This window comes from Corvus cornix, chromosome 7 (genome assembly GCF_000738735.6).
Source record: "Corvus cornix cornix isolate S_Up_H32 chromosome 7, ASM73873v5, whole genome shotgun sequence".
NCBI classification, from domain to species: domain Eukaryota; kingdom Metazoa; phylum Chordata; class Aves; order Passeriformes; family Corvidae; genus Corvus; species Corvus cornix.
In genome coordinates, this window is record NC_046337.1 from 28,628,956 (window position 1) to 28,750,851 (window position 121,896).

Consider the following 121,896-nt stretch of genomic DNA (forward strand, 5'->3'; position numbering starts at 1 on the left):
TGTAACCTAAGCGTTGTCTTGGACTAAAGTGCCCTGTATTTCCTGTTTTCTCAGAAGTCTTGTTACCTAGAATTGAAACCCTGCTTTGTTCAGGTCTCGAGTAGATTCACAGATAGTTAAACCCGTCCAAAGGCTTCCTGAATTCTGATAATTTTATTTGTTACAGCTTGATGCTAAATAGCCTTTGGGCTTTAAGTTTTCTTTAGTTAGCTTCATTTACTACTAATTGGTAGTTCTGAAATATAACTCTCCCTTTTAAATTTTCATGTTACATTTTCACATACCCACTTGGAGTTTGAATATGTTTCCCAGATAATGAATATGATCAGCTTATATTGTCTGTCAGTGTGGCTGAGCTCTCAACAATGATTGAAAAAGTCAAATGATGTCAGCACAGTGCTATGTGTTAGGCAAGTGGCTGTGTCATTACCACCTGCTCCCCAGCTGCAGAAGACGGCTGCCTGGTGGCTGTAGTCTTCTTAAAATACCTCAACAAATATATCTCTGCTTGAAAACTGCCAAGTAGTGGCTGTGTAAGAGAAGCAGGTGCCTGAAGTAATGACTGTACCTTGAAGGTAATCTGCTAATTGCTTCTCCTGCATTCTGCATTCCCAGTGCAATTCCTGTGCTTTGTGCTAGGAGCTGTAAGTCAGGTGGTGAGATTAGGATGCTACAGCCAGTATCCAGATATTTTGGCAGTTGTAGACTTCTTACAGCTTTCAAATGCAGCTCACACCAGATCATTCTCTCTGTTCTACCATCAGTATACCCAGTAGTAACCATTGAGTTACATCAATAAAATGCTATTTTTAGTACAAAGTTTTTAATAGTGCTAAATGAAAATTAGAGGACAACATTCTCCAACTTGGAACTGTAAATAATTTGGGGTCCTAATTTGGTATTTAAGATCGGGTTTGAATCAAAAATACTAATACCCTCCCTGTGATCATGTGTTTGCTAATGATATTGAATATTATTTACTTTAGGCTGAATTTTTTTGGCAGTTAATAGAATGTTCTGTTGGTGAGCATGTGGAAGTGACTTCATATATTCACATCTATACAAATGGATAGGGTTAACATAACTTTGTTTTTAGGAAGGGAGAGGATTTCTCTTCTCTACTGGATGTTTCAGATCCTATATCATAGTCTAATATGGAGATGAATGTTTGGATGCTTCCAGAGGGTATATGTGAAATAGTGTCTGGTAGTAAAAGTTACGTGGTCTATAGTAACAGTGGAAACTTGGAGGATTGAAATTTGTGATCTTTGCTTTCAGGCCCAAGAGAAATATCTGTGAGTTAAGTTTTGGGTTTGCTGAGCAGTTATCTTTGAGTTCTGAGGCATTGGCCTGGTAAATGGTTGTATATTTTGTGTGTATATGAGGGAGACCCCTGAGGCATGAGGAACTGAGCACACAGTTGCAGTCTACAGAGTGAGCAAAGTGTAAGATGTTCTGGCACATGGAGGGGAGTGGGTGAGTAGGGTTTGTTTTGTTTCATGCTTTTAGCTTTTTTTTTTTCTTATCTACCTTTTTGAGCTGCAGTGCCTCCTTTGAGGGATAGGCATGGTTCTAGTCTGTCACAGTTACTGCTTTTCCCACAGTCTGTGTCAAACAGTATTTTTGGCTGGTATCAACAGTACCAGATAGTAAAGTATCATTTGTGGTATAGTTCATGGATATTTGCATTCAGATCATAATGGTGCATGATGGTCTTGGGGTTGTGAGTGTTTTGTAAATTTAACTGAATGTAGCACACTGGTTTTCTCTGAAGTTAAGAGTAATAAGGGAAGATTTGTGTTTTGTGTGTATAACACACATAAATGTGTGCTTATAAATGTTTGTGTAGATAGACATGCAATTAGATTTATGTAAATTGTCTTTCATAAGAGTTCTGGTGTAATCATTTGGGGAAAAGTTTAGTTATTTTATACTAGTACTGCACATTATTGCCTGATATTCCGTTTGAAACAATAAAAAATATTACAGCATGTTTCCTGTATAGGTAAGTGAAATTGAAAGAGACTAAGCCTTTTGTTTAAAGATATGTTAGTCGAAGAAATTTGAAGCTAAACTTATTAGTTGTATGATTGCCAAGAGACTTGTCACCAGCTGCAGCTAGGCCTGTTGCCTCTAAAATGGCTATTTTAAACTCCACTGAAACCATACTTGCTCATTTGATATTAACATGGGAAGGTGCAGGTGGTGCATGCTTTTTCTCATGCTGTTTCATTCTGTGTTCTCCTTACAAACTTCTCCTTTTCTGTTAGTTTGCTCTTACTTCAGTTCAGTAGGTTTTTTTCTTTTGTTTTCTCTGAACTCTGTTCTTGCTTTTCTTGATGATCCTATGGAGCATTCACTATTAAAACATTTGTGCCACTCCAGTCTATCTATACTGATTAATTTTTTTTTTGTCCAGTCCTTCCTGTGTGGCTGAGATCCATCATCAACATACCAGCTAGCAGCTGCCGGTTGTGGAATTTGGGGTCAGTTGTTTCATTGCAATGTTTGCTATTTAGGAATTGGTGAATAATAAAACATGCTCAGATCTAGCACAGCCTGCAGCATTAGTTAGCTGCTTCCTGCAGTTTGACACTTGCTAATAATTCTCTGCATAAAATGAACTCTATATAATCAGTGTCATTCATTCCTTGAATGATAATGTATATGTAAATTCCATCACCATTTTCTTTTTAGTTTAACTGCCTGAAATTTATATGGGTTTGGATTGTTTTCCTTCAACAAGGATGAAATTTTCAGTACTTCCAATGTATAATTTTTGTTTCTGAAAACTGTTTTAATTCCTTTATTGACAGCTTCTTCCTTTTTTCTCCCTATTTTGTGCAATTTACAGTAGCTGGTGTTTATAGGGCTATACTCTGGCAGGCGCTCAAGCATGTATTTACTGTGAAAATGCTGCCTCATTTAGTTGCTTACACTTTTAAAAAAAATTAGGACTTTGATGAAAGGAAGCTAGGGGAAAATGCATGTTTTGCACATCTTAAAATTAGAGTCAATTTCTTGCTTGATTGCCTTTAAACAGCTCACTGATTTGTAGCATATGTTGTACGTTAAGATGCGACTTCTTGTCTGCTTTATCTTAACCTGTATGATTTATCCCCCGGTGTGGCTTTTTAAACAAGTGTTAGAAGCCTACCAGTGTAAAACTGAGCATAACTTTCTTAGTAGACAATGTGTTTGTGTCTGACCTATGCTAATAGGAGTTAAACTAAAGAAAAAGGAAAATATGTTGGGGTTGAAATCCTGTCAAGTTGACATCATGAAAACTAAAGAGCATGGAACCTTCAAGTTTTGAAAAGCAATGCACAACGTGATGGGGAGTTAGTAGATGATGGAAAGAGACTTACATCTTGAGATTATAGTGGGTTGGATATCCTGATAGAGGTGTATGAACTGGAGCTGATTGTATGAGGAAACTCTCAGATCTAGAAGGGAGGGAAAAAGTTAAGTTTAACAAAACAAAAATAGTTAGTGCTGAAAAGGCCTGGGATAAGAAGTAAGGTTAGGAGAAAAAAAAGGACAGTTTGAGTCGTATGACAATAGTTAAGTAAAGAGGAAATGAGATGGACATTGTGCATTTGGGATATAGAGCAGCTGAGATAGGGGAACTATAAGAGAATTTGATCTTTGGAAGAAGAAACAGAATTGTACAAGTATCCTAAAATCTGTTTGTGCCAATACCTAAAGTGGTAGCTGTGTTTTCTGTAGCTTGCCATCCTTTTGTCAGCAGCTAGTGGCATCTACTGACAAATTATGTAAGCACAGTCCATTGCCTATTTCTCAGTTTACAAATAAAACAGCTTTCAGTTCTTTAGCTCAGGTAGCTACCAAAAACTTAATGTAAACATTATTGTAAGTACCCATAGTAAAGCATTGCTCTACTCTACATTACAGAGAATGCTGAAGAAAAAAATAGAGTTGCTTAAATAGTTTTCCACTGTACACTTTGTAAAAACAAATTTTCCCCATCCAATTATAAAGAGGATACAATTGCTTTAATAACTTGACATACTTTAGTAAGACTGTATGATCAATGAACAAAACTGGGTTATTTTGTTAGTAAAAGAATTCTGAACACATTCTAAGATTCCATGCTTGTAAATAAAGGAAGGTATTTCCTTCCACTGGGGGCTTCACCTAGGTGCATAATGAAAATCTGTTTTTCCTTTTTGAACCAAGTCTGTCCAGCTGATGCAATAAAGTGGACTGTAACTATTCATTGAAACATTACTAATGCAGTAAATGGGACACTTTGGAATGGAAGAAACAACACTGTATTTTTCCCTCTCTTTTAGGAATTGAGGTTGCATTCTGTGAGAAGTGTTCTGCATCATTCGTCTGTGAGTCTGAAACCTCAGTATTCATGAAGTCATCAGTTTCATCCTAGAAAAGATTACAGAATGGAAGATAAAATTTTACACTACCTTCTACAGATACTGTAAAACACTGGGTTTTTTAGCTGTGTGCTTTGCTAACATACCTGTCACAGCGAGGGTATGTTCTTCCTGACTTCTGACATTTCCCTGCAGGTTTCCCAGTTAAAATACCACTACTTTTTGTCAAGTAATAACATGAAATTTTTTACTTTTGTCAGGTAAAAACATGTGAAACAATAATTTTATCCCTGCACTTCCTTTCTTAGTAGATACCCCGTTACAGGACAAAAGGGTGATTTCTGAAACACAGCCTACTGTATGTATTCCAGTTACTAACCCAGATTGAAAGCCAGCGTACTTCTGCTAAAGGGATAATGTCACCTTTAATTTCTGGGTTGCATAAACTTTGAAGATACGTTAATTACAAAGTTGAAGCCATTTTGCCACATACTGACAGCATTTCTGTGCTGTGGATAAAATCTGGTTATTTAAGTCTATGTGAATTTCATTTCCATTCCAAAACAATTTGTCTAGTTTAATTTTTTTTTGCTATCAGTATTTTCTCCTTTTATAAGGTATTTTAATTGTGTGTCATTTTAGTGTTTGCAGTAATAACTTTTTAAAATAAAGTTTGGAACCCTAGTTTAATAATTATTGGTTCTCAACCTAATGTTTTTCTTGCATATACATTTGGTTTTATAGTATGTTTTTAGCTATAGAAAAAGGCAGAAATTGACTACTTCTATTAGAAAAACCATTGAAAACTTCTCTTTGCTTCTCTGGCATTTTCTGTTGCCTGTATGAAAATAAGGAACTCCCTGGCAGGATCACAGATTGAGATGAAATACTATTTTTTTTCCTCAATTTCAGGATGTTAATTTTCTTTTTTGTTGATGGTGAGGTTTTTTTTTTTGGTTGGTTGGATTTTGATTTTGTTTCTCCTCTTACTTCCCAAGTTTAAAAAATACAGTGTCTGTAGTTACAGGAGTACAAGCTATGGCTTATTGCTTCTGCAGTAATGAAGTCTTTATTTTATGCATGTATAATATCCTTGAACTGTTCAATTCTGTTTTGTAGTAATTTGGGGGTTTTCTTTTTGTGTGGATCTGTTTTGTTGGTACTTTTTTCCTTTTAATCATTTAGATCTTGCCAAATGGACACTGTAGTCAGTGAATAATCCATGTATTATATGTAAATCTCTTTAAAGATTATTCCAGTGTTCAATGGTGCTTTATGGTGTTGTCCAGGAATAGAGTTGGAGTCTGGTTCTGGTTTTATGCTCTTTTGAAATTGTTATGAAAGGAGATGCCATGTACTAGGTCTTGGTTGCAAGTTTCCTCAAGGGACTTTGCACCTTCTGCTAGGTAGAAAAATCTGCACCAATATAATTTTAACAGTTTCTCTTTTTAACAAATTATTGCTGTAGCAGCTGTGGTGGATTGTCTTACCACTAAGTATCAAAAAAAATACTATTTTTTTGATACATGTAGAGCTCAGCCTGTTTTTTGAAGGGGGAAGTTCTCATCTGTTTTAAGTTCTCATGGTTCTGAGTAAGTCTCTACCACTAAACACATCTGTCCAGTTCTGTTTAATTTTCACATTTTAGAACTCATCAATACAAATGTATCACAAAAATCTTGGCTCATCAAAGCCATAATTCATTTCCATGGAAGAATTTTTACATAGTAAATATTTTTTAATGAAGTTTTGTCTCAGAAGATACCAAAGAAAGATTGTGCTCTGGTAGAACCTTATTTTGTGTGTCATGAAACGCACATTTTACCCAGGGTTCTGGAGATTTAGTCCCAAGCCTTTATTTTTTGAACCTGCACTTTGTTTACCAAATGTGACTTGCCTGTTTTTAATAATGTATCAGAGATTCAAGAAATAAATTTTGCAGTGAGTACTAACTTAAAAGAAGAGTGCTTAGAGGGAAGTCTCTTGAACTAATTGCTTGAAAGTGTACAAATACTGTGCAGTCACATGTCATCAGATTGTGGCTCTATCCCAGACACTCACAAAATGTAGTTTATTTTCTCAATTGGTGCAGATGTTATGTTGTTGATAATGAGTTGATCCCATGGCCTTTGCTTCAAAGATCCCTCACTTTCTTTTTACCTGCATGTGAACTTGATTTTGTGAGGATATTCAGTGTCAGGCACTTCACTATCCCTGCAGTGTTCCACTGTGGGGTGTGTAATGCCAGTCTGGAGGTAGTTTTAGTTAGGATTGTATCTTTAGGTCTTAAAGTTTTGTTTTGATGTGAGAGACTGAGAAGAAACCAAGTAGCTCTGAATATTGGTTTTCCTCCAGAAACTGGCAGTCACTGTTGAAATTGAGGCCTTTTCGTTTACATTGTAGCTCATCTTTCTTCAGAATGCTTGCCGAGAGTGATGGCATGACATCAGACAGCAGTGACAGAACCAACCTTTCAGGAGTTGAATCTCTGTAGACACGGTTGAGATGTAACTGACTGACCTTTGTGAATTCCTGTAGATGAATTATATATATGCTGAGGAAGAACTACATTTCCTCAGTGCCTGCAGTTGTGCTATTTTGATGTTCTAGCATCCATGACTTCTTGTTCCTTTACACTGCACAGTACTATTCTGCTTGTTTGGATTTCCAGAATGTGGAGATTCCCATGCTGTCAACAGAAGTAATTTAGTTAGCTGCAGATCTTCAGATGAGGATTTTGGGGATTGGAGAAGGGGTCACGTTGTCCTTGGCCTTTTGCAGTTCCCATTGATAATTGTAAGGCTTCGCACGTGTGTAGCAAATCATCCTTATGTATTGGCTGTCACATTCACATATGAGCAAAATAAGTTAATTTTCTGGCTTCTGCCCCTTAGAATTTAAGAGAACTGGTTGGTATCTTCTGTTTTCTACTGAGCTAACTGTTACAGTATTTCTAGTGACTGCTGTCTGCTTAATATTACATTTCCATTGCAGAAGGTTAGTTCTAGCATTCTCTATTTGATTAACACTGCATAAAATCCTGTGAACAGGCAGAAAGTTCTGAAGTTACTGAAGTTCTGTTTCTCCTATATTTTTATATATTTTTTTAATAAAGTAGAATTCTCTAGTTCACTAGCATTTTTGGTTCCTGCTACTTCAGATCTTATGCGTCAGAAGTCTATTCATTATCCTTGAAAAACCACTTACCATTTTCATTTTAAATTGGCAATTCTTTGTATTCTGAAACTGATTTTCCAAAATAGGTAATAAGTCATTGAATAAACTGCATTCCAGTAGTAACTGAGCAGAAACTAGCAGAACACATGGCTCTCTTGAAATGGTTTTCTCTGTTTAACATAGTTACAAAATGTGAAAAGTTGTATGGCTGCAAAATAGCTTTTTTTTTTTTTTTGTAAAATAGGTTTGTGGCTTTGTAATGTTGAAGTACAACAGTAGGTTCGATTCACCTTCGATATATAACATCTTCCGAAGTTTCCTATTGAAATAAAAAATATTCAGCTTAAATCCTTATTTTAAGGATCCAGAATACAGTGCCATGTGTGCATTCCTGCACACTAATCCTTACATAGCTGTTATATAGAAAATCCAGATCTAGACCATCCAGTTTCATTCTAGAATATGTGGGTTTAATTGGTGACTAACATATGGCTGTAGTGTTTGATACTGTATTGGAGATGCAGATAATACACTTACTACTGCCTTGATAAGTGAGACACTGTGGATGCACAGAGAGAAAAGTTTAATAAATTTGCAGATCTCATTTTAGAGAACTGTTAACAATTTTAGAAATTAAAAGTTTTTCCTATTGAAACTGCTCGTAATACAGCAATCATAAACAAGCTTCTTTAGCTTTGGATTTCTAGTAAAGTTCTGAGTTGGTAGCTATAAGTTTAATTCCAACTGGTCTGTGTTTACTGTTTGGATTGTAACTTTTGTTTATTGTAGTATCAGAGTTTAAATATGGGTTTAGAAGAACATGAAAAAATGGAATTAAATTTTTATCATTAAACTATGTTTTAATGACTGCAAAAGCAAACTATTGTTGTCATCTCTGTTCATTATTTTTAGAACATTAAGTTAAAACTTACAGCAGAAAAGCTGGCTTTTCTGTTCTAGTTACCACGTTTAATAAGACTGTTCCTGTCACATTCATGAAACTCTTCCTTCAAAGGAAAAAAAATTGGGCTGAAGAAAAAACCATAAATTTCCAAACCCAAAGCCTTCAGAATTGAACCCTGCTGCTTTGTTAGTATCTTTAAACCAAATCATTCTAGAGAAAAAAGAAAGAAATGTCAGTGTTTTAGTTAAAGTAATGGCTCTTGGGAATGGGGTTGTGGAAAAAAAATATTTGACAACTGAGTTGCCAAATTCTTCTGATGGAAGCTTTTTTGCTTTTTCTGTCATTATCCTCTCTCAAGCAAAAACTTTACATTTGCTTTGAGTCATAAAACAAAGGAAGTAAGCCTGATAAAAAGTTCAAAGAGGAACTGAAGTTCAAAAATGTTGCTTTTTGAGGTTATTAATACTTAGGGATTTTAAATGTCTTATTTTTGAGTCCTGTAGCTGTTCAAATACCCTCAGGTTCTGAAGAAATCTGATCAATTTAGCATCTTTGTAATCTGCTGCCTTGTTTCTTATTAATGTCTGTGTCCTCTGTTTAAAAACATTGTGTGAGTGATGACTGATCTATAGCCAATAATACTGCTGGGGGGGTTTTTTAACTTTTTTTTCAATATATCCTTTATAAGCATGCAAACATTCCAACCTAGGTAGGAAATGTGCTTGGTCCAAATATTTTGCATTTTGACTTTGTCAGAGGAAGTTATCCCTTCTATTTTGCAGTGAGTCATTTTGGTCCTAGTGAAATCATTATTAATAATGATAATATATTCTTTGGGTAATTGGTAGAAGTTTAAGGTATTTGCATTTCTGCTGCTCACTACATCAACCTTGAGAATAAGAGTGGATCTTTACTGGTGGTATGTTTGTGAGCAGGTTATTCACTCAAAGTTTTTCACTGATGAGCTTACCTGGAATAAATTCACTGATAGAAGCTGCCCAGACTAATGGTTTTTTTCCACTGGTGGCCTAACAGGCTGGAAGATGGGACATGTTCTCCTCTTGGAATCTTCATCCGGTTCTAAATCATGAGATTGAGCAGGAGTTGTGTCCTGGTTGTGATGGACCTTTAATTCTATAGCCCTTTCACAAAGTCCATGATTTATGTTTTCAAATTTAAAGTTATAACACTGCTGCTTTTGATTATTTTTGAAGTTAATGTAGTATTAAAGCAATATGATTCCTGTTGCTTTTAACTCACTAGCCAGTATCTTCTTAATCAGAAAGAGACAGGGTTCTCTTTAATAAAGATAACATTTGGTGCGGATGCTGGTATAGTGACTGAACTGTAGATTCAGTAATTTAGGATCTTCCTTGAGTTTTGGTTTAGATATTGTACATACAGACAAGGAACATCTTTGGTGTACTTTCCTTATTTTCGTAATTTTCCGTGCACTTCATGATGTTAGCCAGGAGGAAACTTGGATGATGAGGTACTATCTCCCATTCTTGATCCCCTAAGGTAATGGGGGAGAAAATCTTTAAACTGCATTATTAAATTGCTTATGCAGATCATATTGGGTTTTGGAGAAGGGAAGGTGTTCTTTTAAATAGGCTTTGTGTTCAGATGGGTTTGTCACAGATATTCCAAACCCCAAGAAGTGTTGTCTTTACAATTCCAGCAAGGGAGATTTCATCAAAAAGAGGTGCCAGTACCACTTGTGTTTGGCACCAAGGCCATAGACAGAGAGCCTGTCGTGGCTGTCAGTCATGTTGATTGCAGCTTAGCACGGAGTCAGGAACCAGGGGGACATCTATTTCCAAACTGCAGTTTCAAGCATGGGATGGTGTCCTTTGGTTCAGTAAGCCTGGTAATGTAACAAGGGAAACAGAAATGCCTCCCACACAAAAGTTTTCAAACCTCCCTCAGACAAGAGGGAACAAAGCAGATCATGAGCAAGAGGAGGAGCAACCCTGAGGTGTGGGTAGACAGTAAGGCTTGTTTGTCTCACAGTCTGGTCAAAGCTGCTGTGCAGAGCTGCTGCTGCTTCTCACCCTGTGTTGCCAACAGGCAGTCAGTAGTTCAGCACGGGACACACGTTCCTGTTGGTGTGCTACTCTTGCTGTCTTTGTATCATTTTTCTGTTTAGTCGGAATAAAAACTGTTGGGGGATCCTGAAAGCCTTCTGTGGAGGCAAAGTTCCTTTGGGCTCATTGGTCCTTTGTCTGGCTGTCTTTGCCTACTTTAAAGTCTAAAAATTTTACCAAGTTTCAGTGAAGGAGTCACATGCCCTTTCAGAGGGGGTGCTGTAAATACAACATGCCAGTGAATCACAGTGTAGTTTTAGGGATTTGCTCTTCTCTGATGCCAGTTCCCAGAGCCTTTGCATTTTGGGTCACTGAAGATTGTTTTGTAGTTTGTATCCACTTTGCAACAGGAAATTGCAGCTCTTGAATCTTAAGAATCTTGTGATGCTGTGGCTCTCCTGAGTCATTCAAGTGTTGTGATGCAGTTTTGAACTCCTGTGGGGTATGCTGCTTGTTCTTGCTGGTTTTGTTTTGTTTTCTCTATTTTGGTCTGTGGGACCTTTGGTTTCATTGGCTGAGGTTAGCAGCTTGAGTCAAGTCTGCAATGACAACTGTTGACTGACTTCCAACTTGGAATCTTATAACTACTTATACTAATCTAGGATTGCACAAAATATGGACCGTTGCTTCTGTCTGTAACTGTGACTCTTCATGGTGTTGTAGGAGTTTGTTTATATTATGGAAAGTCCTGTCTTGGTGAGAGGGTTGTAATATTGTGTAAGCCTTGTCATGAAGAGTTCAAAATGGCCTCACTAAAAATGTAGCTATTTTAAGTTAAAGATAAAAAAGCAGCCTGCTGGCAACTGGAGTAGTGCTGCAAAAAGCTGGTTAAGTTGCAGCTATCTTAGTCATGCCATGGCTTTATACAAGCAGTTACAATGAATCTTAAGGGATGTGTAGAATGAAGCAGCAGGATTCTCAGGGTTGAGTGGGCAGTTTATATGTATGGCTGATATGGCAACAGTTCAGGGATAACCTTTAATGAAAAAAAAAGTAGTGTTTGGGAGCAATTTCTGTGTAAGAGGACATGCAGCAAGATGAATTCTGCGTATTTGATACGTCTTCCTAGGTTTTAATCAAGAAGACAACACTTGAGGACTTCCTTTGTTTTAGCACTCAGGAGCTTGTTTTAAATAATAACAGCAATTATAATTACAGCTTCAGTTCTAGTCTCTGCACTAAGTGACTTTTAAATTTTTTTCCAGAATTAAGTGACTTCAAGCTATAATACATATTTCAAAGGGTTGTAGTTTCTAGACTTATCATTCCTGGTAAGTTGCTTAAATAAAGTTTGATCAGTTTGCTTGCAGTAGAACAGAAACCCACAAATAGTTAATGCCTAACTTGGTGCTATTTATTAGAGAAAATATTAGCATTTTTAATAAGGTATATTTATTTCAGTGAGAAAAAAGCAGAAAAGCCTTTTGAATTTAAATGTGCAGGTCATATAATCTAAAATGGTGTTATGAATCTTTGGTTTTCTCTGGATGACTCTTTAATTTCTTTAGATGTAGTCTCAAAAGAAAAAGGCAAATTTCTAACAGTTTGTCCTGGGAGTAGCAGAGCTTTAGAAAATAACTGTGTTCCTTTTTTTTTTGCCATACATTATTGTGGCCTGCATCAGGTATAATACAGTTACAAGTGACTTGCAATAGTTAATAGAAGAGTATTGAGAGCTCTTAAAATTATACTGAATTATTAGGACCTAAAGAAAAGTTTACATAGAAAGCAGTGTTGAAAGTCTGTGGCTGTACCAACTTAGGTCAGTTTAATAGAGGAGAAAAATATTTTGTTTGTTCAATATCCAGGAGTAATGGAAAATGAAGTTTTGTAACTTTATTCTTATATAGTGTTGAAAAAGTCTTTCCCATTTGAAATGAAGAATATTTCAGTGTAATTTTTTTGGTTTTTTTCCAAAACCAGTTACATAAGTTAATTTTCATGATGAAGATTCTTATTGATTTTTCTGGATGGGAAATTACTACATATTTTTATGCTATTACACTGTGTTCGTGTTGGTGGTTTTTTCCTCTGCAATAAAGTCCCTGTAGAAAGGAAATAGGAGCCAACTCTGAAATCTAAAATAAGGACCAAACAGCTTTTCATTTGCCTTTCTACCCTTTGAGATGCCAGAAGCAATTTCCTCTTGAAGCTGACTTCCTTTCTGGAAGTGATTTTTTGTCTCCAACCATGTTGAGGCTCTTTTCTCATTCTTTCATTCTGACTAACTTGCTTTTTTTCTCTCTGACTTTCTACTGCCGTTGGGAACTTCTGGAGGTAAGTAATGACAGACAAGTTTCTCGCTAACTTTCTTTTTCAGTTCTTCTTCCCCCCTTGCCCCCCCTCACCCGGTCAGTCTAGAAGGACAAACAAAGCACTATTGGTGTCCTCTGCAAGAGAGCACTGATAGGGGCTGGCTGTAAATTGACGTGGCATGGAAAATCTCTGCTAGTTTGGAGCAGCTCTAATGTTGCTGCAAAATCAAGCCTACTCTTAACCAAGTTTGTAGCTTGAAATCATCACGAGCTTACTGCTTCTATATTAAAAATGAATGGAAAGTACCTTTGCTTTTTGGTTTGGGAACTGGACTTTTTCTCTGTTTGGATTTACAGATAATAGAAAAAATCAAGGGGAATTATTTGGTTCCTTTTTTTTTCCTGTAGTAAGAGCGACAGATCTTGCTGCTCCCCCCACCTTTTCCTGCGACTTAATCATTTGCAGATCTTGCCATGGGGTGCGGACTGAGAAAGCTGGAAGACCCAGATGATAGCAGCCCTGGAAAAATCTTTTCTACACTGAAGAGACCACAAGTTGAAACAAAGACGGATTCTGCTTATGAATATGTATTGCTGGATTTTACTGTAGAAGGTATTTTTTTTATGCTGTATCTTTACTATTTTGAAATGAGAAGGAACAGGATTTAACTTAGTTTTGTCTTGTTTGACTTACAGTAAATCTTAGGCACTTTTATCAAAGCTAGCCAAAATGTAAGACTTTTATTTTGAAACACAAATCATGACGAAGGTTCTTACTTGTATAAAATTACAATGGAAACTGCTGAAGTATTTTTAACAACCAAACCCTCCAAATTATACAACTGTCCTCTTTAAGGAAGCTGGCTAAAAGCTGTTAGAGAGTTTTCCTAGTTTCCTGGGAGTCAGATACTGCCATCCGTACTCACTTTGAATAATGGTTGTCTGAATTCAGTGTGACGGTTCAGAAAATACACTGTGCCTGAGCCTTAATTGAATAACAATCTTTTAAATGCACTCAACTTCCGAAAACAGGCTGTCATTGTCCTTGTTACTTTATGCAGAAGTAAGCCTGTTCCTTAGTTGTATATCAGGAGTAACTTCCCCTCTTATGCCCACCACAGTCTCTTGGTAGATGTTTCTGTAAGAGTCTGAGTTTCGGCTTACTATTTTTTCCAAATGCTTTACTTGTAGTTGTTGAATAGTCTTTTGAAATTGTGACTGAAATGAAACAGAATCTGTATGCATAGCAAGAGGCAGACAGTGCTCTGTGGGATACTTCCTTCCCGAGGGTGTCCCATCTCTAACAGAGCAACTCCCTGTTCCACAAAGTTGAAAACATAAACAAGCCCAGATGGCTGCCCTCAGAGAACAGACAGCTCAGTTTTACAGTCACTTTATAGTAACTTGCATTTTGTAACAACCCAATCTACTGGAAATGCTTAATAACAGGGATTTGAAGTAAATGCTGTTACTAGAAGGGTTGGATAAAGGGAGACAGTGTAAGTGCAGATCTTACTGCAATTACAGGAACTTTTTCATAAACAAAACTTGGCTTCTGATTGCTTTTAACTCTTATAATACTTTTATCTAAAATACAGGAGTCTTTTTTTAAAAAAACTGCAAGATACTAATAGAAGATAGATCTCCAGTACTATAATGTAGCAGAATGTAACTGTGTTCTGTTTATTTACACAAAGTTTCTTACTGGCTTGTTCCTTTTGAGGAAACAAAACTAATGAGTAAGTAATAGTGGTAAGACGTTGGAAATAGAGCTAGGCTGCCTAAGGCGTACATGGATTGCCTATTAATCCACTGATAGAAAGGATAAATTTTTTGGAAGCTGAAGAGCGTTTAGTGTTCTTAAATAGCCTCTCTTCTGGATAGTTTTGCTGTGTTTTCAAGTTAGTTTCTAGAAGTGCTGTATAAATTATTTGTTGTAAAGGAGGTTGTGACTTTTTAAGTAAAAGCCCATCAAAAAAGTGCAAATAAAGGTGTATCTGTTTTAATAACCTAGCAGTACAGCGGTAAAGATTAATTTTCTCCTGTTTTATCTGATATTCAGAATTGCTTCACTTCAGTGGAATTATGAATGTTAAATAACAGTTCCAGATAACAGCCTAACTCTTCTTTAGGCTTCTCACTGGAAGTAAGGGGATTTGTAAACACAGATGTCTTTCTGTTGACTGGTTCTAGCTATGCCTATGTATGACCTTAAAATATTTTTTCTTTGAAGTCTCTCTTTTTTAGAGCTAAGATGAATACAGAAATAAAACATGGTGTGTATATATACTGTCTTGGAGGCATTTTTAAATTCTGATTGTTTCTGAAATGTGGGAATTGGCTAAAGCAGTGTAGACAATATATTGAGCTTTTGTCCTTTTTTTCTTCTATTTCAGTTAACTCGCTCATGTACTTGTTGCTATTTGAATATCCTTTGGCTAAATGAAAATGAGACCCCTTTATCACTGCAGACCAAAGTTTTTGCTCTGCTGTCAAGTTGTGCCATATCTTTATGGCATTCGTTCTGCTGTGCCACTTTCCAGAGCAAGGTCTTCCCCTACATAGATTTGTATGCCCAAGTGATTTCTTGCCACTGGATCTTGCATCAAGTGAAACAGAAAATCTGCACTTAATATTTTAAGATCTTACGGTAAACTATGTCCTGCATCAAGATAAAAGTATAGCAAGCATCAGTGTGTTACTTCAATTCAATATGCCTTATTCTGTGCTTTATCAGGTATATGCAATGTGAAGTTGAAATGAGCCTGCTGGGGAAACTTTCAGCAGTCTGTGATCTTCTCCCAAGCCATGATGCAGATTAGGTCAACCATGCTGCAGTCTAAATTTGCTGGCTGCAGTCCCTGTGCATCTTAACTAGTTATTAGCTGTGCACTGAACCTTGGCTTCTCTCCTTCTGGTCCCCAAAATGCTCCCATCCCTACTGTAAAAATTAGCTTTGAATTCCATGGAGGATGATCTCCATCAGGAGAATCCCAAACAAGAAAATTGCAGCCAATCTTTTATTTTGGTATAACTGAATAGTACAAAGAAAAGGGAGCAGTGGACTCTGAAGTATAGTTTTAAATGCCTGTCAGTGACTGTAAATTCCAAGGTCTCAGGCATGAGGCATATCCCAATAACAAAACCAGCTGCTATTCTTTTAAGTCAGTTTACCCAAAAAGTAGTGATAGTTTATATATTTCTACTAAGCAGAATGCTTATGCTTTATCCACAACCCTCATATTAGGGAGAAAAATAAATACTGATGCAGCCTACTAAGGTGACATGCTGTCAAGTTCTTGTCACTCTGAGTACCAATATGAATAAGTATGAAATAGCTGTTTTGTCATCATCTTCAGTATCCTGCATCTGAGGCTTACTATGCAGCTAGAAAGTTGGCTGGAGTTGCTATTGCTACACTATTTTGGCTACCTGTTGAGAGCACATCAGAAAGGAATTTTTTTTTGATGAAAAAGGGTTAAAGAAATTTGTAAAATCAGTGAAGTCATGATCCTATTGCATCATTCCTGCTTTTTTGGCTTGTGGGCTATGGAGCAGTTATTTCTCAATACATGTATCTCCTGGATTTTCAATGAGTGGAATCATGGGATGGAGGTATTACTAAGGGCAAGACATCTGTTTACAGAAGGGGAGCTGTGATATACTGTCGTCTTGAAAAAAGTGCAACAGCCCTGTTCTTATGACTGAGAATTACTGACAGTTTAGTTTAATATGTTGAATTTTCTGGTTAACAGCAATAAACCATCAGTATGTATGTTGGTGATAATTTTTGGTAGTGTGCATTTCCTACAGTATAAATTATTCTGGTTCCTCTTGCTGGCTTTTCTTTTAAGGCTCTTACAGTGACAAGCAAAGTAGATCTCTGTTCCTTTGTCCCTTTTGTAGAAATTGGTATTAAAAAGCATTTGAGTGTTGTAAAATATTAGTTTCTGATGGTTTGTGGGGTTTTTGTGGTCTTTTTTTTAAAGCCCTCCGTAAGTGTATGTATGTCAATATCCTCATTTTATTGTGAGAAAGCAGTATAGAGAGGTTTTACAGAACACCACTCATGAACCAGAGGAGTTCTAATTCAGTTTATTAGAATAAAACATTTGAGCAAACTAAAGAGTCATATCTCCAGTTGATGATTGTTTAAAACAGTAGGATAGACAAACTTTGTGACTTGCTATGTCTTAGGTCCTGAAATTCCTTGCTGATTGCCAACCTGCACTATATGTAGACAAGAGAAGGTAGGAACATGAAATTAACTCAGCAAAGTTATGAGAGATTTATGTAATTGCACTTACTATTTTTATATACTTTTTAAATTACAGAATCAAAGGAGAATTAGTGTATTTCATTATTTTCAGTTGTATGGTAGGAAAGGGAATGTTCAGGGCAGCACGTTAAGGTTGTATGTATCTTGGAAAAAGTGTCATGAGGTCACTTAAATTTGATTGAGGCATCCTTTAATGCAGATAAGCACTGGTCTTAATGCATGGGAAGTCCTGCAAAGAGGGACCCATCAGAATACAGACAAGTAGGCTGCTTGGAGCAGAGGTCACCAGTAGACCAGCAGGTTTCAAGCCAAGCTGTTTTGTTATCAGAGCTCATAACTGCAAAGGATTAAAGCTTTGGCAAATCTGTGCTGGCATAATTACTCTTCTGCTACTGTTTGTGTATGAGTATTGATTTCCTGCTTTCTGAGAGCATTTACAGTTCCAGTTGTACTTGAGAGGAACAGGAATTACTGACCCATCAGACTGACTGTAGCAGAATATATCGTCTCTTACCAATGCGGAATCTTCCTTTCCTCTCTGGAAAAGCTGTGGATCATTCAAAAAAAGGTTGTCCAAGAAGTTTTCCCTTTATCTCTGTAGTTTTCCCTAACAGCAGTGTATTGTCCAGGTGCTGCCTATTGATGCAAAATGCCTGCACATGCTGAGAGAGACCCTCCTTAGAAATCGGTGACACCACAAGCTTACTTAGGTGATATATCCTTATGTCTGTTGGAAAAAGGAACTGGGACTGTCAATATGTCAACTCCACAGATCACTTCTAAGGGGGGAAAAAAATTAATGGAAACAAATAATTGTCGTATGCTTAAATCTGTTACATGGGAATTTACCTCACAACTGGGGTTGAGAGATACTGCTTCAGTATGTTGAAGGCTTTGGGTAGACAAAATAGTTGCTTTGTTAAGTTCAGCCCTATTGTGTGTTTAGATGTTAACATAGCTTTTAAATCAGCTTGGCAGACCTAGATTGAGCAGAAAATGTTGCCAAGTATGTTAAAAATAGATCACACTAAGTTGTAAAAATAGGTACTTGAAGTAGTTGAATAGTGTTGAATCATCTGTGAATCTGCTTTTTCTTGTATAAATACTACTGTAGTTTGTAAATAAATGCCTGGGGATAGGTTTTGTGTGGTTTACTTAAAAGGAACTCACCCAAAACGTTTATGGATGTACACAGTATCATGTGCTTCTCTTCTGCTTTCAATGCTTTTTAGCTTCCTCTAATCCAGAAGTTATCAAGATCAGTTCTGTGCTGGATATAGTATCTCGGGTGGAAGACTATTACAGCAAAGGATATGTTGTAGGAGCTGTTCATCCCATTATGCTGCCAATTGGACGGAGAAGGAGTTTCCCTGCAAGTCACATGTATCGAGTGGTACTTTCACGATTAAAACTAAGGTAACAGTGAAATAATTTGAATACACTGATTCTTTACTTAAGCCATTTGTAAGTGGATTGCTCAACCTGCATAGCTTATTATCAATTTGAAATGAGCACCTCAGATTAGCAAGTTAGTAATGTTTTTAAATGATTCTAAGCACACAACAGGCTAATAATTTTTGCTTTGCCTTAGTAAATGTCCTAACAAAAATCCAAAATGTAATATCATCTGTCTTAGAACTTGCAGCAAATAAAAGATTAATCAAAATACTAGGAGAGTAATAAGCTGTTTTAAACTAACTCATGTCTGCTTTTTCTTGGTTTTCAAAACTTTTGTCTCTTCCCAGGGGAAAATTACATAGTTTGTGAATTAATTTGTCAGGGATAGTTTGGGGTTTTTTCTTAAGAAGGAAATAATCATTCTGGATCAGAGATCATACAAAAGCTTAGTTTTGACACTGAGGGAGAGGTAAGAGCTCATTTTTTGTTCCAGATCCATGGTCTTGTTTATTATTCCTGTTTTAATGCATTGTAATCACTGTGTGACCCTAAAGATGTACAAAACAATGTTACCATTAGTTCCTTGGAATGCAAAGAAGATAACCTTTTGTTCTTATTTTGAGTAACTAGAAAAGTGGATTTCTTACTGCATTAAAAGCTGTCAGGCTTCCCCTTCTCTCCTGAGTCCTTATGTGATGCACAAAGGTTCTTGCCTTTATTTGAGGACTGGAAGGGTGTGAATTGGAAGCTGCCTCGCTGCCACTCCCATAATGCTTTCCTAAAACATTCATTTGAGAGAAATTCTTAAACCTTTTGATTGAACAAGCCTGGTCCAGAGTATTTACTGTTCATACAACTTAACCTTTGTAAGTTCATCTGCAAACAAGGTGAATGCTGTTCATATGGGCAAAAGGTTGAGTAAGAGAGCAAAATGCTTGCTCCGGATCTGAGGCTTTCAAGAGCTGACACTGCCAGCATGCAGCTCCCACAATTTGCCTTGTCCCTGTAGATGTGGCATCCTTTGGATGTTGTTGTTTGAATCTTTAGGCCCTTGAATGATGAGTCTCTGTAGCCTACATGTGAAACTGGTGTAGGTTCCAGTTTCCTTCCCAGGCACTATATGTACCAAGTTTGGTTTTGCTGTAGGGAAATATACCTTCTCCAACTACTGTTTGGAAAGTAACCTTTTATATTTGAATGTATCTCATTGACATTCTTTTCTAAATGAAATGATTGTATGAAGGAAGCATCAAATTAAATCCTGTTATATTATTGGCATACACTAAATATTGTCTGACTAATAGCACAACTGGCTTTAGATAAAACATGAGCACAGTTCTATAACTTTGAGTTTGTCAGCTTAAATATGACAGATTTAAACATTATTTAGCCCCCAGTGTTTTTGCATTGTATTTCTAGTATTTGCCTGTACTGTTTCATTTAACAGCTGCAGCTCTGCTTTAGTTACAAAAACTAAGCAGCAGGATGTTAACAGTGTAAAAGCACCATTTCTATTCATAGGGTGTTTTCTACAAAACTGAACCTACTTTGTGCTTACTAAATTTATAGTTTAAATTGGTGCATTTTGCATCATCAGAGATCTTTGCATTTATTTATTACAAAGAGAGCTGTTTGTCAGTAAAGCTCAGTTTCCAAAGTATCTCTCTGCATGGTCTTCAAATGAAACTCCAGTTAAATATTAGTATTCTTATCCTAGCATTGAAACACACAGTACCTGCCACTTTGTGGAAGTAGAACAAAACACCAAAACCCACTGAGTTCTAAAAAGTATGAAGAAGAATTGTCAGTATTTCATTCATAACTATTCCAAAAGAAAAGAATTCTATATGCAAGCATTTGCTCAAGTTTGCAGCAAACTCCTGACAAAGAGTGCTTTCTTTCTGTGTTCTAGCCAGAAGCATGCAGCACCCAGAGGACAAAGGCACCCCAGGCTGGTGATTGAAGAATGTCCTTTAACATATGAAACACTGACAAATGAAGTAGTGAAAGAACTGCTAGAGAAGGTAATGGGAGTTTTTTTCCAACTTTTCTTCAGATATTTATTTCTTTCATACATGTAAGTTACATTTAGTGGTTGTGGTTTAATTTTGTGTTTATTTTATAGAAGCTACAGAAAACTGTTCTCAAAGTGAGAAAAGTTACTTTTTGTAATGTAGGACTGAGTATCCCTGTAAAGCTTTGGAAGTCTGGCTGCTTACACCACTGAGAGCAGAATCAGGCCCAAGTTCAGTCACTCTTTATAAAATGCTTGTATGATATGTGAAGTTTTATGCTTTTCTGAGTTAAGTACCTGAGAAAAATGGCTTTTTCATTCTTTAACAAAAAGTACAGCATTTATAGGAACTATACTAGATATTTATTTGGCACAGCTTTTGAAAACATTGTATACTTAAAGTAAACTTCTACTGGAATGCAAGTTATAGTTCTGGTTCTTTGTGTTTAACTTCCTCTGCAAAATTGAAGACTTGCTGAAACAGGAAGCTATTGTTATTACAAGAGTTAGTGATGTCTTTTACATTAGTTGCCAAGGAGGGTAGTAGGAGAAAAAGCATATTGGAGATCTTTAATGATCTTTGAAATTTCAAGAGTTGTTTGTTTTCTAAATGGCTTGTTTTGACTTTGTCAGGTGTTTCAAATTTAAAATGAAATTACATTATGCATGTATAATATAGATACCTATTTCCAGGTTGGTGTAGTGTACCAGACAAGGATTAGAAGGAAAAACACACTTGAAATGAGCAGTGATGGAGTCTTGGAAGCATATCTGTTACAGAAGTAGTATGTGAGAATAATTTGATTTTAAAATGCTCTGTTTTAAAAAGACAGAGCAATTAATCCAGTTAAATCTTAGTACTTTTTTTTAAAGGTATGAAACAATAAGACTTTGTGGTGTTTCAGCAAAAACATTATCATATTGCCTGTTTTTCTCTGTTGCTTGTTAAATTTAAAACTGTCTTGGTTGTCCTTGAAGCAGCAGCTCTGTATATATAATCACAGTGATTGGCATATTGTATCACTGCTGTACATAAATAATGGCAGTAGATAGACTGAAGTGTGACTATCATGATACTAAAAAGGGATTCAGTACCATCAGTTGTTTGATTTTTACTCACTCTGCTGATTAGTAGTTTAGGTGAGTAAACTGAATAAAGATCCTTCCCTCTCTGTCCTCACTTAATCCAGTACTTCCCAAGTGATGTCTTCTTTCTGAGCTGAGGCTTCTCTATTTACCTGGGAAGACTTTACTTCACAGGGGAGCTTGTAGCACAAGGTGTCAGTGGGGTCACCTTCCTAAATGGCAGCGCTCCTTAACCCAGGAAGAAAAAATGCCTTCAAGAGCAGACACATCTCACAGGTAGCATAGATGTTACAGTTGTGTGTTGAGACTTCAGTGCAGAGAAAAAGACATCACTGGCTGAAAGAGTTGAGAGGATTTTAATTTGCTTCTAGCTCCCTCCTTTCTCTGCTCATGCACTCTACTTGTCCTCAGTAATAATGAAGCTGAGTAGCCCCCAAGGGAACCAGGGGGTAATGACTCGCAGCACAAGACAGAGATATTTCTATAATTTTGGAGGTCGTTATTTTTAGTATGACTAGCATCACCTATTTAGAGAAATACTATTTATTGCTCTACTATACTGCTTACCAATACAACACAGTAAATAAAATACTTTGGGTTTGTTCTAAATGAAGGACTTTGTATACTCTGAAGTCATTCCCAGTGTTGGCCACCTTTCCTGGCCTGACTCCAAAGACATGCTGGAAAACTTCCATTTACTTTGAAGCAGGGGCAGCATCAAAGGAGAGTCACCCTTCTATAATACAATGTTACGCCTTCTATGTTCTCAGCAGTTTAGTTAAGCAGTTCATGTATGTACAGGTTTTAAAGAAGAAAAAGGTCCATGCAATTCTAAAATGATTCTGCAGCTAAGTTTGTTGTATTGCAGGTTAATGAAGCTGCTAAAAGAGGAAAGAAGTTTGTGGGATTTGTAACACAACATTTTCCTGAGCCTAAAGCCTGTAATGGAACAAGCGCAGATGGAGGTGCAGAGCTGGAATCAACACTGGGCAGAAGAAATAGGGAACACAGAAGAGAAAACTTTGATGAAAACTATAAAAACTGGAATGAAGGGACGTTGAGTGGTCACTCATCTGAGAGTGGGGTAGAGGAGGAAATGCATGGAGAAAGCAGACTGTTAGAGGATTCAGATTTCCAGTTTGGAAAAGACGTCAGCCCTTCTAAACCACGAAAAGGACATGGTAATAAATGCTGCTTGTTTGTTGCAGAAATAAGGTATTTTATTGAGTTGTTGAGGTGTTGGAAAAAATAGAAGAACAGCATTTTCTGTTGTATCAAATACGGCTTTTGGAAGATGCCTCTACATATGCACATGCGTACATATATCTGAAAGAGCTGTCAGTAAAAGAAGCAGAAGGAGAGCTTACCTTTTGCTTTATGTATGTGAGCTGTGGTAATATATTAAAATATTTCACTTTTCATACGGAGTATTATAGATCTACTGTCAGAATTCTAGTTTGCAATTTAAAGAAAGAGAACTACAAACAAACCCCCCCAAAATTGCCCACGGTGTAATTGTGACTTGAAATGTGGTGCAAACAGAAAGGGTTTTTGCTTGATATGTGTATAACAAACATGTGGCACTAAAAATCCTTCCTTTTAGAAGGATGCAATTGTTATAAAATATTTTCTGCAGTGCACATGTAGTTTTACTTACTATTGTATTATAAACATGTAATGATTTCCAAGTATGTTGTGTGATTCCAGTTGTGCCTGTTTCAGAGCTGACAACAAAGAGAGTCCCTTCCAGCTAGAGCCAAAATTCTGCATGCTTCCAGGCAACTCACATAATGTACAGCAAATAAATCCGTTCATAATGGATTCTTTCTGGTTAATGTGCCTTCAAGAAGTGTTCTGAAAGAGATCACTTAAATTAATGCATTGACCATGAAATCAAAGACAATAATTGTTACAAAATGAATTTATTAGAGAGAAGTAAGCATTAGAAGTATGGGAATGAAAAGCATAATTGAAAAAATGCTGGTGCTGTGATAGACAGCTTAGTTGTAGAAGAATGAGATGCTTGGTGTAGTCTGTGTAAAAAACGGCCTGAAACATTGGCTTCTGGTACTGAAACTCTAAGGCCTCCTGGCTGCTAAGAGGAGAAGGTAAAAAGGAAGATGTAATCTAAGTATGAGAACTAATGCAAGACAGTATTGTGTGGAAAGCAGGCAGCATGAAACTTCCATGTCAGGCTGCATTTTGACATAATGGGCTCTTCCCTGATGAGCCGGACATGTTTTAATTGCTCTCAAAAGCAACCTTTTCACTCTCCTGTTAAAGCAGCCTCTCCAGTTTGTAGACTGTGAGAATGACTCTAAGCACTGAGATAATCAATGCTCCTCTTATTTTTAACTCTTGATTAAAAGCAGTTCTCCTACAAGAGAGCCTTTATATCATAATCAGTTAAAGCTTAATTCTTTCCTTACAGCTTGAAATAGTGGGTTTGCTATATATAGCAGAATAGAAGTCCTGCAAGGAAGAAGTGGAAAACTCTTGTTCTGTTCAGGAGCACTGTTTGTGCAGACTGGTGTAACCAGAAAGATAAGCAGCCAGTGCATCCCCTACGTGCAGTGTTCTCAGGAAACTCTTGAAAAAGCTTTGGCAAGGATATGCCAGGCTTCTCTACACTAGTCAGATAGAAAATCACTGGAGTTCATAAGATGAAACTTAACCACCTTTCTTGGTCTATGTTTTATGTAACCATCATTTTGAAAAATCCTGATGTGAATTTTCCAAGGCAGTCTTACATATGTGTAGATATGTACTGCTATGCCAGTGTGCCACTTCCATTTACCTCTGCTCAAAAGAGGCAAAACTGTGTCCAAGTTACAGATTGGGGTTCATGGCGTATGAGTTTTGACTATTATGTTGCTTTTTGAACTATTCTCTTGAATTTTCACTATAATGCATTGCTTGCAGAGGTAAATTTCTGGTAGACATGAGGAATTGAGTAGTTGTATTGGGAAACAATTTTCTTTTTTTCTGAAGAATAAGTGATCTCACTTCAATATGTGGGAAAAGAAATTAAGTTTTGTCAGGATAAACACATCTAATACAAGCACCTGTGAAGGTGATAAAACTGTATGGAAAAGAGTCATCTCTTACTGAAAGTTCAACATTTTGTTCCTAATTTACCTTATTCTGGGCACCTGATGTTACCTGCAGTGGCTGTAGTAACACTTCTCAAAACAGAGAGGGATTCTTCCAGATACTGATTCAGACTACTTGGAGTACAAGTCCTTCTTTGGAATTAATCTCTGTTTCTGGAGCCTAGAAAGTGGGGTCATCTAAGCAAATTCCTTTGTTTTGACAGTGTGAAAACTTCCATGTTTAGAGGTTGGTTTGCATTGATTTAGGCTGCCCAGCAGTATTAGGCAATCTGAGAATATTTCTGGGCAACTGTTTTGTGTTACTTCTCCAAACCAGTGACACGCAAGTGTTTGTAGAACACACATAGTAAGAATTTCATAACTTGCACCAGTGATTTCCTAAAATGCTGTGGATCTATTAACTTTTAATGAGTGCTTGTTTGTGACTGGTTTTGTTACAGTACTGTATTAATACCAAGATAAAAACAAATTGAGGATATGTTGGTTTTGTATCCTTAATTTCCACTGATCATCAGTTACTATGGGAAAATCCCAGTAGGCGACTAATTACACTGGTACTTAGCTTCAGAAAATAATGGGTAAAAATCAGTACAAGGCATTCCTTGTATTTGCAAACTTAGAAAATTGTCTTTAATTTTTATATTTGCAAATATTTGTAGCCAGCAGTTCCTTGAGTGGCAGAAATGAAGCCTGTTTCCGCTGGGTTTTCCTTAGTCCTTGTATGTTTTCTTTATGCAAACCCCAACTACCTGAAGAGTCCAGTGACAGCCCAACTGTAATACCTTCACATTTTCCTCATATCCCAAAGTGTACCTCCCCTCACACCTTGTCCTGAGTGTGTTTAGTTCTTGATCAAAGCCACATCAAGAATCAATTATTAAAACTGTTGTGCAGAATTAGAAAATTATCTTAAAATAAGAGATTAGTAATATTACTAAGTTTGGAGCACTGTCTTTGAGGTTCATTCTTCCTTTTTCTCTCCTTAGACAAGCTCTATACAGTCTTCAATGTTTTTGATGATGATTCTACCTGCTGGACCTACCATGAAGGTGTTTTGTCTATGAAAGTAACAAGAAAGGGGCCAGTTGTTAGTACATTGGAAGCAGACTGGCTAGAATTAACTACATTTTATTATAAACAAGGATTGTCCTTAGTTGATTCTTTTGTACACTGGGACACTTCTAAAGGTGAGTACTGTCCCAGGACATCATGAAGCTTTTGCTTGTTTACACAGAACTGTGTGACTTGAAAGAAATTATCATATTTTGTTTCTTGATGTGAGAGTCAATATGTAAACATGTTCAGATAGATCTGTAACTGCCCAGAAAATAAATTACTCCTGTTTTAGGTATCAGATTCTACAAATTCATAATAGACTAAGTAATTGAAATTTCTGCTTTATCAAACTGACAATTTCCAAAGCAGCAAACTAGTGTAGCTTTATAACAAAATAAACCTTTTGTGCTGGTTCATTTGGTTTGGTTTGGTTTTTCAAGAAAACAATGGGATGAAAAGCATTTAGAACTCTCAAACTCTGTTGCTGATAAAATGTGTAATTGAGAGATTAATTTCCATTTGAACTGAATTTGTCTGAAAGCCAGAAGTTAAAAGTGTGCAAAAAATAGTAGGTAGCTACTGTTGTACAATTACTTGCAAAAAAGTGAAGAAAATGGTAGTACCTAGCATTAGGGGTATGGACCAAGACAAGCTGACATGTTTAGTAAATTCCAAAACAATTAACTATTTTAACTAATAATTAGTAATAATAACTAATAGCAAGCCTAGACTTTATACTTCACTAAGGTGATACTTTGGTTGGATTTGTACCTGTCTTGCTTGTACTAAGTTGCAAGTTGTTTGTGTTCCTTTAGAATTAATTATTGTAGTCCAGTGTAAGCAAGCAAAATACAGGGTTGCAGTGGAGAAAAGTCGTGTCAAATGTTTGTTGAAAATGTCCTGGGGACCTTAAACAGTTTTTGCAATGCTTAGGCTGATTATCAAGTGCAATAGGCAATTAATAATGTATTACAGTGGCTCTCATAAGTCATTTTTTTCTGCTTCTTACATGAATTATATGAGGAGGGTAAAATTACTGTCAGTGTGAGTAGTTGTTGTATTTACTATGTCTTACGCTTTTTTCTGATAATTCTGATTTAAAACAATATGCACTCATTGTCCCCTTTACAAGGCTTGGATTATTGAAGGCCTTAAATGAAGTTTTAAAAAATGTAAAACATAAGATCTTTGCAAGTTAAATTATGATTCTTCAAAAACAAAAACCTGACACTAATGACAGCTCTTCAATTTTCATTGTTCTCCATGGTTTTGAGTGTGAATCACTGTGTTTCTGTAGCTCTGCAGTAAATTTAGTGACTCAGAGGCACATAAGCTCATCAACATAGATTTACTTCTGATGGAATTTGGCAGCTAGTCCCTCTCAAACCGCATATTTTGTGTGCGTGAACAGTCTAATGTCACAGTTTGTGGTAGTCATCTTTTTTGCTCTGAAGCTGTTACTCCTATTTATTTAACTCAGTGGAAGAACCAAATTTCCTTTGGGGGAGGAGAGGTGAGAATTCAGACTTGTAGTTTTCAATACAGAGTTTTTTTAGAGCTGGAAAAGAACTCTCTGGAGATCTGTTACAGTTCACTGAGGGGTGGTTTTGGCAGCTGTTGAAATTAATCTTTGCAGCTGTTGTCCAACAACAGTTTTACAGTCTTCCCATTCCCCACAGAGAGAGCTGTCTGCTCTTCTGTGCATGAATAACTTCCCCGTCTTTAATACGCAGGTAATAACATACCTCATCCAGCATTCAAGGAGACTTAAAGCTGATATTTTGAGGATTACATAATTTTACTGTACAAAATTAGTTTTAGTCAGCTGTCAAGATAAATCTCCACAAAAGGCTTCCCAGAGGCTGCTAGGAGAAGCAAAACCAGAAAATGAACCAGTATTTGATGCACAGTGTTAGTTTGGGCCAAACGGATGCTACCAGGCTTTGACATGTGAGTCAGGGAGTTGTGCTCTGAAACTTCCTTCCCGTCAGGAATCCTCCTACAATTACTTGTTTCAGGCTCTTCCTGTGGCCATTTACATATGTAGTTGAGCTTTGCACTTCATGGTTCACTCATTTTTATGCTCTTTCCCACCACACCAAAAGCCATGCTTCTTGTCAGGAAGACAATATTGAAGCTGAAGAAAAAGGGTCACGCCCATCCTCTGCAATGGATGTGTTGAATACAGGAAACTGGAATTCAGATTGGAGTATGGAAGGGGTTAATGCTTTTGAGAAAATAGCTCATAGTTCAATTTGTATAGAAAAAAGGGATTTTAATAATAAGTTGATTTACACACTCCAAGCTGTAACTAGATGGATAAATAACCACAATTTTGAGTTTGCTGAGTCATTTATTTTAGAGGATTGTTCAGTGAGAAAGAAACATCTTGTGTATGTCTTGGTAATCTATTAACCTAAAACTTAATGTTTATGTTCACAGGGGACTATTTGCCCAAATCTTTAGAAGGATTCTTTATCTACGAAGAAGAAGGTGCTGGGGTTCCAGGTTCTAATAGGAAAGGAAATGATGCAATAGTTGTTGAACAATGGACAGTCATTGAGGTAAATAGGTGACTACTTAGCAATGCTATTTCCTACTTGTTTTTTTCTTTGTTTTTTCCTTTAGGATGCTGGTACCCGTGTTCCATAAACATTAAGGATGGCTTCCTGAAGTCACCTGCATAGGCTTAACTAAAGCCACAAATCATAAAAATGAAATCAGATTTGTGAGCGTTGGTGAATATGCATAAAAGAAATATGCTGGAGGAATTCTGGCCTGACATTTGTAAATGTTCATACCAACAAATACAACCACCAAAGAAAATGTTGGGGGGGGGCTTTGTGTTTCAGACCAATTTAGGTGTAGTTTCAGCAAGTGCAGATCACATTGATAGTGTGAGGTATACTTTAAAAAGGAGGAGAAAGTAGAACTGGAAACAGAACAAGAGAAAATTGATAGTGAATTAATTCAGTATGGTATTCAGATATGTATTTTTATGAAAATTTTCTGCTAAATATGAAAGACTTGGGTTTCCTAATAAACTTACATGTACTGCTGTAGTAGGTTACAGCAATAAAATTACTTAAATTACTGTTTAGAAATATTCTACTCTTTTAGGATTATTGGTATCAATGACATCTGAAAGCAGTTGTTGTTGGATTTAGGTCTTACTTTTGAAATATCCAATGATAAATACATTTACCAATGTGAAAAAATCAACATCAAACTAAACTTCTCTATTAAAAAAAAAACCACAGAAAAACCTACCAAAACCTTAACTATGTATCTAACTGAGATGCTTATTCTTCACATGTGGAGTAAAAAGTGTAAAGATGCCGATTGACACATGTAATTATGGTGCTTAAAAAGTTTTAGACACTAATTTAGCAAAGTGACAAGTTTAATGAGTGAGATGTGCTTTGAATTATGTCTTGATGAGTCAGGGCCCATACCTAATGTTAATAAATTCTGTTTTCCATGGATTTTGTAGTCTTGAACTTTTCAAGTTGTTTTCAGTTTGAAATAATGAATCTCCATCAAACAAGCTTGATGTCCTCTCAGAGGATTATCTCATTAAAAGTGGGAGGGGAGGTGTTGTAATTGTGTAGAAATGCAAACAAAACCTGTACAGAGTCTCTTTACTACTTTTTATAATTATTAATGTAGGGGTGTGAAATTAAAACAGATTATGGACCTTTATTGCACACGCTGGCTGAGTTTGGATGGCTCCTGACCTGTGTCCTGCCTACACCAATTGTACGACATGACAGGTACCCAAACAATTGATTACAGCATTTTTGGTGTGTATGTCTGAGAATTGGCAAATACTTGCATACTTAAATGTAAAAGGAAGAAAAATGGTGATGTTAAATGTATGTAGAGCTTGAGATGTAAGTAGCACTTTCGTGGAGTGTTTTTACCATATCTGCTTAGGACTACTGATTTCAGTGAGTCTTATTCTAAATTTAAAATATATTGTGTAAATCTGAACATGAAAAATTTTATTTAGGAAACTTTTTATCACATACCCAGTCCACAGCAATGGGGTTACTCATGCTTCAACCGGAAACAAGTGTGGGAATGTTTCACTAGTTTAGGACCTTGGTGAATGACTGATTTAGACTATGGAAAAAGTCATGTTGTCACAAGACAGTCATGGAGTATTTATTTCAAGTTAGGGCAGAGAATGTGCTAATCCAGCAAGTTATTGGGCTGTTTCTCTTCTTTAATGTAGACATTATGGTTCACCTCAAATATAGTACCAGACTACTGGATTTCAGTCTCTAGCTGTATTGCTTATTTAGATCATTGATGGGCCTCTTTTCTACATAAGAAGAAAGCTAAATTGCAGACCTGGATTTTCCATAACATTCCAGGCTTTTTTTTCTTAAATAACCCCCTGAAAAGGTACTCTGGCTTTCATCACAGTATCAAGCTAAAAAATGGCCAATGAAACACTAGACCAAGCACACTTAATGCCTCTCTTCTCTCATCATTTTTTTTTAAGGTTCTCCACCCATAGGATTGCCAAACTTCAAAAACAAACAGATGTACTGAGGCAGGACTTAGGGCTCATTAGCAGCTGTGGGAAGAGTGGGTGACTTGAGTAATCTTTGGATCCCAGACCTCACTGTGTTAAATCAAGACAGCATGAAAAAGATGTGAATGAAAGATTAAGAAAACTGCTGCAAGAAAGTGGAGTTCTGGTCAAGTGATTTGACATAAATAAATCAACTCACCCTGCATAAGGAGGCTTTTGTGATAAGGCAATAGGTGTTGGGTTTTTTTGGCAGTGGTTTTTCTAATAGTTGATTTCAACCAACTGGTTAAATGCAAAGACAAAAGAAGTTGTAGTAAAATATGGCATGTTCTGTTGCTTTTTTTTTAAGGGTCTATGTTTTGTTTTCCTCTGGAAGAAGCAGTTTCCAGAATATGAAACAAATGGTTATCCTTTAATTTCTGCAATAATTTTGTAGTCTAAGTGTATTAGCTTTGAACATGGTGACTTAAGGGCTATGTGAACTACTTGGCCTGGTTTTCATAAACAGCTGAAATTTTGGCCAAATCTTAGAGCTTGAGAGTAAGTGTTCAGAATCTGGGTTTAATCTGTGAAGAATGCCAGAGAAGAATGAGAGAGAGATTTTAGTAGTCATGGTGTGTTGTGAGTCATAGGATGAGAGAATTTTTAACTGCCAACCAACCTTTTGTGTTCCCCAAGCAATGTAACTGAACCAGCCCCATAGGGTTTGGATAAGCAGGGTCAGGAATGTCCTGAGCAGCTGCTGAATGACACTCTGGGAGTGTCAGTCTGTGCTTGCAGCACATCACATGGTGTTGGTTTGTACCTCATAGATCACAGAGCAAAGGCAGGGCCAATTAAAAGAGGCAAAGTGCTGTAAGAAAAAAAGTTAGGACCCAGTGCTGTAGGAAGCATCAATGGACTGATTAGGCTGGAGCTGTTCCTTGAATTAGAGAGAACATACCAGGAAGATATTTAGGTCTCAAATAGTGCTGTATCCCAGATGTGAAACAACCAGAGCATTAAATAGCAGTGCTCATGCTAAAGGGGGTTGTATCCTGGCCAACTCTGAAACTGGATTCATTTTGTATCCATACTAGAGTAACTCAGATTAATAAAAACCATTTATTTTCTGGTCTGAATGGTTGAGTAGGAGTCTGTATGAATTGTCTAATGCTTGTTATCCCAAGCTGAGTTACTCTTGGAAGAAGTAGGATGAATCATGTTTTGTGTGCCTGCAGTACATCTCATATATAGCTATTCAATTTTCTTAAAAAAAGTAAAAAAGCTTATGAACAAGAATTTCTAATTAGGAATTGAGAATTCATAAGAGTCAGAAAATGAATGCCTTCCTGTTCTGATAGGCTAAGTAGTGATTGATAACAACTATTTTTAGGCATTGATGTTGGTATTTAAAGAGGAGAAGAAATTCTTGGAAGGTCACTGTGTGTCTGCTGTGAAAGATGCCATTACTGTGGTGGTAGGTTATCCTAGGAATGCAAAAGTCTTAATAAAGAGGGACACTTTATGCTGATCAACAGCTGTTTTTTTTCCCAGACTTGAAACTCTGACCTCAAAACCCAGCCTGAATATTAAGGAGCTTCAGAAACACTGAAAAAACAAAAAAAACCAACATTTTGGGATGATCTGAAAAATGATGTTTTCATAATTTTTAATATAGAATTTGTGCATAGTGTATAAAGAAAATTTTCTATTTTCCCCGTTTTTACTTACTGTAGTACTTTCCTCTATTCTGTCTTCCTTTTCTCCTAATTTATTGCAAAACTTTCCCTCATCTCAGATCTTTTGTGATCTGTTCTTAGACATTGTGCCCACTGCTTGTCTGCAGATGAATAGTGTAACCAACAGGCCAGTATGGGTTCTAGGTGTGTGATGGAATTGTCGTGCCCTGGTGTGTTCCTTTTCAGGTTTTTGCATGGTTAGGATCTGAAACAGTTTAAAAAATACCAGGCTGTCATACATGTTCCTATGTGGGTTTGTAGTTTTTAATGTTTTTACAGATCTTAATAAAATCAGATGTCCTGATGCCTGGAGTGTTCTGAGAGCTGAATGTCATGGGTCACTGTCTCATTCATGCAGGGACGGTAGTCTGGAGATCTGTTTAGTCCTTTACCTCCTACGTCAACAGTTAAATTATGTTGGATGCAGGAAACATTTCCCTGAGAAAAGTTAACTTTCTTGAAACATGCACAGTGGTGATTTTGTGCAGTGTTGTTTGAAAAATAAACACTGTGGGTCTTGGTTTTTTTTGGCCTGCACACTATAGATTGCATAGAAGCCCTCTTCTGACAGTGATTCTGTTTTTGCTAGAAATATGAGGAAATAGAACATGAAAAAAATGAATATGATGCAATGCTTGTTGTATCCATCCATGTTGGGTATTTAAACTGTGTCAGGGGTCAATAAAGAAATTTTTAGATGAAAGAAAGCAGACCATAAAAGAATACCAGACAGATCCACAAAAATGTTATTGACCTAAAGAACCCCCTGCACTATATACAAGTCTTATTTAATTGGTGAATTCCTTCAAGACAAGAATTTGATAGTAATGATGCCAAGCTCAGAAGATAAAGAGCAAGAAAAAAATTAATAGTCCTTTTAGGAGTTAAGTCTAATGAGTATCTAGAAAATACTTTCCTTGTAAATTAGTGCTGCTGCAGTTTTTAGTATGGTATTATTATGAGTTTGTGGAAGTCCATACATGTTTGTGGTTGAAAATTAGAAGTATTTCTAAGGCTTTTAAATTTTTCATTTAATAGATCCTTTAAGCCAGGACACTTGGTATCCCAGGCTGGTGTCTGTCTCAAAACTGAAAGTCTAGGTAATCCACAGTTCCAAAGGAGTGCAAAGTTTTATTTTGAGAAATGAAAAAAAAAAACCACCCCTGAATAGATGAAAATAATTTATCTTATTTCCTGTGTTCATTTTTCAGAAAATTGTCTAACATCTATTCTAAGTGCTTTGTATATCAAATGTTCATGCATAAAAAAATGGAACTGGAAAAACCAGAACCATTGGCAGTACTACTGAGCTTGTAGCTTCATGGTTGTTTTGGACGACTTAAATATAGACGTGTAAGAGGACACAGTTTTTGCCCATACAGCATAAGCAGACAAACAAATTGCTGGTGTTTCAACAAAAGAGTCTCTGTTGCTCTTCATCACTCTTAAAAGAAGAGACAGGAAAAAGGCTTCAGCAGCCTTACTCTGCAGTGACCTTTATTTCCCTTCACTGATTACTGTAGTCCCTGAAAATGGGCAAGGCAGACTACGGGCAATGCAGTGCAAAAACACTGACTTTGTGGTTATTAATTTATCATGGCTCACTACTTAATCTATGGTTTCAAAATGCCCTGATTTACGAGGCAAAGAGGGAGTATAGAAATGTGGGGGAAACTATGGAGCTTCCCTTGCTCTAAGCACTTTTTCTCATTTAAATTCTGTGGAAATCCCACTGTCATTGAGTTCTTTGTGAATTAAGCTCATAGCAGCTTTGTCGTGTGCGGCATTTTAATAAGGTCAGACTTAGAAAATTGTTAATTTACTTCTTGTCTGCTCACCATCGTGTCCTTTTTCTGTTCTAGTAGAATTTGTACAAGCTGTAGCTTAATGTTTGGGTTTTTTTCCTTTTCTCTGAAGGAATGCAGACACTGTTACAAAATAAGCCCTAGGCTCTTCCCCATGCCAGGGACTGTGCTCAGCCCTGTTGCTTAGAAGAGACATTTTTCAATTGATCAAAAGAGACATAACTGAGGCACAGAGAAATACCTAGCCAAGTGGAATAAGGTTGTAGGATTGCAGATTTCCTTGTAATGACGTAAAATCTAAACACTTTCTTTTAATGAATGCAAATAGTGAGGTAGGGACTCTTTGAACAGGAAACCTTGTAAGGCTTAAGGAAATGAATGAATTTGTTCTCCTGCATTCTTGTTTCTCCCACAAGCTGGAATTTTAGTTCTCTGTTTTCATCCAAGGAAGACATGCAAAGATATGCCATGACCTGAGTTCAGCTAGACTGAAAGGAAGATTGTGAGGGGCCAAACACAATCACAAACCCATCATCACTATTGATCTGAGTCACTGTCTATGCAGGGAATAGCACTGGTTTGTGTACTTTCTCAGACCTTATGTCCAGAAGCTTTAGTGTAGGGCAGGCTGTTAACAAGCTCTTCTGAGCTCATAGGAAGAGTTTTAATCCCTGGTTTTTCTTGGAGCAAGTCCCTGATGTTAAATACAAAATAATTTTCAGTCTTGAAAGATGCATCAGTTAACTTCATGTGTGTGGTGGTTAACCTTGTTACAAACCCATGCTGAAGTAAAAGCTTACATTATTGTAGTAGTTCTTTCTGTAATGTTATGCATAATAACACAGTTTTGATTGGTAGAATAGGTAGAATCATAAATACTTCAAATGAAGTCCCATCTCTTTGATGTTTCTATTTTGCTACTTACATTTAGTGCACTCTTAAATCTGTAGTCACCCTTTTGCCAAAGTATTTCAGTGTTTTGCCTTGGTATGCTTCAGCATCTTACTGAATACTGCCCAGAAGCAGCTGGGGGAAGAAGAGCCTATAAAAATGTAGTATCTGATATTTAGAAGGACACAAGAATTTTTAAAATCCCTCATTCTAGAGTTCTCATCTTGAAATTGTTTCACTTTCAGTGACATGGAGTTGGGCTTTGTATTATATATCCTGTCAATGTGGTGACATGTATTTCTGGTGCAAAGGTGATAAAAATAGATTAAAACTTAAAGGATGTATTTATCATCACTACTAAGGCTGTAATACTTATGAAACATCGTATCAGTAATATCTGATTTGGTCTTGGGAGCAACTTCACTTGTCATGTTTATTTTTCTACAAGTATTCCCTTTTGGGGAAAAAAACCCAACACCTGTGCTTTGTCTACCACAACAGTATTAGTATCTGCAAAAGTTCCAGGACTGAAGTTGCTCTTTCTTTTTTTTTCCCCTGTTCTTCTGAAACATTTCTCTTGTCCTGCCTATGCTGGTACCTCCCTCATACAAAACAGCCAGTGTCATTTATCTCATTCTTGATGTAGAGCTTATTAAAACTGAGCTGAGTCCCTTTATCCATAGGTGGTGAGGCAGCAAGCTTATCCTCCTGTGTCAGATGACATTTTACAGCAACTTTTATTTAGCAGTAAAGAATGTTAATTCCCAAGTTTCATACCACAAAGTATTGAGAGATTTGTTGAAGCTGTGGATCTGTTAAGATTGGGCCTTGTTGTTGTGATGTTAATAGGTAGTAATATGTTGCTGTATATTTAACAGTGAAGATTAAGTTAAATAAAGACTTGAAGGTTTGCTTCAGACATAAATGTGCAGACTTGGATTAAAAGTATTAAAAGTAGGAGCTCTAATATTTAAACTTTCAAGAGCACATATGTTAAATAACTCCAATTATGGTAGTACAAATTACTGGTCTGTCCATATTTCCATGTGCATCACCTTAACCCAGTTCTATGCTTCTGGTTTTTTAAAAATATCATTATAGAACTGTTGAGGAGTTAATAAACTGGCTAATGCTCTGTAGTCTGTCCTCACTCATGGACTTAGACCCACTTTAAAGTTGACTTTGAATGTTAGTGACAATTATTGCCGTTAAAACATAGAAATTATTTTCTTTAAATTTTAGTGAAGGAAATCTGGCCACAAAGCAAGTAATTTTTCTTCAGAGACCTGTTATGTGGAGTTCTTCTGTCCAGACACCAGAGGTGAGTAACATATTTGTGCTATTAGTATAAAAAAATTAGTACTGCACATAATGGTAAGATACAGGAACAAACTAAACTTCAGAATTAATGAGCGGGGGGGGAGTGGCAGAACAGGGTTTCCTCTCAAGTTCAAGTTTGTGGATATTTTTTATAGCTGGATCACATGTTATTTTTTTTCCTTAACTTACCTCTTAAGCCATGGAGAAAAGCATAAGCATGCTAAAAACCTGTTTTATGCTAAGGAATTACTGTGTCTCAGGTGAATGAGGTTGGCTATGCTATATTTCCTTGGAAGTCTTTAGGGAGTCTTAAAAGTTCTGATCAAAATCCTGCATCTCTTGTGCATGAAATGGAAAACTGTCTTGGCCTTCAAAACATCTACTTTCACATTTTTAGAAGAAAGAATTGTTAAGCTGTGCTGTGAGGGATACTGTAATCTGCAGGTTATGAGGGTGAAGGGTTGTTGTTGCATGAAAATGTGTGACAGAGATAGAGGGTTTAAAGTTCCTGCAGCTGAACCTCAAAAACTCCTTGTCCCTTTTGAGTGAAGCTCCCATAGCAGTGGTTCTATCAAGTGCTTTGAGGATTAAGTAACTCCGTCTCCACGTTCTGCTCAGAGTCAGTGTCACAGCAGTTACTGCACCTGCACAGTACTGCAGTAAATCCTGCTGTGGCCAGAGAAGGGTGAACTACTGGTGGGCTTTTCTTTACCAAGTCTTTTGACATACTGTGATGGGTTTCCATTTTTGGTTCTTTCTGGTTTTCAGTGGCTGGTTGACCTTTCTCTATTCTACATGTCTTTCCTGTGATAGTCTTAAGCAGTTAGGACAGCTATGAATGTTTTCACTCATGTCCAGCACTGGAGTAGTAACTTTACAAACTCATTCATGGCATTATATATTGTATGGCAGTGATACCTAACTGCTTCTTTCTATACCTGTATAAATACTTCCATGAGTCTCTAGATTTCTTGCATTTGTATTTGATCTTTCTCTGTGTTTTTTACTGTCTGTTCAGTGTGGTCATCATCTGTGTTTTCCTTTGTTTAGTGTTTCTAAAATATACTCTTCCTTTTTTTGTTCTTCTCCAGGCTTCTGCTTATCTCCAGACTAACTTCCTTCTCACTGTGTCCCCTGATAATTAGTACTTCCATGCCTGGAAGAACTGCCTTCAGCATGCATACATAGTTCAAGTCCTGTTTTATTGTTTGTCTCTGCCACTGTCTCAATTCCCAGCTAGTTCTCGTACGCTATAATTTATTTCTTCATTTACAGAATTGGAGCTTTTGCTTTTTTTTTCTCTTCAGTGTTCTGTGGTCTCCTTTGCCGGTGTCTTAATCTCTCTCCATTCATACCCTCTTCTAAATTCTGTCAGTGGAATTTTTTCCCTAACCACCTTGCGTGTAGAAAGCATCACCAGCTTTTATCTTTAAAACCTTCTGACTTTGTAGTCTTTACTTTCTTTCCTAATACGTTTCTGAAAGTATGTTTTGGACCACAATTTTTGATAGCAGTATTGTAAATATATAAAACAGTATCATGTCAGTCATAAAATAATGCTTTTCCTGATGCTTTCATACTTCATTAATACTCTGTATATAATAAGGGCACGAACTCCTGACACAAGTATTTTTCTCTTGCTAAGGCATAATGTTACTTCTAACTATGTGTCTCTTCAAAGGCAGCATAACTGTATGTCACAAGTTGGATTCTTGTAATAGATGTAATACAAACCAGTTCTGTAAAAACATTCGGTCTGAGGAACTGATGAATCTTTGAGACATGGCTTAAATTAAAAATAGGAAGCATTATGCTCACTGTTCAAATTCTTTTACCCTGTTGTGGGGTGATGAGCAGCCTTGGTGTATACAAATAAAATGTGTTTTGTAGTTGTTTTATTTTGTTGTAATGGGACACTAATGACTAAAGCACTAAATATACTCCAAGTAAACAAGAAATAGCTGATTTGTAGCCATTTATGTCAGGATTTCTGTGTTTAAAATCTGAACAAAATGTGCTTTTTTCAGTACCAGTGAATGTTTTACTTCTCTACCAGGAAATTTCAGTATGCTGAGGTCATTTAGCATGGGATGAATAGGTAACTGGGGCTGAAGCTGAAACATTTAGCAGAGTTACATTTTCCTTCTGTTTTGGCAGTTACATTGGTTTTCCCCTGAATCTTAATCTTTTTACTTCACTGCTTTTTTTTTGTTTTACCAAAATATTTGCTAGTTTTGCATTGAGTAGCTAGACTTCAGCTGTAAAACAAGCTACTTAAATTTGAAAGCATTCCCTTCTGCTCTAGGAACTTTAATGTTTAGGGGGGGTTTTGTTGAGCTTTTTATTTTGGTTGGGGTTTGTTCGTTTGGGGGTTTTTGTTGGCTTTTGGGGGGGTGTTTTGTTTTTGTGGGATTTTTTGGTATTGTGTAACCTTTATTTAAAATGTCCCCTGGACAGTGATGACACAGCTGTACAACTTCATCAAACTGTTGCAAACATTTTTGTAAAAACATTTAATTCCTGTGATTGTATATTGTTGGTCATGACATCTTCCTCTTCATTTGTGCTGTGTATCTGTTCACTGATGTTCATATGACATTAAAGCTGCTGTTAAAAAAAATTTTATGTCCACAACTTAGGATGTTTTTGGAACACAGAAATACTACAGATACCTAAAGTTGAAGTTAAAAGAAAATTGCATCACAACTTATGATTATTTAAGCGTACACTTAGCATGTTTGCAACTCCAGGTACCTTAAGAAGAATGCTGCTAACAAGGCTCTTTCATTACTGAACTAAGAAAGCAGCCTCATCCAGCCTTCTCATCACTTAACTATCATGCCCTGGTAACATCACTTCCCAGTTCCTCTCAGTGCAGCAGGGTCTGGCCATGGAAGGAGCTTTGCTCCTTAGGCATGTTCAGCTGTAGGATCTCCATGACTTCTTTTCTGGAAAATGGCAACATGGGGTATGGGGTGCTTTGTCTATTCAGATTTTTTTTTTGATTGTTGGATTGAATTAAGAATTGCCATTTCTAAAGGAAGTTTTGATTCAGTAAGAATTGAGGGGAACCCCTCTATTACTTGGTCTCTTAATCTCACAGGGTCTCTTTTCTGAGGATGGAGTATGTTATGCCTTCACAGCTCATCTCCCTGCCTTCTTGTGTATTCGTGAGGGTAGTGTGTTATGGCCTGGCTTATGATTTATGTAATAGTACAAAAGCTTCTTGGGTTACAAGGGCTGTACTGTTTCAATGGACTTTTTGTTTGTCACATACCATTTGCTTTTCTAAGAAAGAGTTCAGAGGATGAGATGCAAGATTGAACCATGCAGTGTTTGAGGGGATTGGGTTTTTTTCTTTATTTCCCTTAAGCAGACTTTTCTATCCTCTTACTATGGCATCCAGGCAAAACTTATTTCCTTCTGTTTCTCCTGAGGCAATGCTATTTCCTCTTAGTCTAATTTCCCAGTGTCCCCTGTAACAGCTTTCCTAAATATGTTTCCTTTAGCCACACGGGCCATTGTTTTTACTGTTTAAAAAGGATTTGAGAAAAGACAATGTACAGACAGGGGACACAAACTTGCCAAAGCATAGTAAAAGTCTTTGGAGTGGTTTTGTTTCTGAAGTGTTTGCACTGTGTCCTTCAGGCACTGAAATGCAGCTCTGTGCTGAGGCTGGATTCCCTCTTTGCTTCATGTGTTCCTTGTGTGGGCAGGGCCGTGTCCCCTGGCAAACATCTCCTGGTGTAGTAGTGCTTGTGCTGAGAGCAGGGCTCCAGGCAGGTGGCTCAGGGCACTTCTGCCTTCCTGACCCTGCTCCTCTGTTGTGGTACTGACATTGTCTCTGGAGGTGCTGCATCATCACAGATCTGAGTAACTCAGGTAGCTCCTGATGCTGAACTGAGATAAATGTTTTATTTATTTGTGGTGCCTCAGAGAACCCTTAGCATAGTCTGGTAGGTCTATTGTTTGCAGAAATCACAATCTGCTTACTTTTCTTTTTGACATTGCCAACCATCATTTCAACAAGAAAGATGTCAGGCAATCCCAATACCAATGCCAGACTGTATTTATACTGAGTTCCTCCTGTGCAAGGACTCTGTAGATCCCATTTCACATGGCTGTATAGAACAGCCACTGACTTCTATCTGCATAATTTACCATGGGAATTGTAACTGCCTCCTCAGATAATGGCACATTTCTCACACTCAGTGTTAAAATGCAGCTCACACTAAATCTATCCACAATTCATTGCAAAGGGTTTGGCTGGATTGTTTTTCCCCTAAATAAGCTAACATTTCAACATCCTCTTGTATTTCAGAGGAAATCCTTAAGACAAGTGAGTGGGGAAGAAAAAGGCAGAGTGTCCAGCAGAAGTGTTGGATCAGACACAGCTACTTCTTACCCTGTAGAAACTGGACAACCACCTGACGAGTTTCACCTATCTCCTTCTAAACAATGTTGGATCAAGGAGGGATCCTCCCATTATGGAGGCTTTCCAGGATTCAGTAGCAGTGATGGAGTATTAAGGGAACTGGATGATGGACAATTTGACCAGGAAGATGGAGTCACTCAGGTCACGTGTATGTGATAAAGTAAGTAACTGCATCAAATGGACATGTACATAAATCATACAAGCGGATTTTTTAAAAAAAATTACACTACTTTAAATACATTGGTATAATCCCCTATCCTTTTGTATTTTTGTCATTTTCCTTGTTGTGTTAATCCTACTGTAATAATTTTGTAGTAATACTACTGCAAGATAACTTGGTTTTCTGTCTTTAATAGTAGAACTACATGACTTGGGTGCTCTGCTAACTTGTTAATGCTTTTGACAAGCAAGGAAGCAAAAGCTGCAAAACAGTGACAGTTTGAATTGTGTGAGAGAGAAAGGAATGAGGATGTTTAGAATTTTCCACAAGCTGGAGGAGTGTTTTTGGGTTTGTTTGGTTGTTTTGTTGTTCAGGGTTTTTTAAGGATGTTGTAAATATTGGTGGGGAAAAATGAACTGTCTGGCTGTTGTTAACTTTTAATGTAATTTTCAATTTATTTGCCTTGCCTAAGTTCAAAAGCCTAGAGAAATGTCAAGTCTTACACTAGAGTGTTAATAATTTAAGCTATATTCAGACTTGGTATGGACAGAAAAACTCAGGAGGCTGGAGGTAGATACTTGTTCCTGGAATGCAACTTCACCTATGCAGTTTTTACTGGGTCCTTTGTACATGTAAGCCAGGAGCTTATAGCTTGTATTATAAAGATGTGTTCATAATATACTTGTGAGTGGAAATTAAGAACTGCTCATCCCCTGAAAGATAACTTGCAGTCTGTGAACAAGTAGTTTGAGAAGCTCCCTAAGAAGCATTGAGAACCGTGTGCACAGTGATGCTGCTAATGCATAGGAGGAGAATGTAGGCTAAACTTCATAGGCAATATTAGATTGATGTAGATATACAAATGTCTCAGCTAAATGTATCTCACACTGGATAAAGTGTATTGAGCTGCATCAAATACCAGGCTTGATGTTCAGAGGAAAGGATCAAGTTGCTGTGCTTCCATCCTTACTATGGGGAGGAGCTGCTTGTGTTAAGGGAGGTTAATGCTGGCAAGGTTCTGCGGGGAGAGGAACAAACACCAATTGCTTTTGTGCTGATGTCTGGAAACTGTATTTTACAGAGAAGAAGCTGAACAAAAATGCATCTTCAGAAGGCAAATGTGATTGTAACTAAAATATGCATTTTTCATTTAGTTTTAGAAGCAAAAACCTTATAAATGCTCATCATCTTTAAGCTACTGCAAAATAATTTGGTCAAAATGAGAAGTCAGAACAGAACTGAGCAAATGTATTTGTAACTCTGCTCTCCGTGTTTGCAGTACAGCACAGTACACACATCACCTAGGGATTTTGATACCTGTCTTTGTTGTGCTGCAAACATAGATGTCATGAATCATTTACCTACAACACCCTGTTCCCCATGGATGGCATCCCAGAGCTGCTGTGGGACTCTGCCTTATCACAGTGGTAGATGCTGGCACTAAATGCAGCAGGCAGATTAATGCAGTGACAGAAACACCAACAGTTAACTCCAAATAAGCACCCCAGGAGATGACCAGGATAGTGGAGGTTCAACTGCAGTCTCAGAGCTGTGCAGAAGGAGCATGGGTAGTAGCTGCTTATTTCAGTAAGCAAAACTAACTCATGCAGGAAAATAGTTTATAGGTCAGGGGGTTGGGGGAAGGCCCGTTCTACTGACATAATTATGATAGGGGGAGAGTTTGAAATAATACTGCTTTGGAGCTGCTTCCTGATTTGCTTATGAAATTCTTACAGGCAGGCTTGTTTCTTTCTTTCTTTGGAAGAGCAACTCTTAACAAGTGTTTGTAGCAGGTTTGGGGGTTTTCTTCCAAAAAATCTACAGCTCTGGAAACTGGCTTCAACTTCTTTTTCCCATTGCATGCAGTAGGGAGTGATGGGAGCACCTCAAATAGCGGGCACTGTAAGAAACCCCTTCTTGCAAAGGCTCTTCTCCCAGCTTTCCCACAAGCATCTTGAGGTCAGGGATGTGGGGTGTGAGCCTGGTGTTCATTCCCTGTCTGGGGGCACTGTGGGGAGGAAGAACCCCCTGCTGAGAGGGAGAGTGCTGGGCTGGGTGTCCCTGCAGAGCCTGCCCCAAGTGCTGCTTTCTCTTGTGGCCAATACTCGGGGAGCACTGGTCATGGTCACAGGCAGCAGGGATCCTCCTCCATGGGACACAGATGGGGAAGAGAGATGAAAATATAAGTTATACCCATCTTTGCCAGAAAGCCAGGTAACTCTAGCATATTAAAAAAGGAGTAACAGCTGGTTTCATGCAACTTGGAATTTGTTGCTCTACTTCTAGAAGTTTTTTAATGAGTTATCCAAAACTTGCATGTGTAATTTTAACTATTGGTCATTCTCCATACAAGTCCAACCTGTAAAATGGGCAAAAATTCGTTAAAAACTCCAATTCTGAATATTTTTGTTAGAGCTTTTAAAGTATATCAAAGAAATTGCCTTTTATAAAGCAAGATCCTTGCTTAAGATAAGTAAACATTAGTGAGTCCTAAACCAAAACTGAACTATAAGTATTTAAGCAAGTTACAAAGCAGTAAATTTAATGCAGTTTCTCTTTCTAGAATGCATCCATTGGATAAAAAGAATTATTTAACTTTTAACTGAGATCTTTCTGTATCACCTGTTGAAAGTGTAGAAAATTCAAATAAAACAGTACCTTTCTAAAAGAAATATTCTGCTTACAATTAATGAAATGTAAACAAGAGAGACTCTTGTTTTGGAACTAGGGTGGAAATTGAGTATGCCCTGGATGTCCACAGGTATACTAGAATATCATCACTTTTAGAAAGAAAGGTGCTTTTCAAAATGAAATAAAGCCATATTCTTTTTCAGCAGCCCTCAGTTTTAACTGTGCTTTAGTCCTTGCTCATGAGTCTCACAGGTGTTGACAGTGCTGCAAACCTCTGAATTTCTTTCAGTATAACTATGCTGAATTGTTTTGTCTGAACCCACTCAGCAATTCCTGGATTGTTAAGGACAGCTTGGTTTTTTAATGTCATTTGTCTTGTAGTATTGAAGTTGCCTGTGCTGTAGAAATACTCATCTGAATTGTTTGCTTTTGAAAGTCAGGGCAAGTAAGTTGCTTGCTCAGCCTGTGTGAAGACAGTGCAAGAATTATCTGACTTCATGCACTTGATCACTTGTCTTCCTAAGGCATGGATGTTGAAACTGAAAACATTGAAAATGCTTCTAAAACAAATTATGAAAAATCTTCTGTTTTGTTCTTTGTAGTAAAAAATTCTGAAAGACTACTCTATCTTGGACAAGTAAAAAGGGGAGGGGGCATTTTGGATATAGGAGATTTGATTTCAGATCCTTATCTGTCTGACATAAACCAGACCATTAATTAAGGTTTGCCTTTACTAGTGTGGTGACCAGCACTGTCCATTAAGCAAAGTAGGTTTGTAAATCAGAGGACATGTCAGAGTAACTAGCAAAACTTTTTTGGTCTGCTTGTATTGTACACACTGCTCAGCTTTCATTTTACCAGAATGTATTCAACTTTTTGTTGAAAGAATTGCAACTTAAAGCATGGATGCGTCCTCTGACAAAAACTATTAAGTACACTTTTTGCAGTCAATAACAAGACTTCAGCCAGGAGCCTGTGTGTTTGAAATGTAGTAGGGAAGCCCCTTTCCTGATTTTGACAACAGAAATGCTCTGCAACTATTAGAACATCATGCAGCCAATAGTGTTCATGAACCTCTGCAAAAGACTGTTTATACTTTCTGATGCTTAAATTGTTTGGAGAGGAAATAGTTTTCTAATGTTTACAAACAGGAAGAAACTGTCCACAGTTAAATATTTTGTACCCTGCTCATAACTGTCAAAACAGTTTATTTACATACCTGGTCAACTCAATAAATGGCTGCTTCACTTGTTTCTGGTCTGTAAAATATTTTCTTTTTGTACAGGTTCAGATTTTTTCTATAGTTCATATAGGAAGGTTACCATTAGAAGTAATTACCAAATCAGTTACCAATTTATGATGTTTGTGTCACACTGACATTAACTGGGTTAGATCAATGTATACTTTGCCTCAAGCTAAAATTACCTTTTTCCAGTCTTGTCTGTACAGCAAAGCCTGATAGAGTTAATGCCATCTGGTAAAAGCTCATTAGGTTTTCCCTGTTCTTAGTATATTTATCTTTTGAAGGCAAAAAATGGAGGTGTTGGAACATAATGCTAAGCCAAAGGTGAGGAAAAACCCCAGTGACAAAAGGAAGAAGTCATTTGACAGTGAGTCTTTGCTTACAGCCTTTGTGTCTGTGACATGCAGTCATAATGTGCTTATTTTGTATCTGGAGGGCCCTCTTCTAGATCTCCCATATTTTAACTGTAGAACCAGCATGTTCTGATTTGTGGGATGTATAAATTTGAGGTCTGACTTGCAAGTTCCTAATGAGTATTGTATTTCTCTACTTCTGAAAGAAGAACGACAACTTGACTCAAGCACACCTTGTAGCAGAGATGGGGGGGAGCATCCAAAGGTCTGTTGGAAACAGTTGCTGTGTTCTCTGACAACATGAAACATGAGAATAAATTGTCAAAATATAGTGGTATGGATAAAGAAACAGTTTAATTTTATCCTTTTTTTACAATATAATTCAAAGACAGTTTCAGTTTCCCTATGATGTAAAGTCTAAATTAAACCTGTTAATATTTATTAGACAAATCAATGGTTTGCTTAGGCTAACTGAAGTTTTATGGTACCATCCAGGCACATGTGTGTACACAGTACTCATGTAAACAATAGCAAGGGAAAATACAAGCAGTGTCTCACTTAAGCCTTATATAAAATCAGCTTAGTATAGCAAGTCAACTTTACAGTGCAAATCTGAATGAGAATAAACAGGATTAGAACTTCCAGAGTTTTGTTTTGAAGTGAAACTCTTAAAGCATGAGAGGTTTAAAATTTTAATGCAGTCCTGAGCACCACATCATTTTCTTCAATTTTGTAGAGGAAATGTAATTAGCAACACCAGTCCAATGTTTTTGCCTATCCCAGTCACCACGGCCATTACACACATGCAGAGTGACTGTACAAAGGAGCCACACCACGGATGGTCCTAGAGCAGACAGCAACGAGCCAAATACATTTGACTATCTCCAGAAAACAGTCCTCCTACCTGCAGTACAAACTTCAAGGTATCTATCAAAATCAGGTAACCTGGTGTATACAAGGCAAGTTACAGCTAAGTGTATAGACAGTAACTAAAGCTACTTCACTCTGACAACATCTCATGCAATTACCCTGCTGACAATTAAATAAAATGATAAACATGAGACAAGAAGCTGCTGAAGAATACAGCTGTTGAAGTACTTAAGCTTAGTCTCTCTATTTTCTCATTGTTTAAATTCCCTTTACATCCAGGTGATAACAGTTGCTTGAGGTGTGCTTGATTCATATAAAGAAAAATAGAATTTAAGGCATGTTTAGTATATTATGAAAAACGACTTAGTAAAAATATGTGGACTCCCTTCTTTCCATGTAAATATAATGTAGAAAACAAAGTGTAAATTACTGAAACTAGCTGAGCTAGCCCATTAAACCTGCTGGAAGAAATAAAAAGAGGGCTCCTGTCAACCTCAAAGAGAAACAACAAGCTAACTTCTTAAACAGCAAAGCAAAATTCATTCATGAACACTGCTACTGCTCTTAGACCCTGCATTCATGTACACTTAGCAGTATTTCTCTTATATGCATCTCTAAAACATGTAATTCTATCATTCTAGACAAAACACAATTAAGCAGCACTCATGGAAATTGTCAGTTATTGCAAATCTGCAAACACAACTTGAAATAAACACCTGATAGGGAACCAGAAGCATGAATCCAAATCTTTTTGTCAATATGGTTAAGGTAAATGAAGAGAAACAAAAGTATATTGAAAATGTAATTAACTCTTGCAAAGAAAGATTGATGTTTCAGGTACTTAGCATGTCTTGACTAGGAATACAAGCAGAGACTGTGCCAGTGTGTTATGTAGTGTAACATGAACAGCTGAGGTATAATCTGTAAGCAGTTGCCATAAATATGCACAGGTATTCTTTAGAGAGGTTGTGGACTGGAGAACAGCAGAAGTCTGCCTTAACAGGACAGTACCTATCTCCTGCTGTACACAAACCTCGCCTCCAGCCAAAAACAAGTGCACAAAGTGTGTTAGATACACGTCAAGAATATGTATGTTCAATACCATAGTGAAATTGTCCTTTTGGTTAATACACAGATCCTGTTAGTATTTGGATATACACATACAGCAATATGCACATCCAGAAGTAAATCTTCAAAACAATTTAAAAAAAAATAAAAGGTAAATTAGGAATAAGTGACATTGCAAGAAGCTTCCTGCAGAATTACATATTTAAGGTGATAGTCTTTGAACTAACACTTAATATAGCTACTGCATTACAAAATGGCTTGCTGTGAAATCATAATCTCACTTTTTCCCCACCCAATCAGACACATCTTCAGGATTGTGATTCAATGATTGTTTAGCAGCAATTTTAGAGAACTGTAAATTCTTTTATTAACAGGCATTATAAACAGATACTACTACTTTTATTTAAAGACCATGAGTGCCACATTGATGAATATACAGCTCATGAATAATTTAAAAGTATTTCCCATAGTAAAAGGCAATGCACACAGCATACAAAAAGTATACTAAACAAAGCTATGAGGATACGTGATTGAAGTGTCTAAAGTGATATATACAGTACATAATTAATGTTTTGTTTATATTCAGTACAGGCTTCTGTACTGCTATTCCCATTATGCCTCACTCTCCCCTGACACTGAATTTTGCACTTCTTCTTCCAAAATTGGTACAATCAGGTTATCCTTGGACATCAGATTATACTTCATCACAAACTTAGTGAACCGGTGACACAAGAAAGTTTCATTCTGGAAGTGAAAAAAGGGGAAAAAAACAGTATGTACAGAAAGATTACTTTAAACCATTAGGGAGAACATGCTAAACAAAAAGCTTGCTTCTATGTAATTGTCTTATTAGATTTACAGGTCTTAGTCATGCTTAAATAGTAAATTTATATTGCTTCTTTTATGTCTTTACCGTTTGCTTATAGCTACTACAATTACTAAGAAACCTGCTGAAATTGAGGCTTCAGTCACAGCTCAATTTAACAGCACTTAGACAAGAATATATTTAAATATTTAAAAGCATGGTTCTGAAATTCCTCCTACATGCATTATGTCCAACACAACAGGACCTAATTATTTCATAGCTGTTCCAGAAACCTTAAGTGGGATTTGGCAAAGGTTTCCTTTTATATTTAGCTATACCCCTTATCTACTTTTTATATATTAATTTTTACTTTCCCGCTAAAAAAAAAAGGCTACTGCTGGTGCACAAGTTGCCCTTAATTACTCTGATCCTTTACAGTTACACAATTGTAATTCCTTAATTGTTGTGCAACATACACAAACAGGAAATACATATATGTAAGCTATACCAACTACACTGCTTGAATATATTCAGGATTCTTAAATACAAGATGAATTTGAGTTGTCTGTAAAAAAACCCCTCAGATTCTGGCTTTTTATCCAAATGAAGGGAAACCATAACTGAGTATGCTAATCACATAAATGAATGTCTACGTGTATTTTAAGTATAACAACTTCTTCAGTTGTAAACTGGAATCTACTGTAATCAATCTTTCACTTGAATATAGATCTTCTAGTAGGACTAAAATGTTTTATACAACTCCATCACAGCTGTAACTTCAGTAAATGCCCTGCTTTCAAGATGTAATTTGAAAGTACTTACTTCATATTCATCAAATATCTGCCGGTGATGAAAATAAGCGTGTGAAAATATTCTGTAAATCCTTCGGCACACTGATCCTAATTTGGCTACAGAGGATTCCTTTATGCTAACCCTGCAAGCAGCAGGAGAAAGGTTACACAACTGCTCTAATGCAATTACTACTGAGACACATTGTTGACACAAATTTTGACTGTTAAAACTATTCTCTAGAATTGCATATGAAATTTAGACTTGTTGGTGCAAGCTCCACATTTACAAATTGTACTCTGAGTACAAAAAAATTCTACCTGTAGTTAATAATCATCAGTAATTCTGGTAAAGGCTGGAGTTCTGGTTTCTAGGATTTATAGGCAAAAAAAAAAAAAAAAAAGGACTCCCAGTTGTACCTCCTTGTCTATAGTGAATTCCCTAAAGGTGTACAGTTCTGACTTCTGCACGGCCTTTTCTCTGATGTGACCTGCCCATTCAGTACCCTTGGTCTCTCTCTTCTGTGGCTGTCACATCCCAGTTGATTGGCATTGGCTTCTGGAGGCTTTTGGTGCCATCCTGTTTAAGACCTTTGAGGTGCAGCATCTGTCCAAAGGCCATCCTGTCATTTAGGTGGGCACTACACCAGTGGAAGCCCCGTAACACTAACAGATATCACTAAAACAGTTCTTACCTAAAAAGCATCCCTTAGCTCCAGTAAATGGCAAACTATTTGAATAAACAAGAATTCTTCCTTTGCTTAGAAGTGGCAATAGGCCTCCCAACTCCTAAGAGCTGCAGGATTTCTGATAGTTCCAATAGTAGTCCATGAAAAATGCATTACACCTCTCCCAGTGCTTTGTCAGCATCTTAAGTTCCAACCTTCTCCCTCCTCCCAAGAGAAAGTGCTTTTACCTGCTGGGGAAATATTTATTGCTATTCAGAAGACATGCAGCTCCATCAAGTGTGTGCCTGGTGTAGTCTATAGCAGGACACTACAGAAACAGACAGTGAGCACAAGTATAAGCACATACATGACGTTGTCAGAACTTGTTTAAAAAGAAACATTTTTATTATGTTTCCTGAAGCTTTTAACTTCACTGGTCATTTTTATTCCCAGAAGTTTCACATAGCGCGTCTGAAGGTGTAACTACTTTTTCTCCTTAAGTGAGTCATTTCTTTTCTGTGCTTCACAACCCATGTAAATTATTTAAAGAAAAAAAGTTACTATGGCAATGTCATTATGCACGTAAGTAGTGAATTTTATGCCTCTCCTTAAACAAAGCTGTATAATAAAAATACATGCTAGGAGTACACTGAAAAGAAACGTGATTGTTACCTCACAGCTCATTTGTTTCCCACATAGTCAAGTTGCCAGACTCGCTCTTCTACAGGCTCTGAAGCCAAACCTGCACCTAAATCTATCAGTGCTTTTTGCTTTGACAAAGAAAACCAAAATCTTAAATGTAACTAAGTGTGTAACAAGCCATCTCTGGCTCTGCAATCAGGTACACCTAAAGGAAGAAAGTAAAGCTGAACTGAGATGGACTGAGAGAAGGAATGTCTGTCTGTTGTGCCATTCATCAATTTCAGGAAAAAGACTTGTCAGTTGTACATTTCTGTCAGCAGTTCAAGGTTCTGTCACCCCCTGTGTGACCATGAGTTGGCAGCTACTGACATGGAAAACAGGAGATGAATGCTGCATGTTCAGAGATAAAAAGCAGCCTGAAGTTCTCCAGTCTAGCTGAGGACAACACTGCCAGACATGCCAAGATGCTGAGTAGAGACATGGGTTCAAGGAGTGGGAAAGGAAGTTGGCTAAATCAAAATATTTCAAGAAAGTAAAAGCAGAACAAAACAAGAAAAAAAATCTTACAGGACAGGAAAGATAAGGTTAAAAAGAACCAATACCTTATTCTGGAAGGTGAAATACAAAGATAAATATGACAAACTTCACTACCATCATAACCAAAAGCAACAAAGACTTTCTGAAGGCAAAAGAAAAAGATGTATCAAGTGGCTCAATAGAAGATCCAAACAAAGTTTAAACTAATTGGACACTGAGGGAGGGAGACAAGCTACTGCCATGCTGATACACCCACTTGACTTTGAAGCATTTTTGACTCCACCACCTTTTTGGAGTAACTGCTCCAAGAATGAGCACATGCAGTCACGTTTGGAGTGTCAGGTTTACACTGTGGATCAAAGCTAAAGTCTGAAGATGAGAGCCTATTCTCAGCATGTACTCCTCTGTCAATTAAACAAAGAGCTTTTTCCATTGAGTTTCAGGCAGGCTCAACACAAACCCAGAGAGAAAAGAGGGGAATGTGCAAAGCTGCTAATACTGAGGTGTAAAAAAGCAGTTCCTTTTACCTCCTCCTGTTCCTCTGTAAAACACTACAGAATGGCAAAGAAGAGTAGCTCAAGTGATACTCTTAACCCACATAAGCTCTCAGTTTGAGTAAGAAGCCAGCTCTAAAGAGTCTCCCCATGAACTAACTGTGAAAGAAAGTTTTTGCATCACTAGAGCCCGTTTTCCACAATACATCCATACCTCTTTGGGAGTTTTATGAGCTGCACAGAGAAAAATCCATTGTTCAGTTGCTGTCATCTGAGTACATGTGTCAGGGTGACATTCACTCTGTTAAAACAATTGTTCAGTTAAGAACAAAACCCAACAGCATAAAGGAGCTGATCTTTTCAAATCACTTCCTTGCCCTGTCTACTCTCCAAAGAGGTTATTTGCCATAAGCCCTTAAAATCTTACAAAACCTTCAACCACTGCTTAGCTCTGTGTGTATATATTTAGAATAAAGCTCTGCAATCTACACAAAACAGTCTCCTCCCTGACAAAATATAAAAGTCTCAAGAATTACCTGAAGCTTGACAGCTAGTCCATTGAGCTCAAGGCAGAATTGTCTAAAAGAAATTGAACACAGCAGCATCAAAATCAACTGTTTGTTTCCTCACTGCAAGTGTCTCATAAAAAAACAGGTTAGACACTCTGATTTTCATACCAGCAGATTGTTTTTTTACTCAGCTAAGCAATTATATTTTAATTCTTCACTGACAGCAGAGGCTGAGTTTAACATATCATTTAGTGGAAGTGTTTAAGATACCAACTTTGTTATGAAAAAAAGTGCTATTTCACAAATAAAGATTAAAAAAAAATAAAAGAACACTTCAAGAAAATTAATTTAGGAGTGTAAGTTAAACTCATATAGCTGGATCATTCCATCCTTCTAAGATGTACTTCCAAGCAATTAAGGGGCTAAAGAAGTCCCACCTCAGATCATTAACAGAGTGGGACCTCTGGAATACTGCTTTCACTGGAATGTATCTGAAAGTGCATTCTCCAACTTTAGAGAACTCAGCCCTCCATCCTACAGGAAAATCTGAGAAATTTTCCAAAACTTGCGAGTCATAGTGACAAGTCACTTTTATGAATCTAAAAATATTTGCAGGTATATGAAAGGACAGGGGGAATTCTTAAAATGTGACTTTGCAACTGTATGTAGATACTTTTTCCTTCCTTGAGGATTCCCTGTTGCCTACTGGAACTACTGCAGACCAGAGGAGAGAAAAAGAAAACGTGAGGCAAAACATCAAGGCATCTGAATCTAGGAGGAGTTAGAATTGTTTTTATTCCTGAGTGTATACTCAATAAAGTGAGAAGAGATGCTTACAAGAAAAATAAAAATCAGGACAAAAGGATTACTAGACATGTATTAATAACTACACTACAACTGAAAAATACTTTAAGGCACAAACTTCTGAGGCTGAATGTATTTATTGTACTGCAATTAAAAAAAAAAACAGAGGTGGACAAAAATGTTTGTTTCCTTACAAGCAGAAAAAGAACTATAAGACACAGGTACTCCTGGTTTCCCAGCCTATTTGCCTGCAAGTTTCAGAAAAAGCACTGGGAGCATCTGGAAATCACACTACCTGTTAGTGGAGGTGAAGAACTGACAATACTATGAGAAAGTGCTATGGAAATTCATGACTATACCTTCATATTCAAGACGTGCTAGTACAACTTTTGAAGTGAGGTACAAATATTTTCTTAAAAAAACCCATTAAGATCAGAGCACATTATAAATCTTTAGAAAGAACAGGGAATTCAGAAAATAATACCAATATTTAACAGTGGAAAAATCAAGTTTCATTAAGGTTACTTTTGATCTGTCACATTCAAATAGATTCACTACCACCATCAATGAACAAAACTTAGAACCAAGATAGAATATTGACAAAAGATGGGTTTTTACCTTAAATGTTCATACTTCCATACACCTTCATCCTGGCCTTCAGGAGGTTCAAGGATCTTATCAATGTTGGAACAGTCTGCCCTGATGTTTTGTTGAATATACTGGGGGGGAGGGAGAAATAAAACTAGATCTTGTTGTAATTACAGTAAGTATATTTAGGACATTACATCTTGAAGGGGTTTAGTTCTTACTTAAGATATTATTCACAGACTAAAAAGTTCAAGAGTAGATGGGCAGGGTAAGGAAACTGGTATTAAAAATGCCAGCTCTGAAAAATACCTTTATTCAATTAAAAAATGTACAAGAATGGGTAAATTCCAACATTCATCTCAAAACAAACAAACAAAAAAAAACCTCAGAGAAACCCCCACCATTTTCTTATACCTGATTTGTTTAAACCAGACATGGGAATTCCAGTTATTTCTGCGAACAAAATTAACAATATTTTTTTAATACACACAGGTGCTTAAGAAATTCACTGCTGTGCAGCAACATCCTAGGCAGATAAATAGCAAGCCCTGTATTATTATATACCAGAACACAAAACTTGAGAAACTGCACTCATTAACAGCATATCATGTAAATAAGAATACCTGCTGGACAGCTAATGTACTATCCATTTCTTCAAAGGATTCATCAGGCCAGTTGTAGAAATCCTGTTTTAAAAAAGACAGTTTAAAGCAATGTAACAAAACCAGAGGGGGAGGAAGAAAAGCACGCAGCCTACAGTAAGGCTGAACATGCAGGAAAATAGATGTCATTTATACAATTCCAGGAAGCTGCATCTGAACAGAAGCAGCACACAGTCCTGGCAGGAAGAGGGTGAGATGGGATTTACGATCCCAACACTGCAACAGTAGCACACCTTGAAATGGAAAGCTGTGTGTGACTCAGCATGTGAACACCACTGCTGCCCCACACCCTGCTCTAACACCCAGAGCCTGTATTTTTTACATTAAATGCTGCACACAGCACCCATTTCAGATGTCAGACCAGGTAGGAATGGGGAAGAAAAGGTCTGTAGAGAGAAGCAGCATACACTGGTTATGAAACTAAAACTCCCAGTGGTGACACAGCAAGAAAATCGTCTTCTCTGAGCTAAGATCACGTAACGCCGTGCTGGCCTAACCTGGTACCACATTCCCTTGGTAAGGTCAGTATGCCTTAATTAATTTACCTGGATGCTTATCAGCCTTGTAATGATAAAACCTTCCAGAAGTTTCACCTCAGATCCAGCTGCACCTCAGTGTTCTGCAGCTGTCCACATGTCCTGCACCTATGATCATCCCAAAACCATAGGCATTTTCTTACTCTGCATTTTTCACATCTAAAATTGGGTGCTACTCCCTCATATCATGCAGAGATGCTGCACATCAGCTTGCTGTAGTCATCCCAGTAGGTGCTATGACTCAATGAAAATGGCCCGACTGCAAAGCTCAGCAATCTGTTCCTGAGAGAATAAGTCAGCTCTGGAAAAAATACCTCAAGTAAACATCCAGTGTTGAAATACCATTAACTAATTCTATTCGTGCACTGAATAGCTATACCAGTGTCATCTGAAATAAAACATTAAATACAGCCACACACACACACAAAAATCATGTCTACAGAGAGAAATAATCGTCACTATATACAAAAATCTTCAACCTACATGAACTTCATAATATTTGACAAAACCTAGGTCTATGTCCAGCTTACTGTTTCTCAGAATACCCCAAATTTATCAAAGGCAGACAACATTCCGTCTCCTTCACAGATTAAGCATGCATAGGATGACCTAATTTACAGGATTGTGTAATAATTTTACCTGTATGCTATGACAAAAACAGGAGGAGACATATGTCATACACTGCTCCTTTCTCACCACGAGCTCTCCTCACAAAAGCAGAGGGGAAAGTCTCACATGAAGTCTGACAGATCACCTCTCTGAAATAATTCTAAAAAATGCAGTTTCCGTGTTTGAGGTGTGCCTTTTCCAGTTGACCTTGAAACCCCAGAAACAAATGAATTCAATTTTGATTAAGAGAAGCGATGTGACACCAGCATTTCCCTGTGTGCAGTTACGTAAGGGAAGGATGACTTCCCTCTGGGACGGGCAGGCAGGTACGGTCGCTCTGCCGGTGCCGAGCTCCCACCCGGAGCCGTGTGCAGGGTCATGAGCTCGCTCCCGGAGCGTGCTCTCGATATTTTCCCAGCGGTAACAACAGCGATGCCTGACAGTACGGGGGAGCCGCCCTGCCCGCACCAACCTGCGGCCCGGGAGCAGCGCTCGGCCCGCGCTCACGCCCGGCTGTCACAGGTGTTCTCCGGCCCGCTGCGGGACGCGGCCCCTCCCTCGGCCACCCGGGCCCGACGCGACCTCAGCTCCCGGCCCGCAGCCTGGAAGCCGCGGCGGCGCTCGGCGCTCCCCCCGCCGCGGGGCCGCTGTCGCGGCGGCCTTTCCGCCGAGCCCGTGGGGAAGGAGCCGCCGCCGTCCCCGGCCCGCTCCCCTACGGGCACCGAGTCTCGCCCGCTGCCCCGCGCCCGGCCGCAGGAACAAAGCGATCCCCGCAGCGGGGCCGCCGCCGCCGCCCGCCCAGCCCCGGTAGGCCCGGCGCGGCCCTCGGCGCCGCCCCGCCGGCTGCCGGGCCCCGGCGGCGGCGCTGCCCGTGCCCACCCGCCTGCCCGGCGGCCGCGGGAGAAGCGGCGGCGGCAGCGCCTCACCTGGGCCTTGGTGCCCGGGCGGTTCCGCCGGAGCACGGCCGTGCCCTCCGCCATGACCATAGCGACCGCGGGGCCCGGATGTGCCGCGGGGCCGCGCGGGGCGGGGCGGGGCGGGGCGGGAGCGGCCGCGGAGGGAGGCGCGTAACCGCCGGAACAGCCGCCGCGCGCAGCGGGGGCGAGAACAGCTTCTCGCGAGAGAAGGCGGGAGGCGCTGCGCGGGGCGACCGTGAGGGGCGGGGGGGCGAGGTGTCCCCGGCCGCCTCCGCTCGGCCCTCGGGCAGCGCGGACGGGCTGTCCTCAGCGCGGCGCTGGAGGCCCTGGGCGCTTCCCTGCGGGCAGTGCCCTGCGGGCGCCTGCGGGTCCCTCTACCAGAGAAAGGCTTTGTATTCCTGAGGGACGACACCGGCATTCCCCACTCCCCCCACCCCCAGAGCTGGGGCGGCCGCTCGGTGCTGCGCGGCGGGGCCGTGTCGCAGCGAGTGACCCGCTTTGTGAGGCGAAGCCTCGCACGGAGATTGACGGGCTGAGTGGTTGAGGAAATCCATCCTTCGGATTTCATCAGCATCCCCCCGCCAGCCCCTGGCTGTACGTGCGCTCCCGCAAGGTCAGTCCTCGCTTGTCTCTGTACAACCGAGTACCTGAAGTTCTGTACAATACAAACTATAAGGGCGTGAATTTGAAAAATATTCAGAGTTTTATATTCAAGATTTATAGTTGTTAACGCTAAAAATAATGAATTAAAAAACCCACCCCAGCAAAGGTGGTTTGGGGCAAAATAATTTCAAAGTAGGTAGGAAGTCTAGGTCTCCAAAGGCAGGATTGAGACACTTGTGAGCTTGGTGTGCAGAGGGCACCAACTGCTGTGCTAATGGCAAACAGAGTTAGACTAGATTTCAAGATTTGCTGAGTCAGGTGTTGACTGTATTTAGAAAGAAAACAGAAAAAAGACACTGTTAGCTCATAGTTGGCTGACAAATACGTCCCCCTTACAAGCAAGTAAACATTCTGGAAGACCAGAGTGACTCATACTATTTCTGTAGGATAAGTGAGAAGAAAATGATTTGAAAGCTGTTCTGTTTCTTGAAAATATATGGTAGAAATGAGTACAGAATAAGAAAGCGTGAATTGCTTCTGTCTGTGTGCAAGAACGATGAAGCAGCAAGGTTCTGATGTGACACCCCCCTCACACAATCAAAGAATAAATGGTTACAGTTGTGTGGTGTTTCCTGCAAAGTGGAGGAGGATGGTACCTGGTGCTGTCCCTACTTCCACCGTATTTCAGGGTGAATGCTGGGTGTAGCTTCACCCTTCACTCAATTATTTTGCTGTAAATAACACGTTAAACCCCCTTTCTTTTACCCAGTGAAAGTTACACTTTGTGAAACATTTCTAGATTGAAAACCTTGAAAAATCTCTAATTAGGCTTTCCCACCCGAAAGAGAAGTGCACTTTGAATCCTGATTTTGCTTGGGCAACGCGGTGAGCAGGACCCTGCCTTGTTCCGGAGGCCAGGTTAGAGCTGAGAGCTGGACACTGTGTGAGGGAGCAGAAATGGGTGACGGGGTCAGCGCCTGCCCAGCTAACCCACAGTTTCTACTGCCCGCAGAGGCAACTCCTCTCGAGTTACACTGTAAACACGGGGCCGGCATTCCTGGCCTCAGGCACCTGAGTTCAGTTTGCAGTAGTTACTCTTTTACTCCTGGCCAGCATTCCTGCCCCAGGAATGTCAGCTCTTCGGTGTGGCGAAACTCAGCTTGTGTAAGAAACCATCAAAAGGTTTAAAATGCTGAGAGAAAACGGTGTGTTAGAATGAGGAGTAGAAATGTCCTATTATCTCTTTAGATCAGCTGTATTCCAACATTAATTTTTTTATGAGATTGATATTATTATTAGCCAGTCTCAAAACACAAGCAGTTCTAGCTGTTTGAGTCCTTCATAATTCAGCAGCCTCTTTGTGGGATTTTTTTTGTGGTTTTTTTTTGTTTTTTCTTTTTCCATCACCATATTCAAGGTTTAACTTTAAAGCACAGAAAAGTTGGGTACTTGACATTTCCATTTGTCCCTGACTTTTATTTCATGGCCATCTTGCTTTTAACATGGAAACAAATCTGACTGTGAAGAAATACCTCTCAGAGAAAAATATGTCTGTTAGTTCATTCTGCAACTGGCTCATGGGTTTGCAGAAAATGGAAAGAAATCTGCCTTGTTGATGTTGAATTCTCTAAGGTATCTTGTGTTGCCCCTTGATAATTAACCCTGTATTCCTGGAAGATGCTTATTATTTTTATTTCATTAATTTCAAGCTGGTGTTGAACAAAACCTGAACAACAGTAATTTCAGTTTTCAAGTTTTAGCTGGTCCTCATTTTCTTATGGCCTTCAAGAATGAAAAAATTGAATATTTGGCCAAAATTTTATCAACTACTTGTGCTGTTAGGGACCTGGCTATCCTTTCTTCTCTGTTGGCATATAAACGATTTGTCCTTTTCTTACCATGGCAGGATAACATAACCAGGGTGATAAAAGCTTTCTGAAAACACTACAGCTGCTGATAATGGAAGCTATTCTGAAATGTTAAGAAAGGAAAGACACAAAAGTAGATGGGAGTCCACCTGGTTTCCTTGTGATTCAGACAGACTGAAGCAAGGCTGAGGACTGTATCCCCTCAAAAACCAGGTGGGGCAATATGCAACATTTACACCAAAAGTGAAGTTTTAAAACAAACTAGAAAACAGTGGAAGGAAGCCTAATTTCCTACAGGAAGAACACAGCAAAGAAAGAACATTTGTGATGGATTGTCTGTCCTTCTCTGTCGAACCCGAGGGATACAGAATTTGGCATACAATCATGGATTGAGAGGCAGCAACAGCAGATGGATCACCTTGGCCATGTGGCAGTTGCCTTGTCCTTGCTTGCAGTGAGAGCCTCGTGGTGCAAGAATAGAATGTTCCTGTCAAACCAGCAGATGTGCTAGCGTGTCCTCCATTTGATTAGGCTTAGGAATGCTATTTTCCCCCCACATCCATAAATTACTTATTTCCATGAAATGTGATTTCTGTTTTTAATCACTTACATAAACAGCAGTAGATACAGCCATGCTAAATATTTTAATACATAGGCATTGTATCAAGTGGCTGAAAATCTGCTGGGCTGAAAGCATGGGCTGGAGATGGAGCTGGGGCAGCCAGGTTGTGTGGTAAGAGCTCAGTGATCCTAGGTAATTCATGTCTTTTAAAGACATTATGGAAAGAAATGCTGAAATTTTAGGCCTAAACACTTCTCTGTCAGCAGTTAATTCCTAGTGCATCTTTTTGTCATTGAGATGGGGTATAGTTTCCCTAAGCAGTCTGTAAATATTTAAAATACCTTTCCCTCTTTGGTATGTGACTGCAGCAGACTGCCTGCCTTGTCCTGGAAAATAAAGGCATGCTGGCTCCAGGGGCAGATAATGCTTCCCAGGGAGTTTGTGTTTCATTGCACCATCGATTGTCTTGCAAGGTCCTTGGAGTGTGATTATCTTAAATTTCAGCTTGAAAATGCAGTGCTGTAACTACCAAAGTAAAACAGCAATAGGGCAGTCTTCAAGAAGTAGGGCTTTTATACTAAAATGTGTATTTTTATTAATTTAGCACCTTCCCTGTCTATCCATAGTTCAGTGCAAGTTTAACCCCCAGAGCAGTGCCTGGTTTGTCTTCAGCTCCAGAGCAAGCAGGGGTAACCAGCCAAGAGCAGCCACCTCACAGCTATGGGGAGCAAAAGACTGCCAAGCCTGGCAAATGCAGCTCCTGCTGGAATAGCTGGCTGACCCATGGCATCCAGGGAAAAACGTGGCTCCAGCTCACTGCTGTGCTGTGCAACTGATGGGAGGAGCTTTCTGCTGGCAAAAAATACATTGTTTCAAACTGTGCCAGAGCTAGAGTCCCACACTGCAGCACCCAACTGGAGTTCTGAAAAATATTTTTTGTTACAGTTGTCTACTGTTACCTTTGCAATAAGGATTATAATGTATCTAGTTCTTCTCACCAAGAATGGAAAGAAATGCAGTTTAATTCCAGCCAATGAAGTTTCAGCAGCAACAAGTCATACATTGAATGACTTCGCCAAGTTTAGCCCAAAAGCACTTTAAGGCACTGTATGTTCTTAGGCTGCACTAGATCCCTCTATGGACCCCAGCTTTGAAAGTCTCCTTAGGAATAGTGCAGATTTGGGTGCTCTTACATCAACACCCCCACATCCTTTTCAAGGCAAGACAGGGTGGCCACAAATATGCAAATTTGATTGCTTCAGCGTTACCTAAGTCAGTGTCTTGCTATTTAAGAATGGTGTTGTAGTGGTTTGGTCCAAAATACTCATTACTGTTTATCTGCTGTGAGATAAGAATTAGGAGAAATGCAAAGCAGGCACCAAACTTGAAAGAATATAAAGAAGTTTATTAACAGACCTAAAAGAAGGAAAAAAATTATACCACCTTCAGAACTCTCCTCTCCCCCCACCTTCCTCCCTTCTCCCACTGACAATGTAAAAAGACAACCCTTAAGATGTTCAGTCTGTTTACCACTTCCATAATAACCTTGTTCAGTCCATTTAGAAAGAGAAGTCTCTTCTTGCTCATGCTATGAAAACATTATCACAACGAGACAGCCGCCCACTTCCAAATATTGTTCAGTCCATTTAGGAAGAGGAGTCTCTCTGCCTGCGTGTAAGTCCTTTCCCCCGACTTGCAGCTTTTCCCGCAACTGCTTTCGAGGGTCCACTCTTGAAGTTTTCTGGGGTACAATTTTAAGGTTGAGCCGTTCAGAAACAAAAACAGAGGCCCTTCTCCTTCCCTGGGAGCAAAGGGTCTTCATCATCTTCATCGTTAGGACTATCTCTGGGAGCATCTCTAGGAACTGAGGTTTTCTCCTTTCCCATTTGGAGCAAAAGTCCTCATCTGGTTCATCTCTAGGGACTGAGGTTTTCTCCTTTCCCATTTGGAGCAAAAGTCCTCATCTGGTTCATCTCTAGGAACTGAGGTTTTCTCCTTTCCCATTTGGAGCAAAAGTCCTCATCTGGTTCATCTCTAGGGACTGAGGTTTTCTCCTTTCCCGTTTGGAGCAAAAGTCCTCATCTGGTTCATCTCTCCCTGTCCAAACTTCTCATGCAATTACAGCTGCGTCAGCATCTGCCTATCTCAGCGCAGGTGCTTTTGCTCACGAGTTGAACACTCCACCCCCCATATCTCCATGAAATTACAACAGGATACTCTGATATATCATAGCTTCACAACAGAATTTCAGCTTTAAGCATCTCCTCTCTCTCTTCCCTCAGGTTTTCAGCTCTTCACAGCAATAAAAAGGGTTAATCTCACCTCGGCCTTGCAGCTTTGCAGCTGGAATGTTGAATCTTTCTTATCGCAGTGGAGAGGGGGGAGAGCCGAGCCGCTCCGGCTGCCCACGGCAAGGCAGTGGGGGAGGGTCCATGGCTGGAACAGGTCCATGGCTCCAGGATGGCCGTGGCCCGGCCCGGCCTGGCCCAAGCAGGGCCCGGCCGGGCCCACTGGGCCCTGCTCGGGCCCCGCAGCCACCTGTGCCAGCGCCGGAAACGAGAGAGAGCTTGGAGGGGGAGTTTGCCTATTCTTAAATGTGGATCACAGAGGTGATCACAACTTTAAGTGGCTTAGAAAATTGTCCATATTCAAACTGGCCAGCTGATAGGTTCTATCAGTTCCCAGAGGAAACTGTAAGCACCCCTTAGCAAGGACGTCCCTTCCGGGACTACGCTTGCTAACCTATGACAGGTGTGTTAAGGATAAAGGAAATATAATTTGTCAAATCAGGTCTCTCCTGAGTTAAGGGAAAGCTGGAGATCTGGGTGCAGTAGTGTGGTAAACGATAAAGAAACTTCATTTCAGACCAGCATCAGCCCCACTTCTGCCTGATTAACTGTTGGGGGGAGATTATTTTCTACTGGCAAAATTCAATGAGAGATAAGCGAGAATAACCGTTAGTTCTTATCTGCTTCGTCCGGGAACTTGATGGTTTTGTTCCAGCACAGATATGACTAACACCAAGCTCCCATCAACTGGTGGGGAAGGCTGTTTGTGGCAGGGTGGTGTGTGTACCTTAACCTTCCTGTGTTTCAGGGTCCTCAGAGAGAAGTTAAAAGAATCCATGCTATCTCAGAAGTCCAAAGTGCAAGAGAGCTGGCTAAAAGTCCTCAGTATGATTGCATCTGTCTGATAACCATTTTAAACTCATTTCATACAAACTTGGGGAAAATAACATTATTACATTACACAATTGAGACTCAGTTTCACTGAGCAACAGCAGAAACTGAGACAGAAGCAGAATAGTTTTATAAGTTTATTGTAAAGACCTTTACAATCTCAGTACAGAGATAAGGATATAAAATGATGATGTTTGGAATAATTAAGGCTGGTTGGTGGTCATCCAAATTTCACTGTTCAATGGAACTCAAGCAAGAGCAACTGATTTCTGACTGTACATATTTTTATTTGTGTTCCATCGTTACAGTGAGATCACAAGTCATTTCAAAGACTCAATGCCTGTTTATTATAAAATAAAGGACATTATTTACATGATGAAAGAAAAATTTCAGCATTTTAGTGGAATGGATGACTGATACTGCAACAGGTTTAGTCCACATATTTCCCAAGAATGTCACCATCTCTAAACAAGTAGTAGTCCTGCAAAGAAAAGAAATGTTAGTTTCTGTCATGTAAATTTTTTTCTTGTTTTGTAAACACTGCCTTTGTTCTGAAGTTAGGGTTATCGCAGTCATTAAGTACAAAATCAAAAGCAAGCTAACCAAGAAGTCAACATGTACAGCTAGTCTTGAAAAAATTCTTTTTGTTCCTAAGATACTCTTTGGAGAGCTATCAAGTTACCACTTCTAGCAGTGGGAAGCACAAGGACTGTTAGAAAGCAATTCTGCAGGCTGTCCCTGTCAAAAGCAAGGATATCCTCAGTAATTTCTAAGCCTTTTTGCATTCCCTCTCATATGTGCTTGACATATGGAACCATTTTGCCCATCCAGCAAAGGTCAGGTCAGAGGTTTCCTTGGTTGCTTCCATTTATGCAGGGGCAGAAGTAGCAGTAGCACAGCTACCAGATGGTGGCTGGATCCAGCTGCTCCCTTTCTTGAATGGTGCTAACACCATGAAGTAATCACAGTATTTATCACTGGTGTTTTGGGAATCATTCTCATTTGCACTCACAAAGTTGGGGAACCTACCTTATCTTCTAGTACAATCTTAGTACCACCATATTCTGGGAGCAAAACCTTTTCACCAACTTTTACACTCACTGGCTGAATCTCGCCATTCTGAAAAAAGAAAGAAATCCTTAGTTTTCCATAATATAAACAGATGTAATAGAATTCCTCCGAACGACAATGACCCATCCACATACAGAAACATTCAGGAAATCACAACTCTGCATTTACTTTTGATGGTAAATACAAGCGTGAGGTCTTTGCTTGACACACTGAATAGGATTTCACTTAAAGAACCATGAAACCCCCTTGTAAAATCAAGGAAGAAAGTCCATTTCCATATTCTATAGCCAAGGATAATTTTTCCAAGTGCCAGTTTAAAAAGTACCTTCCCATGTCTGTAACTCTGATCAACTTGTCACTGTTGCCATCAAATCACTTGTTTAGAAATGCCTGATAAAGTTTAATTAAATTTTTATATTACAAATAAAACATTAACACATTAGTCAAATATTATCGCCCTTTCACAATATAAAGCTCTAAAAATCAGATCCTGACACAAACCAGCACAGGACATATAGAGGGACTCACGGTACAGAAAGGCCAAGGCAGTGTGTCCAAGTTGAAATTTAACTGTTTTCCAGTATTGCTACTGACTGAACACTGCTCTGGTGGGGAAAGAGCCCTTCTGATGTGGAATTCCCCAGGCACTGGCGTTTTTGTGAACTGTCTTCTTTTATTTCCATGTACATATCCAATGTGCAAAATTACAAACGCTTATTCAACACTTACTTCTTTTGATTGCTGACTTTCTTTAGTCCAACAAGCCTAATCCTTATGGACAATGATATTTTGCACAAGACAAGATAGCCAATACCACATTCTGGGATTCCACCCTTTTCACAAGTCACAGACATTTGGGCATGTAATAATTGTAACATAGAAGTCTGTTGGTCCCTCAAGGTTTTGGCTGAGAAGTGATGGAACAAGGTATCACACAAAACACTGTCTACATATTTAAAATAAACAACACCAACACCTCCCCCCAAAAAAACCCACCATTAAACAAGCAGACAAACCCCACAAAAACCAAACAGCAAACAAAAGAAACCCCACTCCATTTTATAAATGATGAAAGGAATGATGGAATTCATCTCAGGACCCACCTCCTTTTTGAATCTCCACTTCCATTTTCAGCCATCACAGACACCCATTTTTATGAACTATAACCACATCTGCACTGTAACCATCCCACTCCTATGGCAATATCCCAGCTACCACCACACCACTACTAGTTCTACTCAAAGTAATGCTTCAGGGTAATTACCTTTCCTCTGGCTCCAGATCCAACTGCTACTACTGTTGCTTGTAGTACCTTCCCTTGGGATTTTTCTGGTATCATGATTCCTCCTTTGGTTACTGTCTCAGCTGCACATCGCTCAACCAGTACACGATCAAAGAGGGGAAGAAATTTCCTAAATGCTTTTCCTGCCTGTGGAAGTAATTGTACATTGTAACAAGAGAACCATTACAACAAAACTGCAATTAAAGAGTTTAAAAAACCCCAACACATAATGATTTCTCTTTTGAGAGAGATTAATAGTTTAGGAAAACTACTAAGCACTTATTTAATAGTAGCAATCAAATACCACCTCTGATTGCATCAGAAAATCCTGAAGGCACACGCAGATGCTGGGCAATCCTGACAGTTCGGCAGTAGGAAGATGTACTCCAGCTGGGGAATAAACCACCCACAGATGGAGCAGACTCCTCTCTGGAGAGGCCTCCAGGCTTTTAACACCAAACCCTTAGTTGCTATAGCTTGGTGAGCATAATTATTGATTATATGAACTGTATTTATTCAGTTCACAACCAGATCTAATGATGACTAAGGACCCCTTGGGACAGCTGCATTTGTACTTGTGAAGAGGTTTACATTAAAGAAGCACAAGTCTAGCCAGGTGCCCCATTGTCAGTCTTTTTCAGGTGTTTTCAAGCCTTAACCTTTCACAAAAAAATAGGTGAGCCACAGTGCTGTTATTATACCGACTTCTACAAATAGATTCAGACCTTAAGAGAAGGTTTAGGTCAAGCCCCTGAAAATAGGAAGGAAGGCACCCTTCTGGCTCAACTGCTTTGGTATCTGTCTCTGCTTAAGCAGAGTCAAGGTGAGGGGTTTTGTTGAACTGTTGGGTTTTTTCCCTCTCATTTGGTTTAGGTTTGGGGTTTTTTTGCAACCACTCACTGCTACTTGTCTGCATTTCGGAATCAGCAGTTTAATTCCCAGATAAATGCAAGCACGTGCATTTATCCCAACAAGCAGGGGTCAGGAAGAAGGAACTTGCTTTGATTCAGAAGGAAAGCTATGACAACTTGCCAAGTCACGTGGAGACAGTGCTCCACTAGGCAGGTAGGAGCCCCCACTCAGCGAAAGAGCTAGAAGGGCTTGGCATCCGCGTGCCCTTTGCTGGCACTCATCAATATCCACACACACTTGAGAAGTGGCAGAAAACAAAGTCACAGGCAGAGCACGAACAGAAGGCAGCACATGAAAGATGCTGCGTCTGACTGCTGTCAGCACCACAGGGATGAAAGATAACCAAGGGAAAAGGCTGCCAGTTGTGCCCGTTTAATTTCTGTGAAGATAACACCACTGATCCTCTTTTTTAAGAGCTGTTCTACATTTATCAGAAACAAAGCTGCCTGATTTATGACCATGAACATTTTACACTAAGTTTTAATTCTGCGCATTATTATCATAAGAATCAAGTATCACTGTAAGAACAAAGGCAACTCAGTCAAATTCTCCTTCTCTATAAAAAATTTTACTAAACTTACAGAAGGAGCGCTCCGGAACGCGGCCTAGGTTTCTTTTCTATCTCCGCAGAGAAACGCCGCGGCCTGTGCGGCCCTGCCCTGCTGCTGCCAAGGGACTGTTCCGTTACTGCGGCGGGAGGGAACCCTGAGCTCGCGTTTCTGGGCAGCCAAAAGCAGCCCCCGCAAGCCTCCCGTCACGTCCTGGCCCGCAGCCCCGCGCCTGTAGGAGAGTCGCTTCTGCCCCATGGACTGCGTGACCTTGCGGCGCTGCCAGCCCCCCGCCTCCGCCTTCCCTCCGTCCCTCCCGCGACCCAGCGCTGCCCGCGGCACGGCAGGGACTGGGCACACCCGTGCGCGGCGGCACAGCCGCGGCTGCTCGGGGGCCCCGGCAGCGACCCGCCCGGGGAACGAGTAGGGGCGCCGCCAGGCCCTGTGGCGTGTCCGTCCCCGCGGCGCCGGGCACGCTCGGCGGGGCAGCCCGGGACGGAGCCGCTGGAGCGGTGGGGACACGGCGCAGCGGCGGCCCCGGCACTCACCATGATGCTCCCGCGCCGCCCGCACCGAGTGACCGCGCCGCCGCCAGCACACACGTGAGGAAGGTCACGGCGTGCGCATGCGCGGCCGGCGCCCCGCCCCGGGGCGGAACAGCCCTGACCCCTCCCCAGCCGCCGGGCGCCTTCAGCGCCGCCGGTTTTTTTCGACTGCTGCGGCTGCGTCCCGGTCCCGGGAGCGGCTGCGTCCCGGTGGTACCGCGGACCCGCCGCACAGCGCCCGCGGAACCCTGGGCCAGGCCCCGCACGGAAGTGAGGTCAGCTCACCCCTGACCCGCGGCGGGCATGAGCGTTCCAGAAGGTTCTGGAATTGGCGAGCCCCGGAACATGAATGGTTCATGCTGCAGCCCGCGGCGCATGTGCAGTTGTGGCTGGCGGCCCCAGTGCTGCAGGCGGGCTGTGGGCGGGCGCGGAGGCCATGCTGGTTCCGGGGCCGGGAGGCCGGAGCCGCACATGGGCCGGCGGCGGCGCGGGGGCGGGGCCGAGGCGGTGAGTGCCGAGCGCCGCCCGCCGCCGCCGCGCCAGACGTGCCCCGCGAGTCCGCAGAGCCGCGGTGCTGCTCCCGCGCTGCCGCAGGTGAGCGGGAATGTGGCCAGGGCGCCGGACCCGCGTCCCTCTTCCCGGCCTGGGGAGGGTATGGCGGCCCTACCCCGGCGGCCGCGGTTACCGCGAGGGCCCCGCGCCGGGAGCGGCTGGGCCCGAGCGGCGGGAGCGGGGGGCGGCCGTGATGCAGGCGTTGCGCCCGGGTGGCGGGAGCGGGGCCCACACCTTCCTGCGGGTGGCGGCGGCGCGGCGGGCCTGGCGGGGGGTGGCGGCGAGGGGCGGGCGGCACTGACCTTGCTGCGCGTGTCCTGGTGCAGCGGCCATGTGGCCGCGGGGCCCGGCCCGGCTTGGGAGCCCCGGCGGGCCCGGGGTGGCGGCCACGGCCCTGCCTCTCTCCTCTCTGCCCTTGATGGTGTAGGGGGATGCGGGAGCCTTGCCTGCGCTCGTCTCGGCACGGCCTCCCTGCTGCAGCCGCGGCGGGCGCGGCCCCCGCGCTGAGCACATGGAGCCCCGGGCGCTCCGCGGTGCCCTCGCCGTGTCCTGCCCCGCTCCTGGGGAAGGCTCGGCGGGAGGAGCTCGGAGCTGCTGGAGGCCGCGCAGGGAGGAGCTGCTGCCGCGCGGATCTCGGCGTGAGGTTCGGAGATACCCAGCCCCGGTACTTGGAGTTCCTTGTGTATCTCGATTTCAGCCAGTCGAAAAATTAACGATTCATCATGCTTGCTTTACTTCCTGAATCTGTTTCTCCCCTTTTCCTGTAGAAGTAGCTGTGCAAAGCCATAATACTTTTCTTTTTGTCTGCGTTTGTTTTAATATTTTAGACATGCTCCGTTTACCTACAGTACTCCGTCAGATAAGACCAGTGTCCAGAGCACTCGCCCCCCATCTAACACGAGCCTATGCAAAAGATGTGAAGTTCGGAGCAGACGCGAGAGCTCTGATGCTGCAAGGAGTAGATCTTTTAGCAGATGCTGTAGCTGTCACCATGGGGCCAAAGGTAACGGAAGATACGGCCTTTTATGTTAGCACAGACCTGGCTGAAAATAACAGAACAGTTGTTGGGTTTCTCTCGGTGAAACTGCACGATTGTGTTTGCAGAACTGTAACGCAAAGGGGTAGGGGCACGGACAGGCTATTGCAAGCAGATGAAGTCTCATGTTTGTCACCAGAAGTGTGATAGTAGTGCATGTGCTTTTCATAGTAACAAAGTAAAATTACTTGGATCCTGTGAAAGGTACAGTATATTTGTTTGAACCGTTTGAAGGTTAAGGAGAGGTGCATAATGTGTTACCAGCTCAGCTGATAACCTGTAACAGTGTAGTAGATAGTGTAACTGTCTCTGTCATGGGGTAGGTTAATTAGCATGTGGGTGGGTTGGCGTGGGTTTCTTATGGTGGGATTTTTTGTTAATTTTTTTTTTTTTTAACGTATTAACAAGGTAAAAGACATCCAAAGTGTAATGTTGAGTTTTCAATTGGCTGGTAAATATTACCAGCCTAAGTAAAATTCCATGGTAGTGGGATTCACTTGTGTTACACTATATTCTGTCTTGTAAGGGAGATCCATGTCTCTTGGAAAACCAGCTGTGGTATTCTGCATAGTCATGCAACGTGCAGTGGAGCTTGAATTGAGATTCCTCTTTTTGAGGAAGAGACACTGATTTTCTTGGGGCTGATATGAATATCTGTTCCCTGTAATAGTATGTACATGGTTGTACTTCTGAGGGCTGCTTGGCATCTGTAACATTAACTTATGTATTTCCTGCACGTTTTTAGTGCTCTATCTGTTTTATTCAAAGGCAAAAATGCCATAAGCTGAGCAGATGAAGGTTAAGGAACAATTATGTCAGCAAGCTGTGGCTACTTCCATAAAGGAACAAAGTTTAAGTGTAGTTAGTTAATTTAACTCTTGTTTTTTTGGACTACTTTGTGAATGCCTAAGCATGGTTCTAATGCACTGGCTAAAGGGCAGTCGCTGATGCAACTTCATGTAACCTTAGGGGATTTTTGTTTGTTATACTGTTCTCCACGTATTTGTAAAAATGGAGGGGTTGTACTGCAGTGCCTGATTCTGCTTCTGGCATTTTTAAGAAACATCACTCTGGTGAACAAATTTCCCTTTGGCATTGTTCTACATGTTAAGGAGCCCGGTTTGCAGTCTCGCACAATCTTTTGGTAGTGCTCCAGCACGTTGAACAGAACTAGTTTATGTGGAGCTCAGCTTCTCAATAGGCATGACCATTCCAAATTCCTGTGCAGTTACTGGTGGTGTTCCCTTCTTCAGGAACACAGATGTTTTTGCTGAGAGCAAGTCCTTCCTCTGATTTGTTATAGGAAGATCTTGTTGCACCCCTCTTCTCAGAGCCGCAAACCAAACATTTGGAATAAAACCATATCGAAATACAAACCAAAATTAAGCAAACTAGGAGACACTATACAAAGAACGTACTGGTACCATGTTCCTCCAGAGAGGAGTTTTCTTATTCTTGAATCGTTCTATATTTAGAAGTACAGGTGAAATAAGATAGTAGTAGGGAATGCATTATTTTGGAATAACTGGTCTGTGGCACAGAGGTAGATTTCTGTAAGCTCTTCCCCAGGTTCAGCCTGAGTAACTGAAGCTTAACCTTTCCTTGTGGTTCTTGGGGTGGTGGTGCTTCAGGAGCAGCGTGGCCTCGTGCCTGGCAGGCAGCCAGAGCTGGTTCAGTCTGAGGCAGATGTGTGTGGGCTCTGAGCAGGGGAGGGGCACAGGGCACAGTGTGCTGGGTGCTGCATGGGAATCCTTGCCTGGCTCGCCTGGCACGTGATCACACCCTGGGCTGGGAGAGCTCTGGCGGGAGCCAGCGGGGTCAGCTCTGAGCAGGACCTGGCAGATCCAGGTGAGGGGCCTTGTGCAGGGCCAGCTGGGAGAGATGGTGCTGAGGTGGGGTAGTTGCTCTCCCTTCCCTCTTCCAGCAGCTCCAGCTGTCAGGATAGTAGAGGAGTTTCAGGGCAGCATTAGACCAGAGGTGGCTCCATGCATTTCTGCTGCCTCCAGCTCAAACGGGAACGTGATTGTTTGGGGCAGCTATTCAGGCTATTGAATTCATCTATGAGCAACAATCTTCTTGTGCATTTACCTTGTGTTCCAGGCATGGTTCACAGTTTCCCATGTTAGCTGTGTCTGTCAGATAGAATAGTCCAGCTTTTCAGTTGGATCCAAGTGCGAACTAAGATGAGAAAAGCTCAGTAACTTGCAGTGTTTGAGAAATTATTATAAAACATTAACACAAATTTGATGTATTTTCAGTTCTCTTTGCTAATCACTAATGAGGTTTGCAAGTCTGCTTTTTTTTTTTCTTCCAGCACATGCAACAAATTGAGCTTTGTGTTACTTTTTTTTCCAATCACAAAGAATTTTTATTGTGATCTGATGGAAATTTTGGAAATTTAGTTCTTTGTGTTGCTCTACTATAATTTTGGGGTAAAGCACTAGCATTAGAGGGAATCTTTTCAATTTTCTCTCTAAGGCTAGTCTGACTTAGTTGCAGACTGTGGTATTAAGCATTATAGCTGAGGAATGTAGCCTCATTCTGCGAAAGCACAAAGCTTTTGAGCCATTTTTCCAGTTTTGGAGAAGGTTGGTTATAATGTGTGTGCTTGAGAAGTCCCAGCTGAAAGCCCTGTGTAAGGTGTTCAGCTGTGGCCCTTCAAAAGGATCTTCATTTTTAGTTGAGCTCGTGAGAGTAACGTGCTGTGGGTTGGCTTTGATTTAAAATTTGTTCTTTGTCCCCCTAGGGAAGAACAGTTATTATTGAACAAAGCTGGGGAAGTCCCAAAGTGACAAAAGATGGTGTGACAGTAGCAAAGGCAATTGACTTGAAAGACAAATACAAAAACATTGGAGCCAAGTTAGTTCAAGATGTTGCCAATAATACCAACGAAGAAGCAGGAGATGGTACCACCACTGCAACAGTCCTTGCACGAGCTATTGCCAAGGAAGGCTTTGAGAAGATCAGCAAAGGAGCTAATCCAGTAGAAATCAGGAGGGGTAACTTTTTTTTTTTTCTGTTGTTTTTAAGATTTGATCATTGTCTATCAATTTCTATATCCTAACTTTGAGTTGTTTTCTATATGAAGAGCCACCAATAAAGGTTTACCTGAAGCAATGTTTAGAGAACACAATTGTTTTTCTTACATTGTGGACTCTGAACAATCATTAATTTTTCTAATCATTTTGCTGTTTTCCATGCAGCTAACTTACTTAATTTGTTGTAAGTGAACTCCAGTTAATGCCATTTCTGCATTTAATTAATATAATAGCCATATAAACAAATCTGACAAATTTCAATCATGGCAATATCTCACACCAATTTCAAAAAAACCTATCACTACATATCCAAATGACAGTATGGAACAAGAACTGTTTGGTTTTGAATGTGCAAACAATGAGTTTTTGCAGTGTGGACTTTTGTTAGAAAGGAAACCTTTTTGTTGTGGTGGGTGGGTGCTTGGTTTGTGTTTTCTGTGCTCTGTACCTTGTTTTGTTCACTCACAAGTGCTCTGTTCATCTTTAGGGGTGATGCTGGCAGTGGATGCCATCATAGCTGAACTGAAGAAGCTGTCAAAACCTGTTACAACTCCAGAAGAAATTGCACAGGTTAAAAAAACCACAGTAAAATGTAACTCCAGTTTAGGTAGCTGTTATTCAGAAAAAGTTTGGTGAGGTCAGGTTTAATGGAGTTAGGTTGTGTACATCTAACACTGGGTATTTTTCTTTATACACCAGAAGTATTTTGTCTTCAGTTGCACTGCTAGAAGCTAGTTCAGAAATGGGCAGATTTTTTAATCTTTCAAGTTTCATTCTAAAATGTGGTCGTAAAACATAAATTTGTGTCCTTGGGAAGAATTGATGGGAGCAAAGCTCTGTTGTGGATGGAGGTGATGGCAGAGTACTGAGGGTGTGGAGGATCTGCTGTGGGAGGTTCAGGTGTGTTGGTCTTCTTGGGTTATTTGTCCCTGTGCCTGGAGATGGCCTGGGTGTGAGCCCAGTGCAGGGAATCCGGCCCTGTGCTGCAGCTGCCCAAGAGCCTGAGCCCTTCTAACAGAGTCCTGGCTCCTGCTGTGAGTGTGCTGCAGTCGGCTGCCCTGCCTTGTCAGAAATGTGAGAATTGCAAGTGGTTATTCCGATTTTTTTATCGTGAGGGAACGCCTTGTGTTGGGAAATGAGATTAAATGTCTTACTCTTTCAGGTTGCCACAATATCAGCAAATGGAGATCAGGAAATTGGCAATATAATCTCTGATGCAATGAAGAAAGTTGGACGAAAAGGCGTGATCACTGTCAAGGTAAGAACTGGCCGACATTCAAAGTGCCAAGCGACTGTCTCTTCTCCTGTTAGGGCTGGCTTTTGCCACATGTGATGCTGCAGCTCACATTCCATAATTCCTACCATAACTCCTCCCCAGCTCATTTAGATCAGAGTTTGATCACTGTTCCCTCTTACATTCCTTCTATTTCGAAAAGAAGCACATGAAACTGATGTGGGATGCAGAGCCTTTCAGTCTGTTGTGCTAATATGTAAAACTGTACTTGTGCTTTTGGTAGCAAATGGGGGAATTTTTAATGCAGACTTTCTTGCATCTAAACAGGATGGAAAAACTCTAAACGATGAATTGGAAATCATTGAGGGTATGAAATTCGACAGAGGCTACATCTCTCCGTATTTTATTAATACAACTAAAGGTGAGTTAACAATAAGCCATGTCAAACACCTCCCAGTGGCTCTTGTCAGTTCCAAATAATGGCACCTGTTAAAGGCTTTACAGTCCCTTATGCTGTGTATCACAGCAAATAGAGTGGGGGGGGGGTCCTTCCCCATCAGAAAACTTGAACTTGGTAAAAGCTTGGAGTTTTGGGGGTTCTTTTTCTTTCTGTGCTAAGTGTGGACAGTGTTCATGTGAACATTAGGCTGGCCTTGCAACACAGCAGAACAATGTAGAATTGAGTGTGGAGTCTTGGAGAAAACAAGTTGTCTCTTTTTAATGCAGTTGAAAAGTGCAACCGTTGCTCCAAAGCAGCTGCTTAAGTTAAAAGAATGCTTGATATGCTTGTGTAATGGAATTGTTCAGATAATGCATGTTGTTTCTGCAGGGCAGAAATGTGAATTCCAGGACGCTTATGTTTTAATCAGTGAAAAGAAAATTTCTAGTGTACAGTCCATAGTTCCAGCTCTTGAAATTGCCAATGCCAACCGCAAACCTTTGGTCATCATTGCTGAAGATGTTGATGGAGAAGCCCTCAGCACTCTAGTCTTGAACAGGTGAGGCTTAAAATCCATTCTTTTCTACAAATACTGCTTTTTTTAATTTCCGTCCTTTTAAAGGAATACATACAAAAGCACGTTTGATTTTTCTTTGGTGTAAGGCTGTTTGTTTCCTATCTGTGCCAAAGAAACAGCAGCTTTTAATGTCACTATACTTTGCATCAACTCAGACAGAACCTCAGCTGTGTCCTACCTACCTTTTTGAGCAAAACCACCTCAGCTCGTGATGGTCTCTGTTTGCTTGCCTGTTAGAGCTGTACTGAAATAATTTGGCTTAGTAATTAGACTCATTCTCTGAATTTTTCTCTTTAGACTAAAGGTTGGCCTTCAGGTTGTTGCTGTAAAAGCCCCAGGTTTTGGTGACAACAGGAAAAACCAACTTAAGGACATGGCAATTGCTACTGGTGGTGCTGTAAGTTACTATGTTTTAAGTGGCTTTTTGGTCCAAGGAATGTTAATGCTTTTTAAGGAGGAAAATAATGTGCATTTTTAGGTTCCTGGCTTGTATTTGCTGGATTGCAGGCTGTGCTCTGTTCTTTCAAAAATGCAACAGTAACTGATGTTTGAATCTTCCTGTTTTTTTAAAATGCAGACACTGATAATTGCTGTGTAATGCAGTCCTGGCCAACCATGAGTGATACGTCCTTGTAACTGACTGAAGTCACATGTGATTTCCTTGCAGGATTTAGGTTAAGGGGAAGGAGGAACTCCAAGGCAATTGCTGCCTTTATAAAACTGATTGTTTCACAATTGCCTGGACCCAGATGTGTCAAATATAATTATTTAAAATGTTTGGAATGGACTGAATGAGTTTTCTTAGTACTAAACTTTGCATATAATTAATGCACTGATTGATGTCCCTTTATGCTGCCCTTTTTTAATATGCACTTCAAAATCATAGCATGATATTGGGACCCAGAGCAGGCTGTTGAAGTAAAACTTCATGTTTAAGCTAAGGGCAGCACAGAGTAACAAACCAGCAAACTGTTCTAAAGTCAGTGAAGTGTCAGTATCTGTAACTTCTCAAAAATACAAGGAGATGACCGTGACAGGACCCAAGGAAACACCATGAAACTGTCAGGGGAGGTTTAGGTTGGGTATCAGGAAGACATTCTTCACCCAGAGGGTGGAACTGCAGTAAGGTGGTTATTTTGCACCATTAGCCTGCTGTATGTGTTTGTGTGTCTGTAGATAAAAAAACTGATGTATGGGAAACCTGTGAATTCCAACTTTTCACATAATTTCTTTCAGGTGTTTGGAGAAGAGGGTTTGAACCTAAATGTGGAAGATATTCAGCCTCATGACTTTGGTAAAGTTGGAGAGGTCATTGTGACAAAAGATGACACCATGCTCCTTAAGGGGAAGGGTGAAAAGGCTCAGATTGAAAAACGCATTCAAGAAATAATCGAACAGCTAGAGGTTACCACCAGTGAATATGAAAAAGAGAAACTGAATGAGCGGTTGGCCAAACTCTCTGATGGAGTAGCAGTATTGAAGGTATTAAGAACTTGATGAGCTAAAGCTGGGCTTAGGCTTCTTGAGTGCTGAGGTACAGAAGAAGACTGCCAGTATGGGAGAGGGTGGGTTGGCTTTCTGGCACTTCTTAGGCATTGGCTACTTAATTTGGTGGCAGCAGTGCTGTCCCACCTGGGCTCCTGGTGCGGGCCTTGATGTGTGTCTTGCTGCTCGCAGGTGGGTGGCACGAGCGACGTTGAAGTGAACGAGAAGAAGGACCGGGTCACCGACGCCCTGAACGCCACCCGTGCGGCCGTGGAGGAAGGCATCGTCCCAGGTGGTGGCTGTGCACTGCTGCGCTGCATCCCGGCCTTGGATGCCTTAACTCCAGCCAACGAGGATCAGAAAATTGGTAAGCAGATGACTTGAAGATGTGTGTTGAAGTGATAAAAGCAGACTTTCTCATGTCCCAAGGCTTTATCAGATGACATGCAGGTGGCTTTCAGTGCGTTTTTAGTTACTTGATCTCAGGAACCTCCCATTTCTTTTGTGTGGTGGTCTCTGCTTTTGGGTGGGAAGGAGCTTTTTCACTGCATCACTGACTGGACTGTGAAAGACCCAGCAGCAGTAAAGCAGCAGTATCCCAGCAAAGACTGGCGAATGCTTAGAGTTGGGAGCTGGCTCTTAAAGTTGTTGCAGACAGACACAATCCAATAATCCTCAAGAGACTGTGTGGAAAATCAGATGGAAGAAGGTTCTGTGTCATGTTACACATAAAGAGTAATAATACTCCTTACTACTTTCTGTGGAAGTAAAACTAAAATGTGCATGAATATCCTGCAGAGGTTTCATTTGTTGGTGAGTGTCAAGTAGCAGAGACCCTTTCCTCCTGGAACTGATAAAAATAGCTTATGCTCTTGCTCTGTATTGATCTCCAGCACAAAGGGCATTCCTTGGCAGTGGGAGCAGTGTATGCACACGGAGCTCCAACCATCCTGTTTCTTGCAGGCATTGAAATAATCAAGAGAACACTGAGAATCCCAGCAATGACTATTGCAAAGAATGCCGGTGTCGAAGGATCATTGATAGTTGAAAAAATCCTGCAGAGCCCATCAGAAGTTGGCTACGATGCAATGCTTGGGGACTTTGTAAATATGGTAGAAAAAGGAATCATAGACCCAACGAAGGTAACCTAAAGGTCTTAATTCTCAGCTTTGCTTCCTCCCACCTCCTGTGATGGTCAGCAGATTTTAAGTTGTTTCTTGCCTATTTTTAGGTTGTGAGAACTGCTCTGATGGACGCCGCAGGTGTTGCGTCTCTCCTGTCAACAGCAGAAGCAGTGGTGACTGAAGTTCCTAAAGAAGAAAAGGAGCCGGCAATGGGAGGAATGGGTGGGATGGGCGGAGGAATGGGAGGTGGCATGTTCTAATTCCTGGGATAGGGATGCATCATGAGCTGTGCTGTTGAAGACTGAACAGTTCTGACTTCAAAAACTTGAGCTATCAGTGTGAGAGGATGGATAGTGACTGAAGTGAGGCTGGTGTTGAAAAGAATCACTGTAACCATCAGTTACCGGATTTCATTTAACACACGTGTAATTGTTTACAGTCATTGTCCATGCCTACAGATAATTTATTTTGTATTTTTTGAATAAAGACATTTGTACATTCCTGATAACTGGGTGCAAGATCCATCTACCAAGGTCCTGATTTGAACTTAAATTAAGGCACTTGATATTCTATTTCAGAATTTCTTGGTGCTTGCCAGTACTAGGAAGAACTTGGAAGCCACTGTGCGTGAGACTAGACAATTGTGTACAAAGTAGGCAAATAGAGTTATGTGACCTTTATGTAATAAACTGCTCAAAAGTTACAAAATGTATCACCTTCTTCATCTGCACACAAAGCCATAGTTACGGGAGAGCCTGGACAGCCTGCTGCTGCTTCTAAGATTTAGTAGAAATTGACACTTATGCTTGAAAAAATGACAGGGCATTTCACTCCGAGAAACATTCCTTTGTCTAGAATGTTTCTCAGAAATGTAAGTGCTTTAATTTTGGTAAGAAATCTCTAAGCTGAACTGCACTACAGTTCTTTGAAATATTAAACAATGCTCTGAAAACAAGGCACGTGCACTGACTTTATTTTGCCCTTTCTTACCTGGTTGTATCACGTGCTGGAACAGGCCCAGTGTACCTTTCACGGTCCCGGGGGAAGGGAAGTGCCCTGAGGGTATCACACAGGTAAGTCTTTGCTAAGAAAGGGTTCTGGGGTTTTTAAATAGTTCCTTTGCTCAGGTGTAGTATGTGGTTACCTCCTCACCTTGAGCCTTCCATTCTTTCCTTGCTCCTTTTTGGTAAGGGGTGCAGCATTTAGTTACTTTGCAATAGAAGTGTTGCTATGCCCCTTCCCGTGTTCTTTGACCTGATACAGCCAGTAACATTGTGTAGAGTCTTCTGCTTTCCCACCTGCCGACTAATGGTGTTCCCAAACTTGTGTATGTTTATCTCTGATTGCCTCAACAATCAAAACTGCTTTACAACTTCTCAGTTCTGTAAAAATGACCTTAATCCAGCTGTTGCTTTCCCCAGCTTCCTGCCCTTAATAACTATCCTTCCACAGATGGGATGTGTGACATTCTAATTTTAAGTAAAATGGTTTGAAACTGTTTCAGGGCTGTCTTTATTCTGAAACATACCTTTCTATATTAATATGCTGTTCTGTAGTAACCATATGGATTACATACACTGCAGAGGAAGGACCAGCTTTGGCACCTCCCCTGAAGCTTCACCAAATTTAAGTAAGGAAATATGGTTATGCTGCCTTGCATTATGTAAGGATTTAGAATCTGCTCAAACCTATTCACTTGGTTTCTTCAGAGACTGGGAGGAGAATATTTCCAGAATAGAAGTACTGAATGTGTATTTAATCAAGATGGGCATTATCACAGTGGGCGTATGGTACTGAAAAACCTCAAAGAATAAGGTTTAGTGCTCTCTTGTATGATTTATAAGGACAGCGGGCCTTGGCTGTGCTTGTCTGCAGGAAGTGCAAGGCCTCTTGTTCCCTGCTTCCAGGGAGGACAGCACTAGTACCTGGTTCTCAAAGAGGTAACACTTGTTTTAAAGTGTACTGTTTGCATTAGATGAGGTGGAAGTAATTAAAGTGCAATGTGTAACGGGAGCAGTGGCAAGAGGCAAGTTCAGCCTGCCAAATGTACCACACATTCCAGACAGGTCCACTGGGAGGCACTGGCTATGGCTGAGACTGCTGCACTCAAATCACAGTACTCCTTATGCATACCCCTTGTGTTTCATCCCTGAAAATGGGAGGAGTTCTAGAGCCGCTGCTGGTCGCTCCAGGAGCAGCTGGAGACTCCTGACTTACCTTTGCCATTCATTTGAATTAAAGGAGCTACTCCTCAATGGTTGCCAAACTGTGCCATTCTCTGGGAAGCCAGTGCGTCAGTTGGTCTCTGCTTAGCCAGAGCTGGCTGAGTTGATGCTGTGCAGTTACATTCCCACAAAGTTGAGTTAATGTGTTACAGTGCTGAAAACCCCCATGAGCTTGGCTAAAGCAGAGCTTGGGCCATGATTGCAGGAGCCGTTTGGCATTAAACGGCAGCCTGAGATAGCCTGGCTTACAGGAGCTGCCAGGTGTCTGTTACTGATAAGGCTTTAAGCTGCACTTGATTGCAGCTTTGGAACATTCTCTATAGGTCTGGCTGAGCACGTGTGTTTGGTGCAGTGTACGATCACACCCACAGCTCAGATAAGAAACAGATGCCCCAAAGGCGGAGCACGGCACTTTGTACAAACAAGTTTATAGCTGAGGTTGTTACAGTTCCCCCTTACGTCTGATGAACTTCGTGCAGCATCAGCTCCCGAGGGATGCTGGTTTCTGGGCCGTGGAGTTTGGATGCTCTTCTTTCAAAGGCAGCAACCATCTGCTTTACAACTTCATCAAAAAATAGTGTAGCAAGTTTTGAGTGTAGAAGTGAACGAAATTCAAAAGAAATCTGTTTAAGGACATAAAATATAATTATTTTTCCTATATATATTCAGTTGTAAAATGCTGTTACAAATAGACAACTCTATTAAAGAATGTCCAGTGAAGGCTGCAGGTAAGTTGTAGGAGAACAGTTAAAACCGAGGAATAGCTGAATGTGGCTGAGAAGAAAACCCATATTCCTTGGTCTGAGGACTGTACCCCTGGGCTTTTCCATTAGAAGAATCCTTTCATTCAGTTCTCTGAAGTAGTCATTTACATTTGCCTAAACTGTCTTTAATAAATGATGCATGACAAAACAGGCTTGGGATAATGAAAAACTACTGACAAACGCTGTTATTTTGTACACAGAATTCACTTTGGGGGACAAAAGTTGTCTGAAGAAAGTCCTGCATGCCAAGACAGCAGACTAACAGGTAAGCTGGAGCATGCCCAAGAAACTTAAAAGCGGCTTGAAATAGTTACCTATTAAATGCCAATATTTTAAATCAGTCTTTCCTTATTACTGGCAGTAGTTATGGTAGGTTCAAACAAGCAGCGTAATGACTAAAACTACAAATTTGGTTTGTGTGTCAGATCTCCCACCTGAACAGCTCCCACTCCTAACCTGACAGGGGCAATCAATGAAATGGATTGGGATTTAAGTAATTTTTGTCATTCCAGAGAAATCAGTATATTTGATGCCACAAGGAGCAAATACAGCTTCTCCTCAATTCTTTATGAGCAATGCATGTTAACTGCAAAGCAGTAGCACAGGAGTAATTAAACAGCTTGGCCCATAAGCCAAGTGTAGCTTCATTTACATTTGCTTGACCTCAAGCATCAGTAAAATTAATGTGCCTCTTGCAAGTCTGAGAGCTGTCATTTAGGGCATGCAGGGTTCTGCAGAGCGGGGATAATGAGTGTGGCATCCTGCTCAGCAATTATGTAAATCTTGAGGTATGGTATACATTAATGAAGGTTGCAGGTGGTAAAAATGGTGGTGTGCTTCAGTCAATGAACCAAATCATTTCAGAGCTGAAACCAAACTAGGAAAGTTCCCTGCTGTTTGTGGATGTCTCCTGGAATCAGGCTGGCACAACAGGATACAGCAGCTTGTGGGAACCAGCATAGCCTGAGACTCAAATAACATTTTCTAAAGCAAACAAGCATTCTTGAAATCAAAGTTTTCTCTTGAATATCTGTAATTGCAGGGCCTGTTTTGAGGAGTTTGTTGTGAAATTCTTATCATCCTTGCCTGCATGTGCCTGCCAGCAGGGCAGTCACTGGCAGGGGTTAAGCTCAGCTGACTGCACTGGCTTCTGCTGCCTCACAACAGGGTAAGCAGTAAGATGTGTTGGTACTGTTCCCCCAAGAAAATGAAAATGTCCATATCCGGTTCAGTTTTGATTCCCTTTAACTGAAGTTCTTGACCTGAAATGTCAAAATGTGGCTTTAGTTTGGGGAGGTGTGGTGTTGTTTTCTCACCGAGCTTGTACTTAGATTGTAGGGTTTAAATAGTTCTTTAATTCAAGTTTTTTAACTGATTTATGGCTTGGGTTAAAAGACAGCTTATATATTAGTAGAAAGACCTGACACTTACTTGCCTAACGAAATACAAATAACATGCAAACAATTTAAAAATGTGGTTCTTTGAGTGCCTGTAGATTAATTTTTACTGTTGAACTGGATGAAGTGCAATACAGCAATAAGCTGGAAGTTAATAACCCAAGGAGGTTAATGTGCTAGTTTAAAAATACTCCACAAGCTTTCTTTTATTTACTGAGGATAATTTTCCAAGTAGAGTATTCCAGTAGATGGCAGCAGGATTAGCCCATCTCTGTGTACCTTTGCAGCCTGTTACAACCCCCAGCTCAATGCAACACCTACACTTTGTTGTAAAACGCAAGAAAAAAAATGTGATGGCAGACAAAACACACAACATGGAAAAGCAGTAACTCGAATGGAAAACAACCTGTCTGGGAGTGAGATCAGGCTAAATCAGGTACTGGATTTAAAGAGCAATAGTTTTGGGCTGCAGTGGTATCCCATCATGGAATAGAGAGACAGAAAAATCTATTACAATTCTATTAAAGAAAGAAGGAGTAAGGTTTAAAATACATGAACGAATAAAATTGGAAGACATGAAATTAAACTGACCAAACTGCCCCCCAAACAGGACAGATGGCAGAACATCAATTTTCTGGTACCAAGAACATTTAAGTTGTAGAGTAATTAAAGGAAATAGCAAAGCATATTTAGCATTTCTCCTGTATTTGACTGTCAAAAAACTTCAGTGTGTTTAGAACTGTAGGGTGAGAGGTGCCTGTCCTAGACTGTTTCGTGATACCTGGGCACCTCACAGAAGGTTGCTGTCTCTAAAGGACACCAAAGTGGTTTCCAGCAGTAAAGTTTGCAAAATATTTTTTGGACAGAATTAACTAAAACTAACTTGTTTTCTGTGTATATGTGCTTAAAGAAATAGTACAGGCATTTTAAAAAGCCTCCTCAGTTGAAGATAAGTGTTTCTATGTGCTGCTCCTAGCACGTGGTAGTTTTAATTACCATACTTACTGAAAAATCCAATGTACACGTCCTTGGATAACCAGGGATACCTGGGCTCAAACGCCACACTGTTTCCAAGTGATTAAAGAGTTTTCCATCTGTGCATGATGCCTAAAATAAAATTTAAAAAAATCAAGCTACAATTAGGCTTTTACAAATGTGACAAACAGGTATTACTGAACTTGTGTTTGCATTTTGCTAAATAGTGATGGTCATGGCATAGTTAAAGCTGTTCTTACAGCACAGGCAGCGTGAGCTCCTGTATGCACAGTGTCAATTATGGCAAAATAACTGAAGTCCTTTCAAGGGAGAGGAAACATTTGTGTGTTGAGTGTCACAGAACAGATCTGTGGCATGATGCATAGAACATGCAAATACACAACCTCAGCTGGCTTGGAATTTGTAGAGAACATTTCTGTAACTGGGTTTTTTTTTTTTAACAAGTTCTTATTGTTACCCCAAGCAGCTCTGCTCCAACAGAGTGCCCCCAGGGAATAGGTGTTGCTTGGGCTGAAAAGCTGTGGTAAGGTGACTCATCTCAAAGACTAATCACCAACACAAAAACACCTACATTTTTCTTTCCAGGAATGAGAAAATGCATGGCCTTGCTACTTCTACATCAGAAAGGGAAAGAGTAGAAGGAAGATTAAACACAAAGAGTTGGGCCTGCTCTTTCCTACTGCTGTCAAAATGGCAGGAAAAATAGGAAAACTGCCGCTGTGTCCCCCTTCCTCCCAGTCTTAAAAGCAGCAAACTCACTCCATGCTTTCCCCCTCAGCAAAAACTGCTGTTAACAATCTGATTTTTCCATTGTTTAAGCCCCAGACAAAGGAAAAATTTTAAGCAACAAACCCATTCCCATTTTGTGCCTGACCACTGTGCAAGATGCCTTTGCCTGGAGTTACTCGAGAGGAGAGTGAAATAGTCCAAGCTAGAAATGTTCCTGCAGTTCTGTGGACATAATGTAAACCTCTAGGAAAAGTAACTGCAGCAGAGAAAAGGCTAATGAGTCTCGGGGGAGGAAATCTGAAGAAATGGTTTTCCTCACCACTTTTGTAGGGTTTTTTTCTGAGACAAGAATGCTTATTTTGAGTGAATTAAGTGGGAAAAAGAGGTGGTAAGCCAATCTGATAGCTATATGAAAGAAAAAGACCTGTCTTGTCAGGGAACAGTAGAAAAGGAAAGCTCTCAGCATGTAAAGCACAGATTTTCCATTATAGCTACTCGACTTTTTTTAATAAAGGGAGAAAAATCTTTTTTCTTTCCAGAATCAATAAGGATATTGAATAAAGGCACTTTGCATATCCCTTTTCCAATTTACAACTCCCCTGTACTTCAGAAACTCATTTTCTGTTAAGTGTCTCTTATTAGGAAGCCTAGAAAAGAATAGTGAAATAGAATTTTCAAACAATTATATTGAACAGCAATCAACTGCTATAATTTCCAGTAATTATTCCAAACCAATCAGGATCTGCCAGGGGAGAGGCAGTTTTGCTATAAGGAATCTGTCCTGAGCCATTCTTTACTAAAACAGATTTGAACATATAAGGCAAACAAATAAGGCATCATTTAAAATGTCTTCCTTGACACTTTTCTACTTTTCTCTTAATTATGGCTCTTGAAAAGCTGAAAGGAGAAATACAACTGCTTCTCTTCTGAACAAATTAATTGTAAAAAAATTGACTTTTAATCCACACTTCTGTCTTCTCATCAATATACTGAATAACAATCTCTTCAGCACATCCTACACTTAAGGCTTTTCATATTAACTAGTTAAAATTTTGAGAAGAAAAGTAATGACAGATAGCAACTTTGTTAAGGCATCAGAAGCTAGAGTTGTCAGATAACTTTTAACTGAGTACTAATTTTGCATTTAGAGAGGCTTGGACAAAATTATTTAAAAAAAAGCAAAAAAAGTTATATCTTCATTTAATAGCTGCCAGCTTCTCCAGCAAAGGCAAATTAAAAAGCAATTCCCTTTCCTCCCTCACATGGCAGGTTATATTTTAAAACACATTCAAATTCTCCCCAGTTTATCTAAAGTCTTTAAAGAAATGCAACACAAGTTTTGAGCCACACAAAGAACTTCCAGCATCGATTTTGTTTTGAAGCAAGATGTTCCCAGAATATTCAAATTTCAACAAACAAAAGTTAAGGAAAATTATGGTTAGGAACAAAAAAAAATGCAATTACCTTAACTAAATGTGGTCTCACTAGGGTTACAATTGATGTGTATCTCTCTACTACAGGAGGGAATCCTATTTCTAGCTGTGCTTTGCAGTACCCAGAGCGCTTCGAGAGTATGTCTGACTTTTTACACCAGGGAACAAAGAGTTTGTAATTCTCCACAACGGCAACAACTTCATACATTTCCTGCATGGAATACCTGGAAACAGACACACGTACATTACAGTTACAAAGTATTTTAACTTCAAATTCAGTATTTAAAAAGTTTCAAAGATGGTGTACATGGCATAGACAGTTCAAAGGTGGACACAGTCACTGCCCCTGATTTTGGAAATTGAAAATGCAGCTTTGATAATTAAGAGGAAAGAAAAGTAATTGCTGGTAATTGCTTTTGCATAAAGAAGCAAAATATCCCATACCATCCAGCAGTACCATTAGTGAACAATGAACCTAGTGCCTGCTACTTTCTGCAATATCAGGTAAATATGCATACATTTCAAATGGAAACATTTTTTTTGCAGCAAGCTGTGTCTTCACTTAAGCAGATCGTGGACATTCCACACAAAAAAAATAAAAATCCACACTTCATGGCTCCCAAGACAAGGTGTACCAAAACTCAAGTACTATATTTCATAAGGTTTAAACAGAGGAGCACTACCTTCCGTAATTTAGGCCAAGTGAAAAAAGTTAATTAAAAACCAGATGCAATGGAAAAACCTTCCAGCATCACAGAATGGTTGAGGTTGGAAGGGACCTCTGGACCTCATCTTGTCCAACACCCCTGCTCAAGCAGGATCTTGAAATCAGATGAAACAATATTAAGGCAACATTTTAGTTGATTCTGCTGTAACGTGGCAAAGTATTAGATAGCTGTGGTTTTTAATGTTTCATTCTGACTCTGAAACAGATGGGATTAAGCATGTGCTTAATTTCCTTTAAAATGAAGCATATGTTCAACAGTACTCAGCAGTGAGGGCTATTGGACAAAGGCCCTTTTTAAGTGACTAGGCAAGATCTGTTACAGTTCAAGAAGTATCACAAAAAGGAATGTTAAGTATAGTCAAAAAATATGCTAATAAACAGTTCATACTGTTGTGGACCAGAGACTGGGGGCAGATCCCAGTATCATTAAATGAACTGGGATTTTCCCACTAGCTCTAAGGCAAAAAAGTTTTCAAAATCTTTTTCTGTATCTAAGTTTCTTCATCACATAACTGATTCCACTCCTTCCTTAAAAGAAAGAAGAAAATCTTGATAAGTATAACATAATGTAAGTGCAAACATTAGCATGTATTTGGGAGAGAATGGAACAGAGTTTTCACACCTGTTGGTTTATTCATATTTTACTAGGTGAAATTACAGTGTATTACTCCATTTCAAGGTTGGTTTTGTTTCATTATGGAATAGAACAGTTATTTCTGCTGTTTGTTGCTATGGGCCAAGGGCTTTGGGTAGGAACTCTTTTTATACTCAGTTTCAGACTGGTGAACCTGATCTCTACAAACTCCTTTCTAAGCTCCAGCTGGGCAAAGTCACAGCAACATGGGTCTTCAGGGATACTCAATCTTTTGAACTACTAGTGTTTTGGATTAAGTACAGTAAATACAAAATCAATAAGCATTTAAAGTCTCTTTCCACAGTTTTATACCAACCCTATAATTCTTCTTTCAGAATATTCTTTTCTTTTATTTATTAGTGGTGCAGCAACATTGAAGAAATTTCTTGAAAAAGTATGGCTCATTACAGGTACTTGCAAAGGAGAGGTTCTGGTCATCAGAATACCACAAGAAACCAAGTGCCTGAAACAGGGGAAATGCTTTTAGATGTGCTTCATATCAGCAAAATAAATAACAGTGCATTCAGGTAAGACAGTCTCTTGTAAAACATTACAGAAAACATCAGCCAGATGGAAAAATGAAGGCTCGTAACAATACACAAACTGCCAAAAACACAAGGGGCACCTTTTTTTTTCACTTCAGAGAAACTAAAAATAGCCCCCAGTCATGACAAAAGTAACTGGCAGCATGAACTACAAAGGGCCTCATTAACCACTGGCTTCATGGCAGCTTGAGTTCACGTTCAAGTCTCACATGCACTTACTTTGCAGAACAGGCTTTATTAATAGCAACATCAAGGCATAGTTTGCAATACTTTACCCTTTTGGAATACACAAAGTAGAGAAGGTTTCACTTGGAGACAGAAAGCTGAACTCTGCTATAATCCCTCTGCTGCCACTCTTCTCTTAAAAGGACAATTTCATTTTGAAAGTCCTTTCAGAAGGTGCTTTGTTTACCCAGCTTTCAACACTTCCTTCAGAAAATATCACCAGAACCTTGGACACAGTGTTTTTATAAGTAAAACTTAACAAATTACCTTTCAAAGTACTAGCAATTCTAAGATTGGGCCTCAGGGTTCTCTGTGAACATCTACACTAAAATCTAACAAATATTCATTGTGTTTAACAGCTCTGCTAAATTATTGATTTTGCTCAGATCAAGTCAGTCAAAATGCAAAATGCTGCCTCAAAAGCTCTGTATTTTGGCACCAGGAAAGTAAAAATGCCACCATTTGCCTTCAGTGACTCTACAAACATAAGCTAAAGAGTAACCCAGGTCTTTTACTGATCTTCCTCCAATTATACAATCATGAGTATACTTCTGGATTCGCATGGGTAAAAATGGAGCCAATCTCTTCTACTTAGAACTAGGCTTCTTTGGAGTTTGGTTGGTTGTTTTGTTGTTTTTTTTAAACAAAATGAACAGGTAGATGCCTTTTTTCTTTGTTTACCAAGCACCAAATCAGTCAGCAAATTAGTTACCAATTTTGAATTAAATTGAATTCATTAAAATTAACAATATGTTCTTTAAAAATCAACGTAATTTAGAATTCTGAAGAAATACAGTAGTTACCCATGACTGAGTACATCAGCTCATATGGTCACTGTATTAGGAGACAGGTAAAGAATAAATTGATATTGAGTTTAGAGGAAAATAATCATCATTAGCAACTGGTTAGAAACAATCTGTACAAACTTTTTAAAAAACAACTGTGGAACTGGGATATGAAGCATGATGACTGACAACACATTGTAATCATTGCAGTTGAAAAGAAACTAAGATGGGACAGAAGTATTGTGTCAAAATGGAGAAAGTATAAGTCCACTTTAAAAGCCTTTAGACGTCTCTGCAAATATTTGTAACAGTATCTCAAGGGATGTGGACAAAATCTGTTTTTTTCCAGACAGACTGTTCAAGACTGTTAAGGAAAAGCTTTGACAGGAATGCTGGAAGGGTGCCAGTACCATTGTAGCTGCCTCAACCAGATTCACAGAAGGTGTTCAAATGTTTGGATCTCATTCTGCAGAGCTGACTTAAATTCCTTTATCTGGGGCTATGTACAGGACACAGTCCAAACCAGTCACCAGGGTTTGTCTCTCGGTTTGTTTTTTACTGTAATGCTGTGCCAGTATTGTTTCATGCAGTTTTATCTAAACCTGTTTCAGCCACAAGACTGAAAAACAATCCCAACAAATAAACTCTCAGCTGCTGAAAGACATTGTCCTTTTCACAAATGCAGTGCCATTCGAGGAAGGCAAGGTTAAGAGGTTATAATGCTAACAAGTATGGTGATACTCCCAATTTTATCTGAAGAACAGATGCTGTGAGAATGTGCTGGGCTAGGTCCCAGTTCAGGAAAGCAGATCTCTTTATGAAATCCCTTGGTTTCCATGGACTGTCAGACATTTTTGTGAACCTGACCTGGGCCACTGAAGAAAAGCCAAGTCCATGCTAGAATTCAGACACACCTGCCACCTCTGTACTTATCCTCTGCCTGTGACAGAACCATCTCCACTCACTCCTGCCACTCACTGCTTTCTCCCTAAGCACTTGAGGACGGGTCACAGTACCAGCCAACTCCCATGACCTGAAAAGGAAGCATTTCTGGTGTATGACATGCACGTGTAAGTGATCTATATTCAGTGATTATTTTTTTAAAATAACAGCAGAATTTTCTAAGCCTGAAGATTACCATTTTTGAAAAAACGTCTCTCTTAACTCCTCAGTGTAAAGACTGAAATTAGTGCCAGGAGCATGCCAGGGCAATTATATTTATTGTACCCCAACTGACACTTTCATCAGGTTAGTGATACCTGATTTTATGGTCTGTGAGTTGATCCCATTCAAATTCTTTTCCAACAGCTGTTCGTATCCCAAAAAAATGAGTGTACCATCAAGTGTCCTCATTAGCATTTCAGTCTGATTAAGCACACGAGACTAATTTACCACCTGAGCCCTTGAAGCTTGCTACTGAGCACAGTGAGGTTCTGCCGGGCTGGCAGCAGGTACAGAGTGCACTTCGGGGACAGCTGCAGGAGTGAAGCATCCCCAGCTCCAAGGCTTACAAGTAACACAGCACTGGGTTTGATCCAGCTTGTGCTTGCCTAAAAACAGCTGCTAAGATCCTTGCAGCTTCCATGAGAAACATTTTTAAACTTAGTTTGCAAGCAGTTACTTAATGGGTTTCATTATACCAAACACCTTCCCAGCAATTGATTTTGCCCCGGAGACTCTAATAAACTGCTCTTGAAAACATCAATTTTATTTACCAGGACTGAATGAATTTAATATTGCAAACAGAACCCTAAGATTATCCCACAAAGGATATATAGTAAAAAACGTGGTCCAGTGTTACGTTATACCACTGCACAGTTAACAGTTTTGTCAAATGACTGCCTGAAATTTGACATCATGAACTAATCTCTATTCCACTTTTTGACAGTTTTTACGAGGACGAAAGAGTTTGGTAAAGAAACACAGCAGCACTGCCCTAACAGTGGTAACAGGTGAACCTTTTCTTTTATACTGATTTTCAAATCGCTCTCTCTCTCATCTGCTTGCTCTTTTTTTTTTCAGTTCTAAGGTTAACTCTTCCCCAAAGCATATTGTTTTTCTCAAGCTGGTGCAGCCAGCCTTACAAATGCTCAGGTGAGAAGGAACGTGTTGCGTTACATGAAGGGAAAATAACCGGGCGCTTCCTCAGTTTTTAATTCTTTTGACAGATCACAACTCTACCACTGGCTTGGGCAAAGAAGAGGCGAGTTTCTAACCAGGAAACCGGCCCGTCTCTGTCACGCTCGCGGTCACCGCGCCTCGCCCCGCGTACCTGGCGGCGGCCCCTCGGGCCAGCGCCCTGCCCAGCGCCGCGCCGCTGCGCCACATCCCGCTCCGCCACATCCCGCTCCGCCACATCCCGCTCCGCCACATCCCGCTCCGCCACATGCCGCTCCGCCACATCCCGCTGCGCCACATCCCGCCCGCGCCGCTCGCCGCCTGTGGCCCTGGCGCGGGGCCGGCCCGCCCCGGCTGCGGGGGCGCGCGGTCACGGGACAGCGCGCGCGGCCGCGGCGCTCTGCCTGATTGGCCCGGCAGCGCGCGAGCCCCGCGCGCGGCCATAATTGGCCTTCTGCGCGGGGGCGCCCCCACCGAGCGGCGGGAGCGGCTGCGGTGTCGGCCCCGTGTTCGGCCCCGTGTCCCCCCCCGCCCCGTGTCCCCCCGCCCCGTGTCCCCCCGCCCCGTGTCCCCCCGCCCCGTGTCCGGCCCCGTGTCCCCCCCCGTGTCCCCCCCCCGTGTCCCGCCCGTGTCCCGCCCCGTGTCCCGCCGCCCCGTGTCCGGCCCGTGTCCCCCCCCCCCCCCGTGTCCCCCCCGTGTCCCCCCCCGTGTCCCGCCCCGTGTCCCGCAGAGCGCCTGACCCGGGGGCTCCGCGTGAGGAGTCGCTGGTGCGCGCCCCGCTTTTGCTCGGTGCGTGCGCAGGGTTACGGTCAGCAGCAATCACAGAGCGCCGTTCGAGCACAAGCTGAAACAAAGAACTTACTACTTAACGCTCTCTCGTGATTCACCTTTCAGATACAGGCTCCCTCAAGGAATCCGTGTTTTACAGTTACACTGCGATCGGAGACCTACTGTTTAAATACAACTCAACACACATTTCATATTTTGTATAATATGTGTTACACATAAATTGTTAAAAGGTAAGACTGCAAAATCTATTTCCATAAAATAGTTTGGGTTGGCTTTTTTTTTTTTTTTTTTTTTTTTTTTTTTTTTTTTTTTTTTTTTTTTTTGTACCAGGTATAGTCTTGACTGGGAATCTTGAACTAAGACTAGTATTTTTACGTCCTGAATTTGAATTGTGTCTGGGCTGTATGCAGTAGAAAACGAGCCTGGGTACATTGCCAGCAATGTGCCTTCAACTACGGGAGGAACCCCTTCCCACGCATTTAAATGCAACTAGAATTTTACACTCAGTGTAAATGAAGCAGTTTTAGTTCAAGCTGCTGAATGCATTAAGAAGTGAGAAGATTTCTGGACAGAAACAACAGTTCAATTATATAAGCCTACAACAACATCCTCTTCAGAAAATTGATCCTTTTTAATTATCCCAACGTCCTTGCCATTAGCAAAACCACTCGTTATTAAATAAGCACACAACCAATTTGGATGACAGAGATTAAATGAAGCAGCTTTTATTTACCACCTCAGGGTATGGTGTTTCTCAGATAAGCTGTCCTGCAGCATGTTTCTATTAACTTGTTGAAAAACAGAAATAAGTAAAAACCCATGTTCTCCAGTGCAGGTGAAAAACAAACTGCAAAGCCAGAAATACAAACAAAACCCCAATCCTACCTTGTCACCCTCTCCTCTAACCCTTATTACTAAACCTCCTCTGTGTGTTTTGCAACTTCCATGAGTGCTGCTGTTGTTTGCTGGATTCTGTGCCTGGGAATGTGTTCTGTGTCTGTCATTCTAGTTTGCTCTATGGATTAGGAAAGACTGATGTCTCTCAGTGTTTAGAATAACTGAAGAGTCAGGTGTTGAGAAGTCTGAGCTGATGGATGTCTAAGGCATTTTGAGGGGTTTTTGCCTTTTTTGTTTTCTCTTGGTAGGCTCAGGATTAAAGTCCTTAAACCTTGCTTGATATCTGTTGCTGGAAGAGAAAGTTGCATTTACTATCTTTGACAGGAGGAGTGGCCCAAATTAATCCTTAACACCAGAGGGATGCAAAAAATTTCTGATACACTAGAAAGAGATGTACTGTATGACCACACAGGGGTTTTTTTCTAAATGCTACTTGTTGTAACACTACTATCATTAGGTTAGGTTTAAATTTTGATTATGAGGTTTATACTATTAAAAACAATTAAGAATTTTAAGGACATCTTTCAGTGGGCAGAGAGTCAATATTCCATGAGGAGAGCATTTCCCCGTGTAAAAAAAAGCTATTTTTTATTCAGCTCTATTCCTACAGATGACTGAAAAGAGTAGCTGGTTTAGAATGTTCCTTGGGCAGCCAGAGATATGCTGAGGAAAGCAAAAATATAGCCATTGTGTTCCTGTTTATAAATGAGTTTTGAATAATACTTGCCTTTGAAAGATCTCAAAATATCTCACAATTATACATGTAGGCTGGGAAAAATGATCTACAAGCATGGGTGATAATTAAGTTGCTAGTTACATGATCTGCAAATGATGCACCTAGGAATTAGATTTACTATTTCACACTCAAGTGGATTAATCAGAATATAGAATCACATAAATTTTCTTATATTTCATACAGCATCAGTGAACGTGGTGTTAGTAGTAATTGAAGTATTTGGCTGTAAATGTGTTGTGTAAAGGATTAGACTTGTTAGACCTTCATAAGATTTTGGTGGACCTGTAAATCCAAAAAAGGTTTAAATCTCTGTGCATACTTGCTCACAGCCAGTTTTGAAATTCAGCTTCTCTGTTCTTACCCACTGTCCCACTACCAAAATAGTACTGTCTGTATTTATTTAACTTCTAAGGAAGAACACGATCTGCACTAAACCACACAGACCCCGGGCTCAGCTCGGGCAGGCTGGGGGGAGCATTGCTGCTAGGGGAGGGCCGTGTCTGCAGCAGCCCTTACCCAACCACCCTGCCCCTGCCAGCCCTGGGGAGCTGTGCTAGCTGGGACACAGGGCCTGAAGCCTGGTGCCTCTTGGCAGAAAATCTACAAAAAGACCCTCAGACTCCCTCAGGGGAGCCCACAGGACTGTGGGAGCACAGATTACAGTCCCATCCCCTCTTTGATTTATGCTCCTCAGCCCATCCTTACCAGCAGTGACAAAAAGCAGGGGTGGTTTGTGTCCAGGTTATGGACATCCTGCAGAACACAAAGCAGCCCTCATTTGAACTCCTGCAGAAAGCTTATCATCTAAAGGGTGTTTTTTAACTCACTGGCTTTCCAATGACAAAAAGGTTCCTTTCTACATTATTTCTTCTTGACATCAGCAGCAAAAATGGGACTGGAAGAGATTTTATTTCATGCTATTTTTTCTTGCTCATATTGTGTGAGAAGTTTCTACAGAGTTGAAGCATAGCTGCTGCTGTTAAATATCTCCTCTTTTTGTTTTAAGAACTACTGCCCTTATCTTTAATAGACACATGAATGTCAGTGAACTGTCCCTGGCCCATGAAGCTAAGCACAGACCTGAGGCAGAATGAAGGATAGTAGTTTAGATCAAGTTTGTAGCTTTTTGTATGTCAGCTCATTGTAGAGTTGTTTATAGCGTTTGGGGGGGGTGGAAATGAATACAAATAGAAAGTCATTTTTGGAAGAAGCAGCACGAGGGTGTAGTCAAAAGCCTGCCTTCTTTGAGTGCACCAGTGCTCGAAACTTCTACTGGCACAATAGATGGGGTCAATCGAGGACAGGCAAACAGTCTGGATACTTCTTTCAGCAGCAGTGCCAGCTAGTGACAGCTTAAGCTACCCATGAAATTGGACCTGAATCTTACATAAAGCGGGACCTCGAAGGTCTGTTACTTAGGTATTGTGGATACAAAAATGCTGCTAGCAAGGATTTTACTGCTATTTTCTAAATCCGTGAGAGACTTTTCTCTCTCACAGAAGAGGCAGCAGAGTTCTGTAAACAATGAAACACCTGCAACCTTGAGAAGTCTTGTTTATAGTATAGTAGAAAAATATTTTGACAATGGATGTTTTAGGATTTTAGCCAATCACCCCCAAGGGGTGGCTGATCCTTTGTCCAATTAGACTATGAAGAAAAAAATCTATAAAAGAGTTTGTAAAATAATTAAATAAATCAATCTTGTTGCACAATTCCTGCCTGCTTGATCTTCTCTCCTCCTCCCTACGGCTGTGGGACATGGTAATATACCCTAGGGCATTTTTAATAAGGTATGATTCCAGATCTGCAAAGCTTATGGGCTCTTAAATCCAATCTGTTTCAAATCCGTACAGGAATCTCAGTGAACTCTGTGTACACTTGTATGTGTGGGAAAGGGATGGGAACTCAGTTGGACTAGTAAACCACTAAGTAACAGCCCTGTCCGTATCCTGTGGAAGCTGTGTGAGGGAGTTAATGTTCAGGAGGCAAAAGTACATATTCAGGGATTTGACAGGCAGACACAAAGAACCTGGGGCAGCATACAGAATTTGGTGGAAAAGCAGGGAAGAGACACAAGCAAGAAGCAGTTTTCTCATTGGTTCATCACAGCACAATTCCTGTTAGCTCTCCCTTTTATGTGTGAAATGGCACATTCCAAAATGACTACTTTAAAGTGTTCCTTGGGACCTCGTCCCTGAGCTCAGCTCTGTTTAGTAACAGGAGAAATGTAATATTGCAACTGTTCTGCTTAACGTAAGTTGGAAGTCAGGCTGAAGAAACAAGAGAAAGTTACTGCAAATTGATCTTCGTGGTGAATCTGAGCATGTGACATTTACTTAAAATAGTTACATGCATTAAATTCTTGCAGTAGGGAATTAGTTTGCCTCAACCTTACTGTCACATGTCCCTGGGCAGCTTGGTAAATATCTCCTTTTGTAGCCTTTGACTATGTGCAAGTGCATCTTTCTAGAAATGCAGAATGTGAGTTTAATAACACTGAGAATAAAGAACAGAAGACCTTCTGCACCTTCAAATGACAGTCACCCTTAGGAACATTTGAGTACATGTAGTTATGTAAATTATTACAAGCAGAACTGTTCAGCAAGTTCCTGCAAACCAATCAATACAAAGACAGATCTTTAGATCAGTTGGCTAATCAAATACACGTATTAACACAAACACATGACCTTAGCATTATTTCCTTTAAGACAACCCTCAAAATGCCATAATGTGAGCTACCAACTTTTGTAAGAGGAGTGATCAGGAGGGAGTCAGTATGAGTCTTGCCATCATGTATTTATCTCCCATTTTGGAAATAGTTTATGCATTTTACTTGATCTAAAGTTCTCAAGTTGACTTCACTTGTTGCAAAAACTTCTAAGGAGATTAAGGATTTAGCAGTTGTACAATAAAACTGCATGATAGTAAATAAACTATGTAAGTTTGCATATGACACTGTGTTACGCAGTATCATTGATGCATTGTATCATTAAGCAACTGTGGAGTTTTCCTTAGGTTGTGTAGCCAGCCTTGATGTTTTACTACTACTAAAAGTTGGGAGAATAAAAAATTAGTTTGTTCATGATACTTGACTGTAAGGGAGAGTTCCCAGGGCTTTGCATCTGGACAGAATCAATCCTATTCAGTTATTGAATATACGACAGACAGCGATGCTGAAATGTGTGTCTGTCACATCAACAGAACTGGGGGGAAAAGTTAATAATTCCCAAATGAAATGTGGAAGCAGTGTGAGGTCAGTTATTGTAGAACAGCTAAACAATTTGTTTACATCCCCACCTAGGTCACGTCTGTAAACACCTGATTGTTCCTTCTCTCTTCTAGACTATATTGAGTTTGCCCACGTCTCTGTTGAACTCCATCAGTGGCTTTGACGCAGCTAAGTAAAGTGAAATGATTGCTTTCCAGGTTTTGTATGCAACACAATTTTTGATGGCCTAGAGTAAGATTTACTTCCACTGCAGCAGCATGCTGCTACGGATAGTCATATAGCTTTGATCTGCTTATACCATGTCATCAGTTTTTGACTGGTTTTGCCACTTTGAATTCATATAGTGACTTAAAATTCCAATATGTAATAACTTCCGCTTTTTGTTGCTAAAGCTTTCCTCCTTGATCTTAGATTATTTCATGTATGAATCAATGTAAGATGATTCTCAATTCCTTCTTCCACCTGCCATCGGTTTTGGCCAGTTTGGTGTCATCCGCCAATTTTATAAACACATCTGCCCTTCCCTCTTTCGAGCCCTTACTAAAATATTGAACAGACTTGACCTGCCTGAAGGGCTTTAATCCGGTTAAGCCCCCATTTTGTGGCAAAAAGCATGTATGTACTTTATTCTGGTAGCTAGCAGTCCGCCTGTTGGCACTGGGCCAGTTACCCTGACCAGATGAAACATAGGTCAAGCACTTTGGGAAACAGAGCAGGGCACCCAAATGCCAGTGCGGCCAGCCCCCAGGAAGAGCCCACTGTCTGTGGAGAGGAAGTTTTCAGTAATCAGAGCCATCTTTGGCGCTTCCCCGCCCACCGCCCTCACCGGAAGTGCCCTCACCGGAAGTGCCCTCACCGGAAGTGCCCTCACCGGAAGTGCCCTCACGGCGGGCTGGGCTCAGCGCGCGCCCCCGCCGCTCCCGCACGGCCATTGGCTGGGCGTGCCGTCCATCAGGCGGTGGGCGGGGCCTGGCCCCCGGCCCGCGGGACGGTGGCCGCGCCTGCGCGCTGCTGGCTCTGGCGGCCCCGTGTGGCGGAAGCGGCGGGGCGCGCCAGTTCCGCCTCGGCGTCGTTGGCGCTGCACAAAATGGCGAAGATCGCCAAGACCCACGAAGGTAAAAATACCACGGAAGGCCGCGTGTCCGCTCCCTCTGGGGCCGCACTCGGATATTTCCCGTTGCTTGTGTTTCTCCCCGGCTCCCGGCAGCGTCAGGCGCGGCTCGTCGGGCGGGGGCCGGGCGGGCCGGGCCTGTGTGTAATGGCGGCTGCGCTCGTCAGCGCCGTGTCCGGGTCGGGCGGGGGACGGGCATGAGGGGGAGCTCTCGCTGTGCTGGTGTGGGACGGAGCGGCGGCCAGGCCCGTGCGGGGGAGCGCGGTCTCTGAGCTCCCCGCCCCCGGCCTCCTTCCGCCCAGCGGGCCGCGGCCGGTGCTCGGTGGAAACGCCGCGGTGCTGATGCGAGTTTCGCATCGGAAGTGGCGGCAGCGCACGCTTATTCCCCTGCCCGAGCCCTTCGGCCTCGGTAAACGGGGGGGCGGAGAGGGCGGGAGGACGGGTGCTGCCCGCTGGAAGCCGGCGCGGCCGAGCTGATACTGAGCCGCCGCGGTGCTTGCTGAGAAAAGTGCCCCGAAGGAGGGGAAAGAGCGTGAGGTCTGGAGCATTTGAGCTGCCATTTTACACAACTTCCTGCCGGCCGAATGTCTACGTAGCAAAGCGGCTTTCTGAGCGATTTACCGAGTGAGGGCTTTCTCAGGCGGGGTGTTCTTCTCGAAGGTGCCGTGTGCCTGTGTGCACTGCTGCTTCCAGCTCTTCTCAGTGTGAATCAAAGCTGTCTTTGTGGGCATTGACTGCGGCTTGCCCTGCGCTTAAGTATCTTCAGGCAACGGAGAATAATTTGTAAAATTACACTGCTTCTGTGTTTTTGCTTTGGGGTTTTTCACTTGTGTTTCTTTGTACGGTAGGTGATCTGCTGTGTTTTGTCTTAATTTATATCCGTAATTCACTAATTGAAAACTACCTCTGGATGGTGGTTGTGCACTGTGAGGTAGGCAGGGCACCCAGGTATTCATTGTCTTTTAGGATTTTTTTTTTTTTTTTCCATTTTGCACTGAAAAAGCTTTTCAGATGGAGAGCCATCATCTCCCGTGGAAGTGGGGTTAATGTAGTCTTTAACATTGCAGACCTCATCTGACCTTAGGGATGAAGAAAAGCTTAAACTGTTTTCCTTACTTTTTTTTAAAACTTAGTTTGAAGGGGGTTTTTTTTTAAGAATTCTAGGGTATTTTTATATTATTACAGAAGTTGTCCTGTGCTTTGTTTGTATGCTGTGACATGCATAAGGGTTGTGTGAGATACTACCCAAGTGAGTATTACCCATCACAGTGCTCTGCCTTTTCTACTATCTAAAGAGATTTTTGTACTAAAATAGTAGAATTGTCGAGGTTTGTTTTGTTGTTTTTTTTTTCCCCCCCCAAGCTGAAATTGCTTATTTATTGCAGGAAATGGTGATGCACTGACTTCAGTGAAAACACTGACATGCTTCCAGTTGGATGTGTTTTGATTAGTGTTGTATCAGAACAGGTTTTAAGGGGGAGGGTAGTTAAGTAAAAATGTGTATGACAGGGCATGATCATGTAAGGGTCTTTTCCAGCATGGAGGCATTAGCTAAGCAGCTTGATTATTTTGCTTCCGAGTTCTATCCTATCTTTTTTCAGTTCCTCACTAATCTTTCAAATTGAGTTGTTTGTTACTAAATCATCTTGAAATATTTTTGATATATTTGTACTGTTTGTTAAATACTTACTGATTGATGTGTTCAAGACACAACTTGAAAGAAGCATCAAAACAGTTCGAGGTTGTGTCAGCTACGGGGAACTACAGTTAAATGGGAAGTCTGTTGGAGGCTGAAAAGTAAAGTTTTAAGTGTCAGCTTAGAAAACTTCAATAAGTGCTTCACCTTTCAATGCTGTTGAAGGTCGTTTTTAATTTAAACTTCTTTTCTTGCTCAGAAAAGAACAGAGATCTTCAAACATAATTGACTTAATATGTGTAAAAGTGCTAAAGGAGATAAAAATAATCCACACAAGGGCAAGCTAAATGTGCAAAAATATGATAAGACATGAAAACACAGAACCTGTTTACTGTGTAAAATACCTCTCCAGCACAGGGGCTTCTTTTTTTAATGTTGAGAGTAGAACTACATGTGTGGTAACGGAGCAGATACTTTGAGAAAGCTCGTCTGTGAGCTGGATGTTCAGAGGCTTCGAATTTACATGTGTTGACTTTAATAATTCAGCATTTATGGTATGTTTCAAATCAACTGCACGTTAAAGTTACTTCTTCTAAAATCCCAAAATATATAAATAATAGAGTAAAATACAGAAAAGGAATTATCAGTAGAATATTATATTCCTCCTCTTCTTTTTCCCTATGTCCCACTCCCTCTCCTGTTTCTCTGTTTGTGAATGAAGCTTCTGTTACGTCCTGCTTGACTAAGTCATTAAACAGGTAGTTTGCTCTGCACAATGTATCTTTAAGCTTTGTGACTACTCTTTCTTAATTTGCTTTTTATTACAGAGCTTTATTAAATACGGTGTGAGCTTTTTCAAGAAAGTGCCAGTTAACTCAAGGAAGATAAACACATGTTGAATGTTAAAATAGCATTTTCCATCTAAATATGCAATGCTTTCCAAACTGGCAGCCAGGCTGCCTGTGACTACAGGCCTCCTGGTTCAGGGGGTTTTGTTCATGTCAGATGGGTGTTCTCTCTAGAGTGCTTCATTTAAACTGGCACCTGGAGGCTGTGTGGCATTAGTTGAAAATTAGGGTGGCCATCAGTAAGGTTTGTTGACCCTATGCAGACTTTGTTTTTTGGTATAGATAACCCAGCAGGTTTTGCTGTAGGAAAATGAGAATGCTTCTTACCCTGCCAACAGATGTAATCCCTGTAATTTAAAGGAGAAGGCCGACAATAAATGAGACCTCTACCCTCTTCATTAAGTATAGCTGTTTTAAAAATAGAGGACAAGGCCTTAGTATGTTAAGTGTTGGTAAGAACTATCAACAGGAAAATATTTTTGTATTAATACTTTTACTGCAGAAATCCCACAACTGTTTTACTTAACTCTCTTGGTGATAGTAAAGGTGGGAGGCCATGCACAAGCAAATCTTTGTGGCCCATCATGCAGGGCAGGGTGCTTGCCTAGTGTTTTATGTGTTCGAGCTGTAGGTCAGGTTGATTCAGTGAACAGGTGATGGAAAGGCAGGATGATCCTGTAGGCAAGATCTGTAGGCTTTGTTTCATGTTGAAGTTGGTTACAACTATGGATGTTCAGTCAGCCCTTGTGTCCTACTGAAGAGGCAGGGTGTTTGTTGTTCCTGTAACTGCTCTTTGGAAATAAAGGAAATGGTGGTGGTGTACTCTAAAAGCACCGACCCAGTGCTGGTAATGTTGTCCTTGGTAGAGATGGAAGCTTCGGGTTTTCCCTTCCACTCCAGTACTGCAATGCACCAGGCTGGAAAAGGAATCAGGAGCTTCGTCTGCTCTCTGGAGGAAACAGAAATAATAAAAAAATATGTGGAGAAGATACTTGAGTTGCACTGGCTCCATAGCCATGCCATAGGATGATTCCACAAAAGTGGAATATCTTAAGAGGAGGACACTGTAAGCACCTCTGAAGGCAGAGACCTCTGTGGGCAAGAGAAAGATCCCTAATTTGGCGGTAATTTCTTCCTACTGCTTCTCCCGGAACTAACACATTGGAGAACAATGTGTCCCAAGTTCTGGACTTACAGCAATCCCCTGGGCTGTGCAGAATTTTAGAGGGAACAGGATGTACCCACAGGCAGGATTCAGGAGGTGCTCATGGTCAGCAGTATAAGGCTTTTGTGAGGTTTCAGCTTCTCATGAACTTAAGGCATCACGAGTTTCTGTAATACAGACGTGACTGTCCAGGTTACTCTGCTCTAGAAAGCTGCAGAAGTTTGATGTGGCTGGAGCAAGATTCTCCTTATCAGCATTTAGGGTATATCTTCTGTGTGTGGGACTCTGGCTGAGTTCAGAAATACATTTCTGCTGGTTTTCCTTGCTAAAGCAGTGCAGGAATTGCTGCCAGTGAATACGGTGCTTCACATGAAGTCAGTGTTTCTTTCTAAGTGAACACTTAGTCCTGCTGTTCTCACTCATAGCTATGGGGCAGAGATTTGTCAGGTAAAACTGTGTTGAATTGCCTCCCTAGGAAACGCCTTTGTACCAGAGGCATAATTGGGCTTACAGTGGGTTTGTGGTTGGTTGTTGTTGTTTGTTGGGTTTCTTTTTTTTGGTTAGTGGCAGTCTGTGATAAGAAAAGGACCCAGCTGTGACGTTAAGGTTGAAGCTTGCAGTGTTGACAGTTGAAACTTTTAAACTAAGCCATTCTGATCCAATAATTTGCATTAGTAATAATCTTAGCTTTATAAAAAAAGTATTCTTATTTTTTGTCAGGTTTCCTAGCAGGTGTTGCATAACACTGTATAGTGTCTTTTGCAAGATGACTTGGTGGGAAAAACGTGTCAAATCTATTCATTCTGAAAAGAGAAGTGAGCAACAGTAGTAAACAACTATTGAATAGCCAGGATTCAAGATTATTTGTGAACAACATTTCCTGTAGCTTTTTTGTAAATTGACAAATTTCCTTTAAGTTAATGTAGCAGGCAGTACCACTTCAAGTGGGAGAGGGTGAATCACAGAATTACTGATGATGAAAGGGTCTTTTGAGACTTTGTAATCCAGTTCTTCCTCTCAAGCATGATCCTTTGTATTCTTTGCAGCCATGAAATGCAACTCTTGGGTGTCTTCTTGGCCATTAAAGTAATTGTTTGATCTAGTGAAATTTACATTGTATGGATAATTGTCTTTCCATATCTATTAGCTCAAAATTTGCATGAAAACAGAAATAATTTTTACAGTTAGCTGTGCCTCAGTATACCTACAGTTACATTTGCTGAAGGTAGTTGGATTACTGCAATTTATTTTCTTGTTGCATTACAACGGATGGGAGGAAGGCATGGTTTAATTTTGTTCCTTGTTTTTTGGACTAAGAAGTTAATGTTCTTTCTGAAAGTACCAAATTTCTATGGTCAAAGATGGCCACCAGAGTTGATTAGAGTCAGATCCTGACACACTACAAGAATGACAAAGCTCCCATTTGTCTTGTTTGAAGGGTGTTTGTTATCCAGAAGAATAGTAAAGTCTTCAAAGATGGTGGTGCAGGCAGGAATAATGATGGGTAAATAACATTTGAGCTGCCAAAGTGAAAAGAAACTGGTCCTAAGTTTTGGGAGTTTTTATTAACTTGTTACCCAGTGGCATATTAGGGTTGGGTTTTTTATTTACTTATTAAAAGATAGCACAGCTTTACAATTTCTCTTTTATTAAATCTGTTTTGAGAACTTGTGCAGTAGTTCTTTTGAAGAGAGTTGTTTAAATTAGCAAAATTGGTGATAACATTGTGAAAGGCTTTTTTTAATGAGAGGATTACATTTGTTGTGAAAAGGTTTTGTTAGTGTAGTGTTGAGAAATATTGCTGTGGTGTAAATTACCTTCTCTGCTACCTCTGTCGGAAGATGAGATATGGTAACACTGAGTTAAATAGTTTGCTTTGGGCCATACAATTTATGTAGTCTGTGCTGGATCATTGAGGAAAAGCTGTTTTATGAATACCAGCTTATGAATGATGATTTTATAGTTTTGTGTGTCATATATGTCTATTACTTTAGTGATAATCTTAGGTTGGGAATAAAAACTTGGTTTGCTGTACATAGTAACATGAGTATTACATCTTGTATGTATGTGTAACAAGACTTCTTTGTGTGTGTGGCTTTACCCTAGATATCGAAGCACAAATTCGAGAAATTCAAGGAAAAAAGCCTGCTCTCGATGAAGCACAAGGAGTAGGCCTTGATTCCACAGGATATTATGATCAAGAAATTTATGGTGGCAGCGACAGCAGATTTGCTGGATATGTCACTTCTATTGCAGCAACCGAATTGGAAGATGTAAGTGATTTTACGTGTTTTGTTTGTTTATGGCATGCAATATAAGTATTTCAGAATTGATTTTGAGAAATTTTTAGTTGCAGTTGCTTGAAGTAAAAACAGTTGTTATTAAAGCCATATTGGACCAAATATGTCTTACCTGGGAAGCTTATAATCATAAAATGGTTTGAGTTGGAGGGGCCATAAAGATCATCTTGTTCCAACCCCCCTGCCTTGGGCAGGGACACCTTTCACTAGACCAGGTTGCTCAGAGCAACATCCAACCTGGCCCGGAATGCTTCCAGGGATGGGGCATCCACAGCTTCTCTGAGCAACCTGTGCCAGTGCCTCACCACCCTCACAGAAAATAATTATTTTCCTAATATCCACTCTAGACCTACTCTCTTTCAGTTAGGAGCCATTCCCCCATGTGATGTGACCGCATGCTGGTGGAAAAAGTCCCCCTCCAGCTGTCTTGTAGGCTCCTTTCAGCTACTGGAAGACCTCAATTAGGTCACTCCAAAGCCCTCTCTTCTCCAGGCTGAACAAACCCAACTCTCAGCCTTTCCTCAAAGGAGAGATTCTCCATTCCTCTAATCATCTTGGTGGCCTCCTCTGGATGCACTCCACCAGGTCCCTGTCCTTCCTGTGCTGGGGCCCCCAGAGCTGGATTCAGTGTGCCAGGTGGGATTGCAGAGCAGACGGGCAGAATCCCCTGCCTTGCCCTGCTGCCCACGGGGCTTTGGATGCAGCCCAGGACACGTTTGGTTTTCTGGGCTGTGAGTGCCCATTGCTGGGTCATGTCCAGCCTCTCTTCCACCAGCTCCCTGAACTCCTTCTTGGCAGGGCTGCAGTTCCAAGTCTGGCTTTGTACTTCATGAGTTGTGCTTTGAGAGCCTTGTAGGCCCAAGCAGAAGGCAAAAAGTTGTGGCCTGGTACTCAGTGTTAGCCTTGACTGGAATAATTAACTTTGTTCTGTTATTGCTGCCAGGATTACAAATGACAGTAAAAAAATCTAATAAAACTTCAGCCAACAAACTGTTTTAAGATTTCTGGTTCAAATTTCAGAGCTATTTTTAAGAATTGGCTTTCTCATGATACTGTGTTCTCCTTATGTATCCTGCTTGTAAGATATGTTAATTTCTATTGTTAAACATTTGATCATATTTTCAGTTGCAGGAGCAGTCAGAGTCTGCAGTTCAAATCATAAATTCATAGGCTATAGTTCAAATAATAAATACATAAATATATCTTACACCGAGAGAATTTCATTTCTAGGAATGAGGAAGATTGTTTAGTACTAATTAATACATGGAGTGTTTTTTTAGTGATGTACTTGTGTCATCTATAGACTTCTAAGGATGCCTTAATTAAAAATTTCCATCACTCTGTGGCTCACTGAAAAAAATTCATAGTTTTATGAGCAGTTTTTCTTTTGGGTTGCTGTAAATAATTGAATAGAAACTGACTTTAATATGAAGAAGTAACAAAAGCAAGTGCTTGTATTGCTGTTGTGAGTAAGTACAGCTAAAATAACATGAATTCTATCTCTCAATTTTTCACTGTTTCTGAAGCTTTTTTATAGGGCTATTAAGCCTTGTTCCATATATGTATATGACTTCTAAGAAAAATAGTTTGAGTATCTCTCACCAGTTCTCACATGCCAACGTGGGAACTGTAATGGTAGGGCTCATATGAAATACAGACTTCTTGTCTAATTAGTGTAGATAGCATACTTGATTAAATGTAGCATATTGAAGACTACTTGAGCCTGCTTAGTGATATGAGCAGGTTTATCTGAGTCAGCAGTTTGGGAATAATAAGACCTATATGAGGAAGCTTGTGAAAACTTGGAATTAACTACTCTACTTGTCCATTTTCATCTTTTCTGTGACCACAGCATGTACATTTGGTGTTAGTTTATCTAAATACAATATGAGCATCACAAATTCACCATGTCTTTACTGACAGGATGATGATGACTACCCTTCCACAAGTTTGCTCGGCCAGAAGAAGCCAGGGTACCATGCTCCAGTGGCATTGCTTAATGACATACCACAGTCTACTGAACAGGTACATCTTAATTGAAGAAACAGTAAAATACTGTTGTAGGCATGGGGGAAAAGAAGTGTTAATCAATAACAGGTCTTGTTTTCTGGAAATATGAGATGTATATTAATTAAATTTTGCTTTAATTAAATTAAGCTTGTTACTGCTTTAGTTTGGAATTCCACAGGGTGCTAAAGATTGGCACTTGTGCATGTTAAAGCCAACATGAATGTAGAAACTAAACTATTGAATTCTTTTTTTACTGAAGTCAGATACTTCATTAAATTAAAATAACTGGGAAACTTCATGTCCTTTATACTTCCGGTTTTTAAGGAAAATGTAATCACTTAAGTTTTATGCGCCTGGAGTATTTTTCTGTAAAATTTAAAAGCACAAGAGGTAGAGCTAAGTCACCCTGCAAAAAGAATGGGAAAGGTCAACAGCATGAAATGCTTTGGTAACAAGTGAATAAATTCTTAAAATAGCAAATTTTTGCAGAAGTGATTTCATAAGTTCTGTGTTAAAAAAAGATGAAAGTTCTAGTTACAGAAGTTAAATTTAAGTTGGTATAGTGTTTTGATGTTCCTGCATAGTTGAGGCAAAATATAATTTAGGTCTTTTTTAATAATACTGAAAATGAATACAGTATCAGACACTTTCTGTATTGGTCTTCATAAATATGTGACTAACGGGCTTTCTTGGTTTTTAGTATGATCCTTTTGCAGAACACCGTCCTCAAAAGATTGCAGATCGGGAAGATGAGTACAAAAAGCACAGGCGGATGATGATAATTTCCCCTGAGCGTCTTGATCCTTTTGCAGATGGTAATTTATCTTGGCTTTTCTATACCCTTTATGAAATTTTTGTCTTTAATTGTCTTTAGCCCTTTGATTTCTGTTGGCATGCTTATAAACTTAGTTTTGTTTTAAACATCCCCTTTTCATAGAGATTTGGTTGAAAATTTAGATGCCATATTCTTCATCTTTATAATACGAGTTTTCTTTCCAGGTAGAAGGACAAGAAAATTGTCAATGAGCCATTGCCATAGAAACACAAAGGGTTAAAGGTTTCTATTTTCATTTCGTTTTGGGTTGTGCGTTATACTTTGAACAACTTGTGTATTGAGTGCTCAGATTCATTCAGTACCTTGATAGTTTTCATTCCAAGTTATAGATTTACAGGGTTACTGCTTTTGAAATGCTAGTAGAGCACCTAATTCTTACCATCCTATGTAAATTTTAGGTGGTATAGCTAAAAGAAACAAAAGCATATATAAGACTTTGATACTATTAATAGTTCAAGTCTGTTCTGATAATTTTAGAATGAAAGTCAGGAGAAGGGGTGTTAGTGGGTCTGACAGAAATTTTCTTCAGGTGAGTGAGTTTCACATGTGGCAATAAGGTGCCTGTTGGCTTAAAATTAGTAGCTATTTTGCAGGTTTTACAAATGAGAATTTCAGCCTGCATGAATTAATAGGGATATTAATTATTTTACTTGCTTAATTGTAATTGATATAAACATGTATTGTCAGAATTCACAGGCCCATACTAACTGTCCTTAATTTCTTTCCTACAGCAGTACTGCTATATGCCAGTCCTGTCTGCATTCTTAAGGGTGCAGTTCAACACATCCTGTGTAGATTATGGTGAAAAAGTATTCCAAAGGAAAGTCCTATCAAAGCTAGTGTCAGAAAGACACAGCCAATTGGGCAGTGATCTTCAGCATAGAAATGTTTAAGAAGTTTATTTTTTTCCCTGAAGTATAATAGCTATACCACTTGTATAGCAAATCTGCACATTTTTCTTAAAGAAAAGTGTTTTTCTTGACAAGTCTCATTTCTATAAAGTTGGGCTTCTTTTAAAGTATTTAAAAATTTAATTAATGCAAGATACAGAGCATAAAACAACATATGGTGTACAAAACCCATTACCTGTGAGTATTGTTGTGGTGGTGTATGTACTGTATTGCATTCAGCTCCCAATCACAAGTGTACCTTGAGAAGAAAAGAGGGGGAAAGTGTCATCAAACAGTATTTTGGGGTTTTTTATTTTGTTTTATTTTTAATGAAGCCCTGTTACAATATGACACTAGAAGGTCTGTGAGACATGTCCAGATTTGTCAAACTTATAAATGGGTCTTTATGATAAAACAATTTAAACATTACTTAGGTATGCAATAGTTATTTATAGTCAGATAACAAGTAGGATTTAACAGCTTACACAAGGTAATGTTTTGATTATAAATATCTTTCCAAAGTGTTACTAATGGTAAAGAGATAATTTTCTAGGCTTCTATTCTGCTGCTTGAAGTCAGAACTGCTGATGGAGACAAAGGCACGAAAGTGTACGTATTCCGGATTAGCAACCCAGGAACCCATCACTTCTGAAGACTCTTAACTGTGTTGTCATTTTATCATTTTTATCGGCTTTAAAATATTTGTTTGAAACTGCAGTAGTTATGTTTGTGTTCAAACAGGTTAAATTGATCAGCAAACTGAATAAACGTAAGATACATGTAATTTTAAAAATTTTCGATCAAAAAGTAAAATTAAATGATCATGGAATAATATAATACTAGAGCAGGACAGTAGAAGTCCATAGTTTCTGCTTATCCTGTACTCATTGTGCTCCATTCCTGTTGCTGTTCTCTTCTGCAGGAGGGAAGACTCCAGACCCTAAAATGAATGCCAGAACATACATGGATGTTATGCGTGAACAGCATTTAACAAAAGAAGAGGTGCGTGGAGGGAAGGGTTTTCCACTTGGACTGAGTTTCATGTTACAGCCTTTGAAAGCATGTTAGGAAAGTGGGAACATAAATTCTGTTGACTTTGTCTTGACTTAAAAGCCCATTTCTTTGGAAAATCATGTTCTTCATATGTTGAAAATCAGTAGAGTTTAAAAATGAAAGTTCTAAAAAACATCTGTTCTATGTAATACCTAAGCAATGCAGGGAAAAATAGTCTCAATATATTTTAATCTGGATTTTTTTTTTGTAGTACTTGGACTTTCTCTTGTTTGTTTTTGTTCTTTCAGAGGACAGACAAAATCTAACAGTGACTGAGAATTACTCAGTGTCAGATGTTTGTTTTTGTGAGCTCTGTGTACAGGGAAGCCAGTGAGGTTTTAAAAGGCTTTTGGTGATGTACCTACAGCAGATGTTGCAGTACTAATATCTGGTATAAGATGGGCATTTGCTTTTAAATATTAGAGAGAAAAAAAAAAGGAGAAAAACCAAAAACATGCTTTAAAATTCATTTTAATAGGTAAAAAGATATTGGTAATATAAACAGATTTCTTGTGTAATACCTACAGTACCATCTTGTTAATTGGAGCAAGACCTTGTAGTTCCAGTGACTTCTAACATAGATTTGTCTTACCTTAATTGAGGAACTAGTTCATAATTTTGACAGTCTTACTGCTTATGCATCCATTGATGAGTGCAAAACAGTCTGGGTTAGTGTGCTGTTTTAGCAATATCGTCTCAGGATTTTAAATAAGAATCTCAGGGCTTTTTCTGTGTCGTGGGATGTACCTCGTGTGGACATATTTTCTAAGTCATCCACCTTTAATTTACTGAAGTGGCACTTGTTTGAAGCAGAATGGTAATGGTCTTAAGGCCTATACCTATAGGTGACAGAAACTGATAGCTTTAAAAATTCTCTGTGTTTGTATTTGCTGCAAGAATGGCTTGTATTGGAAAATCAGTTTAAAAACAGCCCCTCAAACACAGCTGCTCTGTCAATGTAGAAGAATTTGAAAAAAGAGTGGCCTTCAAATGAAAGCAGTAGCTGATTGCAGGTTATTTGAACAAAACCTCAAAAAAACCCATAAAAAGATATGATAATCCTGAAAAAGCTCTTTTAAAAAGTATAATTTGAAGAGTTCTTATGGTGTTTTTTTTTGTGCTCTTGAACAGAGGGAAATTAGGCAACAACTAGCTGAAAAAGCTAAAGCTGGAGAGCTTAAAGTCGTCAATGGAGCCGCTTCTCAGCCACCTTCAAAACGCAAACGGCGTTGGGATCAGACAGCTGATCAGACTCCTGGTGCTACACCTAAAAAATTGTCCAGTTGGGATCAAGCAGAGGTAATGACCTAGTGCTCATCAGCTGTCTACAGAAGACTTTATTAGTGCTAATCCTCTTGAGCGTCAGAAGTTTCTTACTGTACTTGAGAACAACTAGCAGTCTTTTACTGTAGAGTATGAGATACTCATCCTTTCGGTTTTGTCTTGTATAGACTCCTGGACACACCCCATCTCTGCGATGGGATGAAACTCCAGGCCGTGCAAAGGGCAGCGAAACTCCAGGTGCCACCCCAGGTTCAAAAATCTGGGATCCGACTCCCAGTCATACCCCAGCAGGAGCTGCAACACCCGGCCGGGACACGCCCGGTCACGCAACACCAGGCCACGGAGGCGCCACTTCCAGTGCACGGAAAAATCGGTGGGATGAAACACCCAAAACAGAAAGAGGTATTTCTGGCTAACTGGGAGGTGCTTAATAAGTTTCGAATGGTTGATTGTACTGGGTTTTTTTCACTTTGAGTAAACAGTGAATTCAGAAGCCAGGCAAGACGTAATTCTATTCTGACATCTAGTGGTTGATGTGGGGAGTTGTTCTTGTCTGAGTGTAGCTTTGGGTTCTGCCTGTGCTTAACTGGCATCCGTGAAACCATCTCGGCTCAAAAATCGAATCAAAGTTTTGTCATATCTAATGACTGCTGCAAGTTAGGATTTTAATGTGCAAAGGATACAGTAAAGGAGCACATGTTGTATTACCTTTCATAATATGTTTGTGTGTGTTGTTTTGGAATGGTTTTGGTTTTTTGTAGAGGTTGTCATTAAAACAAATTTTGGAAGCATTTTCTCATCTGCCTAATTTGAATTTGGCTCTTGTGTCAGAGAATGGTGAAACACTTGTTACCTAGTGCTTTTATCAAGGGAGTACATGGAGTACTTCGTTCAATTCCTAGAATATCTGAGTACTTTCTTTTTTTTTTTTTTTTAGAATCTTACCTTTTTATGCTAAGGTTCAGCAGGAAGATGACACTTTTTCATAAAACAAAGTTTTCTGTTGGATATTTTTAGTGTAATGCCTGTGTTTTTTCAATGTTCACCAAAGTAGTCTTTACCTTTTGCATACTGTTTGTTAATTTGATACTGAAAACAGATTTGAATATTGATAATATAGTTGGAGTATATACTGTTCAGCTTTCTGAGAAAATTTGGTTTGTTTTTCCTTAGATACTCCGGGCCATGGCAGTGGATGGGCTGAGACACCTCGTACAGATAGAGGTGGTGACTCCATAGGTGAGACACCAACCCCAGGAGCAAGCAAAAGGAAATCACGCTGGGATGAAACGCCTGCGAGCCAGATGGGTGGCAGCACTCCTGTTCTGACACCTGGCAAAACACCCATCGGTACACCAGCTATGAACATGGCAACTCCTACACCAGGTAAGCTCAGTCCCTTGTCTAAGGCTTCACTTTGTTTTGTTGGGAATGAAGCATTTCTTTTGTGCTGTGTTTTGAAACAGACTTTGGCCCAGCATGCTCTCCTGCGTGTAAGAAAGCAGTCAGTGTATGCTCAGTTACTATTTTTGTGGTAATGTCCACAGCAACTCAGTTTTGGAGGGGAATTGAGACTAAGGTTACATGTCTGTTGCTGTTCAGTGTAGTTGGTAAAAAAATTGATAAAACGCTCTGTAAAAGTTTGATATGTTATTGGCTATGGAATTCAACTGCTATGGGAACTTTGACTCAGGAGAGTACTTAAAAGTTAAGTAAACAAGTCATCTGCTTCTGTATACAAAGGATTTTTTTAAATGCTTTTTTTTTTTTTTAAATTTGAATATAGGTCACATCATGAGCATGACTCCTGAACAGCTGCAGGCTTGGCGATGGGAGAGGGAAATTGATGAGAGAAACAGACCACTTTCTGATGAGGAGTTGGATGCTATGTTTCCAGAAGGATATAAGGTAATTCATCTGGATTACAATACAGCAGACCATGATGAAGTATTTTTCTTACCAGGGATTATTGATCCCCCCCCCCCCCCCCCCCCCCCCAGAAGTAGAAGTTTTCACAGTAAGTATTGATTATTGATTGTACACACTTGTTTGACTTGGTTACTGATTTATCGTAAATCCCTTAGAAAGGGGAGGTCTAAAGGTGATCTCACAGGCAAATCACTATTGTGCTTCTCAGTGTTGGAAATGCCTGCCAAGGCCAGAAATGTACTCTGTATTGACTAACAGAAATATCAACTCCAGACATAGACAAACATGGGAGAGGGTCACAAATCCTGGAACAGCAAGTATACTATGTTGATACAGTTATTGAAGTGCTGCTTTAATCCTTGGAGACTTCACAATTTATTCTGCAAGCAGGAGTGAGCTTCCTTGTGAAATGTTGTCAGTACAGGATAAGTGCAAATACAAGCGGTCAGGGTGAGTTTGTATTGCTGTGAACATGGGATCTGTTGTATGCCATAACACACAAATCCCCAAACAAATAAAGTGAAAGCTACAACTTCAAGTGATGTTTAGTATTTAGTGGCTTCCTCGTTTTATATCTGTTGCAATTAAAAATGAATTTTATTCTTCCTTCCTTAGGTTCTCCCACCCCCAGCTGGTTACGTGCCCATCCGTACTCCTGCTCGGAAGCTCACAGCAACTCCAACCCCCCTGGGGGGTATGACAGGATTCCACATGCAGACAGAGGACCGCACTATGAAGAGTGTTAATGACCAGCCATCTGGCAACCTGCCGTTCCTGAAACCAGATGATATCCAGTACTTTGACAAGCTGCTGGTAAAGTAGATTTCACTCATGCTGATTTAACTTCGCTGCTTTCTTTTGATTATGTAGTAATGCCCATTTATTTGTCTGGAATTACTTGTAGGTTGATGTTGATGAATCAACTCTGAGTCCTGAGGAACAGAAGGAGAGAAAAATAATGAAATTACTTCTGAAAATAAAGAATGGCACACCTCCCATGCGAAAGGTAAGATCAGTTGTCAGATACGTTTATGTAATCTCATTTTTCAAAAATTAGTGATTGTTTTCAAGTTTAGCTTCAGTGGTCTGCGGGATTCTCTTGAAGATAATCTCCTAAGGTTTGGTATCAATTATGGTTTAACCCCAACTGGCAACCAAACCCCACACAGCTGTTTGCTTCTCCCCCTCTCACCCTAGTGGGATGAAGGAGAGAATCAGAAGAACAAATGTGAGGAAACTTGTGTATTGAGATAAGAATTTAATAATAATAATAGTAGTAAAGGCCAAAAAAGAAAAAAGAAACAAACCCCAAGGAAACAAGTGATGCAGATGGAAAACACTTGTTCACTATCAACCAAGGGATGCCCAGGCAGTCCCTAGCAGTGATCCTTGGCCAGCTTTCCCCCTGGCTTACATGCTGAGCATGGTGCCATATGATGTGGAGCATGCCTTTGAGCAGTTTGGGCCAGCTGTCCTGGCTGGGTCCCCTCCCAATTTCTTGTGCCAATCAGACTTCTCAGTAGTGGGGTGGGTTGAGAGGCAGAAAAGGCCCTGACTCTGTGTAAGCCCTGCTCTGCAGTAACTAAACATTCCTGTGTTATCTGCACTGTTTTCGGCACAAATCCAGAACGCAGCCTGATACTAGTGACTGTAAAGAAAATCAACTCTATTCCAGCCAAAACAGCACACCCTGTTTAGTGCTTACTTTCTTTCTCTTCTATATCTGTGTGGCTTTTTGTAATTCAGTATAATTTAGTATTGCTGCTCTTTAGACAGTAATGTCAGTCACTAAATGGTGTAGGGCTTGTGTAATTTTTTTTTTACAGTTATGAGAAACTGGGCTTATAGCCTGTTTTGCTTACAGGCCTTTGTAATTTCTGGATTTGTTTGTTACACTTGAATTAGCTACTTAGTGTAGCTCTTACTTAAGTTTTGGCCATAAGCATTAGGCAGCATAATAGCAGTCTTTTCTGCAAATGCTCTAAACTGACCAAGCACTAAGCTGCCTGGATGCAAATGCTGTAAAGTTACTTTCCAGATGGAGCCAGTATTAGCTCAGAAGCATGCTCTTCTTAAAAACTGAACACCTGGGCACTAACAACACAGTGTTTGTCATCACACATTTGTGCTTAAACAGATCAGCATAAAATGGCTTGAAATAATTTTGCAGTGGTTGGGGCAAGTACTTGGAAGCCTGTGGATATAGTCAGTTACATTGTAACTTGGTTAGTATCTGGTTTATGATTGTTCAGTGTTGTTTCCTTAGTTTAACTGGCAGGTTTTCTGGTTTTGTTTAGGCTGCCTTGCGGCAAATTACTGATAAAGCTCGGGAGTTCGGAGCAGGGCCGTTGTTCAATCAGATTCTGCCTCTGCTGATGTCACCAACACTCGAAGATCAGGAGCGTCACTTGCTTGTCAAAGTCATCGACAGAATTCTGTACAAATTGGATGACTTGGTCCGACCATACGTACACAAGGTCTGTTGCAGTTTCCTATTTCATCTGATTTGCTCTTTCTGCATTTTTTGTGCACATCAGAAGAGGATGATACAATTTTTTTAAACATAATTGTCTTTCATATTTCTGAAGCCAAACTTTTTAAGTTTTTGTAGTGTGATTGGAGCGTAGTCTTTATAGTATTGAGGCATGATATAAATATGATATATGCATATTTGGGAAGGACCTTAGCTGATCTAGGTAGTGTCTTCAGACCATGTCCTTAAGAGACTAAAAACAATGTAATAGATCTAATTTTTTTCTGATCATCATAAGGCTTTAAGTTTGAATTAATGGAATCATCTCTGTGTCATGGATTCTAGTAGGGCTAGAAATACTATAGAAAGTGTTATTAAAAGGAAATATTAATTTGTTGTATCTTTTTCAGATCCTTGTCGTCATTGAACCACTGCTGATTGATGAAGACTACTATGCTAGAGTGGAAGGCAGAGAAATTATTTCAAACTTGGCTAAGGTAAAACTCCATCCTTTATTAAAGCACTGAGTTAGCTTACATATAACTGCATGTTTGTGGGCATGGCAGAACAATTAACTGTGCTGTTCTTAAATCCAGTTGGTGTGTTTTGTGTTTTGTGCTGCAGGCTGCTGGTTTGGCAACAATGATCTCCACAATGCGACCTGATATTGATAACATGGATGAATATGTCAGAAATACAACAGCTCGAGCCTTTGCTGTTGTTGCTTCTGCTCTGGGCATTCCTTCTCTGTTGCCCTTCTTGAAAGCTGTCTGTAAAAGCAAAAAGTCCTGGCAGGCCAGGCACACTGGCATCAAGATTGTACAGCAGATTGCTATTCTTATGGGTTGTGCTATCCTGCCTCATCTCCGGAGCTTGGTTGAAATTATTGAACATGGTAAGTTCTGCTTTCCCAGACAAAGTTTTTTTACCCACTTTTGTCTGGAAAATTTTTCATACCTTAGTAAGGCACAGTGACAGTAGGGTCCTGGTTTTGTTGTTGCTATGACACTGAGAAACATTTCAGCTTACTCAGAAAGATGACTAAAGATGAATAGTGGTTCAGTATTCCTGAAAATAAGTTAATCCCTTTTACAGTCCTCCTCTATTTTTGCTATTTTGATCTTAAGACATGAGTACAAGAAGTGGTGCTAAACCCTACTGTCTTGCAGGGCTGGTGGATGAGCAGCAGAAAGTTCGCACCATCAGTGCTTTGGCCATTGCTGCTTTGGCTGAGGCAGCCACTCCCTATGGTATCGAGTCCTTTGATTCTGTCCTGAAGCCTTTGTGGAAGGGTATACGTCAGCACAGAGGAAAGGTAAATCTAAACCACTTTCTTTAGTGTGAACTGAAACGAATGTGTACCTGCTGTAACTTATTAGAGATATATTTTGCATTTAATAGGGTTTGGCTGCATTTTTGAAGGCTATTGGTTACCTGATTCCACTCATGGATGCCGAGTATGCAAACTACTACACCAGAGAAGTCATGCTAATTCTTATCAGAGAGTTCCAGTCTCCTGATGAAGAGATGAAAAAAATTGTGTTGAAGGTATGTCAGAATGATAGTTTACCATTGATATTGAATATGTATGTATTTCCTTTTCTTAAAATAAAAAGCAAAAAAAATATCTAAAACAAAAGCGAAAGAACCCACCCCAAATCACCCACCCCGCACCCCTACACAGAATTAAAACTGTTGGATTTTTATTTCCTGTCAGGTGGTAAAGCAGTGCTGTGGTACGGATGGTGTTGAAGCAAACTACATTAAAACAGAAATCTTGCCACCTTTCTTCAAACATTTCTGGCAGCACAGAATGGCACTGGACAGAAGAAATTACAGACAGGTATATTTGGTGGTATTTTAGCTGGAAAATTATTTACAGTAGAAGAAAATTAGAATGTTCTTTCAGACTAGGTACTTACTTTTGTCTGTGTCCTGAAACTCGATTTTTGTTTGTACTAGCAATTTAGAAGTTGTGTAGCTAAGATGATTTTCAGGTTCTTAGGAGGTTGTCACGACATTTTACATCTGTGAATGACTCTTCATCAGTTGCAAGGTGGGGTGCTTCACCTCATTTATGTTCTTAAAAACACTGGTGGGTTTCTAAAGGTAAAAACAGGTTTTTTAGAGTGGGCTTAATGTGTTTCTTCAGACTAGGGAAATTGTTTTCAAGATGCAGAAAGTAGATTTTAACAATGTTTGCTTATTTAACATTTCTGTGTTTCAGTTGGTTGATACAACTGTGGAGCTGGCAAATAAAGTTGGAGCAGCAGAAATTATTTCTAGAATTGTGGATGATCTGAAAGATGAGGCTGAGCAGTACAGAAAAATGGTCATGGAAACAATTGAGAAGATCATGGGAAATCTGGGGGCAGCTGACATTGATCATAAACTGGAAGAGCAGCTCATTGATGGTATTTTGTACGCCTTCCAGGAACAGACAACAGAGGTATGGCCAAGGCTGTTGGAGTATTTGGTTCACTGTAATTGTAAGCTATCTCACTGTTAGTTATATGGAAATGTATGCTTCTAAGTTAGATTTTTAGAATCCCTTTTTAGATGTCAGTGCTCTAATCGGTGAAATCCAGAGGCATCTCTGGAATGTTAGCATTTAAAAAGCAATTCTAGATTATGACAAGTTTAGTTAAAATGTAGTGTTGTTGTCTGATTTTCCTTTGTTGTTTTTACCCTCAGGATTCTGTGATGCTGAATGGTTTTGGCACAGTGGTTAATGCTCTAGGCAAAAGAGTTAAACCCTACTTGCCACAGATCTGTGGTACAGTTTTGTGGCGTTTGAACAACAAATCAGCCAAAGTCAGGCAGCAGGCCGCTGACCTGATCTCTCGTACTGCAGTTGTCATGAAGACCTGTCAAGAGGTATGGGCTTCTCTTCCAGATGTGCTCTAGCAGGTCATAGTAATGAGAGGAGAAGGAAAAATTAACTTCTAACTCTTTTTACTTGGTTGTAGGAAAAACTGATGGGACACTTGGGTGTTGTTTTGTATGAGTACCTGGGTGAAGAATATCCTGAAGTACTGGGCAGCATACTTGGAGCGCTTAAGGCTATTGTGAATGTTATAGGTATGTTTTTGTATTGATTACTTGGCTGTTCAAGAGCAAAATAAAAAACCATGATAAAACTAAATGTGCCTCTTTGAATTCAATAGGTATGCACAAGATGACGCCACCAATCAAAGACCTGCTGCCACGGCTGACACCTATTTTGAAGAACAGACATGAGAAAGTACAGGAAAATTGTATTGATCTTGTTGGGCGTATTGCAGACAGGTAAGTTGAGTAATGATAAAATATCTAACCTTTTGTATGGGCAATTATTGTAGCAAAAGCTCAAGTTGAATCTTTGATACGGCATCAGGGTATTTAGTGTTGTATCTCTTGATATTTCTGAAGTTGTGCATAAAGCTTGAGATACTTAGACTGTTGAATTACCTAATAAAGGAAATGCTTAAGCAGTTACCTCTGATAGCAAATGAATAGGTGCTGCAGTTTGTGGCTTTATTTAAAAACTTCTTTCGTGAATGAAGAGGTAACTCACTTTATTCTCTTTCAGAGGTGCAGAGTATGTTTCTGCAAGAGAATGGATGAGGATCTGCTTTGAACTGCTTGAGTTACTAAAAGCTCACAAGAAAGCTATCAGAAGAGCCACAGTGAACACTTTTGGTTATATTGCAAAAGCTATTGGGTAAGTTGGTTTAATGCTTATCCACTTCTACACGCAGTTACCAAACATAGTGATGATTGTTAGTTTTCTGGTGGGAAATATTCAAGCTTCTCTACATTTTATATGTGCAGACTTGGTTTTACTCATTTTGAAGAATACAGTCACGTATTCTTCAGTAACGTAGGATGTTGGGCTTCTGAACAAAATTTGTGGACTAATAAGATTAGAGTCTTACTTGGGGGTGAGAGCTGTTGTCTCATGAATTTTTGATACTGTGATTTGCATTCAATACCTTCTTTGTATTACTTCATAAACTCTCCTTTAAATAATTTATCTTCTCTTTTTTTTTTTTTTTTTTCCTCCCCCCCCACCAAATCAATAGTTTATTGATTTTTAAAGGTTTGTTTCCACTAAGGTCATACTGCAAGTCAGCACATTGTGGAATGAAAGCACAGTTACCACCATTATGCATATTCTTTTAAGTGACTGATGACTGACTGAATGCAGATAGAGCAAGCAGCCAGGGGCGCTGTAACTGTTCTCTGTGCAGGACATAACCTATTTCTGTCAATGCTTATGGTTTTTTACAAGTCTGTAATTGCCTCTGGGATCAGAGTATTAGTGGGGAGGCTCTGCTACCCTCCAGAGTTCGCAAGAGGAACAGAAGGCAGGGAGAAAGCTAAGTCTAGGCAAAGTAAAAAATACTGGCTGTGAAAAGAAATCCTTAAGCTGTTCCATAGTCTAGTGTTTCATTTTTAGTGTTCAGTTTGTTTCCCAGTTCTCTCAACTTTATATGAGGGCTAAGCCATGTTTCTCTACCACTTGTTTGAAGCTTAACTAATTTTATCCAAGCCCTCACTGAATCTATTGACATGGATGCCCATGTTGTCTCTTCCAGACCTCACGATGTATTGGCCACCCTGCTGAACAACTTGAAAGTACAGGAAAGGCAGAACAGAGTATGTACTACAGTAGCAATTGCTATTGTGGCTGAAACATGCTCACCTTTCACAGTGCTGCCTGCACTCATGAATGAATACAGAGTTCCAGAACTGAATGTCCAGAATGGTGTGTTAAAATCTCTTTCTTTCCTGTTTGAATACATTGGAGAGATGGGAAAAGACTACATTTATGCTGTTACACCATTGCTTGAAGATGCTTTAATGGACAGGTGAGTGCACTTCTTCTGTGGTACAGGTACCCATAGTCATATTTAAGTATATACCTGATCGTTAACGATAGCAAATATGCATATTGTCCTTGTTTGCTGAAGGCTTTAAGTGACCAGCGTAATTTGGAAGCTGTTACTTGCAAACAATTTGGATTATATATGCTCCAATTTTACTAATAATGCTGAAGATTAAAATTGTAAAAGCATCTTCAGTGAGTCAAGACTTCTTCCATTAAAACTGCTTTTGATCATTTCTGTTGTTGGTACTTCTGTGGAATTGGAGTGCAGTAATTTGTCAGAAAACTCACATCTTTTTTCACTTTATTAATTTTTGATACTCTGCCTCTTGCTGTCAGTAAGTATAGCTTAAAAATGTTGTTAGTGCTTTCAAGAAAAGTGTAACTGAAAATAAACACTATGCTTGTCCAATCATGTTGCTTCTAAGTCTATTTTATTAATAGCCCATTGTTCTCTTTGCAGGGATCTTGTACACAGACAGACAGCCAGTGCTGTGGTGCAGCATATGTCCCTCGGTGTTTATGGGTTCGGCTGTGAAGATTCCCTTAATCACTTGTTAAATTACGTGTGGCCTAATGTGTTTGAAACCTCTCCTCATGTCATCCAGGCAGTTATGGGGGCTCTGGAGGGCCTCAGAGTCGCTATTGGGCCCTGCAGGATGTTGCAGTATTGTTTACAGGTATGGCCTTGTGTGTGCTGGGGCAGCAGAGACAGCAGTTGTCAGGGAGGACTTCTTTGCAGGAGACAAAAAAGTCAACTGAGGATGATTTCCAGCAAAGGAAAAACTGGCTTTTTGTCTCCAAAGTATTATTTAAACATGATATTATGTGCCAAGGACTTGAATAATGGAAATAGACAGTAAACAGAGGGTTTGGTGTAGGGAGATAGGTGATCACATCACAGAACTTGTGTAGAAAGAGCAGGTAATTAGATTTTCAGTTGACTAAAATAGCCTGGCACTTTGATTTCTAAATTGGAAGCATCTCACAAATTTTGAAGATGTGAACTAATGACTGGGGAATAAATTAGCTGTGGGAGGGGTTATGACAAGTAACCAGTGAAATAAATAAATGAGAGGATAGGATTAATAGTCATGATTTGTCATTAGCCAAGAGAAACAGTGAGATGATTAGAAGAGTGAAGCACTATAAAACAGAGCCTTGATTAAAATTTATACTGCTAGATCAACACTAGGCAGTTCAGCTTTTGTAAATGTGCATGTGGTGCTAAAATCTGAAGGCTCCTTTTCTGTGTAATTGCACGTAACAGTGGCTGTGTTGGCTATGGAATCAAAACTCACCTAACAGGTGGGGAGCAAGGATTAAGGTAATGCAGGGCGGTGTAGAGAAGGTGTGCCAGCATTTTAGTAGCAAGTTGCAGGTAGGAAATTTCACACTTCTGCAGTGCGGGGACCTCAGCATGAAGATACTGATGTCAGTAGGAGGGGGAAGGTCTCTTGCAGTGTATATTCTTGCAAATACTGTTTGTATATACTGTTATTATATAGAACTGTTTTTTCCTGGAGCTTGTATATTCTACCCATTTATTAAATGCTTATTTTCCAATGCTTGATTAAATTCAACAAAAGACATTGGGACTTCAAGCTTTTATTACATTTTGTTCTTTTCTGTTTTCTAGGGTTTGTTTCACCCTGCCAGGAAAGTCAGAGATGTTTATTGGAAGATCTATAATTCAATCTACATTGGATCACAGGATGCTCTGATAGCACATTATCCAAGAATCTATAATGATGAAAAGAACACCTATATTCGTTATGAACTTGATTACATCTTATAATCTTCTTGTTCAGTTGTTTGTGTTTAATGCACAGCTGTTGTTCAGTTAAATGCTTTGGATTTCATGATGTAAAATTTTAAAATTTTGGAGATCAGTGTAGAGCTGGTCAGAGGCAGAGCTAGGTATCCAGTAGCATGATTTTTTAAATATGTCCTTGTTTTTTGATGTTAAACAGTTAAAGCCAGTAGTGACCAACAAAACAGTGATTACAATGTACTGGAGGGATTTTGTTTTGGATCCATCTTTATGAAGATTTAGATTTCATTCCTTGTGTTTAAAGGGGAAGTTTATTTGAGAAATAAACATTTGTGTATAAAAACTAATTTGTGTGTGGTTTTTGGACAGAGGGGCTTGTAAAATGAGTCCCTTTGGATTAAGTATTTGTTCATGTAATAAATAGGTGGTATAAAACATTTTAACCCTTTTTGTCATCCACTAGCTTTTGAATAAATAAGAAAAATGTACCAACTGTAGTTAATGTGTGTATCTTTGTCATGCGATAATGTAGCTGTAGCCTACTACATGGTTGTAGTAGTATCAGCTTATTTTCATGGAAAAAATAGTATTTACTTGCTTGTTAACTGCTTCATCTGCAGTATCCTGGTGAGCATTGATTAGCTTGTTAAATTTTCAGAAGTTAAGCAGTTTTATTGTAAATGTTATTTGTAGAATCAGTTGTGAAAATTATGTATATTGATCATATTATGTTTAAAAAGCCAAATATTTATAGGCTGTGCTATAATTCTGTTAAAGAGCTAGGAAAGTTAAGTCCCCAGCACCTTAGATGAGGCAGTTTCTAAGAATAGCATTCTGTTTTCTCATTTGCTTTTTGCCTTTTGTGTGTGTACTACAAAGAAAAAGGTCTTGTTGTCTGACAGTAAACCACCTAAAACCCAAGGATGAATCATGCTGGTAGTAGCGTGCATTACCCCATGTTTGTAAGGTAACAGGAGGCAGTAGCTGGCTATTGGACACCTTGTTCTACAAGTCCTTGACTCAAGTGATTCATTTCCATCTTACCAAGTTCAATGCAGTGGTGTTGTCTGACTTCTCTGCTGTTTTACATAAATGTGAGAGTCTTTAACTGTTCAGCATATAAGAAAATTTCACCCTACCTTTCAGGGCCTAAGTTTTTGTTAGGGGTTTGGGATGGCACAAAAGCAACTTGGGACCCTTTTGTTAATAGAGGTACTAATTTGTTAGGAAAGGAGAGAAGTTGCTTTTTTCAGCACCGAGCTGTATTGTGGAACTTGCTAAGTAAAACCAGCTGCAACTTCTTGAAGTCTTTATTGCTGAACTGTTTCCTCTGAGAATAAGGTGCATTCTAGTTTATTTCTAGTGGTTTGATGCTGAATAGTGTTGTTTGTATTACAGATAGCCTGCCATCTTCATTGCTTCAGTAGTTCTGCAAGACAGAATCAAGCAAGTGCCAGTAGAGAGGGAGGAGAGCTGAAAAAAAAGCAGGGTTTTGAGAGATGAGCCAAAAGAGAGCTCTGAAACAGGTAGGAATGGATGATCGCTCCTGACTTCTAAGTGGGTCTCAGCAAATTCATTATTCTTAGAAATAAGTAAAATTATAAACATTTTCTCAAGGTGGAGGGGAGCAACTTCAAGTTGTTCTCACTTTTGTATTTTTCAAGCTCATCACTTTTAAATCTCAAAAATACTTTCATAAGTCTTCTTGAGGAAGATGCAATGTTTCCCTTGTTTCCTGAGAAAGAGGGAAAAGGGAGGGAGAGTTGTTTGATGAGACAGAATTGTATATAAAACTGATGTTCACGTGTGGGTTTTTTGCTATCCCAAGTATCTGGTAAGAAAAAGGGTTTGAAATGGCAGTATTTAATTAAGTGCAGTTCTTGATAGGCAGAGTCATCAGGAAGCATTTTTGTCCTCCTTGAGACTTTGTGGATCTGTGGAACTCTTACCTACAGAAGCCATCTCTGTATCAGAGACTGATGTGACTTTCTGGGAGTCTCCAGCAGCTTGTAAAGGATTTTGCTTTTGTTGTTTAGCAACCACACTGATTAAGAGGGAAGATTAAGGAGGAAATTTGGGGGAAATAAATAATTACCTAGATATACTAGTGTGACATCTGTCCACCTATAGGCAAACATGTTTCTTTTCCGGTACAAACTAAAGTCATTAATGAATGGGAAAGTTTTACTCTGAGGTGGTAGCTGGTGCTCACTTGCAGATTTCTGGTTCTGAACAGCAAAGACCAAAGAGTTTAAATGAATGGAAGGATTTGGATCACTACTATTTAAATTCCATTAGTGGACAATTGTGCCATTAATGTAGAAAAACAGGCAAAGTGAGCAAAACATCTGCTGTTTTGCTGCTCGTTTATAAAATGGGAGACATGCCATGGCTTGGCAACTGAGCAGTTAACCTTATCACAGAATTAGTGTGGTATTTGATAAATACAAGTAACAAGCATAAAATCTGCATGTCCAGACAATCCCTCAACTTCCTTAATTAGGTTTTCTTTTCAAGGCAACCAAGTTCCTTTGCATTTGTCCTCCAACCCCCTTTCTGGATTTACTTAGAGCTCTTAACTTTATCAATGAGTTGCTAAAGAAGCTCTATGGACAGAAGCTTCACTGACACTTGATTCTTCTGAAGAGTATGCAGAAAGAGGTGGAGGGGCCTCTAACAAAACAAAAGGTATGTGATTTTTGTATTTTTATCTATATTTTAAGATTAATTAAAATTACACATTTGGATAGGGGCAGTGAATTAGGAGAATGTAAGCCATACTTCCTTGGGCTCTTCCTAGTTTAGAATATTTTACCACTTAATGTGGCTTCTGATTGCATCTGATTTTTTTGGTTTGTCCTTTTTCATGGAAAAAAGGATGCAACAGTTGCATATACCTACATTCCCTTACAGTCTAAACTACTCCATCAAAGGATGCCCATGCCCCTTTACAGCTTGAACTGATGGAGATAAAATTAGCCAAGGCTAGCAGTTATCCTTAAGGTACGCTAATCTTAAAAGTTTGGGAGAATTTTTTTTGTTTGTCCAGGCTGCTTTCAGAGAGCAGTTGAAGATAAGGATCTAAAGTTTCCTCAATTTTATGTTTGGTTTTAGTTGCATTTTATTGCTTATACTTCGGTGTCTTCTGATCTAATTTTGCACACATACACCTCCTTCACTCCTACTGTTCTGTTTCTGTTGTACCCATTTTGCTTGTATCTCATTTCTCCATGGATCTCTCTAACCTGCATCTCTCATTTTCTGCCCTGAGAGCTGCACTCTTACCCCCGTGTCAGACTTCCTTCAACCCTGCATGTCTTGGCACAATAGCAGTGGTGGCAGTGAGAGCACTGAAGGGAAATCCTCCTGACATCCAGGTTGCCCTTGCAACTGCAACAGTTCCTGGACGTGTGGAAAATGACTCTGCTGGAAAAGTCTCACTCTGATTCTGCTGCTCAGGCTGGGCCAGGTACAGGGGGGTCTGGAGGAACATAGCTACCAAATTTTAATGGTTTTGGAAAGTACTAGGGAGTACAGTGTCCAAATATAGTCTGGTCTTTCTTGCCCAGCCTGAGCTACACGGGCTCTTTCCCTGCCAAGCACAGTGGAGATGGAGCCTGTCCAAGTGGCTTTTTACATTCAGTTTCTTGATCTTAGGGTGGAGTCATTGTAGGCGTCAGATGAAGTTGGTCACAGTGTTCTGTCCAGACAAGGAAATGGGATGCCAGGTTCTGAAGTTTTCTGTGATCTTTTCTGTGTACCTCCAGAGGGAACATTGCAAAGCTTATTTCCAAGCACAGCACAACTTCTAGCCTGAGCTGCTGCTTGAGGCAGAGTTGTTGAGCTCAGATTCATAAATAAAGGTTTGCAAGTAACCCTGAAAGTATTTTGCTGGTTGTTGTTACAGACATAAGGTCAAGTTTAATTCACCTTTTTTTCAGAGATCCTGAGATGGCTTAAGGAGTGGCAGTTGTTTTCACAAGAACAGAACTTTGATGCCCAGAATAAGGTTTTGAGGGTTTTTGACAGAATTTCAAAGAGTTATGCAGCCAAGTATGAATGTGATAATTTTTAAGTAAAATTGCATGTAAGAGTCCTCAGTTTTTAGCCA

The 121,896-nt window shown here is 40.0% G+C and overlaps 6 protein-coding genes and 3 long non-coding RNA genes across 17 annotated transcripts in view; 6 read left to right on the forward strand and 3 right to left on the reverse strand.

Annotated features, from left to right (window-relative positions):
* Positions 1–5,314, forward strand: part of BOLL (boule homolog, RNA binding protein) — a 21,765-nt gene extending 16,451 nt beyond the window's left edge. For both annotated transcript variants that reach the window (XM_039555572.1, XM_039555573.1), the window contains exons 11-12: positions 2,420–2,486; positions 4,317–5,314. In XM_039555572.1, the coding sequence (XP_039411506.1) occupies positions 2,420–2,437 (18 nt within the window). In that variant the 3' untranslated portion in view covers positions 2,438–2,486; positions 4,317–5,314. The remainder of the gene's footprint in view (positions 1–2,419; positions 2,487–4,316) is intronic.
* Positions 5,315–12,677: 7,363 nt separating this feature from the next.
* Positions 12,678–44,483, forward strand: RFTN2 (raftlin family member 2). 2 transcript variants are annotated; one of them, XM_010406571.4, is made up of 10 exons: positions 12,678–12,800; positions 13,187–13,391; positions 18,290–18,473; positions 20,368–20,479; positions 22,424–22,736; positions 25,655–25,855; positions 28,167–28,288; positions 29,394–29,497; positions 35,927–36,005; positions 40,326–44,483. In XM_010406571.4, exons 2-10 carry the CDS (start codon positions 13,253–13,255, stop codon positions 40,593–40,595), a joined length of 1,524 nt encoding a protein of 507 aa, XP_010404873.1. In that variant the 5' UTR covers positions 12,678–12,800; positions 13,187–13,252; the 3' UTR covers positions 40,596–44,483. The 2 variants fall into 2 exon arrangements, with proteins under 2 accessions (XP_010404873.1, XP_039410606.1); XM_039554672.1 differs by lacking the exon at positions 12,678–12,800 and having other exon boundaries at positions 12,877–13,391.
* Positions 44,484–45,155: 672 nt separating this feature from the next.
* Positions 45,156–66,165, reverse strand: LOC104693757 (MOB-like protein phocein). 3 transcript variants are annotated; one of them, XM_039554679.1, is made up of 9 exons: positions 65,897–66,165; positions 63,871–64,035; positions 53,223–53,285; positions 52,630–52,730; positions 51,235–51,277; positions 50,913–50,999; positions 49,274–49,353; positions 48,392–48,503; positions 45,156–47,508 (listed from the first exon to the last, which is right to left on the reverse strand). In XM_039554679.1, exons 1-9 carry the CDS (start codon positions 65,897–65,899, stop codon positions 47,377–47,379), a joined length of 786 nt encoding a protein of 261 aa, XP_039410613.1. In that variant the 5' UTR covers positions 65,900–66,165; the 3' UTR covers positions 45,156–47,376. The 3 variants fall into 3 exon arrangements, with proteins under 3 accessions (XP_039410613.1, XP_039410610.1, XP_039410611.1); XM_039554676.1 differs by lacking the exons at positions 63,871–64,035; positions 65,897–66,165 and adding an exon at positions 55,333–55,449; XM_039554677.1 differs by lacking the exons at positions 45,156–47,508; positions 48,392–48,503; positions 49,274–49,353; ... (2 more) ...; positions 52,630–52,730; positions 53,223–53,285 and adding exons at positions 61,660–62,016; positions 62,565–62,654 and having other exon boundaries at positions 65,897–66,137.
* LOC109145651 lies at positions 55,534–58,378 on the forward strand. The gene is made up of 2 exons (XR_002047187.2): positions 55,534–55,936; positions 57,833–58,378. It is a non-coding gene; the product is annotated as an uncharacterized LOC109145651 (long non-coding RNA).
* Positions 66,166–66,379: 214 nt separating the features above from the next.
* Positions 66,380–76,334, forward strand: HSPD1 (heat shock protein family D (Hsp60) member 1). Its single transcript, XM_039554671.1, has 12 exons — positions 66,380–66,487; positions 67,273–67,448; positions 70,228–70,480; positions 71,007–71,089; positions 71,682–71,777; positions 72,081–72,174; positions 72,583–72,751; positions 73,067–73,166; positions 74,006–74,251; positions 74,447–74,621; positions 75,218–75,396; positions 75,486–76,334. The coding sequence occupies exons 2-12, from the start codon at positions 67,275–67,277 to the stop codon at positions 75,636–75,638; spliced, it is 1,722 nt and encodes a 573-aa protein (XP_039410605.1). The 5' UTR covers positions 66,380–66,487; positions 67,273–67,274; the 3' UTR covers positions 75,639–76,334.
* LOC120410264 lies at positions 68,897–70,234 on the reverse strand. The gene is made up of 2 exons (XR_005602283.1): positions 69,570–70,234; positions 68,897–69,414 (listed from the first exon to the last, which is right to left on the reverse strand). It is a non-coding gene; the product is annotated as an uncharacterized LOC120410264 (long non-coding RNA).
* Positions 76,040–88,294, reverse strand: COQ10B (coenzyme Q10B). Of its 3 annotated transcripts, none has more exons than XM_039554673.1 (5): positions 88,111–88,287; positions 84,600–84,746; positions 82,954–83,146; positions 80,770–80,871; positions 76,040–78,226 (listed from the first exon to the last, which is right to left on the reverse strand). In XM_039554673.1, exons 1-5 carry the CDS (start codon positions 88,254–88,256, stop codon positions 78,059–78,061), a joined length of 756 nt encoding a protein of 251 aa, XP_039410607.1. In that variant the 5' UTR covers positions 88,257–88,287; the 3' UTR covers positions 76,040–78,058. The 3 variants fall into 3 exon arrangements, with proteins under 3 accessions (XP_039410607.1, XP_039410608.1, XP_039410609.1); XM_039554675.1 differs by lacking the exon at positions 76,040–78,226 and adding an exon at positions 78,572–79,629 and having other exon boundaries at positions 88,111–88,294; XM_039554674.1 differs by lacking the exon at positions 84,600–84,746 and having other exon boundaries at positions 88,111–88,283.
* On the forward strand, positions 78,315–80,351 carry LOC120410263. Its single transcript, XR_005602282.1, has 2 exons — positions 78,315–78,632; positions 79,410–80,351. It is a non-coding gene; the product is annotated as an uncharacterized LOC120410263 (long non-coding RNA).
* A 6,347-nt stretch (positions 88,295–94,641) lies between the features above and the next one.
* SF3B1 (splicing factor 3b subunit 1) lies at positions 94,642–118,282 on the forward strand. Of its 3 annotated transcripts, XM_039554984.1 has the most exons (25): positions 94,642–94,722; positions 100,474–100,640; positions 102,591–102,692; positions 103,378–103,492; positions 105,325–105,404; positions 106,587–106,754; positions 106,907–107,141; positions 107,913–108,125; positions 108,526–108,647; positions 109,284–109,481; positions 109,573–109,674; positions 110,966–111,145; positions 111,552–111,638; positions 111,766–112,036; positions 112,311–112,456; positions 112,543–112,689; positions 112,859–112,984; positions 113,369–113,590; positions 113,836–114,018; positions 114,111–114,222; positions 114,309–114,429; positions 114,713–114,844; positions 115,722–115,994; positions 116,475–116,691; positions 117,651–118,282. In XM_039554984.1, exons 1-25 carry the CDS (start codon positions 94,695–94,697, stop codon positions 117,807–117,809), a joined length of 3,906 nt encoding a protein of 1,301 aa, XP_039410918.1. In that variant the 5' UTR covers positions 94,642–94,694; the 3' UTR covers positions 117,810–118,282. The 3 variants fall into 3 exon arrangements, with proteins under 3 accessions (XP_039410918.1, XP_039410920.1, XP_039410919.1); XM_039554985.1 differs by lacking the exons at positions 94,642–94,722; positions 100,474–100,640; positions 102,591–102,692; positions 103,378–103,492 and adding an exon at positions 104,315–105,011; XM_039554986.1 differs by lacking the exons at positions 106,587–106,754; positions 106,907–107,141; positions 107,913–108,125; ... (15 more) ...; positions 116,475–116,691; positions 117,651–118,282 and having other exon boundaries at positions 104,956–105,351.
* The last annotated feature ends 3,614 nt before the right edge of the window (positions 118,283–121,896 follow it).

Excerpts from the sequence above, each read along its gene's own strand:
- SF3B1 (XM_039554984.1), top strand. The coding sequence starts at position 94,695 with ATGGCGAAGATCGCCAAGACCCACGAAG. Across the intron at positions 109,675-110,965 it reads GCACACCTCCCATGCGAAAG|GCTGCCTTGCGGCAAATTAC; the intron begins GTAAGATCAGTT and ends GGTTTTGTTTAG. Across the intron at positions 113,591-113,835 it reads TCCAGGAACAGACAACAGAG|GATTCTGTGATGCTGAATGG; the intron begins GTATGGCCAAGG and ends TTTTACCCTCAG.
- HSPD1 (XM_039554671.1), top strand. The coding sequence starts at position 67,275 with ATGCTCCGTTTACCTACAGTACTCCGTCAGATAAGACCAGTGTCCAGA. Across the intron at positions 70,481-71,006 it reads TCCAGTAGAAATCAGGAGGG|GGGTGATGCTGGCAGTGGAT; the intron begins GTAACTTTTTTT and ends GTTCATCTTTAG. Across the intron at positions 72,752-73,066 it reads AGCACTCTAGTCTTGAACAG|ACTAAAGGTTGGCCTTCAGG; the intron begins GTGAGGCTTAAA and ends TTTTCTCTTTAG.
- LOC104693757 (XM_039554679.1), bottom strand. Across the intron at positions 51,278-52,629 it reads TGGAAGTATGAACATTTAAG|ACAATTCTGCCTTGAGCTCA; the intron begins GTAAAAACCCAT and ends AATTTCTTTTAG. Across the intron at positions 47,509-48,391 it reads AGATATTTGATGAATATGAA|AATGAAACTTTCTTGTGTCA; the intron begins GTAAGTACTTTC and ends TTTCACTTCCAG.
- COQ10B (XM_039554673.1), bottom strand. The coding sequence starts at position 88,256 with ATGTGGCGCAGCGGGATGTGGCGGAGCGGCATGTGGCGGAGCGGGATG. Across the intron at positions 84,747-88,110 it reads GCCCGAGGGGCCGCCGCCAG|GCACTTGGTTTCTTGTGGTA; the intron begins GTACGCGGGGCG and ends CCCCTGTTTCAG. Across the intron at positions 78,227-80,769 it reads CGTGTACATTGGATTTTTCA|ATTTCTTTTGAATTTCGTTC; the intron begins GTAAGTATGGTA and ends GTCCTTAAACAG.
- RFTN2 (XM_010406571.4), top strand. The coding sequence starts at position 13,253 with ATGGGGTGCGGACTGAGAAAGCTGGAAGACCCAGATGATAGCAGCCCT. Across the intron at positions 25,856-28,166 it reads ACACTGGGACACTTCTAAAG|GGGACTATTTGCCCAAATCT; the intron begins GTGAGTACTGTC and ends TTATGTTCACAG. Across the intron at positions 36,006-40,325 it reads CTTCTGTCCAGACACCAGAG|AGGAAATCCTTAAGACAAGT; the intron begins GTGAGTAACATA and ends CTTGTATTTCAG.